Genomic DNA, 144179 nt, shown 5'->3' with positions numbered 1-144179 from the left:
CTCTGGTTTATGAAATTTCTATAGCAGTATTAAAATGAAGCTCATATTACAAAGACAATAAAAAGACACATGAGCCCTTTGGACTTCAAAAGTACTCTTTCCCAGGGAATATCGTCTTCTCCAAAATAGCTATTCAGTAAATCATTTCTAATTGTGTCTCTGGAAATGTTTCTATCATCCTTATGAATAGGCTAGCATATTCCAAGTCTCATTCTAGGGAAGGAGGTGATATAAACAAGCTCGGATTCAATCAATAGCCAAGCAATCTAAGTGAATCTCAGACACACCTATTCTCCAAAACCTGTTTCCTTTCAGCTTTGCTTCTAGGAACTAGAACCTCATAGCAGTTGTTCAGGGTCATGGAACAAAACTGTCTTTCCTGATCTCCCTTTCTGTGACTCTCTGTGTATGTTTCTCTCTGTGTGTGTCACTGTCTCTGTCTCTGTCTCTCTCTGTCTCTGTCTCTGTCTCTCTCTCTCTCTCTCTCTCTGTCTTTTTCTCTTAATAATACCACAAGACATTTGGGACCAGGTAGAAGCTGAGGAGAACATTCAGTCTCTGGAATGAGATTTCTCTAGCAAGTGGCCCTTAAGGAAAAAGGTTTTTCGAGGATGCCAGTGGTATTTTGGAAGTGACATGTGAATGGCTAGGGTGATGTTGACTGTCTCCTTTCAGGAACTGGTGTGAAAAAGGATCTCATTAATGAGACCATGCAGGACATGGCCTGTCTAGACAGTGTGGGTGGATGAGTTGTACAAACACGATCGTTTCCAGCATGATGGAAAGTAGGCTTTCTCATCAACTGTGAAAGCAGAGCAGTGTTTCAGCCCTTCTTGTCTCTGTGTGATTGCAGAAAAGAAGGAAATACATTTTCTAGCTAACCTGTTCCATGGTTCATTGCAATAGCCACCATGTGAAGAGAGGAACCTGAGCTAGGCCCTGCCTTCCACTGGGCACAAAATGGAATGGGTTCTATCGATTTAGCAACCTTCACCTCAGCGCTCCCCTGTAAACTCTTCTTCAGTGTTCCTGGTAGACACTTATTGAGCAGGGACAGAAAAGTACTCGATTATACCTCCTTTCCTTATTGATTATTAGGATGTAAATAGAAATCCCCAGCTCAAATTTTTAGGATGCACACACATGCACATGCACAAAATCACAGAAAGACATATATACGAAGGGGAAGAGTTACAAAGAAATCCACAATAGGGTCGTCAGACTGATCACAAATTGATTGGGTCAGGTTTAATACGGTCCTTTATAATTTGCTGAGTTTTTTCCAAGCGTAATAGGGTTTTCTCCTTGATGTAGGGAACATGAGTTAGTCCTTGTAAATAAGACTTGTGATTTATCTTGGTCCAGTGACTTCCAAAGTTGAGGCATGAGGCCCTCCATATCTGTTCGCTGGCCAGTGAGCCAGCCTCCAGCAGGGTGCATCTGATCAGCCACAACCAAAGTCTGTCTCAGGCAGTCACAGCAGTTGGAAGGGCTGGTTCTAACAAAGGCAGCTGGCTAATTCAGCCCCTGTTGGAGCTGAGATCCAGGTGCTCCATCTCACAGCATTTCCTAGATGGAGATTCATTAACAGGGGCCTCAGCCGGGCGTGGTGGCTCACACCTATAATCCTAGCTACTCAGGAGGCTAAGATCTGAGGATCACTGTTCAAAGCCAGCCTGGGCACTAAAGTCCATGAGACTCTTATCTCCAATTAACCACCAGAAAATTGAAAGTGGTGCTGTGGCTCCAGTGATAGAGTGGCAGCCTTGAGCTGACGAGAGCTCAGGGACAGCCCCAGGCCCAGAGTTCAAGCCCCAAGACCAATAAAAACAAAAAACAAACAAACAAAAAAACCACACACACACACACACACACACACACACACACAAAACAAAATCAAAACCGGGGCCAGGAGTTTGGCCTAAGTGGTTGAGTGCTTGCCTAGCATGCACGAACACACAAGTTCGATTCCTCGGTACCACATACATAGAAAAAAGCCAGAAGTGGTGCTGAGGCTCAAGTGGTAGAGCTCTAACCTTGAGAAAGTCCAAGGACAGTGCTCAGGCCCTGAGCTCAAGCCCAGGACTGGCAAAAAAAAACAAAAAACAAAAAAACAGGGGCTTCAAGGTTCACTCATCACATGGGGCTAGGAATCTGTACATTAAGCCCTAAGAACACAAGCGTTCTACTGGTACTGTGAACTTTGTTTCCAGCACTGTGAAGATCAGACAGAATACTCTCCCTGTCTCTTCCTAACCTCTCCTAATTCATGGCCACAATTGGTTCCACGGATGACAGGTCTGTCTTCCCAGACAGGAGCTGGGTGGAGGCCAAGAGGTTATTAGCTAGCAAAACCCTCCGACCATTGCTCTTTTCTGTCCAAGCCACCCTGAAGGAAGGGACTGGGGAGGGCATTCTTTCTTCCTGAGGCTTGGGAGGTCTTTGACACATGCTCAGTAATGCCTTTAGCTCAACCCTGAAGTTCTCATTCAGCCAGCAATAGATGAAGGGGTTGTAGCAGGTACTGCTCATGGCAAACCAGTGGAAAGCAAAGTAGAGAGCATTATTGGTGTGGATGACCTTGCTGGAGAGAAGGAGAACATAGCAATTGAGGGGGAACCAGCAGAGGGCAAAGAGGATGACCACGAGCATCAGCATCTTGATGGTCTTCTTCTTCTTACGCCGCAGAGCAAGGTATTGCTCTGTGGTCACATCACCAATTGTATTACACAGCCACAGCTTCTTGGCCACACGGGTATAGGCCACAGAGATGATGAAGAGGGGGAGGATGTAAAGCAGAATAAAGGTGGCCAGGTCCAGGTACTTCCAAAAGAGGTCTGCTGGCTCAGGGAAGTCTGGCAGGCATAGTGAGCGTACAATGTCCTCACTGGGGACAGGAGAAAAGGAGAAACAGACAGACAGACAGACACAGAGAAGATATGAATATAGAAAGACTTCATCCTAAGAAGTTCCTCCCCTTCCTTCTTTGGGAGTGACAGTCTGATATAGCACTTTTAGAGCTGTAGGCTAATTATCTGCTCATGTTTCTGGTTCTCCACAAGGCTGAGAGGTTTCAGGTAAGAAAAGATCCCTGATCTCTAGGCATTTCACAGTGAGACCAAAGGAGTATATTCTTAGGAGAGGATCACAAAGGCATAATAGCTATATGTATCTGATCATATGAAATCATATTTATCAAAATGAACTCCAGGAAATGGAAACAAGAGGGATTTTGATTGCTGTTGTTATTTTCGTTTCCATTTGTCTTGTTTGTTTATCTATCTTCGGAAGAGAAAGGAGAAGAATAGAAATGGTGAGACAAAGAGGGAATAAATGAAATCTATGTACATAAGGTCCTATAGGATGAGATTAAGTGAAATGAACTCTAGAATTGAGCTTAGTCTTCACTTTAGTTTCCTTACCTACAAAATATGAGTAATGTTCTCATAAGAGAGAACAAGAAGCCGGGCAAGGTGGCGCACGCCTATAATCCTAGCTACTCAGGAGGCTGAGATCTAAGGATCAAGGTTCAAAGCCAGCCTGGGCACAAAAGGACCTGAGACTCTTATCTCCAATTAACCTCTAAAAAATGGGGAGTGGGGCTTGGCTCAAGGGTAGGGTGGGTAGTCTTGAGCTGAAGAGCTCAGGGACAATGCCCAGGCCAAGTTCAAGCCCCATGACCCACACAAAAAAAAGAAAGAAATGTACACTTTATCTGGACTATGTAACTGTAACCTCTCTGTACATCACCTTTACAAGAACAGTAAATAATTTTTTGAAAAAAAAAGAGGGATCCCTAAATCACTTTATGTCCTTTTAACCTCGGATACTCCTGGCCAACAATAGGGACCCAATAGATATTTATTGGGTACATGAATGAATGAAGCAATAGTGTCCTATTCTGAAAACTAGTTCATTCATGAAGAAATCTTAGAATTTGCCACTGTTCTAGTATCTCCTCCCAAAGGGAAACAGAAACATGATTAAGACAAATGATAGATTGTAAGAATCTGAGTGGTAAAGCCTGACCAGTAAATGGAACTTCAGTTATTCATATATAACAGTATTATTTTATATAGAATATGCTGCAGTCTCTTTGCCCTTCTTACTCATTATGGCTTATAATATGTGCTGGTATCATTACTGGCAAAAGGAGAAAACTCAGGGCCGGGAGTTTGGCTTAGTGGTTGAGCGCTTGTCTAGCATGCACAAAGACCCAGGTTCGATTCCTTGGCACTATATACACAGGAGGAAAAAGCCAGAAGTGGTGCTGTGGCTCAAATGTAGAGTTCAAGTCTTGAAAAAGCCCAAGAACAGTGCCCAGGCCCTGAGTTCAAGCCCCAGGACTGGCAAAAAAAAAAAAAGTAACAAAAGTCCTTAAGGTGTAAAGGAAGATGAGAAGTCTGAAGGTTGGGGGTCTGGGTATGTGATTCTTTCCAATATCCTGGAATTTGCGGAGAAGCCTTCAAAAACCCATTTGGGCCTTTTTTTCTTAAACTCTGCTTTTGTAACTGGAGTGAGGACATGTTTTGTTTTCTACTTCAATGCCCTAGAATTCTTTTGGAGTGTGTGTGTGTGTGTGTGTGTGTGTGTGTGTGTGTGTGTACACTAGGGCTTGAACTCATGGCCTCATATTTGGCTTTTTCATTCACAGCTTCACCTCCGGTTCCATCCTAGGGTCTTCTTTATGACTCAGAGCACTAGCCTCCAACCCCTGCTGAGCAGAAAGAAATAGCTAGCACCTAAGATAGGCCTGAGCCAATGACAGCTCTTCCCCCAGACTAACAGAGACTGACAGTTTCTGTTCTCCCCAGCAAGCCTAGAACCAATCACTGAGAGAGGAATATGGAGGCTTGGCTTGCTTGACCTAGTGGGGGTAAAGTCTGCCAGCCAGACTGCTCTAGAGCTCCAAATGGGTCAGATACCTCTTCTAAAAGTGCATTTTGGTTTGCCTCTCCCTCTCTCCATCCTGCCTCCCCATTTCCTCACTCATCACTTTTGGAGTGTTGATTCTCACACTGGGATGTGTATCTGCCTGCATCGCAACACCTGTTTCTAAGGAGCCTAACCCACAGTGGTAAAATGTTGGGCACGTAAACCTAAATCACTATTTCTTTAGTGACTATGATTAAGGAGGGTTCATACTGTAAAAAGAGTAAGCAAGAAAATGGGATCACCTAGCTAGCTATCAGTTCAGAAACCAGCCAACTCTTCTTTAACCTTGTCTTTTTTTTGCCAGTCAGTCCTTGGCTTGGGCTCAGACCTGAGCACTGTTTCAAGGCTAGAGCTCTCCCACTTAAGCCGCAGCACCACTTCTGGCTTTCTTCTGTTTATGTGGTACCCATGTACTCTACCACTACGCCAAACTCCTGGTCCCTAATTCATAATTTTTTAAACCTTGAGTATTTGAAAGAAATCCTCATTAGGTGAGCGCATATGTTAATGATACCAGAATGGAGGTAAGAAGAGGTAGAGAATCCCATTCATAGACATGCATGCATGCTTTATTTCTACATTGTGTGAGAACTTAAACAAATGGCAATCAAAAGGAAACAAAAATTTAGGTTTTTTTTAATGTGTTGTGTGAAATTATTTCTTTTTTTTTTCATTTTTTCCCTTTGATTTATCCCTTCCACTGTTTTTGTTTTTTGTTTTGATACCCTATATCTTGTATATGTTTATCTGATTTGGAGAAGAGAAGGGAAATAACAAAATGGTGAGACAAAAACTAAGGGTGAACCAGTGCAACAGCAATATTCACAAGATGCTAAATTGGATATGAACTTTACAGCTTTGGGAGGGACGGATGTGGGGGGAGGGATGGATGTGGGGGGAGGGAGAGTGGGAGAAAATGAGGGAGACGGTAACAATGTTTGACAAGAAATGTACTTACTTACGTAATTGTAATCCCTCTATTGATCACAATAAAAGACAATAAAACTTGTAAAAATGTAAAACAAGAAGAAAAAAGATGCATTGTATTCACGTGCTACTTTGTTGAATGGCAACTCTTTTTTTGAATGGCAACTCTTTTATACAATAGCTTACAGATAAGAATAAGATTAAATAAAAGGACAAAAATTAAAAAAAAAAGCAAAAAAACTTGTCCAATCTAAACAAGGCAGTGTTGTCTCCTCTAAGGTGAGTGTGAGTGTGTGCCCTCTAGAGGCAAACTCTGGTAACTACTGTATCGTCCTTGTAAGACACACTGGGAAGAGACTGAGGAAGCCAAAATCGTTGAGAAAAGAGGTGGGGGGCAAGGGGGTGGGAGTGGGGGAAGAGCAGGAGTAAAGGAGTAAATGTGTTCAGACCAGGAAGCAACAGGATGGGATATATAAAAGTAGAGAAAGGGAAGTAATTACTTCTAATCTTCAGAATTGTAAATCCAAAGCGACCAATTTCCCCTTGGCACGAAGGCAGTCATAGATTTGGGGACAAGGGGAGGAGAGGGATGGAGCAAAATCCCAAGAGCCCTAGACTGCATCTACTAAAACCTCTCACCTGTACTTGAAGGTAAACAGTTTCTGGCAGATGGCATGTGGGAGTGAGAAGAAGGTAGCCATGATCCAGATGACGATAATGTAGATGACTCCCTTGGTGATGGAGATCCGGGGTTTCAGTGGATGCATAATAACCTGGAAAACAAGCAAAGGGTATGTGACAGTGAAAAGGCTTGAGGCAAGTGAGACTTCTGATAATGAGGCTCATTTGCATAATAAATCATAGGACCTATTTATATGTCAAGCAACATGTCCTTTCATGGTTGAGCCCTGGAGCTGTGGCAGCTGGGGTTGATCACCTGCAGGGGTGAAGCAAGAACTCATCTGGAATCACATTCACTTCAAAGGCCTATGGCTCTACCCAGCTCCCAGAACAAAGATGGCTGGGAAAAGTTAGACCTCCGTCCCGACCTCCTCAATATCTCCCTTCCCCAAAATTTTTGATGCTCGCTACCACATGAAGGGGTCTGAAAAGGTTGGATGATGCCAGACATGGAAAACAACTTCTCATGACTTATGGCGGGAAAGCTGCCTTGTCACTTCTCAGAAGCTCTCAAGAATAGTTATTAAGGCTGTTGTTAACATGACTGTGACTGCCGGCACCATTCACCTGGAGTACAGGCAGTGTTGAAAGCTTTGGGCTGAACATGCATTGTAGAATTGCTACTGTAGGTCAATCCATTCTAAAATGTTTCAATGCCCTTAACTCTTGTGGATTTATTTACTTATTTATTTATTTTTGTCAGTCCTGGGCTTGAGCTCAGGGCCTGAGCACTGTCCTTGGACTTTTCTCAAGGCTAGAGCTCTACCACTTGAGCCTCAGCACCACTTCTGGCTTTTTTCTATGTATATGGTACCAAGGAATCGAACCCGGGTCTTCATGCGTGCTAGGCAAGCACTCTACCACTAGGCCAAACTCCGGGCCCCTCTTGTGGATTAAATTATTTAAGACTTGGAGACTTTGGGAGTTGAGGATCATTTCCTCTTGCTGAAGTACCCAGAGATGGTTAGTACAGCTGCTGCCACCTTGGGAAGGCATTTTAGGACACATGAGACATGCTGGCTGTTCCTCTGACTTTGCCATTTTTCACCCTTATACTTTTATTGGAGTCAGCCTAAGCCCTGCTCAGACCCTCTGTTGGCTTTGGGTTAATCATCCATGGTTGAGCATGTGCCATAGCCACGTGATCACTATGAGCAGTGATCACTAGAAGTAGATATGAGCAATACCTACGCTCCATTCCTCTGAGCCACTCTCAGTTCATGAGTCAACGCTGTTATCTGTGTTAACTGGCTTAAACATGGGCCAGGCAAAGGTAACTCACAGGTCTTATTAAATTAGGGAAAATTATGAAAAGAAAGGAAATATTTGAATATAAACATTTACATTTTCCATAACATACCCGCAATATATGTGAGCAGCTGATCTTTACAAAATTATAGCATTTCAGAGATAGAGTGATTTTCTAGTATGGCCAAACTCAATTCCTGATCTGATTCAAGAATCTCCTCAAAAAGCACCCCTATCTAGCTGTCACCCCGACTTTGCTTAGATATGACTGGTGACATGAAATTTATTACCTTTCAAGCAGCTCAGTATAGATATTTCTATTCAATATTCACTTCTCCCATTGAATCTACATTTTTTAAGCTCCCTATCCCTTGATTCTTGCACCTCTGAAGATAAATTCCATTTCTCTGTTTAACAATACTGATGTAGATGGATAGGTTCTTTTGAGACATCTTAGAACAGGGCAGTCTTGTGGTGACAGCTTAACTTTGGAGCCGCATAGACCTCAGACTTCATTTCAGCTTCATTATTCAGAGTTACAATATCTGGGGAAAGTTATATAGGCACTTCCCTGAGTCCTGGCTCCTTGACTCAGCATAGTCTCAACAGACAATATAGCTTATTAAATTAGCATATGTAAGGCAACTGACCTGGAGCCATTCCCTTTCCAGGGCTGAGATGCTGGGGTTTGGTGTAGGTTCCTGCCACTAAACATGCCCAAGATGCTCATTGTAGATTCTTCCAAGCACAGCTCTGTCACTACTTCTGCCACCTGGACACCATACAGTTTGTTTACTCCTCCTTGGTCTAGGCTAGTAGACATTGGTCTTCCACTCTAGAGCCTTATCTCTGACCTGCAATAATGTGCTGCTCTCATTTCATTTGCAATTTCCCACTTTGACCTTACTACCATCCATTTTTTGAAACTGAAAACATCATCATTGGGTCTTCATTGTAAAATCAAACTAAGAATAAATTGGGGTAACAGCTAAAATACAGGGTTCGATGTTTCTGATCTCTGTGCTTATAATGGCCAATATGAAGACAAACACACTCAGTGAATACTGGGCGTGTCTCCTGCAGACTCCAGGAAGAAGAGCGTTAGGGGTGGGGTCTCACCTGGTGGCGGTCCACAGCAATGGCTGTCAGGGTCAGTGCTGACACATGCAGGGAGCAGTACTGGGCAAAGCGACTGATGTGGCACATTCCCTTCCCAAACACCCATGTGCTGTTCACAAATCGAACCTGGAGACAAGCACCAGAGGTCAAGCAGGCCTTGATTGTCAATGCATGTAAAATCTCTGGCCACTTTACATTTGCTAACATGGCTGCTACCTTTTGAGCTTAGTATAAAGTCTGTAAAACAAGAGAAGAAAAGGTGTGAAACATTGACAGACTATTTAAATAAGTAGTGGGCAAGAAAATAAGGGACGGTGAATTGATCGTGGCACATTGTATGCATATATAGAATATCACAGTGAACGCTTGTACAACTATTAAATGCTAGTGGAAAAAGAAAGAAAGAAATGTTGTGCCAGGTGCCAATGGCTCACACCTATAATCCTAGAGAGGCTGAAATCTGAGGAGAGTAGTTTGAAGCTAGCCCAGGCAGGAAAGACTGTGAGACTCGTATTTCCAATTAACGACCAGAATAAGCCAGAAATGGTGCTGTGGCTCAAGTGATAGTGTGCTAGCTTTGAGCACTGTCCGGCCCAGAGTTCAAGCCCCAGGACTGGCAAAAAAAAAACGAAGGAAGGAAGAAAGGAAGGAAGGAAGGAAGGAAGGAAGGAAGGAAGGAAGGAAGGAAGGAAAGAAAAAGAAAAAGAAATGCTGGGCCAAGAGGATGGCCAAGTGGTAGAGTGCTTGCCTAGCATGCATGAAGACTCTGGTTCGATTCCTCGGTACCATATACACACACACACACACAAAAAAAAAGCCAGAAGTGGTGCTGTGGCTCAAGTGGTAGAGTGCCAGCCTTGAGGAATGCCCAAGGACAGTGCTCAGGCCCCGAGTTCAAGTCCCACGGCTGGCAAAAAAAAAAAGAAAAAGAAATGTTGTATTTTATGTGCAATCTTTTCTCAGCCTAACAGAATTCAGTCTAGGGAACAAATATCACAATATAGCTGTGTTGGGATTTTTTTTTTTGCATTTTGTGGTGCTGGACAAATACTATACTATTTAGCTGTATTCCAAACTCCCATGCTAGGAAATTTTGTCTAAACTGGTTTTGCAACTGATGGCCCAGAAGGTGGCTCAAGGGCCTAAATAGATACAGGTTGATGTGGGGAGAGGTATAATCCTAGAAGTAGACCTCATTCTCAACATGTTCATTCAGCACTATTTGCTCGATTGATGTTTGAGTAGCTCTTGAATAATACTGTTCACTCAGGAGAGACTGGGTATGGGTCCTGATCCAGTAGCTTCCAATCTAGGCAAAGGAAGGCTCGAACAATTTGAGTTAACGACAGAAAGTAGTCAGTGTGCTATGGAGATGAAGGGAAGCAGCGGGTAGAGGTGGAAAGGGCAGAGGAAACGTGGTGATGGCTATTTAGCCTAACAGAAAGAATATTCTCTGTATTTAGAGCAGAATTTTGGCCAAGACACTTAGGTCTCTCTGAGGCCCATATTTTCTTCCTCTGTAAATCAGATTAGGCCTTTTCACATAGCTAATAGGAAAATCAAGTAAGATGCATTACACATGTAGAGCAGGTATAAGTAATGCCACTTTCCTAGTAAGCATGTGTCATAATTTGCCATCATGATAATGTAGGCAACATTAGAAATGAGGAAGGACTTTCACATATGGAGATCAGAACAAAAGTCGTAGACACTAACAGGTTGGACACAGGTGACTCATGGCTGCAGTCCTAGCCACTCAGGAGGCTGAGATCTGAAGACTGTGATTTGAAGGCAGCCTGGGCAGGAAAGAGTCTTATCTCCACTTAACCACCAAAGAGCTGAAGTAGAGCTGTGGCTCAAGTGGTAGGACACCAGCCATGGGTGAAAAGGCTAAGGGTTGTTGTACAGGCCCCGAGTTCAAGCTCCAATACATTCTCTTCCCTCTCCCCCCAAAAGAAAGAAGACACAGACACTAGCCCAGAAGCCGGAGTGAGTTGATTTAGCTGGCATGCACGCAGGAAAGTTGGACAAGACTGGCACTCGCTGCTTTTCTGGGTAGATGAAAAGCTTCAAAAAGCCATTTGAGACTTTTGAGCAGCCCGGAAACATTATTGAAATAGCCATCTTCAGCTATGTCTGCTGCTCACTTCCCCATACTCAGCGAGTGACCAAATCCAGACCTCTAAGTAATTGTCAAATCTTTTCCCTCTTCGTCAGACCCAAGGCCATAGATCTGTTACAGCCTCATCACAGCTCTCCCTGTCACAGTATTGCCTCTCAACAAATTCAGCCTGCACATAGCCACCAGTACTTCTTAACCACAAATCAGACAGGTGTCACCATCCAGCTGAGAGTCATCACAGCTCTCTGGACAGTCAGGTGCATACGAATAGCTAAGCCCAAAAAATATGGCCCCAGTGCCCTTTTCTGGTCTACCTCCATGTCTTGACTCCATCCTCACTGCCATTCTTCCACTGTTTTGTAGCTACACAGAGTGAAATTTGTGGCTTCTTGTCTTGTTCTCCCTGTCTGCATTGTGCATTCATCTCAACTGTTGACCTGGTAGATTAGATTGCTGTTCATCTGGTTACATGGAAATGTCATGTCCTTTGTGAGGTCTTCTTTGACCCAATTGTGGGACTCTGACAGGTCCAGGACAGGTTGTCTTCTGTCACCTCCACTACATCCTGTGTGTGTCTCTCTACCATAAGAACCATAGCTATTGTTTGGTTTGTCTAGACTAGAACTGGGCTTCATTCACCATGACTAAGATGTATGAAGTAGAGGAAAGGATACTGGGGAAAGGAAGATACTGTTGGCAGCCAGCCAATGGCTGAATAGGCTGCAGGTTTATAAGACCCTCTCCTCCTCTTTTCCTCCCCCCCCCCCAAAAAAAAAGCAAACACCTTCATCTCCCGCATTATCATCACTTTGGAAACTAACACGAATTTGGATTTGGTCCATGGGTCATGTTCAAGGCTTTGCTTGTACCAGAGGAAATACTGGATTTTTAGGACAACAATGTCTTTTCTTGAAGGAGCTCTCCTGGGGCTGTCAGCTATCATTGGCCTTGAATCCACGGCTCCTTGATTTGGGTCTTGGGCCTTTCCGTGAGGCTCTGGGCAACAGACCCTAGGCTCCAGGGTCTCCCAGCACTAATCTCGGCATTTCCATTTCACAGCTAAGACACTAAGAAAGTTGAGCCAGAGCTTCTGCTTTGATTAGGAAAGGAGAAGGAGAGCTATTTAGAAACCTTGCTGTCCTTAGTCACTGCTCACAGGATCCTGGAGGATCACCCACTGGTTACATGTAAGCTGGAAAGGGATTAGGACAATTTCATGTTCGGAGCAGCAGAATCCGAACACAGTTCAAGAATGCCCCCACTGGGAGTGACTTCGTGAGCAGACACTGGACTTGAATTAGGGGATGTAACTCATTACGGCTCTTTAGGGAGGCCTTGGATAAGGGTTGAACTTAGTCTTCACTTTAGTTTCCTTACCTACAAAATATGAGTAATGTTCTCATAAGAGAGAACAAGAAGCCGGGCAAAGTGGCTCACACCTATAATCCTAGCTACTCAGGAGGCTGAGATCTAAGGATCAAGGTTCAAAGCCAGTCCAGCACAAAAGGACCTGAGATGCTTACCTCCAATTAACTTCTAGAAAATGGGGGATGGGACTTGGCTCAAGGGTAGGGTGATAGGCTTGAGCTGAAGAGCTCAGGGACAGCACCTAGACCCAGAGTTCAAGCCTCATGACCCGAGAAAGAGAGAAAGCAGGGGTGGGGGGGGGCAGGGCAGGAATAAGAGATTGGATGAGTGTTTGGAAGATACAAGATTTAGAACATCCACATGGATGGAAATTTTTGAAAGGGCTCCTCCTTTCGTTGTTGTCTCTCATTTCTGTGTGTGTGTGTGTGTGTGTGTGTGTGTATGTGTGTGTCTGTGTCTGTGTGTGCACACACATGCACTGAGTTGGGGAGAGACAGAGAGGCATGAGCAAATTCTGATGGTAGTAACTTAAATAAGTCATTTGTTAATCTGTACATTTAAAGCAAAACTCATGTTATGGAAACCTATTATGTAACTGTCATTATGACTGCTAAGTTCTAGGTTCCTAGTTTCTAAACCCAAACAAACTGCCCCCTGGGATACAGAAGGACAGAAATGGCACCACTAATGCTGAATGCCAAGGCCTGGAGAAAAGCTGTCCATGACTGGGGCAAGTCTACCTCTTGCTCCAGTGCAGGTTGCATACACACACAGCCACAGAAGGAAAATGCAATTCAAATAAGCAGCCCAGGGGAATGCAAAGCTTCATTGACAAGTATTGTTTGAGTAGGAAATGGAAGCAGCCTGTGAATGGGGAAGAGAGAGGAAAGCATTTAGTAGACTCATTCAAGGGGACAAGGGAGATGACTTGAGCTAATCATCTCAGACCCAGTAATCTCCGGGGCTTGATTTACTGCTTGATAATAATAATTTTTAAAGTCCAATGAAATGAGTTCAAACAGCACATGTTGGGTTATTTACAGCTAGCTGCAGACTCAGGTTTTTGATTCAAGGTCCCAAGCTGAAGAAAGTAATGGAGAAAAAGAAGAGAGGGAGGGGATAAGGGAGTCAATGTGAGAGAAAGCCACGATGGAATGAGAATGAGTGGGGGAGGTGAGAGAAATAAACCATAGGGAGACTGACCAGAAACAAATTTAAAAAAAAAAAATGAGATAAGAGGAGAGGAGACGATGGGGGAAAGAATGGGCAAGATTTGAGAGAGGCAGAAAGCCTGAGACTGACAGAAACACTGAAAAGCCGAGGAGGGAGTGCAAAAGTAAGAAACTAGAGATGAGTGCAAGAGAGAAAAAGAAGAGACAAAGGTGAAGACAGAAGTGGTGACAAAACTGAGGAGAAAGAGGAGTAGGAGTAGGGGTGGGGTGGGGAAAACCCAGAGAAAGAGAGAGACAAGAAAGAGAAGACAGACAGAGGAGGGCAGGGCAGGGCAGGGCAGGGCAGGGCAGACACCGGGAGGCGAGAGGCTGGCGCCAGCCCCGGGCCCCTTACCAGGGTGAAGGGGGTGTTGAGCAGGGTGATCATGAGGTCGGCGACAGCCAGGTTGACGATGAAGAGGCTGGTGGCCGAGTGCATGCGCTGGTTTTTGAAGATGACATGGCAGACCAGCACGTTGCCAAAGAGCGAGAAGACGATGATGAAGGAGTAGGCGACGACGAGCAGGGCTTTGACGGTGGGGTTCTGGGACTCGGCCCCGTAGCGCCTTCTGCCCACAAAGTTCTGCCAGTCCGAGAAGGTGTAGTTGTTCCAGGAGAAGAAGCGCGACGCGTTGGGCACAGCCAGGGCCATCTCTAGGCTCTGGGGGTCGCCCTGGCCCACGGGAGTTTCTGTGGCTTCCCCCGAGGGGAGGAGGAAGAGCAGCAAGAAGTGGGGGAGCATCTTGCAGGAGCCCCTTCTTCCCGGGGCGGCGCGGCGTCCGCCCGGGCTCCCCACGACGCACACGCGGCCCTGGGCGGCTCGCGATCGCCCGGGATTCTTCCCGCACTTTTATCTCTCAGCCCGCACCAGGCGCCTCTGCCTATTGGGCCGAGGAGTGACGCGCTCGCTCCCAGCCCGCTCCCTCCCCGGGCGGGACTCGAACGCACACACTCGCCCGGGTTCCGCTTACCTCTCGCCAATGCCAGCGAGCCGCTGAAAAGGAGGCGGTCCCTGGGGACGAGGATGGGGGCCGGAGTGGGGGCCGGGGGGGGGGGGGCGCGGCTGGATCTCACTGGATCTCCTGAACAGATGGATCCCTCCCATTTCTTCCTAGAGGGGATCCCCCCCGCGCTGTGGGGCCGTTTTCAGCTTTGAGAGTCCTGGTGGAAGAAGGGGATGAGTTTCGGGAAGCTCCCGGTTATTTCCATTTCAGACGGGCCGGAGAGCTTGCCAAAGGCTTCCTGGGTCTCTGACAACCCTCGGGAGAGCGGTGCACCGCGGGGGAGCTGATTGTGTCTGAAGGCGGTTGAGGACCGCACTGACAAGTCAAGGAAGTCGAGGAAACAACGGGCTGAGCTGTGTTGCACTTCCTGCATAACCACCGAGACCTGGCCGCCAGGGGCGTTTCCCAAACTGGCCTGTGAGAGCGTCTCCCCGGCACAGCCCCGCACCTAGGTCTGCAGGAAACCCCGCTTACCTGCTGTCATTCCCGCAACCACCGACCGCCCAGCTGCCTGGATCTGCTGCAGACCAAGGATCTGCTCTGGGTCTCACAGCAGTTCTATGACTCCCTAGTAGTGTGAGATCCCTGTGCAAGGTATTTCCTAATGACTCTGCTTCTTCCCTGCACACGCCATTTTATCACAGAGCTGTGGTTACAAGGTATACAACCATTTCTTGGCTTCTTGTAATTATGCCTTGAACTTCCCATTCTACTGCTAAGTCTAGTGTAGACTCGAGTATCGTCACCTCACCCTCCAAGCCATCTGCGCTCTTGGGTTGATCTGAATAAGTCACTCAAATGCAGATACCTTCTGAGAAGGTATCTGAGAAAGAGCTTCCAGATCCCCTGTAATTCTGGGGAGGAGGCCCCTCCCACCAAACTCCTTTCCTCTCACTAGTCCTGGGAAGAAACTTTCGTACTCCACTGAGCTCCTGGGACACAGTGTTCTTTATGACCAATTAACAAGTGTGGGTCTGTGTCACTAGAGTAAAATACAAGATGGTACTGATACGGGTTCGAGTCAGGGAAGTCTTAAGAGTAAGCAAACTTCAACTCAGTCCTGCAGGATTCATAAGAGGCAAGTCTCAGGAGAAAAAGAGGGAAGAAGATGGAGTTGTCCAAAGAGATAGTCATGAACCATCTCATTCTGAATATGACCCCAGACAGAGAGTATGTGAGGATTGTGATACATCCTGAACATGGAATCATAAGAAAATCCAGGATGTGGCTGTAGTGGTGGGTCAGGATTTGAACTCAGGGCCATGTGAACTTAAGGCAGGCACTCTACTACTTGAGTCTTACCTCCAGCCTGTAAGAGCTTGACCTACTGGTTAGAATATTACAAATGAAAGCCATTTTAAAAGGTTGACAGTGCCAGAAGCCAGTGGCTCATGCCTGTAATCCTAGCCACTCAGGAGGTTCACAGTTCAAAGGCAGCCCAGGCACAAAAGTCCTTGAGACTCTTATCTCCAATTAACCACCAGAAAACTGTAGCTTCAAGTAGTAGAGTGCTAGCCTTGAGCTGAAGAGCTCAAGGACAGCACCCAGGTCCAGAATTCAAGCCACACTAACAAAAAAAAGTTGAAATTAAAGGTAAGTTGTACAATGAAAACAAGCACTTACACTATGCCCGGATGTTTAATTGGTAAAATGTTTTTACAGAAAATACTTTTTTTTTTTTTTTGCCAGTCCTGGGCTTGAGCTCAGGGCCTAAGCACTGTCCTTAGACTTTCTCAAGGTTAGAGCTCTACCACTTGAGCCTCAGCACCACTTCCGGCTTTTTTCTATGTATGAGTACCAAGGAATCAAACCCCGGCCTTCATGCATGCTAGGCAAGCACTTTAACCACTAGGCCAAACTTCTGGTCCCCAGAAAATACTTTCTAGAAAGTTTTGGGGGGCCCTTCCCTCTCTGCCTCTCCTGAAATCACACCAAGTTTCTTTGAGATCAGGCACCCTTCTCTTTTCCCTTTTTAAACCAAGCTTAGCATGGTGCTATGCATACTAAAAACTTAATGTTAGAATATGGAGAACATAAACGGACTTTGTTAAGAAGCAAAACAAAATTTCAAAACGCTCATAGAAATAAAGTAGAGCTATCAATTTCACTGCTTCATAAATGAGATATTTCTCACAAGCACAAACATCTCTGTTCTACAGAAAACATAGATTCAATTTCTTCTTGGTCAAAAACCTCCTTAAATATACAATCTGTCAGCTTGGCTAGCTGGCTAATCAGACAGTAACCCAGACAGTAACAGTAAAAAGGAATGTTTCAGGTAAAGATAGGCTGTCCTTTTCCATCAACCACTGGGGGCTTTTTTTTGTTTTGGTTTTGTTTTGTTGTTGTTTTGTTTTTGTGGGTCATGGGGCTTGAACTCAGCCTAGGCCCTGTCCCTGAGCTCTTCAGCTTAAGGATATCACCCTACCCTAGAGCCAGGCCCCATTTTCATTTTTTAGAGGTTAGAGATAAGAGTCCCAGGTCCTTTTGTGCCTGGCTTTGAACCTTGATCCTCAGATTTCAGCCTCTTGAGGAGCTAGGATTACAGGTGTGTGCCACCATGCCTGGCTGGGTTTTTATTCTGAGTATAAAAAATGATTGAGGGCTCATGCCCGCAATCCTAGCTACTCAGGAGGCTGAAATCTGAGGATCACGGTTCAGTTAGCCCAGGAATAAAAATGCATGAGACTCTTCACTCCAATTAACCAGAAAACCAGAAGCTGTGCTGTGACTCAAGTGGTAGAGCACTAGCCTTGAGCTGAATTGCTCAGGGACAGTGCCCAGGCCCAGAGTTCAAGTCCCATGACTGACAAAAAGAAAAAAAAAAGATTTTCTCAATATAAATGGTATTTATGAAAAGTTGAAAGTATGAAAAATAAAATAAGAAAACAATTACTACCACCCTGCCATTATTACTTTAGTGTGCTTGCACTAGCAGTATTTTATGAATAATTTTTTAAATAATTGAAATTTATTCATGTCATGCTTACATTATTCTGAAAGTATTTCCCAAATTATCAAAATGTTCTCAATAAGTCCCTTTTAAATGGCTGCAAAAAATTTTGTAGCATACTTTTCCCTATATTAAGTAAAGCTTGATGGAGTAGTCTTTTATATAAATATTTTTTAGCTTTTTCTATGGACAGAAGACAAGCATCCATTATTCAGCTCCAACCCATTTTCTTCCTGCTGGCCTGGATTATTAGGTAGGATAGAGTAAAAAAAAAATAGAATTTCAAAAATATCTTAAGGCTTATGATAATTTTGTTAGATTGCTTTGTAGAAAGGAAATAACCATTTGTACTCCCACCAGCCACCTGAGAATACCTTTCACCATTTGCTAACAAGCACCTGACAATGAATGCACTGTAAAAGGTTTCTTCCACTGATTTTCATCTTTAAAACTCTTCCTCACCCACAAGCATTAATGGTTAAGATCAGACTTGGGTCTCCACCTTCCAGTCAACATAACTACATGATTCATACAAGTCTGTCTCTGAACATTGCTTCCCATGTGCTGGATAGAAACGCTTTTTAGTGTAGTGGGTTTTGCTGTGATCAGATGTAGCCATGCTTATAGCATGCTTGGCAAAATCCTGTCCTAGAAAATAAGCTCAGTAATATAGAATTGTTTTTAGAGGAAAAGCTCTGTAATTTCCTATCTACCAAAGTACATTGGCATTTGCTTAGTGCCAGATACCTACCTGGAACTCAACATTGAAGAGTGAAAAAGTATTATTTTGCCAGACACTGGTGGCTCACACCTATTATCCTAACTACTCAAGAGGCTGAGAGCTAAGGCAAGAGTCTGTGAGACTCATATCTCAAATTAACCACCAAAAACTGGAAGTGGAGCTGTGGCTCAAAGTGATAGAGTGCTAGCCTTGAGCAAAAAAGTTCTAGGGCAGTGCCTAGGCCCTGAGTTCAAGCTTTATGACAAAAAGAGAAAAAAAGCACTATTTCAACAGTACTATGGCTTGGAGCTAAAATGTCTCCCCAAAGCTCATATGCTGAAGGCTTGGTCCTCAATGTAGCAATGTTCAGAGGTGGGGCTATTGAGAGTGATCTGCTCTCAGCCACTTTAATCTCATCAGTGCACAAATCCATTGATGGGGTCATAGTTTAATGGGCTACAGGGAAGTGACAGAAACTAGAGGAGGTAAAGCTTAGTCTAAGGAAATAGGTCAGTCAGGTGCCTGAATTAAAAGGTAATTTTTTTTTCTTTTGTTGGTCATGGGGTTTGCACTCGGGCCTGGGCCCTGTTCCTGGGCTCTTCAGCTCAAGGCTACCATCCTACCCTTAAGCCAAGCCCCACTTCCCATTTTCTAGAGGTTGATTGGAGATAAGAGTCCTTTTTGCCTGGGCTGAGTTTGAACCTTGATCCTCAGATCTCAGCCTCCTGAGTAGCTAGGATTACAAGTGTGAGCCACTCTATCTGGCTAAAAGGTAATTTTTTTCTTTTTCTTTTATTAAAGAATTTATTAACAGTGATTTTTATATCATATTTCAAATGACGTGTTTAACAAACAAGTAAAAAGATAATTTTTATTCCCAGTCCCATTTTCATTTTTCTTTCATTCATGGCCATAACGTAAACTACTTTACTTGAACATGTGCTTCCTGCCATATTATTGGAATCTTAGAAACTGTGAGCCAAAAGAAATTTTTCCTCTTTATTTATTTTTTATTTTTTATGTTTTGCCCGTCCTGGACTGGAGCTCAGGGCCTGAGCACTAGCCTTGGACTTTCTCAAGGCTAGAGCTCTACCACTTGAGCCTCAGCACCATTTCCAGCTTTTTTCTATGTATGTGGTACCAAGGAATCGAACCCAGGTCTTCATGCATGCTAGGCAAGCATTCTACCACTAGGCCAAACTCCCGGCCCTGTATTCTCTTCCTCTTTTAAGTTGATTTCTCTTCAGTATTTTGTCAGAGATTGGAAGCTAACATAGTAAGTAAAAGTGATATGCCACTTAAACTTCAATTACTAACCAAATCTTAGGTTTATTAGCCATTTGCATTTTCAACCTGACTTATAAAAAATGTATATCCTGGCCGGAAATTTGGCCTAGTGGTAGAGTGCTTGCATAGAATGCACGAAGACCTGAGTTCGATTCCTCAGTACCACATACATAGAAAAAAGCCAGAAATGGTGCTGTGGCTCAAGTGGCAGAGTGCTATCCTTGAGGAAAAAGCCCAAGGACAGTGCTCAGGCCTTGAGTTCAAGCCCCAGGACTGGCAAAAAAAAAATGTATATCCTGTTACTTAATTAAGTGACTTGATAGTTTGGATTGTCTTTAAACATGACCAAACTTCAGACCTAAGAACTTTTCTTAAAGGAGCAAAGCAACTATAGCCACAAATATGAATGTATATTCTTTTACACCGTCTGGTACGTTTCATATTTAGAAAAATAGCTTAATGTGATTTGAAAAGAAAAAAAAGACTAGAAAATGTTCCTGTGGGGAAAAATATCTCTATTAAATAGGATTTTAATGAAGAGTTTCAGCCTGGCAAAGGCCATAGCTAGCAAGATAAATAGCCCACAGAATGGGAGAACACCTTCACCAACTATGCATCAGACAAGGACCTCATAGCTAAAATATACTTAAAGCTCAAAAAATTAAATCCCCCCCAAAACAACAACCCCAGTAAGTGGGCTCAAGACTTAAAGAGAGACTACTCCAAAGAAGAAACAAGAGTGGCAAATAGACAAGTGAAGAAATGTTCAACATCTCTGACCATAAAAGAAATGCAAGTCAAAACATTGAGGGAAATCATGCAGCCTGTGCTTTGTTGGGTCTGTATTACTTAATATATTTTTTCCCCAAGTCTCTCCATTTATAAGGCAATGTCATTCTTTCTTATGGAAGCATTGTGTATACATACCACATTTTCTTGATCTATTCGACCACTGAGGGGCATCTGTGTTGATTCTACATCTTGACTATGGTAAATAATGCTTCAATGAAAATAGCTGTACTAGTAGCTTTAGCGTGGCCTTATTTGTGGTCTACTGGATAAATGCCCAGGAGAAGAATTGTTGGGACATATGGAAGCTCTGTTAGTCCTTTTTTTAATTAAAGAATTTATTAACATTGATTTTTACATCATATTTCTTTAAGAAACCTCACACTACTTTCCAGAGTGGCTGAACTTGCTTACAATCCCACCGGTAGTGCAGTAGGGTTCCTTTTTCTCCACAACCCCGCAGCATCTGTCATTGTCTGAGTTCTAATTGGGGTAGGGTGGTATCTTAAGAGTTGTTTTTATTTGCATTTCCTTTGTGACCATGGATGATGAGCATTTTCTCATGTTTTTCTGCCATTTTAACCTCTTCTTTTGATGTCTCTCTTTAGTTCTTTAGTTCCCTTGCTTTGTTGGGTTTGGGCAGTGGGGGGGGGGGAATTAGTGTCTTGAGTTCTCTATAGATACTGGATATTAAGCATTTGTCTGATATGTTATTGGTAAATATTTTCCCAGTTGGTTGGCTGTCTTTCTACTTTAGTAGCTATGCTTTTATCATGCAGAATCTTTTTATTTTTAGGTAGTTTCATTTATCAAGTCTCTCTCCAATCTATTGTGACCCTGGGATTCTGTTCAGGACGTTTTTGCCTATGTATGTTATGTTAGTCTTTTGAGAAACCTCCATACTGCAATATATCTACAAGTAAATCCAATGAATAGTAAAAGACGAACAATTACACTTAACAAGGGCTTACAACAAGGGCTGAATAGTTAAGTGTACACCATCATGTAAAATGATGCTTATTGAAATTAACTCCAAAAAATTGAAGTTCTTTTTTTCTTTTACTCTTCTGTTGAGGTTCTCTCCTCCTCCTTCTTCTCCTGTTTTTCTTTTTCCTCCTGCTTTTTCTATTCTTTTGGTGTCAGTACTAAGGCTTCAACTCAAGGCTTGTCGTCTCACTTACACAGGTGGAAGGAAGGAGAGCAGATCAGATGGTAGAATAGGAAAAATTTTACTCTTGACTAGGCTGTGAAATATGAGCAAAAGAACCCTGTTTATTGGGGTTGATAGGGTTCATAGCAAAAAAATTGCTAAGAAACAGGAAGATTTCAGTAAGGATAGGTTATGTTTCTGAGCTCACATGGCAAACCTTAGCTCATAGAACCAAAATTGGCTTCTCTATCAAAGAAAATGCATAGTTAAGCCTAGGAACAAGATCAAGGTTTGAATTAAATCAACTTCTGTTTACAATTGCTATTAAGTATAATCAAATGGAAACTAGATATATTTTTGTTAAAAAACTCTGTATTGCATTAGGAGCTGGGCGCGGTGGCTCACACCTGTAATCCTAGCTACTCAGGAGGCTGAGATATGAGGATTGCAGTTCAAAACCAGTCCAGGCACTAAAGTCAGTAAGACTCCTATCTCCAATTACTCACTAGAAAAGGGGAAGTGGGTCTGTGGCTCAATGCATAACTTGGTAGCCTTGAGCTGAATAGCTCAAGGACAGTGCCCAGGCTCAGAGTTCAAGCCTCACGATCCACAAAAAAAAAAAAAAAAAAAGCAAAAAAAAATCCCCTACATTAGGGCATGACATTACACATAATTAACATAATCATATAATTTATTTGAAAATGTAAAGGGTCACAACTTCCCAAGATTAAGAATAACAACAAAATAGGAAGAGCTGTTCTATAGCTAAAAGGGTGACCATTTCAACAAATGGTGCTGGGAACACACATATTTAAATGGATCAGAATGAAACATGACCCCAATCAATTCATAGCTGAATAGCAGAGTAAAATGTGAAAGGGGAAGCATACACTTTTGGGAGATGACACAGAAGAATCTTCATGACCTCATGGTAGGGAGTGTTTTCCTCAAACACAGGGCACAAAAACCACATTCATCATTGATAAACGGAACAAAAATTAAATGGTGAAATGATAAAATTCAAAAGTTTCTGTTCGTTAAAAGAACATCTAGTGAATATGGCATTTACAAGACAAACTTAGGATTAGGATGAAAAAATTGACTTACAGGAAAATAAACTAATGCATTTCAAAAATATTATGCAAAATCAAAATATAAATAAATTAGAGAAAATTATAGACAAAGGGTTAGTATCTAGAATATAATCACTTTTCATACTGGGGGAAGACTAAAAATCTTAGCAAAATAGATGACATACATGAATAAGTAATCACCAAAAATGGATTAAAAAGGCCCTTAAATGTATTTTTGTTTATTCACAATAAAAAATGCCAAATATAATCCATTAAGAGGGGCCAGAAGTGTGGCTTAGTGGTAGAGTGCTCGCTTAGCATGCACAAAGTCCTGGGTTCGATTCCTTGGTACTGCGTACACAGAAAAAGCCAGAAGTGGCGTTGTACATGGCTAGCTAGCCTTGAGCATAAGAAGCTCAGGGACAGTGTTAAGGCCATGGGTGAGCGAGCCCCAGGACTGACAAATAAAGAACCGCAAAACAAAAAACAATCCACAAAGATACTGCTTATTATCTACTGGCAAATAACCAAAAGTGAACAACACATTCTGAGACTATGAAAAAGAAAACAGACACTCATATATCATTGGTGAGAATAAAAATATTGACATGGCCTTTAAAAAGGGAATTGGGAGCCAGGCCTGGAGGCTCATGCCTATAATCCTAGCTGAAAAGCTGAGATCTGAGGATCGCATCCCAAGCTAGCTTGGGCACAACAGAACAGACTCTTTTCTCGGATTAATTAATAGAAAATGGGAAGTAGGGCTGTGGCTCTAGGACAGGGTGGTAGTCTTGAGCTGAAGAGCTCAGGGATGCCTAGGCCCAGAGTTCAAGCCCCAAGTCCCACAAAAAAAGTGGTGGGGGGAATGAGGCTACCCTGTGGCTCATATCTGTAATCCTAACTACTCAGAAAGCTAAAATCTGAGGATCCCAGTTTGAAGATAGTGCAAGAAAGATAAACCTGGGTTATTTTTATCTCCAATTAACTAGCAGAAAAGCAAGAACTGAACGTTAAGTGTCAAGTGTTGAGTGTCAGCAATGAGTGAAATAATAGCTGAGCAAATACAAGAGACCCTGAGTTATGCCCAAGTCCCATATAATAGAAAATAAGACAAATAAACATAAATGTTTATTCTTTTACTCAAGAATCACACATAATAGGAATTTCTCTGAAGATATACTTCCAAAAATATAAATACTAATCACCATAGCAATATTTGTACTTATAAATAGAAGATGGTAGCATAAACTATGGTAGTTAAAATTAAGGGAGCCACAAGTGGTGGTACATATTTACAATACCAGCACTAGTGAAGGGAAACAGAGTCAGTAGAATCTTATGAGGCTGGTCTAGGCTATTCAGTGAAATACTGTATAAATAATGGAGTAACAAAAAAAAAAAAACCAAAACATGGTGTGTGTATGTGTAAACATGAAAGAATTTCTAACACATAATATTTAGGCAAAGAATTTAACTAGACAAAGAGTATGTTTAGACAAAAAGTATAAAATCTTGTGTATGAAAGGACAAATAAGAAATACTTTCTACTTATTTTGAAAAAAACTGCTGTGGAAAAGGTAAACAAAAATGAAACTGGTTACCTCATATGAGTGGGCAGACGAGTCTAAAGGATAGGGAGGGGAATACAATTTGAGAACCTATTTGAATACACTCTAGGAAATCTGAGTTTTCTAAATACTCACAAAGCAAAACTTAATTGTGTACTAGATTCTGGAATCAAAGAAAAATGTTATATAAGGAAATTACCAGGACGTGTTGGAAAAATTGGAACACTGAGTGTAGACTGCGTTGTTGTTAGTGGGACTATCTGTGTTCTGTGTAACTGTCTCCCACAGACTGAAGTAAAAGAGCACAGTATTGCAGTCTATTGTCAATCATTTTTTTTCTGTCAGTCTTTTGATAGAAAAATAAACAAGCATTTGCTCAAAGTCAAATATACTCCACCATTAATTCAAATACACAGAATGAAGTATACTGGCTTTTAAATAAAACATCAAGCCATTCCACATTAAAGCTCATTTTACTTGACTCATACTGAACAATATTTAAACCACACATTGGAAAGCAGTGCAGTTATCTCTCCAAACAAACAAGTGAGTTTAAGAGGTTAACAAAATTAGTTATGAAAAAGGATGTCAGGCTAAGTTCCAAGATGAGAATCAGCCTTGATAAAAGGACTAAAATAGTTGAGTATACAATATGGGATTCTAATTCATGCTAAAAGGAATTAGACAACAAACATGTAGCTAATTGTTAACTGGTTGTACCTGCAGATAGGATTACAGAAAAACATAGTTTGGTATGTATTTCAATGCATGAATTATAAAGTCTGCCTCGGTTTTACAATTTAAAAAGAGCTAAACTTAGATCTACTGATCTGTCACAAGGATATACAAGTATTTACGATAACAACTGTAAGCACCATCACAACAGCAAGTTATGTGAATGAGCTACACAGAGATCAAACTAAAATTCAAATACTTCCAAATCTAACAAATAAACATTCCAATTTATTAAAAAGATGAGCAAATGATAAAATGTGGATGCTTTTAGATCAAGAATATGGAAGCTCTAAGGATTGACAATGGCAAAATCTTTATTTTGTGAAACTTTTATAGCAATTTCACAAAATACTATGACTATCTGACATGTAACTATCACAACTTCACTCAAACAGCGGCAGCACCACCTTGTGGCACTAGAAGTCAATTGCAGCAGTCAGAACTGCTTTCCCAGGCACTAGTGGTAACTTTCCTGACTTGGAAATAGTAAAGTGACATGTAGTCACTTTGCAATTACCTGTTAAAATTACATTTTGTCATTAACGGTTAAATTAGAGGACTTTTCTTTACTGTGATTAACAACTTTAGAGATCAGAAAAATAATGTTTATGTATCTGAATTAAAAGTCAGTGGCTAGGCAATTGAATTTTCTAAACAGTTCTGTTTCCTAGAATTGCCTAAAAGTGCAGTGCATTCATAACTTTGCTGTCTTTTTTTTTTTGATGATAGGAAACAAGCACTGAAAAATTTATTTTCTGACAAGCATAGGACTCCCCACAAATGTTTTCTACAGGTGTTTCCACACTGCTTTCTCACAACCTCTGAAGGCAACTGGTTGCAGGTATTCTGGATTATCAAGAAGACCTGGGAACTATGGGTACCAGCACACCAGGTCTGAAAATTACCCCTGCTAAAACCCACAAAACAAAACCCCCAAACCACAGATTTTGTTGCCTTCATCTACAAATCAAGGATATGGGGCACATTTAACCATGTAAAGTGCTGTATTATATTCCAAAGGCATGATGTACACTTAACTATTTGAATGAACAGTGACTTAACTCACAAAATGACCTAAATAAGTTGAAAGGATTTTTCATCCTAGCTATCTGCTAAGGACCTTTTCCTCTAATTCCATTAGGTTCAGTAACCCTTTTCCCACCATCATACCCTGCAGAAATTTTATGACAAAACTCCTTTTCCCAACAGTCATTAGCTGACACTGCCCTGAAGCTCAGTCTGAGCAGTGTGCCAGAGCAGGGAGCATTCATTATCGCTCTGTTTCTACTCTACCTCTAAACCCACCGCACCTAGACTAAACCTTTGTGCCATTCAAACATTAGGAATACTTCGGATTTAAATAAAGATGGAAAGGAAACGTGGGAAAATTTCCCCTTTACTAGACAAGACAGTGCCTTTTTCTGAGTTAATGAATGCTATTTGCTAAAATAATCCTATGCTCAAGGTTAGGTATATTTTGAAATTCATTAGAATGTTACATTATAATTTTTTTGTCAGTTGTGGGACTTGAACTCTGGGCCTGGGTGCTATCCCTGAGCTCATCAGCTCAGCACCACTACAGCACCCTATAGCACCACTTCTGGTTTTCTTGTGGTTAATTGGAAATAAGTCTCACAGATTTTTGTTCCCAGGCTGGCTTTGAACCATGATCCTCAGATCTCAGCCTCCTGGGTAGCTAGGTTTACAGGCGTGAGCCACCGTACCTGGCTACATTCTAATTTTTGACTCAGGCCATTTCTTTTCTTTTAGGACAGGATATTACTATGTAGTCCAGACTGGCTTTGAACCCACAGTCCTCCTGCCTCAGCCTCCCAAATTCTGGGATTACATTCAGCTGACAAACCATTTCTAAAATACTCTAACACAATAGCCACTATCCTGCTCTTTCTTAAAACTTAACCAATCTGATTATTTTGGTCATGAATATTGTTGAAACAAGAGTTTGTATTTATCTGTGAAGATAGACTACTGTTTACTAGAGAGGTCTACATTTTCCTACAAGAATTTTAATTCCTCTTGAAATTAATATTCTCAAGAGTTTTTCTTTCACAGAGTATTAAAGAGAAAAATGGGATTAATAAAATTTGAAGACATCATTTTAATTTCCTCCTTAAAATAAGAAAATATAAACTAAACATGAGCTGTTTGATTTTCTAGGACTGCCCCACTCAGTAATACTGTATAGGAAGCAAAGTTTAAAGTATTACTTGCAGGAAAGCTTAGAAATGATAGTCTACAGTATAATATTTCTATATTTATCTAATATGATAAGGTTCAGGTCTAAAAGAGTTCTTCAATATTTTAAAAATGTAGGGCCTGGGGGCATAGACTAGTGGTAGAATGCTTACCTACCATGCACAAAGCCCTGGGTTGGATTCCTTGGTACCACATACACAGAAAGAGATGGAAAAAAGTATAATTTTCTTAACACCTTTCTTCCTACTCGTTGAGAGGGTGAATGAGAAAATGTCATTAATGATAAAGTAAATCAAGAAAATTACTACCATTCAATGGAGCATAATCTTTATGAGTCTTAGCTACAAATAAAATGGAAAAAATTCCCTCCCTTCCCTTTTCCTTTTCCTTTTGTGGGTCATGGGGCTTGAACTCTGGGCCAGGGCAATGTCCCTGAGTTCTTCAGCTCAAGGCTACTGCCCTATCACTGGAGCCTCAGGGCCACTTCTGGTTTTTGAATGGCTAACTAGAGATAAGAGTCTCAGGTCCTTTTGTGCCCAGGCTGGGGCTGGCTCTGAACCATGGTCCTCAGATCTCAGCCTCTTGAGTAGGTAGGATTACAGGCATGAGCCATTGCGCCTGGCCTCTTTCCTTTTTCTAACAAAAACTTTTCATTCAAATCCATGGTACTTCTAATCATTCAAAATTTGTGAGACTGAGGGTATAGGAAATATATAATGACAATCAAGGCAGTTTTCATATAGAAGGTTTACTTTCAGACAATCCAGAAAGTATTAAAAATTATGAAGAGATTAAACTTTGTAAATTCTTTTCCTTCAACTTTTATTAAGATAATGAAAATTCTTACAATAAAGCATAAATGGGGGCCAGGAGTTTGGCCTACTGGTAAAGTATTTGCCTAGCACGCACGAAGACCCAGGTTCAATTCCTCAGTACCACATACACAGAAAAAAGCCAGAAGTGGTGCTGAGGCTCAAGTGGTAGAGCTCTAGCCTTGAGAAAGTCCAAGGACAGTGCTCAGACCCTTAGCTCAAGCCCAGGACCGGCAAAAAAAACCAAAACCAAAAACAAACAATAAAGCATAAATGTATAATGTTGGATCTAGTTTAATCCTTACTCAAAAACAGCATTTAAGCAAAACTCTTACTCAAACACAGCATTTAAGCAAAACTCTTAGTAGAAAACACGTTAATATATCAGGAAAATAATGTTCTAAATTTTATACATCATTTTGAGCCATGTTAACAATTAACAACTACATTTAAAAAATGAGAAGGGCTGGGGTGTAGCTAAGAGGCAAAGTGCTTGCCTAGCAAGAGCAATGTCCTGGGTTTGACTCCCAGTATTAAAAAAGACAAAAAAATAAAAATAAAGCTAAAAATAAAGGAAAATCAATATTGGTCCTGTGCTTAAACTAGGAAATATGTAAGTAATGGAATCATTTTCAGCAAACAGTATATGAAAATATAAACTCTTGGGGCTGGGATTTGGCATAGTGGTAGAGTGCTTGCCTAGCATACATGAAGACCAGGGTTCGATTCCTTGGTACCACATACATAGAAAAAGCTGGAAGTCACCTGGCCATGGTGGCACATGCCTGTAATTCTAGCTACTCAGGAGGCTGAGATCTGAGTATCAAGGTTCAAAGCCAGCCTGGGAACAAAAGGATCTAAGATTCTTATTTCCAATTAACCTCTAGAAAACGGGAAATGGGTAGGGCAGTAGCCTTGAGCTGAAGAGCTCAGGGACAGTGTCCAGGCTGAGTTCAAGTCCCATGACCCACCAAAAAAAAAAAAAGAAAAGAAAAGCCGAAAGTGGTGCCCAGGACAGTGCTCAGGTCCTGAGTATAAGTCATGGAACTGGCAATAAAATAAAATAAACTCTTATACATTAGGCTGTCTATTCACACTTCTGCATATTCCTCAAGTTAACAGCAATATTTAAAACATCTCTAACTGCAAACACATCTTGCAATGTTTTAATTTTTTCCTGTGGTTTGAAAATGTCTGATTTTTATTAAATACATCATCTTCTGTTTCTTCTTAAAGAACCGATGTTCATGAAAGGATCATCATCATCATCATCATCATCCTGAAATAACATATAAATGTTAGGTCAGTGACTGCTCCTTACCTCATTCAAACAAGAACTTACGATGCTAAAGTATCAATGAGTCACAAGGGAGAGATTTAATTTTTACATTCCTTTATAAGTATGAACTTAATTTAAAATTATTAATTATTTTATTTATTTAGCCAGATATTTACTACATAGACTATTGTTCCTTGAACTCACTCTGTAGCCTTGAACAAGCAATCCTACCTCCCAAACATTGGGACTACAGGTATGTATCCCCATGCCCCCAAACAAAGATTTTTCAAGTTACATACCTATGTGTGTATGTATACACATAATACATACATCAATAATATATACACATTCATTTTCCTCAGTTATTAACCTTAATAAAGGTAAGTGAGGGGTAGGTAAGCCAGGAAAAAAGTATCCTCAAGTCATTTCTATTTGGCTTGTGACTAGTTTGCTTTCCCCTCATTTGCATTATATTACACACGTCCTGTCTTCTGGAAAGTCAGACAAAAGTAGTAAAGCCACATGGAGAAGCAGTAAGAACTCAGAAGCAGTTATAATGGCTTATCCACCACCTGCTAAATGTTACAAGTTGATGACTCTCAGACTGACTGAAAATACAACCTAGCAAAGTAATCCTTCTGCCTTTCTACTTCAGAAAGAAATAGATGGAGGGTCAGGAGTATGGTCTATTGGTAGAGTGGCCTATTGCTTGTCAAGTATGCAGGAAGCCCTGGGTTCCTTTCCTCGAAACCACATACTAAGAAAAAGCTGGAAGTGGTGCTATGCCTCAAGGACAGTGCCCAGGCCCTGAATTCAGGCCCTAGGACTAGTAAAAAAAACAAACAAACAAACAAAATAATAGATGGGGTGCTTTAAGAGTTCCCAAATGGATGTGCTATAGCTTATATGCATGGTAAGAAAAATAGGAATATTATATATTAATGAATTTTAGAATGAAAACAAACCTCAGACAAGCCCAAATTACACAGTTTTATGATAATTTCAAAATAAAGATGAAGAGAATTTGCTAATTGTTCCTTTCTATAAAACAAGATTTTTAGCTATTAAATTTTATAATATATAGATAGCAAAAGAGTTACTACAGTCAAGCTAATTAATATATGCATCAGCTCATAAAGTTACACCTTCTATGTATTTGTGGCAATTAAACTTAAGACATACTCATTGCAAGTGCAATGCGGGTTTTATTAATGACAAACTCATGCCTGTCCATTGTACACTGTAGAATGTATATCCATTGTACACTGGATGTCTGTATTTGCTCATATCACACATCTATTTCTTGTGATTTATGGTTATATGTATCACATTTTTTCCTTTTGCCCTGACAAGCTTTTTTCTCTTGAAATATCTGCAATAAACAACCAAAGGAGAAATGATTTATGTTGGGTTATGTTTTCAGAATCCATAGGTGCGAGATTTCAAAGTTTCTGGAGCTCAATGAAGCAAAACTTTAACATCTAAGTGCACACTTGCATGAGACAGGTTAGTATTCAATAGGTGCTATCCTTCCTGTCATTGTTGTCATATTTATGTACAGGCTCAAGATAAAAAGAGGTAAGTCCCATACCACATACCACATGTGGATAAACCTATGAACACTTTGCAAAGCGGAGTAAAGAGATAAATACTGCAAGATTCCACTTATTTCAAATACTGAGAACAGAAAAATGCATGGGGACAGAAAGTAGTGAGAAACAGTGACTAGGGAGAGAAGGTAAAAAGGACACAGAGTTTCGGTTTTATAAAACAAAAAGATCTGGAGATCTGTTTTAGAATAATGTGAATATATTTATAGTATTGTATACTTAAAACTGGTTAAGAACATTTTATGTTATATGCATTTATTACAAGTATATTTTCCTTTTTTTTGTCAGTTGTGGGGCTTGAACTCAGGGCTGGGGCATTATCCCTAAGCTCTTCAGCTCAAGGCTAGTTCACTACCACGTGGAGCCACAGCACCACTTCCAGTTTTCTGGTGGTTAACTGGAAAGAAGAGTTTTATGGACTTTGCTGCCTGGGCTGGTTTATAGGTGTGAGCCACCAGTGCCCAGCTTAGAGTATATTTTCTAAATAAAAATAAGCCGGTGAAGGAGGTGATAGGCCAAAAGGAAACCCCTTTAAGCAATTCAACAAAAACTTAGTCCTTGTTTTCACTGACAGTCCTAGAAAGGAAAACACCAGTAGCTTTTAGTTATATAACTCTAACTCAAATAAATTAATAATGGAAAAATAAAGTGTGATTCTACTTTTTTTATGCCTGTCCTGGGGCTTGAACTCAGGGCCTGAATACTGTCCTTGGACTTTCTCAAGACTAGACCTCTACCACTTGAGCCACTGCACCACTTCCAGCCTTTTCTATGTATGGGGTTCCAAGGAATCGAACCTAGGTCTTTGTGCATGCTAGGCAAGCACTCTACCACTAGGCCAAACTCCCAGCCCCGATTCTATTTCTTTCTATTCGTAGAGGACATTTTATGTTTGCTTGCTTCAGACAACCATCTTGAATTGGAGCTTTTCCCACACATCCTGGAGATAGAATTTTGGTCCATGTCCCAAACATTTCCATGATAGGAAAATCTCTATCATGATCCTTCTTATAAAAAAATAGTGTGGTGCACACAATGGGTGTGGGCCATAAACAATCTATTGAAGTTAACATTTATTTCTTCAAATATAAATGGCAGAAGCTTAAGAAAACTGCTCTGATTCTTTTAACAGAGAAATTTAAATAAAAGCTGAATGGAAATCATGTTTTAAATAAAGGCCCTAAGCCTTTTATATGAAATAATTATATTGATGGGCACCAACAAATGTTATTGACTTAATATTCAAAGACAAATTACCAATGGAGCTATTTTTAAAAATAACTTTTAGAGACAGGCACCAGTGGCTCACATCTGTAATCCTAGCTATTCAGCTGACTGAGATCTGAGGATTGGTTTTAAAGTCAGTCCAGGCAGGAAAGTCTGTGAGACTCTTATCTCCAGTTATCAACCAGAAAACTGGAAGTGGTGCTGTGGGTCAAAGGGGTAGAGTGCTAGTCTTAAGCAAAAAAGCTCAGGGACAATGCCCAGGCCCTGAGTTCAAGCCCTATGACCACCACCAACAAAGCAATTTTTAACATCTACTAGTGGTGTTTTTCCATTTTATAAAGTTAAATAGTTAAAATTTAGCATATTGTTTTATTACCTCATCCGATTCAAAAGTGACTCCTTTAGCTATTTGACTCTGGGACATGCGTTTGCTGGATGATGTGCTTGACCACCTTGAGGCAAAAAAAAAAAAAAAAGTTAAAACCCAAAACAATAATAACAGCATCAACAAAAAAAGGCAGTGAACTAGAACAGATATTTTTCTTAATTAAAAATACACTTTCAGGGGCTGGGAGTTTGGCCTATTGATAGTGCTTGCCTAGCATGCGTGAAGCCCCAGGTTCAATTCCTCAGTACCACATACATAGAAAAGCCAGAAGTGGTGCTGTGACTCAAGTGCTAAAGTTCTAACCGGAGAAAACCCATGGAGAGTGCTCAGGCCCTGAGTTCAAGCCCCAGGACTGGCAAAAAAAAAAAAATGTACTTTCAGGTTTTCAAGTCCATACTAGCCACTGAACAAAAGTAAACACAATAAATATAAGTTCATTCTACCTACATTGGAAGAAATAAAAACATTTTAAAAAAAAAACGGCTTTTGGAGTTCAGTTTGGATTGGGGTATGTTGTAACTATTTATAGGTATCACACTGAAACCCCTGTGTACAAGTAATATATATAGCAATAAAAAATTCTAAGAAAAAGTCTCTGGAAACAAAGTTTGGATTCCCGTTTTTGCATTTACTAGACAACTTATTCAGGTTCTCTGCTTCGATTTTCTCACCTATAAGAAAGGGAAGAGAATTTTAACTACTATACTTCTTACATTAAAATATATCTAAGCTGGGCGCAGTGGCTCATGCCTGTAATCCTAGCTACTCAGGAGGCTGAGACCAGAGGATCAAGGTTCAAAGCCGGCCCAGGCACAAAAGGACCTGAAACTCTTATCTCCAATTAACCACTAGAAAACAGGAAGTGGGGCTTGGCTCAAGGGTAGGGAAGTAGTCTTGAGCTGAAAAGGGACAAAGCCCAGGCTGAGTTCAAGCCCTATGACCCACAAAATAAATAAATAAAATATATCCATTACCATCCTACTTCTGAAAATTATGACAGCTTTTGACACATTTTTTGTTCAAATCTCATTCCTGAACAAGGTGAAAGGACCTTGTGAAGGCTCACCATTCTCCAGAAATTCTCCTACTACCACAGCCCACATTGCTTGTTTTTCCTCAAGAGGGGGTCATAAGACCTCAAAATTAAGTGTCTGATTGATAAAATTTCCCATATAATTATGTACTGACTCAATCACCATTTAGTGGATTTGAATGTATCAATGCTTTTTATCAATGCAGTTTAAAGTTGCCTGAATGCAATACTTTGTTAAATCTAATTTAATGCAAAAAGTACTTAACAAAATATTTTTATGAAAAAGCCATCCATTATTTTAAGCACAAATTTTAGTCAAACACTGTGCATCAGTACTAATACACCAAAGAAAATGGTAATACTGAATCAAGTCAAGCTTAAAAGCCACAGGCAAAAACAAAACAAGAAAAGGAAGTGTATAAAGTATTTCTGAAAGTAAAGTGTGTATCATTCTTTTTCTATTAGCTCAACATATACAACTGGATATATACAAAGTGACAACAAAGAAGTCAAATATGAACTAAACAGTCTTATTAATTAAATCAATGGGAAATAATAACAAAAGGAAATGAATTATAGGTTAAGTTCTCAGTGAAAATACTTGCAATAACACTCCATCAACTTTATCATCTCATCCTTTCATTTTAATGCTTTGGTTTTTGCAGGAAGTTTCTGGCTTACCTTTGATTTGCTGCTGGGGCAGGAAAACTGCCTTCTTCCTCATCAGTTTCATCCATTTCAATCATCTAAGGGGAGGAAAGCAAACAAAACAAAGCACAGGCTTTGGAAATAAAACATCTGAATAAAAAAATTAAATAACTAAATCTTTAAGTGGTCTTTTTCTGTGTGCATGTGTGCACATAACTTTCATACACAAGAGTCACCAAAAATACCCTAAGCAACAAAATATTTAAGTTAAACCTAGCCTGACCTCTCCATCCAATATCCTTCCTTAACAAAAGGCATTCTCCACTCCATTTCTTAGCTCCTATCTCCCCTGGACATCACAGAAGGCTTGGTCTTTAAAGAAATACAGATCAGTGAGTAATCACCTAGGCTCAAGTATAGTCATGTCCTCAGGCTTTCTTCTTGAAGATTTGACTTCAGAGTCTTTAAGCCATGTGTTGGACCCCTTTCTTGAGATAGGGTTTCACTGCTAAGGCCAAGCTGACCTTGAAACTCATTTTCCTGCCTCTTACACCTAAGTGCTGAAATTTAGATGTCTGAAGCACTATGTTCAGCTACCAGGTCCAATTTTAAGTGAGTTATGAGACTATGTGGGAAATATTAGGTTTTGTTTATCTTTGTTATACATCTTTTGTTATTGTAAAGAGCCAACCCAAATTTTGGACTTTCTTATTCCATCATGGAAAATAATATTGTTCTACATCTGTAGAAACTTTTACATATCTATAGACACTTGATACACATTATATGATGTGTCTTCATCTAACTTAAATACAAAATATAGAGACTACCACATGAATGCTGTGAACTTTTACAAATACACAGTATTCTTCAGAGAAAAGAATTATCAGATCAATAGGGTCAATGGTGTTGCCATGAAGAAACGCTGAGGAAGAACACTAACTTGGGAGGTTCATAGGTTCTGAAAATGAAGTGACAGGACAGTCAATTCATACTGTACTATTCAGAGTCTAAATAAAGAGCAGAGGCCTTTGCTAAATCTAGAGTCGAAGAGAACTTAAAACCTGTTAGTTTCTTCTGAGTATAAATTAAAAATTTACATGTAACAAGCCCATCTTCAATATTAGCATTCCATGCATGAGCCAATCTGATTCTTTGTGTATATATGTGTGCCAGTCCTGGGTCTTATGTGCTGTGCTGCCCTGGGGCTTATTTTTGCTCAAGGCTATCACTGTACCACTTGAACCACAGCTCCACTTCTGGATTTTTTGGCACTTATCTGGCATTGACTTTCCTGTCAAGCCTGAGTAGCTAGGATTACAGGCATAAGCCACCAGTGTCATTTTGTCACCCTTAAATGTATTTTTCATATACAAAACTTAACGGTATTTCTAACAATATGAATCACTATTTTTAAAGAGAAAAACAACTCTTACAAGTCTATAACTAAATGTTAAAGTTCTCTCCAGTTTTAATGGTTCACACACTTTCCCATTTACTTTTTTCTAACCTAGAGATATCACAATTCATAACACAGGAAACAAATTATTAGAACTTTTTCTCTTTTTTTTTTTACCTCTGAATAACTTTTAGTAGCAACATTTCGAGAGGGTTGTTGTCTTGTAGATTTGAAAGCTAGAATGAAAAGAAATATTCATTATGTACTTCAATTACTTAGAAAAAATCTAAACATTTGTTTAGCTTAACAATTTTGAAGTCCTATTTGCAAAAATCCACGATGACCAATTATAAAACCATTTACATTTTTTTTAATTTGGAGGGAAATTGAGTTAACATGTCCAAATAACTCAAAGCCTATTTGTCAATCTCATGCTGTCCCAGCTCATTCAAATGCAGAAACAAGCAGTATTCATAATAAATCACAATAAATATAATTCATGAAAAATAACTGAAAGATAAAATCTGCTCATCTAAACAACAAAATTAGAAGGTAAGTGTTCTAATCCCTTCTCTCTTTGTAGTTGACGAGACTTTTCTTTGGCTACATTATGAACTTTCTCAATTCCTTCTACCTTGGAAGCCACAGTCAATAGTTATATATACCAGAGAGGATTTCTATGAAACAGCATGTGCTAGTGGCTCAAGCCTATACCCAGGAGACTAGGTTCTGAGGACAAGGTTTGAAGCTTCCCTGGCACGAAAGTCCATGAGATTCTTATCTCTAACCACCAAAGTGCCGTAAGTGGAGCTTCCCTCAATGACAGTGCCCAGGCAATTAATTCACACACATACTACATAGAATGTCTTTTATTCCACATTCAAATTTTCCTTGAGTTCATACTTACAACATGGTTAGAAACTTGAGGCTTTTTATTTTTTCACTTCTTTTCTCTTTCCCCCCTTTTTTTTTTGCCAGTCCTGGGGCTTGAACTCAGGGCCTGAACACTGTCCTTGGGCTTTCTCAAGGCTAGAGCTCTACCACTTGAGCCATAGCACTACTACGGGCTTTTTCTATGTAGGTGGTACAGAGGAACCTGGGTCTTTGTCCATGCTAGGCAAACACTCTACCACAAGCCAAACTCCCGGCCCCTTACTTCTTTTCTTGGGATCACCCTTAAATTTCAAACACCTAATTTGAAGATTTATTTTTGCCTAACCTTGACAGATTGATAATATTATACATCTCCCCCAAAACAAACCTAATCTAACAGAGCAAGGAAAGAAAAAAGGATTTAAAGATAAACACCCTCAAATCAAAGTTTTCCTAGACAGAAGATCTCAGTACTGTTCCTGCCTAGCTTGAATTTATTATTTGCTTATCCCTCCAATTACAAATTCTTTTTTTTTTTTTTTTTTTTTGCCAGTACCGGGGCTTGAACTCAGGGCCTGAGCACTGTCCTTGGGCTTTCTCAAGGCTAGAGCACTACCACTTGAGCAACACCAACACTTCTGGCTTTTTCTATGTATATGGTACTGAGGAATTGAACCCAGGTCTTCATACATGCTAGGCAAGCACTCTACCACTCGGTCAAACTCCAGGCCCTCCAATTACAAATTCTTATGTCTGTCTGAGAGAAGAGAGTAAAGCACAAAGTAAAGAAACAAAGTTCTTATCTGCTCTCACAGTGACTTTTTAAAATTAATTTATTTTTTGTTTCACCAGTCCTGGGGTTTGAACTTAGGGCCTGAGCATTGTCCTTGGGCTTTCTCAAGGTCAGTGCTCTACCACTTGTGGCTTTTTCAGTGTATGTGGTACCAAGGAATCAAAGTCAGGGCTTCGTGCATGTACTCTACCACTAGGCCACAGAGAGCAAATTAACAGAAAAGCTAGTAATCATTAAACTTTCAAAGAGTAGCTCTGTTCAACAGTACATTTCTTGTCCACTGTACTCTCAAACTCAGTATCTGGAAAACAAGAAACCTTTCTTTTAATCTGTAGTGGTTAGCAAAAGATAAATGAATGCTTGTAAAATAAATAACTTGTCAAGAAATAAGCATTATCTTCTGATAGGAAAGCAATTAATTATACATGACTGGCTAAATGAGTACAGCTAAATTTCCTTATGTGTGAAACAGTGCTAATACCTCACATGAAAATTGCTGCAAGTATAGAGGAACTTGCTGCTTTGGAAAGTTCCTGCAAGAAGCAACCATTGAGGCTGGGAGTGTGGCCTAGTGGTAGAGTGCTTGCCAACCATGAACAAAGACCCAGGTTTTACTCTTCAGTACCACATACACAGAAAAAGCCGGCAGTGGTGCTGTGGCACAAGTGGTAGTGCCCTAGCTTTGAGAAATCCCAAGGACAGTGCTCAGGCCCTGAGTTCAAGCACCGGGACTGGAAAAAAAAAAAAAGAAGTAAGCATTCACATACATGGCATTACGAGTGAGCCTCATTAGCACCACAGGAAAGGGATGCACAACAGTAAATCACACACAAAGGAAATAGCCAAAAACATGACTTATTAGGTCAGCTACTGTTCTCTATCTTTTTTTTTTAGTTGTTAAGATAATGTATAGAGGGTTTACAGTTACATTCATCAGGTAGTAGGTATATCATTTCTCACACACTGATACCCCTCTCATGTCTTTGTCCCCATTTCCATCTCCCACTCCCTCCCTCTGCTAATTATCTTGAATGGAAAAATTGGGCCAACAACTTTTATTTATAAGTGCTACTGGCATAAAGTGTAATTTCTGCTTTTCCAAAAAATTTCAGTAAATAAATAAAACTATATTACATAGAATTTGCTACAATTTTTATTTGTTTTTTTTCTTGCATTTATTATAGAGATCTATAAGCAACAGTTTGTGATCTTTTTGCTAGAGCTGACAAAAATACTTCACACATTCAAAAAATAATATTTTTTCAATATTGGAAGCATCAAAATTAATAAAATTTAAACCAATGATTTATATATCTTGGGTTGGAGGTATAGTTCAGTAACCAAGAGCTTAACTAGTTTATATAAAGCATAGGTGTCATCCTTACTAAACACATACCCCATACTCACAGTCCCTCCAGAGATCTCCCTACAGAGATTATAAAACTGTGACTAATACTAATGGTAGTAATTACCTACTGAGTTGTACTATGCGCTGTGCTCAAAACTCTTAACTGTTCTGTGAAGTCTCACATAACACAACCAATTTTATAGTTACGAAATCTGAGGCTTATTGAATAACCAGTTTATCTTCCGTCAGGGATTAAGACATACAGACATAATACCAAGTACCTCACAGTCATTTTCTCTCAGTACACTTCAACATAACCAGGTAAAAGTGAAAAACAGGCAATCACTACCCTATCTTATATGTGAAGGCACTGAAATTCTACTAACCTGCTGGTTAATTGAGGAGCTTTGATCCTAAATCCAGGTCTTTAGAATCAAGCTCTGAATAGTAATATCATCATATAAACAACCTTTCATTCAGTCATCCTCTAAAACCTAATGAGCATGGTCTGTGCCAGGCACTGTTCTTTACAGTGTGAGGGCACTGAGACAGCAGGTAAGGAAATGGCCAGACTACACCAAGCCAAGTCCAACCCCAGAGCTGGGTTCTTTACAATACTGTTTCACAAAGCAGCACAGGGATACCATTGAGAAAATCTGAAGTTTTGTTTTCATTTGAGTTAATGACATAGCATTTTTCACAGATGAATAGGGTTATTTTTTAAAAAATTAAGCCAACTTGAAAAATTGTTAAATCACCTTAGAGACAAGCAAGGCTAATTAGACAAAAACTTCTGCTGAAAATAACACAAGCTGCTATCTCAAACATTTCCCTGAGGACATCTATTGTTCAGAGAAAATGTTAATGCTGATTTTAAGAATCTAGGATGAATGAATACAAAAAATGTGGTACATATATATACAATGGCGTTCTACATAGCCGCCAGACAAGATAAAATAATGGCACTCGCTGGGAAGTGGATATAACTAGAGCAAATCATGTTGAGTGAAATAAACCAGAACCAAAGGAATAAAAGGCACATGGTCTCCTTGATATGTGGATATTAGATTCAAACAGTACAAAAGCGATGACTCAATACTCAGGTACTCAAGGTCACTGACATGAAGTTGGAGCTATAAATATAACCACATGATGGGATATATACTCTATAGACATAATGATACAGAGCTCGATATGTATCTGTAACATACAAACTCTCAGCTTAATTTTAATTTTGTTCTTAAATTTATGTGCCAGTGATGGCATACAGACTCCATTCTTTTTTTTTTTTGTGCCAGTCCTGGGCTCAAGCTAAGGGCCTGAGCGCTGTCCTTGGACTTTCTCAAGGCTAGAGCTCTACCACTTGAGCCTCAGCACCATTTCCGGCTTTTTTCTATGTATGTGGTACAGAGGAATCATGCATGCTAGGCAAGCACTCTACCACTAGTCCAAACTCCCAGACCTAGACTCCATTCTTAAATACTTGTTTGTTAAACTTGACATTTGAAATATTATGTAAAAAAATCAGAGTTAATAAAATCTTATAATAATAATATAATAATAAAAATGAATCTAGGAGGAAAAGATTTAACACATGGGCTATGGATATTCCCCAAATAGGAAGTCCAATCTGTTTCCTCACAATCATAAAGCGGGATCACAAAAGCTAACAAGACTATCAGAGGTAAACAAGCACACAATATCTGAATAGCTCAGATAGTCCTCAAGTTACATATTTAGTTGAAAATAGTTAACTATTTGAGGTGCTCTAGAAGCCCGAGGAAACAAAAAGGAAACTTCTATAGAGAAAGATAGCTTCATCTAAAGTGTCAGAATATTCCTACTGGTATTTTCTAGGGTCAAGAGGACAGTCACCCAAAATGAGAACCAACAAAAATAGAAGGAGAAAGACAACACAAAGAGGCCAAACACATTCAAACCTAATGGCAATTAGACACAAAACAAGTATATTACTTACATGTTTTTTTTAAAAAATTGCTGGGTAAATCCACTAGCACAATGGTGTTCATTGCAGCACTATATGCCATAGCAAAGATACAGAACCAACCCAGATGTCCCTCAGTTGATCAGTGGATCAACAAGATGTGGTATTTATACACAATGGAATTCTATGCTGCTGTCAGAAAGAACAACATTGCCCCATTTGTAAGGAAATGGAAAGACTTAGAAAAAATCATATTAAGTGAAGTAAGTCAGACTCAAAGGAACATAGGCTCAATGGTCTCCTTCATTTGTCATAATCAGTAGAAACCTTGGGCTCTCATAGCAGAGAGTTGCAATAGAGCAAAACCTAGATACATAAGGCCATACAGTATGACACTAAATGAAAAGATCTCTAGGATATAGAAACAAAAACCATATAATGAGTGATTGTTGTCCTTAATGTACTATGTTATCTCTCATCTGTTTTGCTGTCCCTTGGTTATCTCATATTGTTACAGTATTTCACTTTGTTATCTGATATATTGGATATATGTATATTTGGTTATTTGAAATTGGATAGGGAAGGGGGGAAAACAAGCTGAGGGATGGGGGTAGGGGAGAGGGAAATGGGGACCAAGACATGAGAAAGGGTATCAATGTATGTGAAGTAATGCACCTTCTATCTGGCGAATATAATGTAACCCTTCTATTAATTACAATAAAAAATATGAAAAAAAATTTCTGGGTGCTGATGACTCAAGCCTATAATCCCAGCTTCTCAGGAAGACGCCTGGCCCCTAGGTAATATTTTAAAACTACTAGACACAATTTCTATACTACTGCTTCCAGAAAAAAATAAACATAAAAAATTCAAAGAGAGGGCTGGGAGTGTGGCCTCATGGTAGAGTGCTTGCCTAGCATTCACCAAGACCTGGGTTCAATTCCTCGGAACCACATACAAAGAAAAAAGCCAGAAGTGGTGCTGAGGCTCAAGTGGTAGAGCTCTGGCCTTGAGAAAGTCTAAGGACAGTGCTCAGGCTCTGAGCTCAAGCTCAGGGCTGGCAAAAAAATAAAAAATAAAAATAAAATAAAATAATATCAGGGCCAGGAGTTTAGCCTAGTGGTAGAGTTCTTGCCTAGCATGCACGGAGACCCTGGTTCAATTCCTTGGTACCACAAACATAGAAAAGCCAGGAATGGTGCTGTGGCTCAGGTGGCGGAGCGCTAGCCTTGAGGGAAAAGACCAAGGACAGTGCTCAGGCCCTGAATTCAAGCCCCAGGACTGGTTTAAGAAAAAAAAAAATCAAAGACAGTTTTAAGAATAGTTGAGTGAGGTAGAAGACTAATCAGATCTAATTATTCAAAATCTAGTATAGGAAGAAAAAAACATAGTACAAGAGAGGTTATTCCCTGGAAGGATAGGATGAAAAGTCTTATATTTATTTCAGTGAAGATAAAGATGAGAGTTAAATAATAGTGCAGAGGTAATATCTGGAACCTAAAGATTTTCTACAAACAATATAAGATACTAATTTACAGGTTTATGAAGTCCAATAAATTCTAAAGCATGATAAAAAAAATATACAGTGGGGCCAGCCAGGAGTGTAGCCTAATGGTAGAGTGCTTGCTTCACATGCACAAAACCCTGGGTCCGATTCGTCAGTACCACATATACAGAAAGTCTGAAGTGACGCTGTAGCTCAAGTGGTAGAGTGCTAGCCTTCAGCAAAAAGCAGTTCAGGGACAGTGCCAAGGCCCTCAGTTCCAGCCCCAGGACTGGGGGGTGGGGTGGGGAAGAGAATACAGTACTACTATTCAAAGGCTGGTGGCTCAGGCCTGTATTGTAGCTACTTAGGAGGCTGGCTGAGACCAGGAGAACTGCGTGCGTGCGTGCGTGTACATACCCGTGTCATAAGAGAATCAAACTGGGGCCTGGATGCTGTCCCTGTGCTCTCTGCTCAAGGCTTAGTGCTCTACTGCTTTGAGCCACGGCTCACTTCCGGTTTCTTGGCAGTTCATTGGACATAAGAGTCTCATGGACTTCTGCCTAGGCTGGCTTTCAACCACAGAGGAAGATCATAGTTTGAGGCCAGCTGGGGCAGAAAAGTCTGCAAGACTTTCAATTAACCAGCAAAATGCCAAACTGGAGGAATGGCTCAAGTGGTAGAGTACCAGCTCTGAGCAAGTGAGTCAAGTAAGTGTTCAAGGCCTTGAGTTCAATCCCCAGTACTACCTCACCCCATAAAAGAAGGTACACTTCTAATTTATGACAGTAAAACAGCAGAACACCAAAGATAACAAACTGAATTAAAAGGAGTTCACTCCACCACCAACAATGTAAAGAATTAAGTAATTATTTCTATCTACTGGTGTCTTCCTACAAAGGCGCCAGGGCTCATGCCTGTAATCCTAGCTACTCAGGAGGCTGAGATTTGAGGATCAAGGTTCAAAGCCAGCCCGGGCATAAAAGGACTTGATATTCTTTATCTCCAATCAACCTCTAGAATATGGGAAGTGGGGCTTGGCTCAAGGGTAGAGTGGTAGCCTTCAGATGAAGAGCTCAGGGATAGCACCCAGGCACAGTTCAAGCCCCATGAGCCACAAAAAAATAATAATTATTATTATGCTTCACACAAAATAATTAAGCCAGGACAAGTTAAGGCGCTACAGGCTAAGGTAACCTATGACCCTGTCAGTGGCATGCTCTACCTTTTAGTGGTTTAATATGAAAACATTCATATTTTATAGCATTTCTTCTCATTTTTATATTTCTTAAGTGCATACTAATGTACCCATTTTACCCCATTGCTTTTTTAGATCTAGTACAAAATGGCTTAATTACCATTATCATGTAAATGGAAGTAGCTTGACTAACATCACAGCTGTTCCATGTTGAACTAAGAGTCTGAACTCAGCCTGTATCCTTTAAATACATCATGCTGCCTTTTCTCCTCTCTGCTGTCTCTTTCCCTTCTCTGCTGTAGTATTCAAACTGTCAGAAATAGATCATCATTCTAGATGTCATTTTCTTACTGGCAGTAACGACTGATTTTTATGAAGACACAGTTAAAGATTTTTAGGGAGTCCTCTGACATACTGAATAATACTTGAGTAAAAATAGAGCAACAGAACTTCTGTAAGAAGGTCCTAAGGAGTCTCTTTAATGCTAGTTGTCATTTAACAAAGGTTGAAAACTTCTTTAAGGAAGGAACAAAACTTTCTGAGGCAGCATACTTCAACTTCTGGAGGAGATTGATGTATTATTAATATATTAAATATAAAGGCTATATAAAGGCTACTCTGTATAATGCAAGGAATCCTCTACTGAGAACCATTAGCTAGGTTTCTAACCTCATCTTGCTCCAGTCACGATTGTAGTAGGTCAATTATTGACTCAGTAGTCTACAGAAAGTGGGGATGAATCCCAGTTGTATTTTAATGATTAGTTGTGTAACTAATTACACAGTTGAGTGCTGGCTTAGTGACTTCTCTTTTGAAGCCCTAATTTCCTTTTCTATAAAATGGGGATAATGTAAGTACCTATGAATTCACTCTCTAAAGCTATAAGAGGCATACATTAACTGTTATATAAATGTTATTGGTACAATTAATTGTTTTTAATCAACCAGAAAAATTTGCTTAGCTCAGTTCTTTCATGTATAAAAGGAAGACGTTCTAAGGAAGGCTCTTAAATCTTCTATTTTATCCCATAATTGACTTCAAGCAATATGATTTTAGTTTTTCTCAATCATCCTGCTTGATTCCATAGCTTCACTTCTACGGATTCATAACCCTTCTGTCAATATTATAAACAATTATTATACAGTCTAAAAGTGAGAAAATACAGAACATTTTATAGCTTACTTTCATAGCTCTGATTTCTGACAAAGATCTTAAAAAGAACAATGAATCCAATTATCTTAATTTCAGTGGATACAACAGATATAAATGAGGGCTACTAATGTAGATTTCCTCCATTTTCCTATGGAGTTACTTCCATACTTACCGTCCACAATAGACATATTTCTAAGTGTTGACCCGGTGGCCTTTGAGCTCCTACTTTGAGTAGAAATACCTAGAGCAGTGCCTGTTATAAGAACAGTAAACAGTCAATATACAATCCTATCATCAGTTAAGGCTTTCCTATCATGTCAAAATGAAAGCTAAACAGCTAGGTCAAAACAAACTGATTCATAAAATGTCAAAGGCATATTTAAAAATAAACTCTAGGAAGTGGCTTTCTGGTTTACAACTGTTAAATAGCAGTGGTGTCATATTAAATGAAATGATGATAGATGATGCTAATGACTGTTTTAAGAATTCAAATTGTTTTGAAGTAGTTTTCCTTCTTAAGACAACTATATGACAACTACTCTATAAGCACATAAGAATTTTATCTTATGATAATTACAAAAACATTATAAATGGAATTGCCATTTGCTATATATAATATTCTTTCTTTCTTTCTGTTTTTCTTTTTCTTTTTTTGCCAGTCATGGGGCTTGAACTCAGGGCCTGAGCACTGACTGTCCTTGGACTTTTCTCAAGGCTAGAGCTCTACCACAGCACCACTGCCAGCTTTTTTCTATGTATGTGGTACTGAGGAATCGAACCTAGGTCTTTGTGTGTGCTAGGCAAGCACTCTACCACCAGGCCAAACTGCTAGCCCCAATTCTCTTAAATTTTTTGTCTCATTATTATTTTGGTACCTGAACGTAAACATGACAATCAATGTACCTAAAAGGCACTATACTAGAAATACAATGTAGCTTTTTAAAAATATGGACTAAGAGCTCTAATCTTGAGAAAGTCCAAGGACGGTGCTCAGGTCCTGAGCTCAAGCCCAGACTGGCAAAAAAAAAATGGACTAAACTGGGCAATAGCGCCTCACGCCTGTAATCCTAACTACTCAGGAGGCTGAGATTTGAAGATCATGGTTCAAAGTCAGCCCAAGCAGGAAAGCAGGAAAGTCTGAGACACCCACATTTTAATTAGCTACACCTTAGTTGGGACTCAAATGGTAGAAAGCTAGCCTTGAGCACAAAATGTCAAGAACAGTGCCCAAGGCCCTGAGTTCAAGCCCCACGACCTCACCAAAACAAATAAACGAATAAATAGATAAGTGTTGAGAATAATTAAATCCTATGTTGAATGTGGTCATTTGAAATTCATTCAAGTGAAAAATGTCTGAACTAAAGATTATTGTCATGTAATACAACATTTTAAAAGAACTGTTTTTAGAAAAAAAAAACTCATAACTAAATTCTGACCACAATATACAATCAATATTTCCTATAGAGCTTGTAAGTCTGATAAGTGCTGAAGATGGTGCTGACCTCTGCCTCTCTGAGTCCCTCCTCTTGATGCTGAATTCTGCCCTCTGCTTCCTCTTCGTCCTCTGCCTCTTCCTCTGTTGGATGCTGGTAAGATGCTATCATCAGAGTCATTTGCTGTTTGTTCTGCTAAATCTGTACTCATGAAGTCATCAGCACAAAAGGCAGAAACGAGATCTTCTGACTGAGATCTGAGAGCCCGGGCCCTATTCATCGCCTGGGTAGCAAGAGGAACATTGATGTTGACAGTGCAGCATCCTAGTGATCATTCAGTGATTCACAGGAACATTGAATGTTGTCTACATTATTATTCTTACTAATTAAGATGTGGGCAATTACCTGCCATAAGAGATAGTTGCTGGCATGCTTTTTAGAATAGGCTCTTGGGCTGGGAGCCTAGTGGTAGAGTACTCACCTAGCATGCATGAAGCCCTGGGTTCACTGCCTTGCTACCATAGACTCAGGAAAAGCCAGGGGTAGTGCTGTGGCTCAAGTGACAGAGAACCAGCATTGGGCAAAAAAAGTGGACAGTGCCCAGACCCTGAATTCAAGCCCCAGGACTAGCAAAAAAAGAATGTACTCATAATAAACATGAAAAAAATTCAGCAAAAAAAATAACTTTTATTTCTAGGGTGTGATATTTTAGGGTGCTGTTTTTTTAATTGAGAATTACATTTTTTTTCCTTGAAAATACATTTTTTTTCTTTTTTTTTTTGTGCGTCACTGGGCTTGAACTCACCCTGGGCACTGTTCCTGAGCTCTTCAGCTCAAAATGACCACCTTACCCCTGGGCCTGGGCATTGTCCCCAAGCTCTTCAGGTCAAGGCTACCACCCTACCCTTGAGCCACGCCCCACTTCCTGTTTTCTAAAGGTTAACTGGAGATAAGAATCTCAGGCCCTTTCATGCCTGGGCTGGCTTTGAGCCGTGATCCTCAGATCTTAGTCTCCTGAGTAGCTAGGGTTACAGGTGTGAGCCACTGGGCCCAGCTGAAAATACATTTTTTAAACAGAAAAACATAACAATAATCTCATAAACTTGCATTAAAATCTTAAGACCAAAAATATGTCACCATTTTTATTTAATTTTTAAAAATTACAAATTTGACACTCAGACAAACATTCTAATTCTAAAGCAGGCTTTTTTGGCTTAAAAATAGAAAATTTATTACAATCCGATCTCTTAACCAAAATATAACAAGAATAAAAAGAACATATTTCAGTTACAACTACAAAAATAGTTCTAATCCCCAAATACACAATCTATGAAGAACAGTTAATACAATAAATATCTAGCCTGAGAAGTGAAAAGCTCTCCTAGAGCTCTACCACTTGAGCCTCAGCACCACTTTTTCCTATGTATGTGGTACCGAGGAATAGAACCCGGGTCTTCGTGCATGCTAGGCAGGCACTCTACCACTAGGCCAAACTCCCAGCCCCTCCAAAATTAATTTTTATATACTAGAATACTGTGTCAACAATCTTTCTTGCTTGCAAAGTTCTGGGTCTAAAAGCACATAACTAGAGCATTTCCAAGATTTAGGATACCATAAATTAAAGACAGACAGGCTTCATGAGAAGATGAGAACAAGGAAAACATGACAATAAAGCTGGGAGGCAAAGTAAGTTAATTCAGTATTGACAGGAAGCTATATGATGTGAGGATACTTGTAATCTCAGCTACTCAAGAGGCAAAGGCATTTAGATCATAAGTTCAAGACTAATCTAGGCAAAAGTAGTAAGACATATCTCAAAACTGTAAGTAAAACCCAAAGACTGGAGAGAAGAGTACAAGTAGTAGGTTACCTGTCTACTACACATACAATCTTGAGTTCAATTATCAGAAATTTTTAATTATGTTCTAAGATCTAAGTGCCAGTGATTATATAGATTCCCTTCTTGAATACTTGTTTGTTAAACATATCATTTGAAAGATGATGTAAAAATCAATGTTAATACATTCTTTAATCAAAAATAAAAATAAAAAATATTTTTAAAAAAGACTTGTGCCATAATTCTATATAATTTAGAAAATGAACATATAAACTGATCCATGAGGAAACCAATATGTGCTTTGCCTCATACCATGTTATGAGAGCAGGGTTTTGGAGTATTCCATTTTTAATAATATGAAGGAGCGAATCCATAGTGAGCTCTCTTTAAAAAACAAAAGCCCTCTGCCTAACTGCTACTAAACCCTGTTGTAACACATAGCACAGGCATGATTCCAATCATTTTGTCCAGGATTGCTAAAATGGTAGTTTCACATTGTGTGGTTTAAAATACCTTAAAGTCAGTGTGAAGCAGTTCAGCATGCCATTCGGTTTGAAAACCAGTGGTGATAGGCAGATGATTTCCTTAGATTCACAAAAGTTTGTTTGTGCAGCACAGCAATGATTGTGTGTGTGTGTGTGTGTGTGTGTTTAAAATTACACTGTTGATGTGCAAAGATTGTTGAAAGTAATGTAATTGTTATGGTATAATCTTATATTAAACTACTTTATAGAAACTCACCCTGAAAACAGGATATAAAAGAAGACTTCTTAAGGACACTATTACCAAAAAAAAAAAAAAAAAAGCAAAAAGTATAAAGTGTTCAATTATAAGCAATTTAGAAGAAAACTAGGTGCTGTTCAAAAGAGTGACTGAGAAAACAGCAATATGATATCTTTTGGATCTAGTTCAATTAAAACAGTGAAATTTTTGATTCATTGAGTAACTGGTGTAAACAAAATGACTTTAATGAGCACATGCTGAGAGACTATGCTCAAAACAAAGACAAAATGTACAGAAGAAAAAAACTTCACACTTCTATGCATAAACTATTAGTCATAACTGACTTGCTGTTGCTGCTATTGTGTTTTCATGTAGTCCTGCAAAACAGATTGTTTTAGTAACAGCTATCGGATAGAAGGTACCTTCCCCTAGGAAAGACTAATGAGCACAATGGTGTTGATTTTCTATTGAATAATAAATGCAATAATTGCCTCATGGATGAGAAATTGTCTAAATACTTCTGAAGCTTTTACATCCTCCAGCTGTATCAATGACCAGTTATGTCAATATGGAATTTTGTGTATCTACCTACTACTTTCAGACATGAAGGAATAGGAGATACACTAGGCCTCCTTGGCACAGGTCGAAACTTTCTTAATAAGGACCAAGAATCACAACAAATCAGAGAAAGGCTGGATAAGTGGGACTGCATTAAACTGCAGAGCTTTTGTATGGCAAAGGACATAGCTAGTAAACTAATCAGGAAGCCTACAGAGTGGGAGAAGATCTTCACCAACCAAACAACGGACAAAGGCCTCATATCTAAAATATATCAACAACTCAAAAAATTGAATCACTCCAAAACTAACCTCCAAAGTAACAACCATCCCATTAAAAAATGGGCCAAAGACTTAAAGAGAGTCTTCTCTGAAGAAGAAACAAAAATGGCCTATAGACACATGAAGAAATGCTCAACATCTGTGGTCATAAAAGAAATGCAAATCAAAACAACTCTAAGATTCCACCTCACTCCAGCTAGAATGGCCAGGATCAGGAAAACGAATGACAACAGATGCTGGAGGGGATGTGGCCAGGAGGGATCACTACTACACTGTTGGTGGGAGTGCAAACTCATTCAACCACTATGGAAAGCAGTGTGGCAGTGCCTCAAAAGGCTAAACATAGAACTCCCCTATGACCCAGCAATTCCACTACTTGGCATTTACCCAACCATCCAGAAACAAGGACATACTAAACCCACTAGCACAACAATGTTCAATGCAGCACTATTCACCATAGCAAAGATATGGAACCAACCTAGATGTCCCTCAGTTGATGAGTGGATCAACAAGTTGTGGTATTTGTACACAATGGAATTCTATGCTGCTGTCAGAAAGAATGACATCGCCCCATTTGTTAAGAAATGGAAAGACTTAGAAAAAATTATATTAAGTGAAGTAAGCCAGACTCAAAGGAACTTAGGTTCAATGGTTTCCCTCATTCGTCATAATCAGTAGAAACCTTGGGCTCTACTAGCAGAGATTTGCAATAGAGCAAAATCTTGATACATAAGGCCATATAATGTGAAGCTAATTGAAAGGACCTCCAGGATATTGAAACAAAAGCCATATAATGAATGATTGTTGTCCTTAATGTACTATGTTGGCTCTCATCTCCTTTGCTGTCCCTTGGTTATCTCATATTGGTACAGTATCTCACTTTGTTATCTGATATATTGAATTTATTTGTATTTGGATATTTGAAATTTGATAGGGAAGGGGGGAAAACCAAGACGGGTGGGGGGTGTGGGGGCGGGAGGGAAATGGGTACCAAGACATGTGAAAGGGTATCAATGTATGTGAATTAATGTACCTTCTATCTGGCAAATATCATGTAACCCTTTTACTAATTACAATAAAAAAAATTTAAAAAAAATAAAAAAATAAACTGATCCATGAAAAGAACAGGAATTAGCAGACTAATTATCAAGGAAAATTTGGAAAAAATTGTTAAATGAAAAACAATCCCCAAAAGGATGACCAGGAGAAAGTTTCAAAAGCAAATTCTATCCAGTTTTCAAAAAACAGATAATGCACTGCAATTTCTGTAGTGCCAGAGCACAAACCAATAAGGCTTTCAAATTCTTCTTCCATAGCCAGCAGGCAAAGCACTGCACGTACAGAAAGAATATTACAAAACCTTTCTCTCTTTTTTGCCAGTTGTGAGGCTTGAACTCAGGGCCTGAGTACTATCCTTGGACTTTTCTCAAGGCTAGAGCTTTACTCTTGAGCCACACCACCACTTCCAGCTTTTTTCTATGTATGTGATGCCGAGGAATTGAACCGGGGTCTTCGTGCATGCTAGGCAAGCACTCAACCACTAGGCCAAACTCCCGGCCTCACAGAGCCTTCCTTAGGAATATGAAAGCATGAAGAATCCAGGAGCAGGAGCACATGGGACCTGATTCACACAAATAAGCATCATATACTCATAATACTCAATGTGCATACATTGTTATGTTATTACAGAACTAGGAAACTTGAAATTTGAGGGGATGGGTGGGGATGAGACAGACCAGGAAGGGGAGTGGGGGGGGATGGAACAAATGACACTGATCAAGGTGCACTGTGCTCATAAACTGATATGCTGAAATGAAATCCTTATTTAAATATAAAGATGAAATTAAACAATAAGATGATTCAGGGGCTGGGAGTTTGGCCTAGTGGTAGTGCGGCTTAAGTGGTAGAGCTCTGCCTTGAGAAAGCCCAAGAACAGTGCTCAGTCCCCAAGTTCAAGCCCCAGGACTGGCCAAAAAAAAAAAGAAACTCATATACATAAGCCATCTGAATTTCGACAATGGAGTCAAAAATATATGTTCAAAATGTTGTGGTTGAGATATAGGAAGAAGACTAAAACTAGATTTCTGTCTGTCATCTTGTACGCACATCAGTTCAAAGTGGATCAAAGAACTCATGTAGGACCTGAAACCTTGAGAGTAAGGGAAGTAAGTAGGGGAAGTGAGGGCAAGTAAGAAGTAGGGGAAACATTAGAACTTACTGACACAGGTAGTAACTTCCTGAGTAGAATTCGAGAGGCTCAGCAAATAGAATTGACAAATAAGACTGCATCAAGCTAAAAAGCTTCTACACATAAAAGGATATGATTTCTTTATTATTTTTTTATGTTTTAATATCCTATAGTAGTTGTACACAGGGGTTTCAAGTCAACAAATCAGTTTGTGAGTACAGCAATTCTTGATCTATGCCACCCCTTCCATCTAAAAGGTATGATTTCTAAGCTAAAAAGATAACCTAAAGGAGAGATCTCTCCCAAAAATATGTCTCATAAGGTCTCAGAATTAAAATATACAATGAGTCAAAAAAAAAAAACCAGGGGCTGGGAGTTTGGCCTAGTGGTTAAAGTGCTTGCCTAGCATGCATGAAGACCCGGGTTCGATTCCTCGGTACCACATATATAGAAAAAAGCCGGAAGTGGTGCTGAGGCTCAAGTGGTAGAGCTCTAGCCTAGAGAAAGTCCAAGAACAGTGCTCAGGCCCTGAGCTCAAGCCCAGGACTGGCAAAAAAAAAAAAAAAAAAAAAAAAAAAAAAAAAAAAAAAACCAAGAAACCCTAAGCTCTATGCCAGGTGCGGTGACTCATGCCTGTAATCTTAGCTACTCAGGAGGCTGAGATTTGAGGATCAAGGTTCAAAGCCAGCCCAGGCACAAAAGGACCTGAGACTCTTATCTCCAATTAACCCCTAGAAAACGGGAAATGGGGAGTTTAGCCCAGTGGTAGAGTGCTTGTCTAGTAAGCATGAAGACCTAGGTTTGATTCCTCAGTACCAGATACATAGAAAAAAAAAAAAAAAAAAAAAGCTGAACGTGGTGCTGTGGCTCAAATGGCAGAGCTCTAGCCATACAGGGGGAAAAAAGCCCCAGGACAGTGCTCAGGCTCTTAGTCCAAGCCCCAGGACTGGCAAAATTAAAAAAAGAAAAAGAAAAGAAAACAGGAAGTGAAGTGAGGCTTGGCTCAAGGGCAGGGCCATAGCCTTGAGCAACTGAAGAGCTCAGGGGCAAAGGGACAGCACCCAGATCCAGACCAAGCTCAAGTCCCACGACACACAAAAATAAATAAATAAATAAAAATAAGCCCCTAAAGAATCAGATACCCAATGAATAAACAGAGAACTTAATACATACCTCTCAGAAAAAGTATATATGGCTGATAAATATACTAAAACATGCTCACTATCTCTGCCATAAAGGAAATGCAAATCAAAACAAAATAACATTAAGGTTCTATCTCACTTCAGTAAGAATGGCTATCATCAAGAATATGCACAATAGGTCCGGGAGTTTGGCCTAGTGGAGAGTGCCTAGCATGCACAAAGACCAGGGTTCAATTCCTTGGTACCAAATATAGAAAATGCCAGAAGTGTGTTATGGCTCAATTGGTAAAGCTCTATATATACATGCACAAAATGGAACTTCATTCAGCCACTGGAAAGAATGGAATTATGTCAACTGTAGGAAAATGGATGCTTTGGGGAAAAAATAAACTTAGCAAAGTAAGCCAGGTCCAGGAAGACAAGTGTACATGTTTTCTCTCACATGTAGATCCAAGACCCAAAATACAACCTCCACCCAGGAGTACATGCATTTATATACAATCACATTCCTTAAAGTACAATATACACAGGCAGTTTAACAGTATGAGTATCTAGGAACTGAAACAGTTTGAAGGGAGTGGAGGTTAATGGCAAGATGAATAGGCAAAGGAAAAGAGGTTAAATACAGTAATAATATTCAATGTACAGTGTGAAAAAGGAAGCGGAAAACTTGGTATCATAAAGGAGGAGTAGGGAGGATAAGAATGAATTATGGCATAGGTTACTATGACTAGATACATAAATGTACATGTTAATTTGTAACCTCAATGTATAACTATTTGGAAATTAAAACGCAAAATAAAACAAAAAACAATAAAAATAAATAAACAAATGAATAAAAACTAACACCAAATGTGTTGAAAGTATAGCTAAAAACAGAACTTCAATTTACAAAAAACAATTCGGAGGGGCCAGAAGTATAGACTAATGGTAGAGTGCTTACTTAGCATGCATGAAGCCCTGGGTTCAATTCCTAGGTACCACATACTCAGAAAAAGCCACTGGTGCTGTGGCTCAAATGGAAGAGCGCTAGGCCTTGAGCAAAATGTGTCCAAGGGCAGTACTCAAGCCCTGAGCTCAAGCCCCAGGACTGGCAAAAATAAACAATATACTTGATAATAATCATAAAATACATTAAAAAGAATATGAAAAATAAAATACACTTCAATCATGAGAGCACCAAATATGAGAGGCAAAAACCTCAAATGTGTACTCATTTGTTGTTCTTAACATGCAATGAGCCTAAGACATCAATGAGGATTCTTCTAAAGCTGATTTTAATCTTTCAGGACAATGAAAACTATCTTCTTACCCACAGTAACACTGTTACCCAAAACAGTGTCTTCTTTTTTGCGCCAAATGTCAGCTGTATAGGTAAGATTTTCTTAAATAGTTAAGATGGTCTATTGGAAACCAAATTTTATTCTAGGACTGGGAGTTTGGCCTAGTGGTAGAGTGCTTGCCTAGCATGCACGAAGACCCAGGTTCCCAGGTTCCATTCCTCGGTACCACATACATAGAAAAAAGCTGGAAGTGATGCTGAGGCTCAAGGGGTAGAGTTCTAGCCTTGAGAAAGTTCAAGGACAGTGCTCAGGCCCTGAACTCAAGCCCAGGACTGACCAAAAATAAAAATAAATAAATAAATAAATAATTTTATTCTAATTACAAAAGGCTCTTTTTTATGTGTCCTCTTCCCACTCTCTCAAAACGTTATAGACAAGAGGCAGGGAAACAAAGAATAAAGACAATAAGAAAAACTACTTGTACATTAAAGATAATAGCATTAAATTTTAAAAAAGCTGTTATCCTTAACTGACTGTTGCCCACTCATATCTGCCATGCCCTCCAAAAATTACCTCTCGAACTTCATCATCCTCTTCATTAGTATTTTTTTGTCTGCTTTCTCTGAAACGACGTACCTAAACCGTAACAGAGTAAATTACAGACAAATTGGTTATTTCAAGGACAAAATAATTGCTACAGGTAAGTATTACTAAGCTAGCTGGTGCCTCATGTCTATAACACTAGCTACTCTAGACCTGGGATCTGAAGATCAGGTTTAGAAGCCAGCCTGGGCGGAAAAGTCTGTGAGACTCTTATTTCCAATTAATTACCAACAAAATGGAGGTATATACAGCTCAAGTGGTATACCAGCTTTGGCATTAGAGATTAGTTTGAGGCCAATTCAAGCTAAAAACAAACAAAAACCTCTTAAATCCTCTTTCCAAGAGCAACAACAGGACTTGAGGCATGGTTCCAGTGGTAGCCTAGAGTATAAGGCCCTGACCTTCACCATTTGAAAAAATTTTCTTGTAACATGAAACTTGAAAATTCAGTTACATTCATTAAAAAAGAAGAAATGTATTCTGAAGAACAAAACCTGGTGCTCAGCAATATTATATTGCCTGCTACCAAAATGTTCCAGGTCGTTGAAAAGCAGCCTGTCAACTGAAAATGATGACAACATCCTATAATCCAGTGGGTACTATACTTCAGGAAAATAAAACAAATCTTTCCTTTATGAGGCCTGATATTTCTATCACATTGTTCACTTCATTCTTGGCCAGAAGAGACCTGGGGGTTCTTCAACTGTTTCTAAGCAAATAGATCTGGAAAGATCCATTTCTTTCAATTGAACATTTTCTGGCTATGGCTCTGTAGTGCTTACAAATCCTTATAGTACTCCCCACCCCCCCCCCCGCCCCTCACTCTCTCTCTTTCTCTTTTGATGGCAATACTAGGACAAGTCTGGGCCTTGTGGTCTCATTTGAATTTTTTTCCTCAAGGCTGGTACTCTACCATTTGAGCCACACCTCCACTTGGTGGTTAATTTTAAGCCAGTATCTTAAATGTGCTTGTTTGGGCTGGCTTCCAACCATGATTCTCAAAATCTAAGCTCTTAAGTAGCTAAGATTATAGGTATGAGCCAAACAGCCCAGCTCAATGTTTTTCATGGTTCCAAGCTCACAAGTCTCTTACAGTTATAGAGAGGTAAGCCTGATTTATTTAACTATCTCCTCAGCACACATTTACTGTTTACAACTACTGTAGAAAAACATTATGTAAAAATGCACAAAAGGGGTTGGAGTTTGGCCCAGTGGTAGAGTACTCACCTAACATGAACAAAATCCTGGATTCGATTCCTAGGTACCAAATACCCAGAAAAAGCTGGAAATGGCACTGTGGCTCAAGTGGCAGGGCTCTAGCCATGAGCAAAAAATGTTCAAGGACAATGCCCAGGCCCTAAATTCAGGCCCAAGGATGGGGGGTATGGGTGGAAACACAAAAGTAATAAAAATTCTGTCCTCACAAAGTTCATGATCTAGTGAGTAGTACATGTGAAGTAAAGTAGCCAACAAAGTAAGTAACATTGCATTCTACAAGACATACAATACTGAGTTAATACTTTTAATTAGAGTATGCTAATTAAACAGAGGGTGTTCAGGGGTGTGGCAGTTATAATGCACTTCAATCAAATTTACTTTGTCTATTATATTACCATAACCATCTCTCTTCCCACTGTATTTCATTCACTATCTTCACATACGTGGGTCCCCATTTTAAGACTTTGCTAATTATTGTAACTTACCATTTTAGGTGTAGATTTTGCATATGAGTAAAAGTATGTATTTGGCTTTTTTTTTTTTTTTTTTTTGCCAGTCCTGGGCTTGAGCTCAGGGCCTGAACACTGTCCTTGGATTTTCTCAAAGCTAGAGCTCTACCACTTGAGCCTCAGCACCACTTCTGGCTTTTTTTTCTATGTATGTGGTACCAAGGAATTGAACCCGGGTCTTCATGCATGCTAGGCAAGCACTTTAACCACTAGGCCAAACTCCTGGCCCTGTATTTGGCTTTTTCACTGACTTATTCATCATGACCCTTAGAACCATTCATTTTATGAGATCTTGTAAAAGTCATTGATTCATTTTTCTAATAGTTGAATAAATAGTCCATTATGTACACATTTTCTTTATCCATTCACCATTTGAGGGCACATAGGCTGACTGCACAACTTGGCTATTGTGAATAATGCTATAATCATAGTTCGAGACATATTTTTCTTTTATGCTGACAACACTCTTTAGATGTAAATGCATAGAAATTGTATAGCAGGATCATAAGGTAATTCTATTTTGTTTTTTTTAATGAGTTTCCATATTTTTTTCAATAAAAATTTACCCTAATTTACATATATATACATATATATTTTTTTTCCTTTTCTTTTGCCAGTCCTGGGCTTGAGCACTCTACCACTAGGCCAAACTTCCAGCCTCCTAATTTATATTTTCATCACAGTTACTGTGGACCTGTTCACTATCCTTTTCCTTTGCTTCCAGGACTTAACACTCTTTGAGGGTTTTATTTCCCAGCTCATTGACTACTTATTCTCTGTACTTACTTCCTGTCATTCCTTCATTCTATTATTGAGCCCTTAGATATTAGTTTTTGAACCCCCTTTGATATCTACATATCTTCTTTGTAATCTCATCTCACTTTTTGCATTCAAAAGTGACTCAAGGCTGGGAGTTTAGCCTAGTGGTAGAGTGCTTGCCTAGCATGCACAAAGACCCAGGTTCGATTCCTCGAACCATATACATAAAGAAAAGCCAGAAATGGTGCTATGGCTCAAGTGGTAGAGCTCTATAGCCTTGAGAAAAGCCCAAGGACAGTGCTCAGGCCCTGAGCTCAAGCCCAGGACTGGTAAAAAAAGAAAAAAAAAAAAGACTCAAAAGTACCCCAAACCTTTTCTCTCAACTCCAGTTCACATCCCTTTCCACATACATGTTTAATAGATATCTCAAACTTTTCCAATCCTAAGTTGAATGGCCAATTCATACCAGAAGCTTGTTTACTATATATAAATCAACAACTGTTGGACATCATATTAACAGAGTTAGGAACAAGAATCACATAATCATCTAAATACAGGAAAAAATATTTGACAAAATCCAACCATCGTTTATTATAAAAGTTCTGGAGAGGGCTGGGAGTTTGGCCTAGTGGTTAAAGTGCTTGCCTAGCATGCACGAAGACCCAGGTTCGATTCCTTGGTACCACATATATAGAAAAAGCCGGAAGTGGTGCTGAGGCTCAAGTGGTAGAGTTCTAGCCTTGAGAAAGTCCAAGGACAGTGCTCAGGCTCTGAGCTCAAGCCCAGGACTGGCAAAAAAATAAAAAATAAAAAAAGCTCTGGAGAAGCTAGGAAAAGGAAGAACATACCTCAACATAATAAACTATCTACAACAAATCTATAGCCAACTATAATCATTTCCTCTAAGATCAGGATCAAGACAAAGAGGTCCACTCTCTTCACTGTTTCTCAATACAATACTGGCATTCCTAGCCAGAGCAATAAGGTAAGCAAAAGTCACAAAAAGGAATCTAAATATGGAAAGAAGAAATCAAACTATCTCATTTGTACATAATACTATATATTAAGGAATCCTAAAGTCTCTAACCCAAAGCTCTTAGAGCTGATCAATAATTTTGACAAAAAACTAAGATAAAAAACCCATAGGGCCAGGAGTTTGGCCTAGTGGTAGAGTGCTTGCCTAGCACGCACGAAGACCCAGGTTCGATTCCTCAGTATCACATACATAGAAAGGGGCGGAAGTGGTGCTGTGGCTCAAGTGGTAGAGGACTACACTTGAAAAAGCCCAGGGACAGTGCTCAGGCCCGGAGCTCAAGCCCAGGGCCTTTTTAGCCCTTAAAAATCAGGGCACTTTTAGCCAGTGGTGGCTCATGCCTGTAATCCTAGCTACTGAGGAGACTGAGATCTGAAGATCAAGGTCTAAAGCCAGCCCAGGCACAAGAGGACCTGAGACTCTTATCTCTAATTAACTTCTAAAAAATGGGAAGTGGAGCCTGGCTCAAGGGTAGGGCAGTAGTCTAGAGTTGAGGGGCTCAGGGACAGCATCCAGGCTCAGGGGCAGGATGGTAACCTTGAACTGAAGAGCTCAGGGACAGCACCCAGGCCGAGTTCAAGCCCCATGACCAACAAAAAACAAACAAACAACAACAAAAATACAGGAGCTTTTCTGTTTACCAACAATGTGCAAGCAGAAAAGGAAATCAAGAAAACATCTGTAATAGCCTCAAAAACAAACAAAAATCCCACCAAACTGGTAATAAATTTAAGGAAGTGAAAGACTTCTATAGCAAAAATTATAAAACTCTAAAAGAGGAAACTGAAGACAATGGAAGTGGAAAGAACACCCATGCTCATTGATTGGCAGAATTAATACCATGAAAATGCCCATACTGCCAAATGTGAGCTTCCAATTCAATGCTATATTCATTAAAATCTTAACATGCTTCTTCACAGATAGAGAAATACTTAAGTTCATATGGAACAACAAAAGTCTCTGACTAGCCATAGCAAATGTGGGTAAAAATAGCCTATAATCCTAGCTACTCAGGAAGCTGAGACCTGAGGATCATAATTCAAAGCCAGCCCAGGCACTAAAGTCCATGAGAATTCTATTTCCAATTAAACACTAGAAAACCAGAAGTGGTGCTGTGACTCCAAAGGTATGGCAGTAACCTGAGATGAAGAGCTCAGGGGCAGCGCCCTGGCCCAGAGTTCAAGTCCCACAACCAACCAAAAAAAGCAACAACAGAAACAAAATAACAACAACAAAAAAACAGCAATGTGGGTGGTATCACAATTCCAGACCTGGGACTTTAGCACAGATATATAATAACAAAAACAGCTTGATACTGGCACAAAAACAGGCCTAAAGACCCATGGAACAGTCTAGAAGATCCGGGAACAAACCCATATACTTACATCTAATATATGACATGTCTAATATATGTATCTAATATATGTATGTCTAATATATGTCTAATGTATGTATGTCTAATATATGACATGTCTAATATATGTATGTCTAATTTTTCCTAGCATCTTTGTTGAAGAGGCTGTCTTTTTTTCTAATATAAACATTTGACTTCAGACACATATGTAAAAGATTTAATTTGGTTCCCTTCTGTCACCTTGCCCTAATATCAACTAAAAACAGATAAAAAAAAATGTATCAGGCCTGAAATGTTGAAATGCTACAAGAAGGAGTAGGAAGAAACATCAGAACATACTGCCATAGGCAGGAACTTTCTGAGTAGAGTTTCAAAGACTCAGCAAACTAGATAGAGAATTGACAAATGGGATTATATAAAACTAATCAGTTTATATACATTTAAAGACACTGTTATTAAGCTAAAATGGTAGCCTACAAAATGGGACAAGATCTTTACCAGCTATCCACTGACAGAACATACAAGTTCAGGAATTCACTCCCCCGAAATCAATAACCTAAGAAAAGAAGCTAAATAGAGACTTCTCAGAATAAGCAAGAATGGCCAATAAACACATGAGTAAATACTCAATATATGTGGGCATAAAGGAAAAAACATTGAAATTCCCTGTCAACCTTGTAAGACTGGTCATAATCAAAAATATGAACAGAAAATGCTGGAAAGGATGTAGGACAAAAAGAGCCCTAACATATAGTTGATGGAAATGTAAACTAGTAAAACCACTCTTGCAGGCAGTTTGAAGATTCCTCAAAAAAAAAAATAAAGCACAGAACTACTCTCTGATCCAGCAATCCTACTCTTGGGCATCTACCCAAAATATTAAAGTCAACATGTAGTAAAAATACTTGGACATCCATGTCCATTGTTGCACTACTACTCGTGATAGCCAAGATAATGCAAACAGCCCAGGTGCCCTATAACAGATGAGTAGGTCAAGGAAGTGTTCATATATACAAATGGGATTTTATTCATTTATTAGAAAGAATTTGAAAGGAAATGGAGGGATCTACAAAATTTATATTAAGTGAATAGTGCTGTCATGCTCATAGACACAAACAATACATATTTTCTCTCATCTATGGTAATTATAAAACACAAACATAGATGATAACAAAGATAGGGCTCTATGTATATTCACACAAACAAAATGACTTAAGGGTGCTATACTTAGGGGATGAGTCCAATGCTGCAACTTTTTTTTGAAAACTAACAAACCGTTTGACCAAATAAATACCAGGAATCTGAAATATTTGAGGGGGAGAGGTGGGAAAGGGCTACATGAAGAGGACCACAAAAATGGAGGAAGGGTAAGCAATTACAGTCATTTATATTCAGGGCACACTTTGTAAAAATTGAACTATGTAACCCTCAGGTAGGGATGGGATGGGGAGACAATGAAGGAATGACATCAATTAAAGTTCATTGTATTTGTAACCTGATCTGAAACCCCTTTATACTATTTAACATATATATATATTTTTTTTTTGACCATTCTTGGGGCTTGAACTCAGAGCCTGGGCACTGTCCTTGGGCTTTCTTCAAGGTTGGTGCTCTACCACAGCACCACTTCCAGCTTTTCTATATATGTGGTAACAAGGAATCGAATCCAGGTCTATGTGCATACAAGGCAAGCACTCTACCACTAGGCTATACTCCTGGCCCATAAATACGTTTTTTGGTTTTTTTCAAATCTGTCTTGTCTATATGCCAACACTCAAAGTAACTTAATTGTTTAAGTGTCAAACCTCACAATACGAAACACTAAGATTAAACTACACCCCCCGAACATACTAATCTCTACCTCACTATTTACTTATGAGAACTCCCCAGCGTTGAGTTATACTCTCTTAGCTCTTGATACAGACTGTCAAGCTGATTTTCAATAAAGCTGCTCTAACATAATCATTCCATCAGAAGTATCTTTATTAATGACTAGTTTCTCAAATAACTGCTAATCTGAAAAATAAAACATATGTATAAATGCATTTGATTATCCTTGGGAAGGCATCATGTTGACATAAATACAAAAAAGTTTTTGTTGTTGCTTATATTTGTGAACCATCTATCCCTGTACTTTATTTACTATTCTACTAAAATATTCAATCTCTTTCTTAAAAAAAAGATTTTGAAGAGCAAGTTAATACTAATATTCAAAATATTAACTTTTTTCCTGCCAACATACAAATATTTTCTCCATGTCAATATCTTTTATTTTCCAAGGTTCATTTTAAGTCACTCTCAGAATCTACCAAAGATACTTTCTAAGGAAACAAAATTAAATTTGTTCAGTATCAATCTGATGTAAGACTGTTTTAGGTACTTTCTAAATACGTCATCAGTCAGTCATTTTCTTTATATAGACTTTACATCTATCTGTATGTATGTATGTATGTATGTACGTATGTATGTATATGAAGAAGCTGGATAATTAGAGCAACTACATATTGGTTCATCAGAAAAAAAAAAAAAAAACAGATCTACTCTTATTTATTTTTGGTTCTGGTCTTGACACTTAAATTCAAGACCTCAGTGCTGTCCCTGAGCTTTTTTACTCAAGACTATAACACTCTACAATTTGAGTCTTAAGGACTTCCTTGCCCAGGCTAGATTCAAATCATTACCACCAGACCTTAGCCTTGAGATTACAGGCACGAGATTCCTGTACCTGGCTCAGAACTATTCTTGAGATTTGTCTGAATGGAGCTAAAATATCCAAAACTTTTACTTACTTCTTCATCAATTTTATCTTCTAGTGCATCAATGTGGCGCTCTTTAAGAAATCGTTGGGTTTTTTCCAATTGGTATTTTACCAGTTCTTCAATGGCATCTTTTTCTTCCTTGTCCACAAATTCTTGTACTGCCTCTCCCATCCCTCTTTCTGTTAGTAATGAGAGCTGAACATTCTGCTTGAGAGATATAATGTGGTTAATAGGAGCAGAAATAATAACTTTCTATAAAATAATTGCAGATTAGCAAGGAAAGTTACAGAGTAATGTAATCAGAGAAAAAGAAGAGCTGGACAGCATATAAACCTAGAGATAAAAATTAAGGGTCAGGTAGGGGTACGGCTCACACCTGTAATCCTAGCTACTCAGGCGGCTAAGATCTAAGGATCAAGGTTCAAAGCGAGCGCAGGCACAAAAGGGTCTCAGACTCTTATCTCCAACTGACCTCTAGAAAACAGGAAGTGGGGCTTGGCTCAAGTGTAGGGTGGTAGCCTTGGGCTGAAGAGCTCAGGGACAGTGCCCAGGCCGAGTTCAAGCCCAATGCATCACAAAAAAATTAAAGTTCAGCCCGGCAAGGTGGCTCACGTTTGTAATCCTAACTACTCAGGAGGCTGAGATCTGAGGATCAAAGTTTAAAGCCAGTCCAGGTACTAAAGACTGTGAGACTCTTATCTCCAATTAATTACTAGAAAAGTGGAGCTGTGGCTCCAGTGTTAGGGCACTAGCCTTGAGCTGAAGAGCTCAGGGACAGTACCTGAGCCCAGAGTTCAAGTCCCATGTCCCACAAAATAAACAAACAAACAAACAAAGGGTTAGAAAAAGCAAAAGCAAACAAGGAAAAGATAAGTCCAAGAGCAGTGAAAGTATAGAAGCCTGAATGGTTATAATTGTAGTCTAGAAATGGCCAGTGATGATTAAGAGACTAAAGCTAAAACCATATTAGCAAAACAATTGCCTCTAAAAATGTCCATATATTAATCTCTGAAACTTGTGAATGTTATAGGGCAAAGAGTAATTAAAGTTGCCAGTGGAATCAAGGATGCTAATCAGTTCATTATAATCAAAATGATCCTGAACAGAAGGAGAAGAAGAAGTGAGGAAAGAGTCAGAGAGTGATGTAAGTTGTAGAAAAAAAATGAAATACACTGGTGGTTTTGAAGATACATAAAGGAGACCAAGAGCCAAGAAACAACTCTCTCAGAGCTACCCCAAAAAAGAATACAGTTGACCTGTGACCTTGATTTCTATAGTTACGATTCACCTGGTAGATTTCTGATATACTGAATTAAAACAAGCTAGGCACTGGAGGCTCACACTTGCAATTCTAGCTAAAACTCAGGAGGCTGAGATCTGAGGACTGAGGTTCAAATCCAGCTTAAACAAGGAGGTCTGTGAGATTCTTATTTCCAGTTAAACACCAAAAAACCAGAAGTGACAGTGTGGCTCATATTAGTAGAGCCTTGGGTGAAAGAGCTGAGTTCTCAGACACTGAGTTCAAGCCTTATAGCCCATTCTTTAAAAAGGGCAGTGAATTTCTGCAGTTTTAAATAAATGTAATTAGTTAGTTTTTGTTTGTTAGTTGTTTTTTTATCAGTTGTGGGGCTTCAATTCTGGGCCAGGGCTCTCAGCTCAAGGGTACCACCCTTGAGCTTACCAGGTTACATCAATATTTTATATTAAGCATCTTTTCTTGAAATACAGTAATCACAGATGAATACAATCAATGTCACCCTACTTTATAGAATCACTGTGAAGATTCATTTTACTTATCAGTTTTACATTTCTTAAGATCTGTTACTGTCTGAGCTATTTGCTCAAAAGGTAAACTAAGACATTACCTTCTCTGCTGTTTGAAAATACTGTTTTACGAGATCTTCCACCCTAAGAGTTGTTCCTTCCAAAGGTTTTGTGATAAGTTTCCCAAAGTTGATCTCTTCTCCTAGGGAAAAAAATAATCCATCAAAAATATCAGCTTCTGATATTCAGCAAAGGAGCTAAAGCGGAATAAACAAAGCCTCTTCAATTATTGGTGCAGAAAAAACTGGACAGCCACATGCACAAAACTAAAAGTTGATCCCAGCCTGTCACCATGCATGAACATGAACTCAAAATGGATCAAAGACCTCAATATCAGACCTGAAACTGCTACGTAACAAAGTAGAAGAGACACTGGAACTCAGAGACACAGGCAGGAATTTCCTGAACAGAGTCACAGGATCATAACAGACTGGAGAGTCTCTACATATGGGACTACTTAAAAAAAAAGTTTCTGTACAGCTAAAGATATACAGCCAACCAATTAGGAAAAGATATTTACCAGCAATACATCAGACAAAGGCTTAATATCCAATATCTACAGGGAACTAAAGAAACTAATTCCCTCTAAACCTAACAAGCCAATCACTAAAATGGGCCATGGAGCTAAAGAAAGGTTTCTCAGAAGAAGAGATAAAAATGGTAAACAAAGGGCCAGGAGTTTGGCCTAGTGGTAGAGTGCTTGCCTAGCATGCAAGAAGACCTGGTTTTAATTCCTAGGTACCACATACATAGAAAAACTGGAAGTGGTGCTGTGGCTCAAGTGGTAGAGTGCTAGCCTTGAGGAAAAAGCTCAAGGCTCAGCCCCAAGTTCAAGCCCCAGAGCTGGCAAAAAAAAAAAAAAAAAAAAAAGAAATAGGAGGAAATGCTCATCATTCATAGCCATAAAGGTAGTGCAAATAAAAACAACCTGAGATACCGCCTTACCCCAATCACAATGGCCAATATTCTGAATTCAAACAGCAGCAAATGGTGGCAGGGATGTGGAGAAAGAGGATCCCTACTACACTGCTGAAAGGAATGTAAACTACTACAACCATTTTGGAAAGCAGTCTGGAGGTTCCTCAAAAAAACTAAACATAGGAGCCAGTAGTTTGGTGCCGGGGCCTACCGGCAGCAAATTGGGGTTCCTGAAATAGGGGGCAGGGACTGGAAAAAATAGAAGAGAGACAAACACATCGGTCTGGGAGGTCTGCAGCCAGGTAAAAACTGCAGCCTCGTTTATTCTCAACTCCAGGCTTATATCCCTTCTTGAAACCAGGGAACTTCCAGGTGTTACATTCATATGGTAAATCTCAGGTCATTTAAACAGAATAAGGCCAGAAAACAATAAGTCAATAAAGCAATTGTCTGATGCAAATCAAGGTACAGTTTGATTCCACTCTGGCTCCCAACAGTTTGGCCTAGTAGTAGAGTGCTTGCCTAGCAAGCATGAAGACCTGGGCTGGATTCCTTGGTATCAAATACATAGAAAAAAGCTTGAAGTAGTACTGTGGCTCAAATGGCAGATCACTAGACTTGAGGAGAAAAAGCCCAAGGACAGTGCTCAGGCACTGAGTTCAAGCCCTAGGACTGACAAAAAAAAAAAACAATAAAACAAAACAAAACAAAAAACACTAAACTTAGACTTACTCTACAACCCAGCCATACAACTCCCAGGCATCTACCCTGAGCAACATGACCCAGTATACAATAAGGACACATAAACATCGTTCATCGTTGCACTGTAGCCAATAGCCAAGAGATGGAAACAACCCAGATATCCCACTACAGATGAATGGATTCAAAAAATGTGATACATATATACAGTGGAATTTTACATAGCCACCAGACAAGATAAAACAATGGCATTTGCTGGGAAATGGATGGAACTAGAGCAAATCATGTCCAGTGAGATAAGCCAAGACAGAGACAAACCCATCTGATATGCAGGTGTTAGATCTAAAACTGGACAAGACAAACTAAACAAGACTTCAGATGCCTCTATCCACTGAAACCAAAGGAAGAGGGAACAACTCATATGCTAGCAATAAATCACTAGAAAACCAGAAATGGCAGTGTGGCTCAAGGGGTAGGGTGGTAGCCTTGAGCTGAAGAGCTCAGGGACAGAGCTCAGAGTTTAAGCCCCATGACCAACCAAAGAAAGAAAAAAAAAGGTAACTGGGCTCATGCTTGTAATCCTAGCGACTCACGAGGCTGAGAGCTGAGTAACTGGTACCAAGCCAGCCCAGAGAGGCAAGTCTACATCACTCTTATCACCATAAACTAATATCTTAAATACCTAAAACAATCCTGAGGTAGACATTTGCTATTCCTATTATACAAATGAGAAAATTAAACAGACAAATTATTAATTTGCACAATGTCACACAATGTCACACATATAGTCAAGTGACAGAGATGGCAAAAATGACAAAAAAAAAAATGCTTTCAATATGACATACAAGAGTGACCTTGAGCCAGGCACAGTGACTCATGCCTGTAACCCTAGCTACTCAGGAGGCTGAGACCAGAGGATCACAGTTCAAAGCCAGCCCAGGCATGAAAGTTCCTGAGACTCTTATCTCTAACTACCAGAAAACCAGAAGTGGCTTAAGGGAAAGGGCAGCAGCCTTGACCAAAAAAAAAAAAGAGTGACATTGTTTCCACAGAGCAAAGAATCACAGGCCAAAATTCAGAAAGGATAGAAATGAAATGATTAAAGTACTGTTGTTTTCTTTCTTTCTTTTTTTGCCAGTCCTGGGGGTTGAACTCAGGGACTAGGCACTGTCCTTTAGTACTTTTGCTCAAGGCTAGCACTCTGCAATTTGAGTCACAGAACCATTCCCAACTGTTTGTGGTACTGATGAACTGAACCCAAGGCTTCCTGCATGCTAAGCAGGTACTCTACCACTTGGCCACACTCCTGGATCTATATTTTGTTTTCATATGAATGTTATACTACTGGTGGTTTTTTTGTTTTGTTTGTTGTTGTTGTTGTTTGGGGTTTTTTTGGTGGGTCATTTTTGTGTGTGTGTGTGGGTCATGGGGCCTGAGCTTGGTCTGAGCACTGTCCCTGACCTCTTCAGTTCAAGGCTACGGCCCTAACCTTGAGCCAAGCCCCACTTCCCATTTTCTAGGGGTTAATTAGAGATAAGAGTCTCAGATCCTTTTGTGTCTGGGTTGGCTTTGAATCTTGATCCTTAGATTTCAGCTTCCTGAGCAGCTAGGATTATAGGTGTGAGCCACCACACCCAGCTGCATGATGTTTGAAAGAGCTGACAGGACGCACAATTAGAGTAAATCATTATGAAGAAGCAATTAATTAAAAATGAATGCAAAAAAGAAAATACAATTTTATGATTTCTTTCCTCTAGAATTAGTATATACCATTATATTTAGCTTCATGTGGGATTACTTCAAGTTGAATTCTCAGGACACTTAAATTTCTATCACAATTAGATAGTAAAAATAGAAACCACCCATTAAAACTATTTGTAAATAGGATTATGTTTCCATGAAAATTCTTTTACCATCTGACGAAAAGAATTTCTATGGTTAACATATCAATATTGCTTATGGAAAAGCACTAGTTTAGTTGACATTTTATAAATGCTAAACAGGACATTCAGTTTTTATGAAATTTAACCAGAAATTACTTAGCCATCATAAACATTAAACAATATAATACTTCTTATTTCAGAAGTTTCAAGTGCTGTTAAATACTGTGTACTCAGTGTCAAAAAACTAATGCAGGGCTGGGAGTTTGGCCTAGTAATAGAGTGCTTGCCTAGCATGCACGAAGACCTGGGTTCGATTCTTCAATATCACATACATAGAATAAAGCCAGAAGTGGTGCTGTGGCTCAAGTAGTAGAGTTCTAGCTTTGAGAAAGTCTAAGGACAGTGCTCAGGCCCTGAGCTCAAGCGCCAGTACAGGCAAAAAAAAAACTAATGCAGCTGACGTAGTGGCAAACACCTGTAATCCTAGCTACTCAGGAGGCTAAGATCTGAGCATCAGATTCAAAGCCAGCCAAAGCTAGCCCAGCACAAAAAAAGACTACAAAAAAGCTCCAGGGTTGGGTGGTAGCCTGGAACTGAAGAGCTCAGGGACAGCACCCAGGCCCAGAGTTCAAGCCCCATGATCCACAAAAAAATAAAAAGCAAAATTGAGAGCATATTTTCTGAACACAAACAATGCATGGTAAGCCAGAGTGATGGCTCATGCCTATAATCCTAGCTACTCAGGAGGCTAAGATCTGAGGATCTCATCCAAAGCCAGCCCAGGCACTAGAGAACAGGCACTAAAGAATGTCAGACTCTTATCTCCACTTAGCTCCAAATAATCACTAGAAAAGGGGAAATGGTGCCACAGGCTCAGGTGGTAGCCTTGAGCTGAAGAGCTTAGGGACAATGCCCAGGCCCAGGGGTAGGGCAGCAGCCTTGAGCTGAAGGTCTCAGGGTCAGTGCTCTGGCCCAGAATTCAAGCCTATGACCCCTCCCTAACCCTCCCCCCCACTACAAAAAGCAGTAATAAGTGGTAATTATTTCAAGTAATATCTAAAGTCCATGTATGTTTTTGCTTTATCAACATTTGTGTTAAAATGACTATTTATAGAAGCCTTTTATATTTATTCAGTGACATCCACAAGCTTAAAAAATGAATGCTGTTGGCAGTGGCTCACACTAGTAATCCTAGCTACTCAGGAGGCTGAGATTTGATAACCAAGGTTCAAAGCCAGGCCAGACACAAAAGGACCTGAAACTCTTATTTCCAATTAACCTCTAGAAAACAGGAAGTAGGGCTAGGATCAAGGGTAGAGTGGTAGCCTTGAGCTGAAGAGCTCAAGGAGAGCACCCAAGCGGAGTTCAAGCCTTATGACCCAGCCAAAAAAAAAAAAAAAAAGAAAAAGAAAAGAATGCTATGGCCAGGAGTGTAGCCTAGTGGTAGAGTGCTTGTCTAGCACACACAAGGTCCTGGGGGTTCAATTCCCTAGTATCACATACACATTAAAAAGCTGGAAGTGGTACTGTGGCTCAAGTAGTAGAGTGCTAGCCTTGAGAAAGCCCAAGGACAGTGCACAGGCCCTGAGTTCAAGCCCCAGGACTGACAAAAAAAAAAAAAAGAATATTATGTAACTTGAGAAGATAAAATATTAATTCCAACTGGTTTTGTCCAATATTTTAACTAAAACATTTTCCATTTTCTTTTACCAAAAACTGATTGATATAAACTGTAACAGCATTCTAGTACTTTTATTATCTTTAAGTAGTTGTAAAAGAATACCATTCAGCAAAGCAACTTATGAATATAGTAGGTCCTGTTCAGTGTCACCCATTTCAACATTCAATCATCCCTCTCAAAACACTCCTTCCCCCACTTTTCTTAATTTTGTAGGATTTTTTTTTAAATTTATTTTTGCCATTTAACAAAGGGAAGGAGTAGGCCCAGGGTAGAGGGGTGTTGACAATGATGAAGGACTGGCACAGATCAAGAATATTCTTTAACTTGTAAAAATAACCAGCCTACCTGTTTTTTCCTTTTGTTCTCTATGCCTGAAAAAATGGATAATATCTTTTGGATTAGCTACCCGATCCACAAATTTCTGGCTAAATCGAAGAACATTGAAAGGTTCAAATCCTCCAGTATAGTCCACCTGGAAATACAGAGTAACTTATGAAATATAAAAATCCACAATCTATTTTTTAAATATTCCTATTCTCTGATACATTTAACTTTATAGTTAAATACATACAAATTTAAATTAATTTTCTTTCTTTTTTTTTGCCAATCCCTAGGCTTGAACTCAGGGCCTGAGCATTGGTCTTTGACATGTTTTGCTCAAGGCTAGCCCTCTGCCACTTGAGCCACAGTGCCACTTCCGGCTTTTTCTGTGTATGTTGTACCAAGGAATTGAACCCAGGACTTCATGCATGCTAGGGGAGCACTCTATTCACTATGCCATGCTCTCAGCAGAAGATTTTGTATTTTTAAGCTTCTTGGATGATGCCAGTGTCACTGGTTTAAGGATTCACATTCTGAGTATCAGGCTTTTTAGGGGACTCTGAATATACACATCAACAAGGTCTAAAACATAGAAGTCAACACTCTATAGGACTTTGTTCAAGCCACATGCCACAACATGGCTAACAGACAGGAGAAGGAAAATAAAATGCAGTGAAAATCACCGAATTTCACACTGAGAAGCATTTTTCTTTCTCTTTTTTTTTTTTTTTTTTTACCAGTCCTGGGGCTTGAACTCAGAGCCTGGGCACTGTCCTTGGACACATTTTGCTCGAGTCTACCACTTTGCCACTTGAGCCACAGAGCCACTTCTGGCTTTTCCTGTGTATGTGGTACCAAGGAACCAAACCGAGGGCTTTGTAGATATTAGGCAGGTATTCTACTACTAGGCTATGGTCCCAGACCCTGAAAAGCAGTTTTGTTTTGTTTTTTTTTGCCAGTCCTGGGCTTGAGCTCAGGGCCTGAGCACTGTCCTTGGACTTTCTCAAGGCTAGCGCTCTACCACTTGAGCCACAGCACCACTTCCGGCTTTTTTCTATGTATGTGGTACCGAGAAATCGAACCTGGGTCTTCATGCATGCTAGGCAAGCACTTTAACCACTAGGCCAAACTCCCGGCCCCTGAAAAGCACTTTTAATCACACATTTAATTAGAATGGCCTGAGGATTAGCATGGAAGTGAAGAGTTCAGGCTACACATTTAAATTTAAAAATAGAAAGCTTTGTTACTTAAATTTTAAAAAAGTGAGAAGTTAAATGACATCAGCAGTGTCAGGGAGAAAGAAAAGGTTGCAATCATAAAGTGGGCAAGCCACAGAGAAGTGGCATTTGAGCTGCCTTGAAGGAGTTAGAATGTATGAAAGAAATAAGAATGTATAATATATGTATAAAAGAATGTATAGTATAATGTATAAGAAATAAGAAACCAGGTATATTTCAAGGAACTACAAGAAGCCCAAGGTAAGAGAGAGCAATAACAAAAGATGATCTCAATGTATTAAATAGAACAAACTATTTTAAAAATGACAAAATTCAAATACATTTATTGTTTTGTATATTGTATAGCTCAAGTTTTTTGTTGTTGTTGTTTTTGTTGTTGTTTTGGTGGGTCATGAGTCTTAAACTCTGGGCCTGGGCACTGTCCCTGAGCTCTTCAGCGCAATTTCCCTACACCTGGGCCTGGGCGTTGACTGTTGAGTTCTTCAGCTCAAGGTTATGTCCTACTCCTAGAGCCACAGACCCACTTCCTGTTTTCTAGTGATTAACTGGAGATAGTCATTCAGGTTCTTTGGTGCCCCAGCTGGCTTTGAACCACAGTCCTCAAATCTCAGCCTCCTGAGTACCTAGGATTACAGGCATGAGCCACCACACCTGGCACATTACTATTTTTTAAAAACCTTCATGTAAACTGTACATTGCTATATAGTTTAGAACTTACTCGTAGTCGTATAAGAGGCTTTTCTGGCTGTTCAGAATTTCCTAGCCGTTCTCGTTCAGCACTTTCAAGCATTTCTTCAATCTTAGAATAAAAATAAAGATTAAAAACCACAGTATTAACTGCAATTTTAAATGGTCTACATAGTGCTACTAGTTATACTACAGAAAATTTCCACTACATTCATCTTTACTTCCCGAATGACTTATAAAATCTTTCAAATTATATTGTTTTGTAATTCTTCTATTAATGCCATTCCTTAAAGTAAAATTTCTTTTTTGGGGGGGTGGAGGGGTGGGGGGGCCAGGCTTGGGGGCATGAACTCAGGGCCTGAGTACTGTCCTTAGGCTTTCCTCAAAGCTAGCTCTTTACCACTTGAGCCACAGCACCACTTCCGGCTTTTTCTAGGGTCTTCATGCATGCTAGGCAAGCACTCTACCACTAGACCAAACTCCTAGCCCCTAAAGTACAATTTCTTAACAGTGTGGGAATGTGGCTTAGTGGTAGAGTACTTACTTGCCTAACATACATAAAGCCCTGGATTCAACTCTTCAGTACTGCATAAATAGAAAAGGCTGGAAGTGGCCCTGTGACTCAAGTAATAGTACTAGCCTTAAGCAAATGAAACCCAGAGATAGTGCCCAGTCCCTTAGTTCAAACCCCAGAAACCAGCAAAAAAAAAAAAATTCTTGAACGTTTTTCAATGTCTATAATGTATCATTTGACTACAATAGGGGCCCCAGACTTTCTACATTAGAAAGAACATGGGAAGGGAGACATGGGTTTGATGTTGAAACAAAGGGTGCAGAACATTTGGTTTGCGATACCTTAAGTGAAATGGGTGCCTAATGAAGATGATTACAGAGGGTAAATTCCAACATGTCCTCCCTTCAGCTAATAATGATTTCATCCATACAATGAACTAATTATCACATTAGGATAAAAAAAAAAACAAGAGAAACTTAAAGAAGACTATAATTAAAGTTTTCCCGTTCCTACATTCCTCTATTTCAGTGACATAAAATATTTTTCCCACAAACTCATTTATGCAAGAGTGGTCTTACTGGTCTTATGAAAACATAAACATAAAGACTTCTCTTCACTCTACTGAATCATTAAGTAAAAGTAAATAATTTCTCAACCAAAGTAGATCTCATTAATTTTAAAACAATTACCTTCTCCAAACAGAAACTTTGTATGGCTTGGGTTACTTTAGGATTATCTGGGTTAAAAATGTCTGGATGATTAGCAAGAATAATATCCTCCATAAAAAATTGCCGCACTGTGTGAAGAGGAATTTTTTGCATATTCATTTTCCTCCCTTTAATACGCAGCAAACCAACATGTCTGAAACGGAGACAGTAAGGCAGTGTAAATTTCCTTATGAAAATACACAGGGTACTTCTTGCTTTGTTTCTAAAACTGTAGTCCTGTCATTATCACAGGGGAAAAAAAAGTCAGACATTCTGTTTCCTCATCTAACAGAAGTCCAAAATTAGGATGGTCAGCATGACCCCACTTTTTCTGCAGCCTCTAGGGAATCTATTATCTCTTCCAATATCTGATGGCATTTCTTAGTTAGGGCCACATTACCCAGCTCTCAGCCTCCTCTTTCTCTTTGTGTCTGTCTGTTACAGTCCCTTGAGATCTTTCTTATAAGGGTTAATTGTTGTGTTTAGGACCCATCCAGATAATCTGACACAAACAGCCATGCAACTCCTATCAAAATGTTTACCTCAATCCTCTTTTGCCACATAGTATTCATAGGATTGAGGGATCTGGAAATAAATATTTCTTGGGAAGGCACATGTTTTTACTCCAACACAGGAGCCAATATTTGAGCTAGCGCTTTAATAGTGAATAGAAATTTGCCTAATTGCAGAAGGTCAAGGCAGGAAAGTCTAGGGCCCTCCCGGGAGCCCAGAAGTGCTTGTGTTAGATGATCATGATAAAGAAGTCAGGCTCTAACAGTAGAGAAAGAACAGTGCATAAGTGGCAATTCACCATATGTACAGTCTAAGTTTTGTCCTGCAGAAAATGAGGATGGTTCAGAATCAATCACTATTCCCAAATGCTAGCATTCCCTTCATTTCAAGAACATGTTCCTTGCTACAGAACCTGGTGCCAACACTTATGCTGCCAAAAGCTAATGAGCTCACATTTAGGAAGCAAATACCAGGTTGTCTCTGGGATCACCAGCCCCACTCTAAAAAGTTTAGTTCCTATATTGTACTGACTATTCAAAGGGGTTCTACCATGGTGTTTCATAGGTGCCTATGCAGCTTTTAATCAGACTTATTATTCATTTTACTCTCACTTTTTTGATCCCTAATACTCCCTATTTGAGAATTCCAGTAAGCTGGGTTTTTAAAAAATCTTTATTCACAAGTGTACTTCAGTATTACTTACTTCTAATATTCTCTTTTCCCTCCCCTTTTCTAAGCACCTAAGTTTTAAAATTACAAACATGTGTGTTTGTAGGCATATTTGATCCCTATATGATTATCTTTTAAGTCTAGTATTCACATGAGAGGAAACATAGGACTCACATCCAATGGAACCCAGCTTACTTTGCTTAACATGATCTCCAACTCTATCTGTGTAATAAAAAAGACAGCAAGACCAGACACACACACACATACCACAACAACAACAACAACCACCACCACCACCACCACCACCACCAAATCTGGGAAAGGAAGAAAACTAAACAAATAATCAAGCTTTATAAATAAACCCACTGTGTACTGCCTGTATCTTGAACGTAGGGGATTACCAGCAGGTTACTATTGTAAAGATTTCTTTAAAACTTACTTCTTCACAGCTTCTCCTGGAGAAAGAGAAGTAACCACTGAGCTGCCAGGTTGCGATACATAAAAGAGCTGTTGTTCATTTTTGGTTGGAGCTATTTTACACTCATGTTCATGGCCCCAGATAATAAGATCAATGAAGTCATCCAAAAACTGTTCTGGAATGAAGTTAGTACTTCCGTGTTTACTCCTATACCAAGATTTTAAAAGAAATAATATAAATTCCTAGACATAGAAAAATATCATATTAAGTAAGTCTACATAAATCTTTCCTTCTTCATCCATTGTTAATCCACCTTGGTCCAGAAACCGCCCAAGTGTTTGGTGCCAGTTCTTGACCTTCAGGAATTTACAGACATACAAAACACAATCAAGTAGAAGACCTAAATAATAAAGCAACACATTTTGCATTTTAGGGAAGATCATAAAGGTTTCTGCAGAGGAAGAACACCCCCATTTGGTCAAGTCAAAAAAAGATTTGTCAACAGTAAAAGCACATACTTACCTAAAGATATACCATGAAACAAAACACAAAATCAAAGTAAGCTGCACCTAGAAGTGTTGTGGTATAAAAATAATCATTTTCAAGTTTTGAATTATTACATTGCTTTTATTACTTTACTATCTTTGTATATATACAACATATATAATCTTTACATATATCATAGTCATATCTAGATGTATAATTTTGTTATGGGATCAATATATATGTATGGGCTGGTTCTGAACCATGGTTCTTAGGTCTTAGCCTCTTGAGTAGCTAGAATTATTGGTGTGAGCCACGAGTGTCCAGCTTCATTGTTATTCTTATGCCGCTTCAGCTAACATCAAACAATCTTACAGATATTAACACTAAAAATGGTTTCTGAATGAAGTAACACAAAGTAAATCTTAGTTTCGTCTAATCCTGCACTGACAATCTTAAATAAATAAAGCCAGGGCTGTGAGTCTGGCCTAGTGGTAGAGTGCTTGCCTAGCATGCACAAAGATCCGGATTAGATTCCTCAGTACCATCTACATAGAAAAAAGCTGGAAGTGGTGCTGAGGCTCAACTGGTAGAGCTCTAGCCTTGAGAAAGTCCAAGGACAGTGCTCAGACCCTGAGTTCAGACCCCAGGACTGGCAAAAAAAAAAGAAGAGGAGGAGGAGGAGGAGGAGGAGGAAGAGGAAGAAGAGGAAGGTCATTTTAAAATGACTGAACTTAAAAACTGATTTGGGAAGCTCAATACTTCAATCAAAACTATTCAGAGAATACAGTTTTACCTGTTCTGATGAATCACAAACAAGTTAAACCATGAGTTCTCATCTTCTTTTGGTCTCAGCATTGTCACTTTTTTATTGACAAACATTCTATAGAGCCTTTCATCTGGAATGGAACCTGAAATGCACATTGTAGTAGTTCTACATTATTTTCTGTTTGGTTTTAAAAACAAACATATTCTGTTTCCAAATTATATGTTTCTCAAAAGTATCATCAGGGCCTGGAGTGTGGCCTATTACCACATACACACACAAAAGCCAGAATTAGTGCTGTGGCTCAAGTGTTAGAGCACTGGCCCTGAGAAAACTCAAAAACAGTCCCCAGGCTCTAAGTTCAAGTCCCATGATCAGCTAAAAAAAAGTATTATATTTTATTGTTCGAAGATAGGACTGAATTCTAGAATAGTTTAAAATATCATTTGGCTGGAAGTTTGGCCTAGTGGTAAAGTGCTTGCCTAGCCTGCAGGAAGACCTGGGTTGAATTCCTTAGTACCACATAGAAAAAGCCAGAAATGGTGCTGTGGCTCAAGTAACAGAGTGCTAGCCTGGAGGGGAAAAAAAAAAAAAAAAAAAAAGCCCAAGGCAGTGCTCAGACCCTGAGTTCAAGCCCCAGGACTGGCAAATAAATAAATAAATTAAGTAAGTAAGTAAGTAAGTATAATACTATTCATAAATGCATACTCAAGTTCTTGTGAGAAGGTGTTGTATCCAAAGAACACTTTTTCTAATATGCAGTGATTCAAACTATTAAAAGTGTTTTGGGGGGTGAGTTGGGGATAAGAGATACTGGTATTTTGAACTTGTTTCATGGTGTTTGTTTTCTTGTTTTTCTGCCAGTCCTGGGGCTTGAACTCAGGGCCTGAATACTGAGCTTCTTTTGCTCAAGGCTACCACTCGAGCCACAGAGCCACTTCTCCCACTCTGCAGGCTTCCTGATTAGTTTACTAGCTATGTCCTTTGCCATACAAAAGCGCTGCAAATTATTCTATAATTAAACATTCAAAAAAAAAAGCTCCAAACAATAAATAGCAAAAAAAATTTTTTTTCACCAAAGCTGCAATTAAAAACAAGTAGTAACAGCTATTGGTCCTTATAAATACTTAAAAATAATTTTAACAAAACATCCACTTTTTGTCACTAATAAGGAATGATCAGATTTGGTCCACTTTTTTCACATGGCTATAAAGTTACCTTAAAAAGTTAATCTCATAATTGTTTAAACAATTATCTATAGACAAAACAGTAAAATAAAGCCATCTTACCTAAACCATATAGAGCAATTTTTGTGCTTCCTTTTTGAAGCAAAACTGGGTTAATGTCTATCTTCTCCACAGACATTGAACGTCCAAAGTGATTTACAAATCCAGCACAACTTAAAATATCCAAAGCACAGAGTGCATCTGCCTATACAAAGTGATAGTGTACATAGAAAAGTAAGTGACATGCATAACTATCACATTACTTATTAAAACAATACATGCTATAGGATACATATTTCTTTCTTCTGGTTTTGTTGTTGTTGTTTTGGTTATAGGACTTGAACACTGTCCCTGAGCCCTTCAGCTCGGGGCTACCACCCTACCCCTTGAGCCACAGCACCACTTCCAATTTTCTAGTGGTTAATTGGAGATGAGGCTCACTGACTTTTTAATGCCCAGCCTGGCTTTGAATCCTGATCCTCAGATCTCATCCTCCTGAGTAGCTAGGATTATAGGTGTGAGCCACCATACCCAGCTTAGGATACATATTTCTTATGCCCGAAATAAGAATATTTTAAGTTTGGAGTCCTTGGATATCAGAGCATTTGGATAGAACTTACAAACTAAACATCCTAACTGAAATTCAAACCGTAAAAATGATCCAAAATCCAAAACTGCTACTGTTTAAGTAGCAACTTTCAGGTTTTAGAGCACTGTGGATATCAAGTTTTTGAATTAGGAATGTTCAACCTGTTTTTACATACGTGTAGCCTAAAATAATGTCCTAATCCAGACCTACAACTGAAATTACATACCAAAGAAATGCCAAGTTAAGATCTCATCACAAATGCAGTAAAGTCCTTTGAAATAATAAGTTAGTTTCTATTAAACTGGGAAGGGAATTAGAGATAGCTAATGACTTAGAACATTAATGACTAGATGAGACAAAAAGTTAAAACTGAAGCCAGGTACTGGTGACTCACGCCTGTAATCCTAACTACTCAGGAGGCTGAGATTTGAGGATCAAAAAGGCACAAAAGACCGTGCGACTCTTATCTCCAATTAACCACCAAAAAATTGGAAGTGGTGCTGTGGCTCAAGTGGTAGCCCTTCACCTGAAGAGCTCAGGGAGCGCACCTTGGCCTAGAGTTCAAGCACCACAACCGACAAAAAAAAATAAAAAAGTTAAAACAGTTTAAGAATTAGTCTTACCTGCACATCAAACAGAATATAATTCTTTATATTTTTTGCCAGTCCTGGGGCTTGAACTCAGCGCCTGAGCACTGAGCCACAGTATTACTTCCAGCTTTTTCTATATATGTAGTATCAAGGAATTAAACCTGAGTCTTTGTGCATGTTAGGCAAGCAGTCTACCACTACGCAAACTCCTAGCCAGAATATGATTCTTAAATTTAGATTTTAAAATGTTCATGAAGCAATCTTTTATCTTTTTTTTTTTTTTTTTTGCTTGAACTCAGGTCCTGGGCACTGTCCTTGGGATTTCTCAAGACTACTACTCTACCACTTGAGCCACAGCACCATTTCTGGCTTTTTTCTATGTATGTGTTACCGAGGAATCAAACCTGGTTCTTCATGCATTCTAGGCAAGCACTCTACCACTAGGCTAAACTCCTGGCTTCCATTTCTTTTTATTGTACTTTATAGAAACTTTTTTGCTGTTTTTCTCAAATCTGGCCCTCTGTCACTTGAACACTTCCAGTTTTAATTTTTTTCTAGTTAATCAGAGAGATAAAGAAGTCTCATAGATTTGTCTGTCTGGGCAAGCTTCCAATCTCAATTTTCAGATTTCAGCCTCCTGAGTGAACAAACATTTCTGGTGAGATGTTAGAGAAAAGCATTAGTAAACCGAAGGGCACTAGGTAAATCCTACTCCTGGCTATTAAATGCTAAACTCAAGCTCCAGTGAAATAAAGAAAACTTTATACATAGTTTACATTTTTAGAAAATCTGAAAAGTGGCATAAACGCTTATGTTAATGACAACATAAAATCAAACTGACTGTAAACTCAAAAATAGAAGAATGTTTTCAACAAATAAATTGACCACTTGTAAAATTTCAACAAACTATAAGAAAGTAGGACCTACTCCTGTAGGATCATCATGATTGCCATGAATGCTAAATACAGGAATTGAAATGTTGAGATTGCCATCCTGGTAGTTCACCCATGGAAACCTTAAAAAAAAAAAAAGAGAAAAGCTTCTATAAACATGAATGTAATAAACAGTACATAACATCCAGATTATAGCTTTACATTTTTAGGGTATATTAAGTAATTTTTAATATGTGGATATATCTCAATAACCATCATAATCTATTAAATGTATTTCCATTATCCTAAAACTTTCATTACCCCACTTCCCAATCAGTCATCCATAATGCCTGGCTGGAGAGAACCAATAAGTTTCATTTTCTCATTATACATTGAGTGTGTCCTTTTAAGAGTTTAAAACAGATGTAATATAATTATATTTTGCATTAGGGTCTACTGTCTTTCCTTCTCCATGTTTTCCTATTTTTCCATATTGTTGTTAAGAATCAGTTATGCAGGGCCGGGAGTTTAGCCTACTGGTAGAGTGCTTCCCTAGCATGCATGAAGACCCGGGTTCGAGTCCTCTGTACCACATATACAGAAAAGCTGGAATTGATGTGGTGGTTCAAATGGTAGAGTTCTAACCTTGAGAAAACCCAAGGACAGTGCTCAGGCCATGAGTTCAAGCCCCAGGACAGGCAAAAAAAAAAAAAATCAGTTATGCATTGTTTGCATTACTGAATAACATGTCATTATATGAACATATCACAATCTTTTCATCTACCACCTGTAAAACTTTCAAGTATTTTCCAGAGCTTGGATACTATGAATAAAATAGGTAAATAAACCACACAAATCCGAGCAGATACATTTCAAGTCCCTTAGATAAATATGTAAGGGAAATGCTGAATTACATTGTAAATGTATGTTAAAAAGGTCAAAACATTTTCTGAAAAAAATCTGCCAACCCATTTGCCAATGTCTGTCTGTCCTTCTTTCCTTCATTTTTTTCTTTTCTTTTCTTCTGTGTGTGTGTGTGTGTGTCAGAGAGAGAGAGAAAGAAAGAGAAAAAAAGAAAGAAAGAGTCTGTGTTTGTATCCTGGGGCTTGAACTCAGGGCATGGATGCTGTCCTTGAATTTTGTTTTGCTCAGGGATAGCACTGTGCTCCATTTGAGCAAGAGCCCTATTTCTGGGGATGGTTAACTGAAGAAAATAGTTTAATAGACTTTTTTGCCCAAGCTGTCTTTGAACTGAGATTCTCAGATCTCAGCCTTCTGAGGAGCTAGGACTACAGGTATGAGCCATCACTTCCCAGCCTAAAAATACATTTTTACCATTCTACCACCTTAAAAGCCAAGGATGAGATGTTCAAGTTATTATACATGTTTTCTAACTGTTTGTACCTTTCAAAATGTTTAATGTTATCTATCTATTAGAACTGATAGTTCTGTAGTGACATCACATTTAGTTTCTGCTAATTACTGCTATGGAATAAAATAGATTTATTGTCCATTTGGTTATCTTTGTTTTCACTGGTTTAAATTTGGGGCTCCATGTTTTTCTTTTTTCTTTCTTTTTTTTTTTTTAGTGTAGCTTTGGAAAAAAATTATAGGCAACAATTCATTTCAATCAAATTTTTAAGATATCTTAAAAATTATTATAGCTGGGAACCAGTGGCTTATGTCTGTAATCCTAGCTATTCAGGAAGCTGAGATCTTAGGACAGCAGTTCAAAGCCAGCTGAGGCACTGAAGTCTGTGTGACTCTTATTTCCAATTAACAACCAGAAAACTGGAAGTGGCATTGTGGCTCAAGTGGTAGAGTGCTAACAATGAGCTGATTAGTTCAAGGACAGCAGCTAGGCCCAGAGTTCAAGCCCCAGGACTGACCCCCCCCTAAAAAAAATTATTATAAAGAAAATTTTTTAAAAATCAATACTGATGTTTAGGAATTACAAAACAGAATAATATAACTGACTATAGGGACAATAACAGTCTCCAAAATATTTTTTATTTTTGTGTAAGAATTTTCTGTAGAGAGGGAAGCCATTAACACATGTACTTTGGAATCCAAATGACCTAGATTAACAATCCCAGCTATCACCACTTCCTATCCAAACAATTTAACCTTCTACTTATTCTTGCTTCTAAACATCCAGCTCTATGGCAGCTAATGCTAGCAGTTTCTATTACACATTTTCAAAAATGTATCTCTACATGCTTAAGAATACATTTTCTTCCTTCTTACATAAATGGTGGTATCACATAGATTTCTATATCCTCCTTTTATCACTAAACATACTTTAGATATCATATACCATAGCAGTAATCTCTATAAAGAGCTCCTTTTTACATTGGTTTACCTATTTTCCTATACAGAGTAGTTAAGTAGAAGAGGAAGTTAAACAGAATTCAATACAAGACAAAGTTATTTATAATTCAAAAACAAAGTAAAAACTGTAGATGTAGTTCAGTAGAAAACTATTTGCTTAAACTATGCAAGGCTCTAAGTTCAATCCACAGGACTCCTCCATCCAAAAAGAAAGAAAGAAACAAAGAAAGAGAGAAAGAGAAAGATAGAGAGAGACAGAGAACAAAAGAGAAAAAAATTCAGTTGGGAAAGAATGGAATACAATGATTGAAAATCAATAGATAAAGTTTTTCAAAATTGTTGAACTAAAATTAAAATGTGAAGTAGAAGAAACAGAACTAAATCCACAGCTACATAAGACTGTAAATGGTACAGACAAAGAAAGTCTTAATAATTACTTTAGTCTTTTCTTATGACAGTCACTATTCTACTCAATATTCTTATTACCTCAATCTTTACAACTCTTTAAGACTGGCTTATGCCAGTTCATAAGATAGGATTGAGGTAGAATGGCTTAAGTGACTGACTCCATCCAACTAGTTACAAAACAGGTATTTTAACAAAGAACAGCCAGTCTGCCATTTTAATTACCATGTTTCACTGCCTTTCCAACAACTATACTCACAGTGAACTCCTCAAAAGCAATAAATTGCTCACTACTTACAGAGACACCCCATTACAAAAATTGCCATAAACTATTTCAGAAAGAGCAAAGTACCTAGGAATGGTGGTATACAACTATAATTTATGCCTCTTGGGAAGCGGAAAGAGGACCTTAAATTTGGGCAATGTAGTGAATCTGTATCTCAAAAAAAGAAAGTAAAAAAGGACTGGCTCCGTGGTTGAGGCTTGTGTCACGTATGTGAGGTCCTAACTTCCATCCCAATTTAGAGGGGGAACGGGGAAACATAAAAAAATAAAGAAAACGGCAAATATGTCTGCAGGTCTGTTGGAGTGGAGAAAGCTGTTTTAAAACAGAATATACTTTAAAAATAAGATAAATGAAAAGAAAACATAAGACAAATGTTTAATGTTACAGAAATCTTTTAGAATTCTAAATAAAATTGCCAATCAAGAGAAAAGTTAAAAATGGATATTTCTTGGGCCAGGAGTTTGGCCTAATGGTAGAGTGTTTGCCTAGCATGCACAAAGACCCGGATTTGATTCCTCAGTACCACATAAATAGAAAAAGCCAGAAGTGGTGCTGTGACTCAAGTGGCAGAGTGCTAGCTTTGAGAAAAAAGCCCAACAACAGTGGTCAGGCCCTGAGTTCAAGCCCCAGGGCTGGCAAAAAAAAAAAAGTACAAAATCTTAACAACTTTGCCTCCTAACGTAATTGTTTTTTTTTTTTTTTTTGGTTGATCTGGGCCTGGGTGCTGTCTCTGAGCTCTTTGGCTCAAGGCTAGTGCTTGAGCCACATATCACTTCCCTAACATAATTTTTTAATGTTTTTCCCAAAATATTAATTGTATGATTGGAACTTATTCTGACATTCCTCCCTCTAAGCATGGGCTAGACTTAGGTACTCACTTCTACATGGAAAGGGAAAAATAACTTTACCCTGAATAAACCAGGGAGTTACCCCCTCAATCAAACCATCAATGTTAAACTTCATCAATAAAATCTCCTATCCATGTCATACACCCACTAATATAATCAAATAAGCCTTTACTTCTGTGACACTTCCCCTATTTCCCCTCATATCCCACAACTGCAGTGTACAGAAAACCAAAGAACATAAAACAGTTGAAAAGTAACCTACACAAATACTTCACCAGGGGCCAGGAGTGTGGCCTAATGGTAGAGTGCTTGCCTACCATGCACGAAGACCGGGGTCCATTCCTTGGTATTACAAATATAGAAAAAGCTGCGAGTGGTACCGTGGCTAAAGTGGTAAGGCTCTAGCCTTGAAAAAGCACAAGGACAGTGCTCAGGCCCTGTGTTCAAAGCCCCAGGACTGGCAAAAAAAAAAAACAAAAAAACCTATTTGTAAGAAAACACATAATCTCTAGTATTAAATACAAAATAACACAATGGTACACAGAAAACGCAAAGAACTACATTTAATATGAAATCAGCCTATAGGGAAGGCTTAATGGTTGTTAAAGTGTGTATGTGGGGGGAGGGAAATAGGGACAAAAACATAAGAAGGGGTATCAATGTGTGAGAAGTAATGCACCTACTATTTGGTGAATGTAACTGTAATCCCTCTATACATTACCTCGATAATAAAAAATAAAATGAAAAAAAAAGGGTGTATGTGTATCACAAACAAATTACACTACCAATTGAGTACATAAATATACTTACTTACTAAAACCAAAGTTGACTGACTGATCACTGATGATCTCAAACTGCACGGGACGATCACCCATGCAGTATTTTCTTAGCAATTCAAGGCAGGTATGCAATGTTTTTCTTGAGGGCTTATTTTCATGAAAAAGATCACCACCTAACAGAATGAAATCCACCTAATAAACAGAAAATGGTGTTAAAATAAAGTTTCAAAGGCAAAAGAAAGAGAATCAAAGAGAAACTATTCCCAAGCATAATCTCATTACATGGGCTACTGGGGTAGGAGGATGATAAGGCTTCTAATGCCCTTGTATAGAGAAACCTAGTCTCAAATCTTTGCTTCCAGAACAATACCAAAAAAAAAAAAAAAAAAAAAAAAATTTAAGCCAGGCAACTTGTGGCTCAAGCCCCTAATCCTAACTACACAGGGGCCTAAAATTTAAAGACTGTCATTCAAAGACAGCCTAGGTAAGAAAAGTCCATGAAACTTTTATCTCCAATTAACCAGCAAAAAGCCTGAAGTGAGGCTATGGCTTACATAGCAGAGCGCTAGCCTTAAACAAAAATAGTTGAGGGAGGGGTTGGGAGTTTGGCCTACTGGTAGAGCACTTACCTGGCATGCATGAAGATCCAGGTTCAATTACTTGGTACCAGGTACACAGAAAAAGCCAGAAGTGGTGCTGTGGTTCAAATTGTAGAGCTCTAGCCTTGAGAAAGCCCCAAGACAATGCCCAAGCCCAGAGTTCAATCCCCAGGGCAAAAAAAAAAAAAAAAAAAAGCTCAGGAAGGGGGCTGGCAGTATGGCCTAGCAGTAGTGGAGTAGTAGAGTGCTTGCCTGGCATGCATGAAGCCCTAGGTTTGGTTCCTTAGTACCACATACACAGGGAAAAAAAAAAGCCTGAAGTGACACTGTGGCTCAAGTGTTAGAAAGCCAGCCTTGAGCAAAAAGTGTCCCAGGACAGGGCCCAGGTCCCAAGTTAAAGCCCCAGGACTGGCAAAATAAATAGATAGACAGACAGACAGATAGACAGACAAAGAGAGAGAGAGAGAGAGAGAGAGAGAGAGAGAGAGAGAGAGAGAGAGAGAGAGAGAGAGAGAGAGAGGAAATAAACTCATTACTGTATATAAAAATTCATTCCACATCATTTTCTTTCCTGCCAGTCCTGGGGACTCAACTCAGGGCCTGAGCACTGACCTTGGCCTTTCCTCAAGGCTTGCACTCTACCACTTGAGCCACAGCATCACTTCCAGCTTTTCTATGTGATACCAAGGAATCGAACCCGGGTCTTTGTGCATGCTAGGCAAGCACTCTACCACTAGGTCAAACTCCTGGTCATGAGGCTTGAAATCTGGGCCTGGGTGCTATCCCTGACTCTTCAGCTCACCCTACCCCTGAAGCCAGAGCACCACTTCTTTCATGGTCTTCAGTACCCTTGTCTGGCTTGGAATTGCGATCCTCATATCTCAGCCCCTTGAGTAGCTAGGATTACAGGTGTGAGCCACCGAGCCATGCAAGACAATTTTTTTTTTTTGTATGTGGTACTGACAACTTACAAGGCTCCTACCATTTGAGCCACACCCTCAGTTTTATTAATAAGATCTTGTTAATTTTGCCTGGGCTGACCTCAAACCACAAACTTCCTACCTCTGCTTGCTTCATGAGTTGCTGGAACAAAGGTGTTACCATGCCCAGCTTGCTTCTGAGATAGGGTCTCATTAAGTTTTATGCAGCCTAACCTTAAACAGTGATCCTCCTATATCTGCCTCCCAAAAGCCAGGATTATACGTGTATGGCACTACCTGTGGCCCTCAATAATTGTTTCACCTATTTATTTCTACTATGGTACCATCATTCACACTCAAGACCCAATATACTTAGACATAATCCCTTTCCCCTCATCCTCAAGCCCTTAGAATTAATCCAAGTATGCCAAGCCTATTTTTATGGTATTTCTTCCATTCACTCCTTCACTGACATCCTGAATGCCATACTTTAAAAAAAAAAAAAAAAAGCCCCAATTAAGCCTCCATAATTCATGCAGCTGACAGAATTTTACTCAATTTTGTATGAATTCCACATTCTAGCATTTGAAGCCTTCCTTAATGTAGCTCATACCCTCAGCACACAAGGCATATAGGTGAACCAAATCTACCTGACCATCACCTAGCAAACCTCACATGCAGTCTTACATGAGTGCCTCATGTCCATGCTCTCTCAGTCCCAAAGTCTATCCTTCCTTCAAAAGTCTTATGGCTCTTAGTACATGTAACCCTGCATCTGAGCATACTGGATATAGCTCTCCCACTATGGTCTGTGTGCATTCTTTTTTTTTGGGGGGGGGGGGGAGGGAGGGTTATAGGGCTTGAACTCTGGGCCTGCGCGTTGTCCCTGAGCTCCTCAGCTCAAGGCTACTGCCTTACCCTTGAGCCACAGCCCCCTTTCCCCTTTTCTAGTGATTAACTGGAGATAAGAGTCTCTTAGCTTTGTACATTGTAGTGCCTGGGCTGACTCTGAACCACAATTCTCAGACCTCAGCCTCCGGAGTAGCCAGGATTATAGGCGTGAGTCACCAAGCCCCCAGCCTGTATATTCTTTAAATGCAAAATTGTGAGAATGGGCCAGGAGTTTGGCCTAGTGGTATAGTGCTTACCTAGCATGCACGAAGACTCAGGTTCAATTCCTCAATACCACATACACAGAAAAAGTCGGAAGTGGTACTGTGGCTCAAGAGGTGGAACTTTAGCCTTGAGAAAGCCCAAGGAGAGTGCTCAGGCCCTGAGTTCAAGCCCCAGGACTGGCAAAAAAAAAAAAAAAAAAAAATGAGAGTAATCTCATTTCAAGCAGAAGTTGCCATGGCTATTGCTATTATCAAACTTATTAAGCACTTCATAAGGAATTATAAACCTTAAGACTGCTTGCCAAAAGCTGGGTGCGATGGCTCATACTTGTAATCCTAGCTGCTCAGGAGGCTGAGATCTGAGGATCCTGATTCAAAGCCTGCCTAGGCACTAAAGTCTGTGAGACTCTTATCACTAATTAACAACCTGAAAACAGGAAGTGGCCCTATAGCTCAAGGGGAGCCTGAGCTCAAGAACTCAGGCCCAGAGTTTAAGTCCCATAACTGACAAGAAAAAAAAAAAAAAAAAAAACACGCTTGCCAAAGTAGTTCTTATACAACACACAAAATTAACAGTCAATGTGAGCATGTGAAAGAACCCTTAACAGAAAATATAACTTAGGAGAAAAAAGCATGTGGACTAAGAAAATATAGCAAAAATAATAGAAAGGTAAACCAAACTTACTTCATTTTCCTGGGCAAGTCTTAATATTTCATCAAGTGTAACAAATGTATCATGTCCTCTCACTGCATCTTTCTCCATAAATCCAAGATGAATATCCGTAGCAACTAAGATTTTAAATGTATTTTCATCATCACTGTAAAAAAGTTCAATTTTTTAAAATTCAACACTAAAAGTATTAACAGCACAGTATATTCAAACAAACAGTATATTCAAGCAAATTTGGAATCCAGCATAAATCACAGCAGTTATATAGAGTAAAATCATTTTTCTAGCCTTAAACTTGATCTAAAAATTGGAAGTATTAAGCAGATCTTTAACATCAGATACTTTTCCTGTTCATGAACTTAATATGACAAATGTGCATTAATTTTTAAAAAGGTCTGTAACTGCTCAAAAATTTACAGCCTTATTAAAACAAATATACATATTCTTATGTAATCCAGACCTTAAATCCTGCTGTTTTAATACTCCATTCTACCACCAAAAAAGGCTATTTCTAAAACTTGGTTTATCTGATTTTGTATTTTTCCAGGAAAATTAAAACCTTGAAAAACCTTCCCCTAAGTTTAAAAGTAGATTTTACACTAGTAAACTATTCAGACCCTTGCCTAACCTCTGATTGTCTCTGTACAAAATTAGGACTACATTAATAAATTTGACTAAGAAAATAAATTAAAATGTTTCAATTCAAATGAAATTCAGTAAAAGTACTTTTAAGTGAAGCAGTAATGTAAGTTATTAACACGTTTAATATAACTTATGGTTAAAAAGAGTTTTTTTTTTTCTTTTGTTTTGTTTTTTGTTGGTCATGAGGCTTGATCTCTGGGCTTGGGTGCTTGTCTCTGAGCTATTCAGCTAAAAGTTACTGGCATACTCCTGGAGCCACAGCACTACTTCCCTGGAGATGAGAGTCTCAAATTCTTTAGTGTCCAAGATGGCTTTGAACCAGGATCCTCAGATCTCAGCCTTCTGAGTAGCCTGCCCCCAGCTTTATGGTTAAGAACTTTAAGTTCTTTTCTTTTCTTTTGGGGGCAGTCTTTGGCCTTGAACTCAGGGCCTGAGCACTGTCCTTGGGCTTTCACAAGGCTAGAACTCTACCACTTGAGCTACAGCACCGCTTCCAGCTTTTTTCTATGTATGTGGTACCAAGGAATTGAACGCGTCTTCATGCATGCCAGCAAGCACTCTACCACTAGGCCGAACTCCCAGCCCCAAGCCATTAATATTTTAATTACACAAGTGAAGAAACGGAGACAGAACCTAAGGTTACAGAGAGAAAAATCTCAAGTTTTTTTCACCTAATTTTTACAGCTCTTTTATTTATTCTCATTTCATTGGAATTCATTTCCAATTCATTCTACTAGCCCAATTTACTCTAAAAATCTGCTTAAACAAAACTGATTTGGCCAGCAAAATTTCATAATGAAACTCAAGGCTGTGAAGATAGTAGCAATTCATGCCTACTATGTATGAGGTCCTGGGTTCAATCTGTACTAACACACACGCAAAAAAAATAAATCACTACAGGATTCTAAAATATGGCTACTTATCCCCTTAGTAAACATATAGTATGGATTTTTAAACACTGCAAATGTTCTTTGTGATGACTAACACTTCTGCTCATAGTTGTTATTTTTGTTTTCTAAATAAGTTTTTCTTTTAGGTGTACAAGCTCTTGAACTTGGGACCTTAGAGTTGACAGACAGGGGCTTCGGTACATGGACTACAGGTCCCAGTATAATTTTCTCTTAAGGTGTTCATAGACTTCAGATACTCAAAAAAGATTTCAGAAGCTGGGCCACGGGTAGTCTAGTGGTAGAGTACTGGCCTCCCATGCACGAAGCCCTAGGTTCGATTCCTTCATACCACATACACAGAAAAAGTCGGAAGTGGCAGAGCACTAGCCTTCAGCAAAGTGTTCGAAAACAGTGTCCAAGGCTCAAGACAAAAAAAAAAAAGAAAGAAAGAAAAGATTCCAGAAGTGACAGGCTTACAGTGGATCTGCAGGACTCATTTTTACAGCTGGTAGAGATCTTCTAGGACAGGTATCGCTCCAAAGTATTCTTGGGTTCCGTGTTCAAATGGGTCAAAAAAGTTACTTGATTTCAAGTTCTAAAATAAAAAGAATCATAATACATGTTTCTAAAGGTGTCATTTATACTGTATTTAATCAGCATGAGTTAGGCTGCAGGGTACAGTCTGCTTCTCGACAAGAAGACTGGCAATTCAGAAAGTATCATTATCATCCTTATGTTTTAACAGGCTAAGACTAAGAAAACACTGTATTTCCCGTGTCACTCCAATTTCAGTATGATTAAACTAGCTCTTATTCTCACTGTCCTTGCCTACTGGGAAATTAGTGTCATGTTAAATGACAAATAAGTCTCCGGTTCAACACACAATCCTGAATTCTGAGAAACGTTTGTTTCCTGCGCAAGCCTAAGTTTGGGTTTTTTGTTTGTTTAAGGTAAGGTAGGTATTAGAAAGAGAAGGGCCCTGTGTTTAAATCTACATGTGGTCCGCAGATCCACTGTGAATGCCGCTGCAGCGGCCACGCTTGGGAGCGCATCTGCCACCACGAGAGCAACCCCAGGCTCGCGGTGCCAGCTGTGCCCGCGAGGCCCGTCCCGGGCTGACGAACGCGCGCCAACCTTCAGGCTGAGAGGCGGACGGCAGGCCGGGCCCGCCCCTCCGCACCGCCCCCCCCTCCCCGCCCCGACTCGGCCCAGTCTCCTCACAGCGTCCCGACCTCTCCGAACTTCCGTCCCGTGCAGGAGCAAACCCAGGAGGCGGAGGACACCTACACCCGGGCGCTCCAAAGCCCACCACAAACACCCAAGGCTGCCCTCAGCCCTGGCAACGCGCGAGTATAGCTCAGGAAACCGAGACTCACAACCGCGCCAGCCAGTCCCCACGCGGGTTTAGTGACTGCTTCTCGCGAGACCTCTTTGAGGATACGCGCGCGCCTCGGGGCGCCGTGGATTTTCATTGGCTGTCTAACCCGGACGCGAAGGGGGCGGGGCATGAAGGAAGCTGCCGTGGGGGCGTGGCGAGAGGCGCCGTGGATTCTCATTGGCTGTCTAATCCGGTCGTGGAGGAGGCGGGCACAGAGAGGGGGGGAAGGGGAAGGGAAGGAACGCGGAAGCGCGCTGCACTTCGGTGGCTGTCGTTCCTTTGAGGTGGAAAGCGAGACTTCCTCCTGCACCATGCACCCGGTAGACCTGAGTTAACAAGTCAGGACGTCCACTAGGAAAGCGTCCTGAGTCCGGCCCCGCGTCCTCGCGCGGCTGTTTGGAACGACACCGGCGCAGTGAGCCGCCGGCCGCGGTATCCGGCGGCCTCCGCTCTTCAGTGTGTATGTGCAGGACCGTAATAGCCTTTTCGTTTGAATGAAGGAGTGTTAATCCACGGCCAGTAGTTTGCAGGGGTCTGGGCCTCTGCGCACGCACCTCTAACGTGGATGTTTGGAGCACCTTCCCGGCTGCACGTTTTCGGGTGCACGTGCCCAGTGGCACTGCCCCGGCGTTCACCAGTGTTTGTAAAAACGTTCCCAGACATCCCCAAACATCCCCCTGCTGTCGTCGAGTATCTCAAAGCTGAGGCCATCAGTTTGGCCAGTCACACGGTTGTTTTTTAGTATGCAAGTACATTTTAATTAAAGCATGTTTTAAATAGTTGTATTTGGTATTTCAGATGTCCATCTGTGTGTCAGGGACACTGCACCTGATTGTTTTTTGCTCTAGGCTAGTGCTCTACCATTTGAGCCTCTGCTCCACTTCTGGATTCTTGGTTAATTGGAGATGTCCTATGGACTTTACGACTTGGGCTGGCTTTGAACTAGGATCTTCAGATCTCAGCCTTCTGAGTAGCTAGAATTCCTACTGTGAGCCACCACAAGTGCTCAGCATCAGGCATCAGTATGTATTTTAAAATCAGGTAGCCATTGATTCTACTTTAGATCATTTTCTCCTATATTTTGTGTTTTGTTTTTTTTTTATGTGTAACTCGTGGGGCTTGAACTCTGGGCGCTGTCCCTGGGCTCTTCAGCTCAAAGCTACCACCCTACCCTTGGGCCTGGGCGTTTTCCTTGAGCTCTTCACCTCAAGCTACGGCTCTACCCCTTGAGCTCTACCCCTAAGCCAAGCCCCACTTTCCATTTTCTAGAGGTTAATTGTAGATAAGAGTCTCAGGTCCTTTTGTTGGGCTAGATTTGAAACTTGATCCTCAGATATCGGCCTCCTGAGTAGCTAGGATTACAGGTGTGAGCCACCACACCCAGCATTCTATATTTACAATCACAAGCATGCCGTGAATGGCAAAAGTATGCCAGTTTGAAAGTTTAGAATTTTGCCTTTTATATATGTATTTAGGTCGTTCTGTTAGGTCGTTCTGTTTTAAAATGCATATTCAAAAACATGCAATTAGATCTCTGCAGCACTGCAAGTCATTCAGCTGCTATAGGAAATGACTTTCAATTACATCTATAGGATTTCTCAATTTTTTTTTCCAGTTACTGAGAAAAACAAATTCAGATAATTTCCTTGTTATACCTTATTTCATCCCTGAGTTACTGAAGTTTTTTGTGTGTTTTTTTTTTGAGGTTTACATAGCCAAGGCTGGTCTCAAACTCAAACTCCCAATCCTTGTGTGTGCTGTGATTACAGATATGCCATAATGTTTGCCATTAAATTTGGATACTAAATGACCAGGTTAGTATTAGACTCCACAGATTTTGAGCTCAGGCCTCCTACCAGACTACCTACATTCAGATGCCAGCCCTAAACGAAGGTCCTGGACCAGCCAGCCACACTTCTGATTGGTTGTAAGCCTCTTGGCTCAGGAATTTGCTACCATGTCTCACAGAACTCAGAAAAGGAGGAGGTTCTCTTACAAAGCACTGTATTTAGTTGTGTATTTCTATTTCATTTTAAAGGCTACAAATGAGGCCACGCAGTCAAAGATACAAGTGAAATATAGGCACAAAGTACACAGAGCTCTTTTTTTTCCTTATTTGAAACTCTATATAGCCTAGGATGGCCTTGAACTCACAGTCCTCCTGCTTCAGCTTCTGGTGTGCTGGGGTTACAGCTGTACACTACCACACGTAGTTTGTTCAGTACTCAAACTGAGGTTTCATGATGCAGGCATGATTGATTAAAACAAACAGACCATGTGACAGGACTTCAGTCCCGATCAAATCGCAGACATAACAAGGACATTCTCATCACTCAGGAAAATAAAAGATTGAATTGTCACTAAAGACCAAGGTCAAATTCCTCATTATTGCACAGCCAGTAGAACTGAACTCAGGGTCACAATTGAATAGTAGCCATACAATTTCTTATTAAGGACCAGTTTTTGCTCCACAACCATCGCTAAGACAATGAAGAGACAGCTCACCAAAACCAGAATGAAATTTTATTGTGTAAAGTTTATAGAAGTATGACTAGTATTCTTCTGTACAAAGCACACAACAGTTTTAAATACAAATGAGAGAAATGGGAATCCTATGACAATGTTTGATACAAGCTGAACCATTTACAGACACACTAAAAAAATGTAAAATATCTTTCTCCAAAGAGTCCACTGTGCATGTTAGAGCAGACATGGGACACAGTTCAGGCAAGGTCATAATGGCATCTTATTGCCCTCGATGCTGATTTTCACTGCATGTGCAGATCTGCTTTTTTTCCTTATATCTGTGAATTTTCTCATCTGTTTATCCAGTCGACTGATACCTTTCTTAGAAGAGGCCTGAAACTAGTAGGGAAAAAAAAAGGAAAATCATTGAAATACATTCATCTAGTGTTGACTTTCATAATTTTATATCAAAGCATTAGAAGAGCTTCTAGCTCTAATATAAGCAAAATATGCTTTACTGATCTCAGGAAAAGAGTGAATATATAAGCAATGTTTCAAACAGCTATTATACTTAATAATGACTCCTTTGTTGTTGTCTATGCCTTTTAATTTTTCCACTTATGGAAATCTACTTAAGAGGAAATATTAAAACTACAATCTTCCCATATCCATAATTTACATTCTAATTAACTGTAAGCTCTCCCCTTCAAAGATCAATGTGGAACTGACCACCTGATAGACACTTTCAAACAGTGCAGGCATAAAAAAGTCTTCCAAAGGAAAAGTCATCTGTGAAAAAGTTTTAAGCATAATGAATGATAGGTAACCCTACATGCAAGAGTAGTAGTTTCAGATTTGGGCTGCCTCACCAGCCTGTAATCTTTGGCAAAAAAATGTGCCCTGCACTCCTACCAGGACTTTTCCCACTTACCTTTTATGTCTAATGGTGTACTTATTTCCTATTTTGAAGACCACATATAATGCAAAGATGTGGTTTCCAAGAAACCTAACTACGAAATTAACATTTCTGGGGCCAGGAGTTTGGCCTAGTGGTAGCATGCTTGCCTAGCATGCAAGAAAACCTGAGTTTGATTCCTTGGTACCACATACACAGAAAAGCCGGAAGTGGTGGTGTGACTCAAGTGGTAGAGTGCTATAGTCTTGAGAAAGCCCAAGGACAGAGGTCAGGCCCTGAGTTCAAGCCTGAGGACTGGCAAAAAATAAATTAATTAAAAAACTAATAAATTAACATTTCCAAAAAGGTTTTATAAATAGTAGAAAGGTACTGATGTCAAAGGTTAACATGATATCTTCTTGCTGACTGTGGTGCTAACAATTCAGGTGGTTAGAATGGTGATCAAATGTGGTATATGTATACACACAATGGAATTTTACTCATCCATTCAAAAGAAAGGTATTTTACCATTCAAAAGGAAATGCAAAGACTTGGAAAAAATTGTATTAGGTGAAATAAACCAGACCCAGGGAAACGCCTATAAATCTATTATGTAAATATATTGGGTGGTATGCAAGTGCTTATAAATTAATAAAGCACAATAGACTATGGAGAGCTCAAATAGTATAAATTTTTAGCAAGATTAGGGCAAAGCCCAACAAAATCAGGTCCAGAAAATGGATACATAAAAGGGGAAGGGGATTAGGGAGGAGGGATAAAATAATGGAGGAGGGAATGGGAGGAGAATGCAGTCAAGAATTCATGGTAAGCTTTGGGAGCATGGCTAATGGTAGAGTGCTTATCTAGCATGCACAAAGCCATGGGTTCAATTCCTTAGTGCTGCATACACAGAAAAAGCTGGAAGTGTGCTGTGGCTCAAGGGGTAGAGCACTAGCCTTGAGAAAGCCTAAAGACAGTGTTTAGGCCCTGAGTTCAAGCCCCAGGACTGGCCAAAAAAAAAGTCCATGAGACTCTTGCCTCCAGTTAACCACCAAAAAGCTGGAAGTGGAGCTACAGCTCAAGTGGTAGAACAAAAGCTGGAACCAGCTGCCAGTGGGCTCACACCTGTAATCCTAGCTATTCAGGAGGCTGAGATCTGAGGATCACAGTTCAAAAACATTCCAAAAGTAGAAACTCTTATCTTCAATAAACTACTAAAAAAAGTTGGAAGTAGAGTTGTGACTCAATTGGTAGAGCACTAGCCGTAAGAAAAAGAAGCTTAGAAATAGCACCCAGGCTCTGAGTTCAAGTCCTAGGACCAGGGGAAAAAAAGATTTTGCACTGATAAACTGCTTTGTTAAATGGTAACTCTTTTTTTTTTTTTTGCCAGTCCTGGGCTTGAGCTCAGGGCCTGAGCCCTGTCCTTGGACTTTCTCAAGGCTAGCACTCTACCACTTGAGCCTCAGCACCATTTCTGGCTTTTTGTCTATGTATGTGGTACCAAGGAATCGAACCCGGGTCTTTGTGCATGCTAGGCAAGCACTTTACCCACTAGGCCAAACTCCCGGCCCAAATGGTAACTCTTTTGTGTAAATACATAAAGATAATTTTTAATTTTAATTTTGCTAGTCTTGGGGCTTGAACTCAGGCCCTGAGCACTGTCTTTGAGCTTTCTCAAGGCTAAGGCTCTACCACTTGAGCTACAGCACCACTTCTGGGTTTTGTGTATGTAGTACTAAGGAATCAAACCCAGGGCTTCATACACATTAGGTAAGCACTCTACCACTAGGCCCAACTCCCAGCCAATTTTTAAATTTTTTTTATTAAAGAATGTATTAACATTTAAATTTTAATGTATTAGAAATATATTAAATTTTAATGCATGCACATAAAAATCCCCAAACAATCCAAGCTGTTAATATTAAGTTGTGGTGAGATTATAGGGTATAATAATTTTGTGTTTACATTTTTGTAAATTTATACAAAAACACACATTGCTTCTTCCATTTTAATGTTACTGTTAAAATGTACTTCATGGAACATGCACAATAGATAAAAATGCATTTAATAGATTAGAAACCACAGAGAATGAATTATATATTTATATAGTGATCATTTAAAAGTGAAGAATCTACATGGCTTAACATGCAGGAATGAGCCAAACTGACCACCATGATCTATCCATAGAAGCTCTAGCAAAAAAAAAGTCTTATTTTGGTGGCTTTAATACCAGGACACTATGAACATGCAGACCATTTGGGACGTAACAAGAGAGCTCTATTGAAGGACCCCTCTCACCTCACACTCTAAGGGGCTCTTATACCTTCTCCACTTATATGGAGGTAGGACAGAGCCAGCAACAGCAGCAGATGGGCATGCAGACCTACTGCATGCTCTGAAAGCAGACAAGTCTCTTAAATTTATTGCAGTTTCTTGGCCAAATTACACTTTCCAATTTCTAAAAATAAAAGTGTTACAGAAGATAGAGAGGAGATATACCAAAGAGAGATAGCAGCTATGAGAAAAAGAGTGCAATTAAAAAAAAAAATCAATGCATATGCTACAAAATTAAGAAAAATGAAGAAGGGTTGGGTGGAGAGGAATGGGTAAGAATGCCCAATGATACTGAGTGAGATGCATTGTATTATTAGTTCAGCGTGGTGGCTCACATCTGTACTAGCTACTCTGGAGGGTGAGATCTGAGGATAGTGGTTCAAAGCCAGCTGGGGCACTGAAGACCATGAGACTGATCACCAATTAATCACTAGAAAATGGGAAGTGGGGCTGTGGCTGGAAGGACAGGGTGGTAGCCTTGAGATGAAGAGCTCAGAGACAAGTCCCAGGCCCAGATTTCAAGCCCCATGACCCACTTACAAAAAAACAAAACAAAAACAAAAAAAAACGATGTTTTTTTTTTTTTTTTTTTGTGGGTCATGTGGCTTGAACTCGGCCTGGGCACTGTCCCTGAACTCTTCAGCGCAAGGCTACCAACCTACCCCTGCACCTAGGCACTGTCCCTGAGCTCTTCAGCTCAAAGCTACCTCCCTATTCTGGAACCAAGCCCCATTTCCTTTTCTATGGATTAATTGAAGATAACAGTCTCAGATCCTTTTGTGCCTAGGCTGGCTTTGAACCTTGATCCTCTGATCTCAGCCTCTACCAGAGCCGCGAGCCGCCACACCCCACTGCACTGTATTCACTCATTTGTACAACTACTTAAAGATAATGATGGGAGGGAGTGGGGGGAGAAAAAGATGGACAAAAACATTAGAAGAGGGTCCCTGGTAAGTACAGAGACAACACCCTGTGTCAGCTTAAAGAAGTTACAGAAGATGAATCTTCGCCCATCAACTCCCCTTAAGATGAAGGGACCAGAGTCATTTTTGGAAAGTGAGACAGGATTAATTAGAGGTATGGGAAAGAGTAGTAACAGCTGTGCAAGAGTGGAGACTGCACTTGTGGGGAGTGGCAATGGCTACAGGTTCAAGTCTTCTATACCTGTCTAGAGAAAAAGGAAATCTGGTTACTATTCACCCAAGTCAGGCCTTAGGTTAAGCTTCTTTAACCAGTTTGCGCAGAAATTTGCAGGCAACCCAGCAGGAGGTGTGACATTCCATTGGAGTTCCTGAGAAATGAGGCTGCTGCCACATATTCTGTCCTGCCTGAATCTACCACCACTCCACAGCCGTTTCCTGAGAGGACTGGAAAAACTCTTGGTGATGGGACATTCTGTGCTAAAACTCAAAGTCCCCTAGGTGTTTGCAGCCATTATGGTGACTCTGGATGGGTAAAGGGAATTTTCCATCCAGTACTGAACAGCCTAGATGTGGGAGATACTAAATGGGTATGAGGACTATGGATCTCCCAGAGGACCCGTAATCCCCACCCGAAGGATACGCACCTGCAGTTGAAGATATTGCCTAAAACCTCGCCCCTCACTTATTTTAAGGTTTAGGGAGGATATGTTGGGAACATTCTCCCCCTCCCTGAATTCTTAGCGTAAGAATGTGCCTGCATAGTTCCTTGCCCTAAGGGCAACATTTTGTAATTAGGTCACTAAGCAACTCAAGCCTGCTTGTATTGATATGCAAACATCCTACCATCGGACCTCCTACCCTGAGCAGTGTCCCAACCCCCCTCTTGCCTTTCCTGAAGAGGCATATAAACCCCTGTGTGAAAAATAAAATTCGCAGCTTAATCAAAAAAAAAAAAAAACAAAACCAAAACAAAACATTAGAAGGGGTAACAAGGTTAGAGAAGTAATGTACCCACTACCTGACAAATGTAACTGTAACCCCTCTGTTACCCTGACAATAAAATACAAAAAAAAAAAAACTGCAAAAAAAAGATAATGAAAAAACTTTTTTTGTTTGTTTGTTTTTTTGCCAGTCCTGGGCTTGAGCTCAGGGCCTGAGCACTGTCCTTGGACTTTCTCAAGGCTTGAGCTCTACCACCTAAGCCTCAGCACCACTTCCGGCTTTTTTTTTTTTGCTATGTATGTGGGGTACTGAGGAATCGAACCCGGGTCTTCATGCATGCTAGGCAAGCACTCTACCACCAGGCCAAACTCCCAGCCCAATAAAAAACTTTTACATTATAAATAGATAATTTTTTAAAGGGAAGTAACAAAGAAATATGGATATGGTACAAACAAAAAAGTAGAGAGCTGGGTGTGGTGGCTCATGCCTATAATCCTAGCTACTTAGGAGGCTGAGATTTGAGGATCACAGTTAAAGCCATCCCTGGCACTAAAGTCCATGAGAGTCTTATCTCCAATTAACCACCAGAAAAAGGAAGTGGTGCTGTGGTTCAAGGGATAAAGCAGTAGAGCTCGGGACAATGCCCAGACCCAGAATTCAAGTCCCACAACTGGCCAAAAAAAAAAAAAAAAGAGAGAGAGAGAGAAAAGATCCTGGCATAGAACTATCCTACTGTGTCCTTTATTGTTAATAAATAAAATATGCTGGGCCGGGAGTTTGGCCTAGTGGTTAAAGTGCTTGCCTAGCATGCACGAAGACCCGGGTTCAATTCCTCGGTACCACATACATAGAAAAAAGCCGGAAGTGGTGCTGAGGCTCAAGTGGTAGAGTTCTAGCCTTGAGAAAGTCCAAGGACAGTGCTCAGGCCCTGAGTTCAAGCCCCAGGACTGGCAAAAAAAAAAATAAAATAAATAATAAATAAATAAATAAAATATGCTTTGCCTTGATAGTCACTTTATAGTAAGCAGTAAGGCAAGCTCACAGAGAGATCAAGGAGAAAAATAAAAGGCAGGCAACACAGATGAACTGTGCTGTGTATGTATTCTGCACACAATACCAAAGCATAACACAGCAGGTCAGTTCTTTTGACCACTTTAAGTTTTCTTTTTCACTTCTATGTACTGAATATGTACTCATGAAATGTATCACTAGTAAATATTCAGTTTAGGTCTTTACATGATAGTTTTAAAGGCATGTTGGAAGCCACTGACAACTAGAAACCAAGCCACCTCCCATCTACTAGGAAGCTACTAATCCGTTTATATGCCTACAGATCACCATGACTCTGGGACTTATCAGAAGTCTTTTTACAAAAATGGTACCAGTTATGAAGAACATATGCCTACAGGGGAACTTAATCTATTATTGCCAGGCCTTTCCTAGTTAAGTATATACATACACACACACACACATTTGTTTCCATTCTGTTAACACTTTAAGTCCATGCACAACCCATGCTTCCTTGGGGATACCTCTTGGATACATTATGGGAGAGTCACGACTATAAAGGCATCCTGTTGCCTTCAATGCTGAACTTGACAGCACGGTGCACTTTGCTGAGTCGCTTCTGTTCTGCAAATCGCCTCTTATGCTTTTCCAATCGGCTTAGGCCTTTTTTAAGAATACCCAACTAGAAAGAGTGATTCGATTGGAAAATTAAAAAGATTACTGAGTAATGTCTTAGTTAATGTCTACAAAATGACAGAGATGTGTCAGCTTTGATAATTTCACGACAAAACTTTATACAGTTGAGCAGAAAAGGGAGATCTGTAGAAGCAAATAAATAAATTGGGTACCATGGTACTTAAAAAATAAAGTTCACTTTTTAAAAAGGGATTAATAAGAACAAATGTCCTCATTTAGCAATGCATTTTAAGTCTGAAAAAGAGATCATAAGCAATGATCTTAGTAATCATTTTCTCTTTCTCTGATTGGTGATTCTGCCAGATAAGAGACTAGAAAACAGATCTCTCTGAATCTGATAAACCTTAATTATTTTAAGGGTCATTATACATTAAATTTTTTTTAAAAATCCAATGTCAGTCTGTATCTGAAATCTACTCTGCTCTCTCTCTGCGCTTACCCTGGATGACTCCATCTCCACATTCCACTTGGGCCTGACCACATAGTCCTTATTTGAGGGCATTGGGACTCTTGCCCGGGCACAGAATCCAGGGTCTCCAGGTCTAAGAGCCCTGAAAGAAAAAAGAAAAAGCATATGGTGTGTATGCAATGGCACAATGAATACTACATTTCACATTCCAATTCCTGGACCCAACACTGTTCAACTGCTATGTCTCCCAATTTCTGTTGCTAACTTACCCAACTCATCCTCTTTCTTGCCATCTTGTCTCTTACTTAGCCATGTAAGATATATTGCTATATGATACAAATTCCAAACTCTCCTCAAATCCCCAATTAAAGTCAGCTACTTCTATATGTACTTGAACCCTTTTGGTTCCCGGCTTCATATGCCCTCTTCCTTTGAAGGCTAGTGCCTTCAGCAAGACTGAATCCTAAATTCTCCATAGCCTAGTGGAGTCACTCAGGAGTTAATGTGAGGTGAAAAATCAGGCAGTCAAAATGACACCCCCTCAAAACTCTTAATGAGGGGCCCGGAGTTTGGCTTAGTGGTAGAGTGCTTGCACGAAGACCCAAGTTCGATTCCTCAGTACCATAAACATAGAAAAAAGCCAGAGTGGTACTGTGGCTCAAATGGTAGAGCTCTAGCCTTGAGAAAACCCAGGGACAGTGTTCAGACCCTGAGCCCAAGCCAAACTTTTAGTATATGGATTTGCATATGTAACACATACATATGTCTTTTTTGTAGAAAAATTTCCAGATTCACACAGTCTTAAGAAATAACAGTGAAACCCAACATGTTTTCCACTGATAATAACTTGCAAAAACTGGAGCATAACTAAGATATATATTCATGAATAATCTAATGATCTCATTACTTTTCCTTTTTATATTACACTTATTTGTGTATGTTATTATATTCTCCACAAATTTGAAAACCATGCTAGATACAAATATTACCAATCTTCTAAAGTAAAGCTCTGCTATAGACATCTGACATCCAAATAACTCAATTTTTAAACAAGTCCAGTAAAGGTAAGTACTATTTGAGCCACAGTGCCACTTCTGGCTTTTTCTGTTTATGTGGTACTGAGGAATCAAACCCAGGCAAGCACTCTACAATTAAGCCACATTCCCACCCCCAAACATAAACTATTTTAATGTGCTTTTATATTCTTGAAACTTATAGGACAATCTTGAACTCAGTAAGCAATAACAAATCTTTATTGTAGCTGGGCACCAGTGGCTCACGCTTCTCATCCTAGCTATTCAGGAGGCTAAGACCTGAGGATCATGGTTTGAAGCCAGCTCAGACAGAAAAAGTCCTTGAGTCTCTTATCTCCAATTAACTAAGCTGTGGCTCAAAGTGGTAGAGTGCTAGTCTTGAGCACAAAAGCTCAGGGATATCACTCAGGCTTCAAGTTCAAACCCCAGGACCAAGAAGGAAAAACGAAACAAAAGAATTTTTCATTGTATAAGCTATTTTTGTTAATATTTTAGAGCACCTAATACAATATATTATAAATACTCCATTAACAATCAGCCTTGCCAGTGTAAATACATCATTCAGTATTCTCTTAACACAAAGTAGCCAAGAGAAATACTTTATATACGCTTAAGAAAGTTTAGTATAAAATCCTTACTTCTCCTCTCCTGTCAGCACCTTTTCCAGGTCTCTCCGGGGTGTCTGACCACCAGTGCTGGGAAAAAAAGCAAACAGTGAGATACTGAGAATCTTAAAGCCTCCTAACTAAGCAAAGAATATGCCAAAAACTCAACCTTAGAACGTAATTAACTCCTAACAATTGAATCACATAAAATAACTCTTAACTGCTTTAGGTTAACTTGCATAACAGGTTTCATCCTGAGTAAACCAGAGTTGCCATATTTATAACTAATAACCTTGCTCTCCTGGATGAAACCTTATTTTTGGCATATTGATACAAACTGAACTAGTAATATTTTTTCTCCTTAGGTTTTGGAAATGGGACTGCAAGTGGTTATAACAATACATTCTCCAAAACTTTGAGAAATACTGTATTTACTCAATTTGAACCAGAATGATCTTGGTGTAGGGGGAAGACTTTTACACAAAGCACTACAACGTTTAACTAAAAGGATATTGTGAACTGTTTTTTAGCTCAGATATAACAGGATCTAATACTCTTATTTACTGAATACTGGCAACTGCATTCATACCTGTTCCCTCATACCTGCTCATCCTTCGTCTTTGAGGCATTTGCTCTAGATCTCTCTGCTCCCTTTCTTCTCTTGTCATTCCTTTGTAGTTTGAGGTAAGACCAAAAATAGGCCGAGACCACTCATCTACAAGAAAAAGACCATCACTATGTAAGTCTACAAAATAGTATTTTCTTACCATTTTTGTGAACAATTGTTTTGTTCAGGTAATTTAATGCACTTTAAGTGTTTAAAATATTCTTTTTCATAACAATTTGTTTCAGGACAATGTCAGGATAAACATAGCGTAAGAATATTAGAATTAGGTGTTCTGGAAAATGCTGTAAAAAGAACTGTCAACCTGAGTCTGGTGGCACAGGCCTACAATCCCAGGTGGAAACAAGGATGGCAAGTATTAGGCTAGCCTGGGCTACAAAATGAGTTCAAAGCCAGCCTGAACTACATGGAAGGATATTGTCCCCAAAACCAAACTGAATCAACCAAAAGACGTGTAAAACAAGTAATCATAAAAGAGAAATACAAAAAAGAATAATCATATGTTGAGTTGGTATGGCATAAAGTCAACCTACTTTAGACAATTTCCAAAAACAAAATATTAAACTTTACGAGGTAGATTAATACCAATGCTTAAAAGTATCAAAAGTTTAATAGGTAGTAATAGGTAGTTTAGTAGGTAGTAAATTATATATTATCAAGACTAAAGTAATTTCTCTCTGCTTTATAAAGGAAATTTAAAATTCTCTAAGTTTTGATCATTTAAAAAAGTTCAACAAAAAGTAACTATTAGGGCTGGAAATTTGGCCTACTGGTAAGAGTTATTTGCCTAGCATGCACGAAGTTCAGGGTTAGATTCCTCGGTACCACATACATAGAAAAAAAGCTGGAAATGGTGCTGTGGCTCAAGTGGTAGAGTTCTAGCCTTGAGAAAGCGTAAGGACAGTGCTCAGGCCCTGAGTTCAGTCTGGCAAAAAAAAAAAAAAAAAAAAAAAGTAACTACTCTATCCAAATACAGAAAGTTATTTAAATTTCTTTGCAATGTGTAGTATAAATAAGAGTTAAGGATAATGAAAACAAACATGAATTTCACTTTAAGGTGGAAAGATTTTCATAAAAAATGTGGTACTTCACTGCTTCTATCTCAGAATCTGGATTTCTCTGCCATCATTAAATAAGAACACGGAAGGGTTTTTAAGATCATCAAGCAGTGTCTAACATTCTTGAGTACTTACTACACACTAGGCACTGGACTTTTTACACATCCTCTTAGTTAATCTTTGTAACAACACAAAGAAAACATAATTATCTCGATTTTACAGAGGAGACCACCAAGCATTTAAACTGGTAGCTAAAGCTATGCATGTAGTTAAAGTCATGATGTAAACCAGGTGCAGTTAACTCCAGGGCCTATATTCTACCCTATCTCCATGCTCTTGGCCTACAAGTTGAAGAGACATGCTGACAAGCATTTTAAGGATAAACAACTGATAGCTACTAACCAGTTTTGAAAGTTTTTCTATTCCACTTTACTAAAACATTTTAGACAAATACTGAAAATATATATATATATAGAGAGAGAGAGAGAGACAGAGAATATATATAAAGAGAGACAGACAGACAGACAGTGTTCATATACACTTCTATATATACTTGTATATATAAAAATAACAAAAGAAAAAGTAAAATTTACATACTGATTAATTTCCCTGCCATGTCCTTGTTGGACCTTGATTCCTTGGGGTGTTTATAGAGGTACATCACTGCTCGTCCAATCCCACTATGTTTCAGGGTCTCCTGGCTCACACTAGGTAGCTGGGGAACATAAACACATACATACATATTAATCACTCAGAAGCTGAAAGCTTGCTAATTCAAAGGCCCTTTAAGACTTAGTTCATTCGGCCGGGAGTTTGGCGTAGTGGTAGAGTGCTTGCCTAGCATGCATGAATGACCCGGGGTTTGATTCCTCGGTACTACATATATAGAAAAAAAAGCCAGAAGTGGTGCTGTGGCTCACGTGGTAGAACACTGGCCTTGAGGAAAGCCCAAGCAATAATAATAATAATACTTTCAAAAAGAAGTTTAAAAAAAAAAAAGACTTACTTCATTCATATTAGAATAACAAAAGAGTCGATTTTCAGGATCTACTCCACAGAGAACACAGATTGTGTTTGCATCCAGGGTTGAATTTGGTATTACCACTGAAAGTAAAATGTAATTATGGGAATGTGTGAACTAAGCATACTTAAGAGCTCAACCATTTTTTAGTACAGGGGTTAGCCCAGGCCTCAAGCCAGGAGACCCAAGACTGAACACAAGCATAGCTACCTTCTAGCTATGTGACTTTGGACAAGTCTTTTTAACTTCCGTGTCTTAATTTCCTCATCTGTAAAATGGAGACAATACACCTACCTTACAGGTTGATTATGAGGAACAGACAAGCCAGTACATAAAGCACAAGCACAGAGCTTGGCACAGAGCACTGTACCCAATAATTCCTTCAGAAGTTAAGCAGCTCTCCCAAGGTTTCACAACTACAGGGAGCCCAGCTCCAAGATTTCAATAATTTAATTTTTTCCATTATCTTTTAGTTGTATAAAGGAGGTACCATATAACAAAACAGAACATAATCATGATTACTGTCACTCCCTTCAACATTCTCACGCCCTTTCCCTTACATTAATTTTGTGGTATATATGATGAATTCTTGACTGTATTCTCCCCGATTTTCCTCTTCCATCTACCCCTCTCGCTCTTTGGCACCACCATTTCTCTTGCATGTACCCAGAGCATGAAAATAGTATACTCTTTAAAAGACCAGAACAAAGCTCAACTCCAATGCATTTTTTTTTTGGGGTGGGGGCAGTTCTGGAGCTTGAACTCAGGGCCTGAGCACTGTCCTTAGGTTTTCTCAAGGCTAATGTTACCATTTGAGCCACAGCACCACTTCTGGCTTTTTTTCTATGTATGTGGTACAGAGGAATCAAACCCGGGTCTTGCATGCTTGCATGCTAGACAAGCACTCTACCACTAGGCCAAACTCCCAGCCCCACAATGAATTTTTTTTTAAAAGACTAACATTGATTTTTACACCATATTTCAAATGTCATGTTTAACATACAAGTATTCAAAAGAAGGGATTCTCTATATACAATCACTGGCACTTAAATTTTAGAACATAATTAAAATTAAGCTGAGGGTTTGTATGTCATAGATACATATCAATTTATATAATATTGTCTACAGATTATATATCCCATCATAGATTTTTATGTCTAGGTAGTTTTGTTTATATTTCCAACACCATGTCCATAACATTAGGTACCCAAATATTGAGTCATCGCTGAAGTATTGTTTGAATCTAATATCTATATATTAAGGAGACCATGCGCCTTTTGTTCCTTTGGTCTTGACTTATCTCATTCAACATGATCCGCTCTAATTTCATCCACTTCCCAGCGAATGCCATTATTTTATCTTGTCTGTTGACTACGTAGAATTCCATTGTAAATATACACCACACTTTTTGTATCCACTCATCTGCAGTAGGACATCTGAGTTGTTTCCATTGCTTGGCTATTGTGAATAGTGCAGAGATGAACATGGCTGAGCAGGTGTCCTTATCAAATCCTGGGATATGATGCTCAGGACAGATGCCCAGGAGTGGTATGGCAGGATGGTAGGGAAGGTCTATTTTCAGTTCTTTAAGAAACCTCCAAACTGCCTTCCAGAGTGGCTGAACTAGTTTACATTCCCACCAGCAATGCAGTAGGGTTCTTCTTTCTCCACAACCCCACCAGCATTACAATGGAATTTTACAGATCCTAAATTTGGTATTCCTAAGAACAATTATTGGTCTACTCTTCTCAGACACAGGACAAACATTCCAAGATCCCTTCTTTCAATTTTATAGTTACATCAAATTTCATGCTCATTTTTCTAGATATGTTCCCTTTTCCAAACTCCTTTTCTGACATGGTCTGCAAATGTATAGACATATGGTAAAATACAGAGATCCTGATTTTAAAAAATAAACATTAGGTACAAAACAGAATAAATGCCACTAACCTCTTGTAGAATCTTCAACAGCTCTTCCCGGATCTTTAGTGCTGGCAAACTCCTATCTGGTAGAGGTGAGAGCCATTCTTTGATGGCAGACATTACACCACTATCAATAAATGTTTCTTTAAGGTCCTGCCTGAAATAATGATAATAGTAAAAAGTTAAATATGAACTTTAGTTTCACTGTAATTCCCTGACTTTCCTTATACAATAATGTATCAAAAATTGCTCTGAAGAACTTATAAGTCTGACAACAGTAGATCACAGCTATAATCCTGAGGACTATAAAGCTAATGTCTGAGAACTGTGATTCAAAGCTAGCCCGGGCAAGAAAACCTGTGAGACTCTTATTTCCAATGAACTACCAAAAAGCCAGAAATAGAGCTGTGGCTCAAGTGGTAAAGAACTAAGTTTGAGGGAAAGCAAAACAAAGCAAAGCAAAAAGAAAATCCTGGCCCTAAGTTCAAGCCCTACCTGGCATCATTCTTTCTACTACTATTGGTACAGTCAGTATTTAATAGGCTCTATATGAAATTTAGCTTCTATTTTTTAGAAATTAGTATAGACTTGACAATTTCCAAAAACAAAATATTAACTCAATTTATATGAGGTAGATTAATTAGAGGGTAGGAACAGTAAAGTTCAATTACAGTATCAATCTATGGTAATACTGATTCTCAAATAGTTTTAGCTTTGAGAATATAATATCCTGATATCCTTTTGAGGAACTCTATTTTATGCACTAGAATTATAATAAAGGAAAACTATATAGCTACATACAAGTGGCTTACATCTGTCCTTCTAGTTAGAGGGGACTGAGATCAGAAAATCTCAGTTTGAACTATCCTGGGCAAAGAATTCTCAGAAACTCCATCTTCAATTAGTCCGCAAAATGCTAGACTAGAGGGTTTGGCTACAGTAGCAGAGTGTCATGTCAGCTATGATTAAGTAAGTCAAGCCAACACTGTGAAACCCTGAGTTCAAGACATGGTATTGTCACAAGACAAAATAAAATAAAAATAATATGTGTGTGTGTGTGTGTGTGTGTGTGTGTGTGTGTGTGTGTGTGTGTGTGTGTGTGTGTGTGTATATGGTGGTACTTTTGCCTATTAAAATGGAAGAAACTTTTTTTTTCCTAGTGCCATTACTGAAGCTTGAACTCAGGGAGGGGCACTGTACCTGAACTGTTGTGCCCAAGGCTACTATTTCACCACATGCCACACCTCCCCTTTTGGCTTTTTGGTTGTTAATTGGAGATATATGGACTCTTCTACCCAGGCTAGCTATGAATCATGATTCTCAGATTTCAGCCTCCTGATTAGCTAGGATTAGAGGGATAAGCCAGCCATCAGTTGTCTCCTACTTATTATACACACGTTCTAAGCCATGTTGGGTGCTCCCTAATACACTAATGACTCTCTCCACTTGTCAAAACTAGGCTGTAGCTTTATTCAGAGACAACAAAGTTGTTCATGACTATGGTCAAACTAATAAAGAACTTCATTAAAGGATTTAATATGAAAGGCATCATTACAAAATGATCAGTGATTGTGATGTATAGTGATCCATGTCTTAAGACAATAAATCCTTCACAGCAGAGGTGGGCAACCTGTTCTTCAACCAAGGGCAATGTGGAATTTTGTAAATGACTATGGGCCTTACATGAACTTTGGGCTGAATGTTCCTCACCCAGGTGCAGCACATCACATCAGGAAAATAGGTCAAAACGTCTATAAATAATAAAACTAAGCCAGCCGCTGGTGGCTCACACCTGTAATCCTAGCTACTCAGGAGACTGAGATCTAAAGATGGAAGTTCAAAGCCAACCTGGCCAGGAAAAGTGTGCACAACTTTTATCAGTAATTAGTCATCAGAAAACTGAAAGTGGTGTTGGTGTCGTGGTTCAAAGTAGCAGAGAACCATTCTTGTCCCTTGTTTCAGGGACAGCACCCAGGTTCCAAATTCAAGTACCATGACCAACAAACAAATGAAGAAAAACCAAACAAAAACTAGTTTTCAATATTTCCTTTCAACAATATCATATCTCTATATGTTCTGTTTGTATTAGGTTTAAGAACATTCAGCAGGTGGGGAGGGGACACTCATGCCTGTAATCCTAGCTACTCAGAAGGCTGAGATCTGAGGATCTGAGGATCACGGTTCAAAGCCAGCCTGGGCACTAGAGTCCATAAGACTCTTATCTCCAATTCATCACTAGAAAACCGGAAGTGGTGCTGTGACTCAAGGGGTAGGGCGGTAGCCTTGAGGTGAAGAGCTCAAGGACAGTGTCCAAGCCCAGAGTTCAAACCCCATAATGGACAAAAAAAAGAAAATTCTACAAAGAAACACAATTTAGGAAATGTTATTTTTTTCTTTGAAAGCTATCATTAATTCTTCTAAAATATCAGCATACAGGATATCATTCCAATTAAAGGAAACAGTTTTTTACAAAAATAAAACACTTACTTCTTAAGGTGCATAACCACAGTAGGCAATAAAGTTAGTTTCTTCAGTGCCGGTTTTTTTTGATTATTTAACTGTCTGTCTTCCTAATCACAAACAAAAAAGATTTAAAACATAAAGCCATTATTAACTATGAATCAGTTACTGTAATTCTGACTTTTAAAATAAAGCAGAAGCTTCTCAAAGAAATGATCACTTTTTCCTACAAGAAAGTAATTTGGGGTGCCAGGAGTTTGGCCTACTGGTAGAATGCTTGCCTGGCATGTATGAAGACCCAGGTTCAATTCCTTGGTACCACATACATAGGAAAAGCCAGAAGTGGTACTGTGGCTCAAGTGGTAGAGCTCTAGCCTGGAGAAAGCTCAGGCCCTGGGTTCAAGCCCCAGGACTGGCAAATAAAATAAATAAAAAATGAAGGTATAGGATCACAGTCTGAGTCCTACACAAAAGCAGGAAACTAAAAACAAAAAGCAAGCAGAGAAATCTGAATCCCCGACACTACCAAAAAAGATCATCTTATTTAATAGTCTTTCACTTTTTTCCTAAACATGACTAAATCTTTAACAAGTTAAAATTATCTCATGCTTAAAATATGGAACAAAAAGAAAATATCTTCAAGATAGTTTAAGGGTTAATTATTTGGTGAGGAAAATAAGAAGGAGCCTAAAAGTAGCCCAACTTACCTCAGCAGCTTCATTCATCTTGACAATCATGGCACTCACGACATCGTCTGCATCACTAATAAAGGTGCCACCATCACGATTACGTCTGCGCTTGCCACTCAAACTCTTTTTCCGCTGCAGCATCATTTCAAAATCCGATAGAAAGTCCATGCTAAGCAGCAACAAGAGAAGCAAATGAAATACAAGTTCTTTTAGTTATTTACCTTCATTACAATTAACACCAAATTGCCAAATTTTAATTCAATGAAATGCTATTTTTTTAAAAAGGGTAAGTCCTGTAGTACTTTGCATTTACTATTAAGCAAACAGCTGATCCTATTCCAACTTCTAATCCAATTCAACTACTAAATATTCATCATTCATTGCCCTAAAATTTCTTACTACATTCTTACCTACAACTATCAGCTTGAGAAGAAACACTTTGGGTTCTCACTCAATTTTAGTTGTACTGTCTTTCTGGACTAGGACAGTATTATTTGAGTGTTTTTATTTTTATATCATAAGAATGAAAATATAACCTATTTTTAGTAGTAAGAAGTATTACTACAATGAGTTTGACTGAGCTAAAGACAGAAACATATATGTTTCCTAGTAGCCTCAGACCTTTCATCAGAATCACCAACCTCAAAAGGGCTAGGGGCTAGGGACATGACTCAAGCAGTAAGACCTCAGCATGCACATTGGAGTTCAAACCTCAGTATTTCCCCCCCACCCCCCCCAAAAAAAATGAAGAGCTGGAAATAGTAGTACATGCCTGTCATCCCAGCACTCAGGAGACTGAGGCAGGAAGGTCATGAGTTCCAGGCCAGCCTGGGCTACAAAAAAAGACCGTGTCTAAGAAAAATAATCGACTCACTTCCTACTACTATTCATGTAAATTTGAAACTCAAATTTCTAAAAAACTACGTAAATCATTCAGTACTCATCTTAATTCTTGCACATCACTAGGAATTAGGGCATTATCTGTGTAACTGTAACAAGTAATCATTCTATGCATGTACGATGCTTCTCAGGGTATCAGACTCTTTTGCACACAGTTCCTAACTATAAAAAACTGAAATGCAATTAAGCAGTATATCATTGGCAAGCCTTTAAGGAGGAAGATGATGGTCTTCCACCTCCACATTTTTTTTTTCTTTTTGGGTGGGTCATGGGGCTTGAACTTGGCCTAGGTGCTGTCTCTGAGCTCTTCAGCTCAAGGCTACTGCCCTATCCTTGAGCAAAGCCCCACTTCCCATTTTCTAGAGGTTAATTGGAGATAAGAGTCTTAGGTTCTGGGCTGGGAGTTTGGCCTAGTGGTAGAGTGCTTGCCTAGCATAAACGAAAACAGGGGTTCAATTCCTTGGGACCACATACATAGACAAAAGCCAGATGTGGTACGGTGGGCTCAATTTGTAGAGTTCTAGCCTTGAGAAACCCAAGGACAGTGCTCAAGGCCCAGGATTGGTTTAAAAAAAAAAAAAAAAGTTTCATCAGGTTCTTTGTGTCTGGGCTGGCTTTGAACCTTGATCCTCAGATCTCAGCCGCCAGAGTAGCTAGTAGTACAGATGTGAGCTACTGTGCCCAGCTTTCAAGCAAAAATTTTAGGTTACTTTTCAGAAATTTAGATGGTACCATAAATTAGTAGACTGGTGTTATATAAATATAATGCCAAAAATTAAGACAATCTAAGCACAGGATAAGTAACAGGAAAATAACAGCAAATAATTCATTGACAATGAAACTGAGAAAGTAAAAGCAAAAAAAATAGAACAGGCTTTCTTCTAAATTTAGGAGCCCAAATGAAAAACAAGTCTCTACTTTCATTTTTAAAAATTCCTTGAAAGAAGAGAAAAAGAGGGAGAATAAAAGGGAAAGGAGGAGAGATAGGGGACAACTTACTGTTTTCCTCTTTTTATGTTATCATCAGAATCAGAGTCTTCTTCTTTTACCTGTGTTTCACCTTTTTCTTCCTCTAAATCTTCTTGGTTAAAACCCTAAAGGTATAGTCACAGTTATCATAATTCACCTCTGTATAATTCCTTTTTGGAATCTTAAAAGTAATATATTCACAAAGAATAAAGAAATGTATCAAAGAGCAAAAGGTCCCTTCTTAGCATTAGCAGGATCTTGTATTTCCTTCCAAACAGTTTACATTTATATAAGCACTTCTACATATACAAAATATTCATTTAATATTATCCAAAAGGCTCTTTCCAAAGTGAGATTTGCCAACTTTTCTTCCATGGATTATCCCAATTGTCTCTCCTTCCATTATCTGGGTGCAATGGCACAAGTCTGTCATCCCAAGCTGAGACTGGGAGAATGTGGTTCCACAGCCAGACCTGATAGAAAACTACATCTTCATAGATGGACATGGTAGCATATACCTGTGATCCCAATCATGATGGGAAGCCTAAAGTGGGTGGATTGCACATGTGCCTGAGTGGGAAGAGACTCAAAATTAGCAGGTGAAAGACAAACTGGAGGCATGCATGGTTCAAGGGGGGAGTACCAGCCTAGCAAGCCTAGCAAGCATGAAGCCTGGTTCAAACCCCAGTCCTGTCAAGAAAAAAACAACAAAAAATACACCTGCTGGGGCCAAGTATGGGGTCAGTGTGACCTTGGACCTACACAACTGAGTACACAAGGAAGTAAGCTATTATCATGATTTGGGGCTGTGTCAATCTCTTCTCATTTAACCCATTTGGGACTTGATCGCTTCTCATTAACCCATTTGAGATGAATGTAACCCCTGGCAGTTTCCTGGTTTTAGGAAAAGAATTTAAGGTTGGAACTTGAAATAAACGAGGCTACAGTCTTAAGCTTACAGCCCTAGGCTCCAGTCCTGGGCTGCTGACTTGGCCTGTAGTCCTCCTGACCCCATCTTTTTCTTGTCTTCTTTTCCAAGACCCTAATCCCCTAACTCAGGAACCCCGGTTCACTGCCGGCTGGCTCCAGCACCTGGCAAGCATTATAATAAAGACTCAACATGTCCAACTATGCTCTGTGTATAGCCCCCCTGACAGGGGGCTAGTTTCCTTTTTATAACTTCATTTTGTGTGTGTGTATCAATCCTGGAGCTTGAACTCAGGGCCTAGGTACTACCCACTTTTTGCTTAAGGCCAACACTCTACTATTTGGAGCTACAGCTCCATTCCCAGCTTTTGATAGTTAATCGGTAGTCTCATGGGCTTTTCCTGCTGGGGCTAGCTTTGAAGTACAATCCTCAGATCTCGGTCTCTATCTCTTTTTGATTGGTGGGTTGTGTGACTTGAACTCTGGGCCTGGGCACTGTCCCTGAGCTCTTCAGCTCAAGGGTGCCACCCTACCACTTGAGCCACAGTGCCACTTCTGATCTTAAGCCTCTTGACAAGCACGACACACACCAGTGCCCAGCTAAGCTTATTAATTTTTAATATACAGTGAAAAGTAGACTAACAAAGAAAGGAGTGTAGAACAGAATTCACAGAAAAAAAAACAACTAGCTTTTTTTTTTTTTTTTGAGATGGTGGTAGGTAGGAAGGGGAATGTTGTGCTGGTATTGGGGCATGCATGAACTCAGGGCCTGGGAATTGTTCCTGAGCTTTTATTTCCTCAAGGACAGCACTTTAACAACCACTCCATTTCTAGCTTTCTGGTGATTAACTGGAGATAAGTCTCACAAACTTTCTTGCCCAGCTGGCTCTGAACCTCTATCCTCAGATCTCAGCTTCCTGACTAGCAGGATTACAGCTGTGAAACCACCAGCACCTGGTTATAAATGCCTTGGTTTTTTTGAGTTTTGGGGGGGAAGAGGGTCAGTGCTGGGCTTGAACTCAGGACCTGGGCCCTGTCACTGAGCTTTCTCAAGGCTAGCACTCTACCACTTGAGCCACAGAACCACTTCTGGCCTTTTCTGTGTATGTGGTACCCAGGTATCAAACCCTAGGCTTTGTGCATGCTAGATAAGTACTACTTTACCACTAGGTCACACTCCTGACCTCTATAAATGCCTTTTCAAACATGAAAAGCAGTTCCATCTCATACTTAATAAGAGAATGCAGATAAGCCACACTGAGATGTCTTTTGTTTTTTGGTCACAAGGAAGCCTTCTGAAAGATTAACTTAATACGCTATTTTTCCCTTGAGCTAACACTAAAACAAGTTGATGTTTATTCTCCAAGCTAGATAATTTTATTATATAGTGCTTGTGTATGAGCTTCTTGAGTACACTGTCCAAAGCAGGTGTGCAAGTGTGAGTTGGAGGATGATTTCTCGCTTGGTGCTGGTTCAGGACCTTATACTTAGGCTCTGCTTTTCCAATCACATCTACCACTATCACTTGAGCCTAATCTAACCTCTACTTCCCTCTATGAATTCCCTCTTTTTCTTTTTTGCCAGTCCTAGGGCTTGAACTCAGGGCCTGGGCATTGTCTGGGTTTTCTCAAGGCTAGCACTCTACAGCACCACTGTCTTTTTCAGTGTATGTGGTACCGAGGAATTGAATCAGGGCTTCATGCATGCTAGGCAAGCACTCTACCACTAGGTCACACTCCCAGCTCCCTTCAATGAATTCTTCTGCATGGCTTCCTTTGTTATTTTCCTGTCATTTGAATTAAAGTCTAAATTCATCTACTTTATTTTAATTTATTGCACTTTATTAATCTATATAGCACAGATTTCTATTAATTCTCCTTGCAATTCGTGTAACTTCTATAAGGCATGGTTTTCATGAATCATTTCTGTAAATGCTGCCTCTGTTTTATTTATATTTTTCACTTTTCTCTGGCACATCAGTGTTCATATTAATCCTTTTCATGAACAATCATCTTTTATTTTGTTTTCCCTAAGAATATCTACTTCAGGGACTGGGAGTTTGGCCTAGAGATAGAGTGCTTGCCTAGTATGCATGAGGACCCAGGTTCAATTCCTAGGTACCACATACATAAGAAAAAAGCCAGAAATGGTGCTGAGGCTCAAGTGGTAAAATTCTAGTCTTGAGAAAGTCCAAGGACAGTTCCCTGAGCACAAGCCCAGGACTGGGGGGGTAGGGAGGAGAGAGAGATATCTACTTCGATCTCCTTATCTTCCAGCTTACCAATTTTCTTTACAAAAAGGTTTCTTCAGTACCCTTTTTGTGGTACTAAGGATTAAATCCCAGGGCCTCCAGAGTCTTACCATGTGAACCGTGTCCTTAAGCCCTCCATAACTTTTCTCAAGCTCATCTCTTCCTAAGTACCTAGGAGACCAGTGTACTTTATTATTACTACAGTTTCATAGTTCTGAAATGTCTACTTGGTTCTTTGCAAAGTCTATGTTGTCCCTTAAAACTTTTTTGGCGCTGATGAATTCATCTACTAAGGCTCTGTTTGAAATTCCTCTATCTAGGGCCCCATGTCTGTTTTATTTTGTTTTTTATTTTTTGCCAGTCCTGGGGCTTGAACTCAGGGCCTGAGCACTGTTCTTAGGATTTTTCAAGGCTAGCACTCTATCACTTGAGTCACAGCACCATTTCCAGCTTTTTCTATGTATATGGTACCGAGGAATCAAACCCAAGTCTTTATGCATGCTAGGCAATGTTTTTATTTTTGTTACTACTGATCACTACAGTTATCTGAAATATACATACACCTTGCTGTACATATTAAAAACTTAAATCATTATACTTAGATTTGAGTCTAAGATTATAGTCTGAAACATAATTCAAAACTGACCTAAACTCTAAGCAAAAAATATTTTACTTCCAAGTTCACCTTAAGTTTCTTATGGTGCTGCTCTTTGGAGTCCTAATCCAAGGTATGGAGTTTTCAGGGTTCCCTAATGTCAGCAGACATTGAACTTCAAATTTTATCTCCAAGCTTTGAGGCTATCAAAAATATAAGCAGTTTCTCAGCCTAATAAGCAAACAGTTTCACAGGAGGGGAAAAAAAAAAAAAAGCAAATCTAAATGCTGAGTTATCAGTTTTTCTGGCTAAGTTATTTTTTGCTTAGTCTTCAGATGACGGCATGTTCCCAAGTGTTTTGTTTTTTTTTTCTTTAAGTTTGAAGTCAGAGACTTATGCTACCTTGGCTCCCTTGCTCAGTTGGCATTTTACTGTTGGAGCTATGCTTCCAATTCTGCTTTTTGCTCATTACTCTGGAGATAGAATCTTATGGACTTGTCTGCCTGGGCTGGTCTCAAATTACAATCTTTCAGATGTAGGCTGCCTGAGTATCTAGGATTGAGCCATTAGCACTGGGCTTTCAAATGCTTTTCTAGCTATCCACAGCAGAAGTGCCAGTCTAGATTACCTAGACATAAGAAGTTGCACAACGGACCGGGAGTTTGGCCTAGTGGTTAAAGTGCTTGCCTAGCATGCATGAAGACCCGGGTTCAATTCCTCAGTACCACATACATAGAAAAAAGCCGGAAGTGGTGCTGAGGCTCAAGTGGTAGAGCTCTAGCCTTGAGAAAGTCCAAGGACAGTGCTCAGGCCCTGAGCTCAAGCCCAGGACTGGCAAAAAAAAAAAAAAAAAAAGAAGTTGCACAATTACTACATGCTCTGTCCCCACATTAGTGCCGTACCTTTTGTTATCTCTTAAATGTGTTCTTTTATCACATTAATTCTTCCTGTTATTTTCATTTTATGTCTTTGCATGCCTTTTTATTCTACTTTATAAATTTTTATTCTAGATTTTTCTCCAAAATACATTATAGTTGCTTATTCCTCCTTATTGGTATCACTAATCAGAGAATTGATGCCGTAATAACAAAACAGTCAAAAATAAAATATTCTGGGGCTGGGAGTTTGGCCTGAAGATAGAGTATTTGCCTAGCATGCCCAAAGACTTGGGTTCAATTCCTCGGTACCACTTATATAGAAAAAAGCTGGAAGTGGTGATGTGTGGCTCAAGTGGTACAGCTCTAGCCTTAAGAAAAGTCCAAGGACAGTGCTCAGGCCCTGAATTCAAGCCCCACAACAGGCAAAAAAAAAAAAAATATATATATATATAATATTCTCATTTTTAATTATACTTACTGTAAATTCTTCTTCTTCTTCATCACCAGACTCTCCAAATATGTCTGCAATAAGATTTCTAGAAAAAACACACATTCATTTGCTTTCTTCCCATGTGCATATTTTTTTATAAAAAAGACATAATTTATACTTGGTAGAATATGCAGCTCTGAAGTAGCCAATCCAGTAAGATTTTACAAATGTGCCTGTTCATGTAACGAGCACAATGTAGAACAATCCCACCCCCTTAGAAAGCTTCCTTATTGCTCCTCTAGTCAGTCCTCCAACATCAGTATTCTAGAAGCAACTACTACTGACTTCCAGCACCACAGGTTAATCTTCTTTCTAAACTGTACGGAATGGAATCACATAGCATGTCTTTGTTTCCTTCCCAAAATCCATTATATGTACCTTACCAAGAAAACTTAGAACAAATTTAATTGTTAAACCCTCTCTACTACGCAGTAGCAACTTTGGAAAAGTCATGTTATACTGTTACTTACTCTTCTTCATTGCCTGACTCACTATCACTCCCAAATAGATCCTTCTCTTCATTTTTCTTATCAGATAATCCTTTCCCTACTTCCTCTTCACTGTCAGATGCTACGGTCTTCTCTCTTTTGCTTGACTTGTCTGACACAGCATCACTGTCAGAATCATCAGCATCAGACACAACACGATTCTTCTTTGCTGCCGCTGTAAAAGAAAATCATCTTACTTCATCACAGCTATATAAGGCACAATCGGTGCCACTAATCGGAACAAAAGAAACCAAAGAACCACACCTAACATATAATTTAGGATTAAAGGAAAAATTCTTAAAAACAAGCTGTAGTTCAGTGGTAGACTGTGACTTGCCTAAAATGCATGATATCGTAGGCCTCATTTTCAACATCAGAAACAAACAAATGAAAACCTAAAAGGTTCAGTCACCTTACATGTTAACTTAATTTCCTTAGGAAAAATTGACCAAAAGGTGAAATATAAATATAAAATAAAGTGGAGTCGGTGTGGTGGTGCCTGTAATCTTAGCTACTCAAAAGGCTGCGATCTGAGGATCAAGGTGAAAAGCCAGCCTGGGTACAAAAGAACCTGAGACTCTTATCTCCAATTAACCTCTAGAAAAAGGGAAATGGGGCTTGGCTCAAGAGTAGGGTGGTAGCCTTGAGCTGAAGAGCTCAGGAACAAAGCCCAGGCCCAGAGGGAGGGTGGTAGCCTTGAGCTGAAGAGCTCAGGGACAGCATCCAGGCCAAGTTAAGCCCCAGGACCCACAAGAAACTAATCAATCAATCAATCAATTAATTAAAAATAAAGTGGAGACCAATAGCTACCCTTCCTTCTGGGGTACAGAAAAAAGTAGGTTAGCCTAAAGGGCAGACCTGCCATCCTTCCCATGCTGTCCAGTACTAGAACAGGACTGGACATTTCTTTGTAGGAATGTTCTCCGTGTTTCTTGGTTATTGCTGGTCAATTTAGAAATTTCTTACCTTCTTGACAAAATGGTGGCACATGCAGTACTCCTTTTCTGTTCTACTGTAACCAACAAATTATAAGGGAATATGTCTTTTCTAAAACAGGTAATTTTCATTAAAAGCCATTTGATAAATATTACCTGTTAAAATGGGATCAGATAGTAAAGACTTGAACTGTCCACAGAACTGTGCAGTATATCAATAGAACCTCCTAAAACCTTCCTGTACATGAAGGTACTTGACAACATTTAACATGTGAAGAAAATAACTGGGGAAGTTTAGTTTCTGTTTGGATGGGAGCTAGTGAGACTGCTATCTCAGAGAATCTTACAAACTTTGGAATCAGTCAAGGGTTTTTTTTTGTTTTGTTTTGTTTTTTGCCAGTCCTGGGCTTGAGCTGAGGACATAAATACTGTCCTTTGGCTTTCTCAAGGCTAAAGCTCTACCTTTTGAAGCACAGTATCACTTCTGGCTTTTCTATGTATGTGGTACCAAGGAACTAAACCCAGGTCTTCATGCATGCTAGGCAAGCACTCTACCACTAGGCCAAACTCCCAGCTCCAGGTTAAGAGTTTTGATGTTAACATACTTCTTTGAAACATTATCTTTACCCCCTCCCGCCCCCCAAAAGAGAATCTTTGATACTTCTACTGATTCCTAATCTAACCTACCCAAGCAAGGCAGTCAGGCAGGAATCAATATGTGCCACTAGAATAAGGTCAAAGAAAATCTAATTTAAGCTTAGCCAATGATAACCAGAGGGGGGAAAAAAATGCCTTAGCTATATTTTAGGATATCCATTAACACACTGTTGCAGTCGTAAGTATAGGCAATTAGGAAAGCTTCAGGCCAAAATACTTCCTTACATGCTTTCTCTTCATCCTCACTATCAGAAAGCACAGCAGCTTTTCGCTTTGCTACTTTCTCCTCTTCACCCTCTTTTTCTTCATCATCATCACTGTCCATTTTTTGCCTCTTGGGTTCTTCTTCCTCACTGTCGGAGCTATGAAATCTTTTTCTGTCTGTATGGCTATCTGAATGGAAGGAATTGTTTTGCATTTCTGTACCCTCTTCCTTATTCTCCCCTTCACTGTCCTCATCTGATCCTGGCTTCTGCTGGTGTCTTGAGGCATCCTCAGCTTCTGAATCACTAGCAGGACCCTTCTGAGGCTCCTCACTCTCAGAGTCACTGACCCGCGGCTTGGGGAGCTCTTCATTCTCCGAGTCACTGGCTTGATGCCTTGGGGGACCCTCACTTTCAGAGTCACTGATTCGGGGTTTGGGAAGTTCTTCATTCTCTGAATCACTGGCCTGTTGCCTTGGGGGATCCTCACTTTCTGAGTCACTAATACGGGGTTTTGGAAGCTCTTCATTCTCTGAGTCACTGGCCTGATGTCTCGGAGGGTCCTCACTTTCCGAGTCACTGATCCGTGGCTTGGGGAGTTCCTCATTTTCAGAGTCACTGGCCTGGTGTTTTGGGGGATCTTCACTTTCCGAGTCACTGATGCGAGGTTTTGGAAGCTCTTCACTTTCTGAATCACTCGTCTGGGGCTTGGGAGGCTCCTCGTTTTCTGAGTCACTGGCTTGAGGCTTGGGGGGGTCTTCACTCTCAGAGTCACTGACTTGGGGTTTGGGAGCATCCTCAGCTTCAGAGTCACTGGCAGGACTCTTCTGGAGTTCTTCTATCTCAGAATCACTGGCAGCATGCTTTTGAACATCTTCACTTTCAGAATCACTTGCATGCCCATTAAGGAGCTCCTCATTTTCAGAGTCACTCCCAGGTAACTTCTGGGGCTCCTCGCTCTCAGAATCACTCCCCTGCTGACGGACATCCTCAGTTTCAGAGTCACTTGCAGCAGGCTCTGCTCGCTCCTCAGATTCAGAGTCACTGTCCTTTGGCCTGTGCAGCTCCTCACTCTCCGAATCACTAGCATTAAGATTTGAAGTCTCGTCATTCTCAGAGTCTGTCACCGGATGTCTTTTGGCCAGGCCATCTTCTCCATCACTAGGCTCATTCTGTAAGAATGAGGAGAAAATCAGTAACATACAAAAACTGTGGTAATGAACTATTAAAAATCTTCTACAATTCTTTAAAACCTATGACTCTATAGACATATTTTATTACATAGTTTAATATGTATCTATGATATACAAACCTTTACCCTAATTTTGATTATGTTCTAAAAACTAAGTGCCAGTGATTGTATATAGAGATTCCCTTATTCAATACTTGTTTGTTAAACATGTCATTTGAAATATGATGTAAAAATCAGTTAATAAATTCTTAAAAAAAACTTCCTTTAAATGGATGTGTGTACTTAAATGTGAATTTTTTAATTCTCCAAAAGGGGAAAGATAATTAAAAAAAAAAAAAAAAAAAAAAAAAAACACCGAGTCACTAGCACCCGGTTCTATTCTTGGGTTTTACTTTTTATTTACTTATTATTATTATTTGTTTGTTTCTTTGTTTTTTGTCAGTCCTGGGCTTAAGCTCAAGGCCTGAGCCCTGTCCTTAGACTTTCTCAAGGCTAGAGCTCTACCACTTGAGCCTCAGCACCACTTCCAGCTTTTTTCTATGTATGTGGTACCAAGGAATCGAACCCGGGTCTTCGTGCATGCTAAGCAAGCACTCTACCACTAGGCCAAACTCCCGGCCTACTATATATCTATATGTATATCTATATCTATATATATATATATACTATATATCTATATATAATATATAGAGATATATACACATACACACACACACATTTTTTTTTAATTTTTTTTTTTTGTGGGGCCTGGAGCTTGAACTCAGCCTGGGCACCGTACCTGAGTTCTTCAGCTCGAGGCTATCTCCCTACCCTTGAGCCAAGCCCCACTTCCCATTTTCTTGGGTTATCTTAGGTTTTATAAAGTTGAAATCAAAAGAAAAAATATCATAAAACTAAACTTGATTTAAATAACATTCATTAAACAGGGTGCAGTGGCTCATGCCTGTAATTCTAGCTACACAGGAAGCTGAGATCTGAGGATCCTGGTTCAAAGCCAGCCTGGGCACTAAAGTCTGTGAAGACTCTTTTTTTTTTATTGTAATTAATAAAAGGGTTACATGATATTTGCCAGATAGAAGGTGCATTAATTCACATACATTGATACCCTTTCACATGTCTTGGTACCCATTACCCTCCCCCCCACACCCCCCACCCATCTTGATTTTCCCCCCTTCCCTATCAAATTTCAAATAACCAAATACAAATAAATTCAATATATCAGATAACAAAGTGAGATACTGTAACAATATGAGATACCCAAGGGACAGCAAAGGAGATGAGAGACAACATAGTACATTAAGGACAACAATCATTCGTTATATGGCTTTTGTTTCAATATCCTGGAGGTCCTTTCAATTAGCTTCATACTATATGGCCTTAGTCTGTGAAGACTCTTATCTCCAATTAACCACCAGAAATTTGAAAGTGATGCTGTAGCTCAAGGGGTAGGGCAGTAGACTTGAGCTGAAGAGTTTAGGGACAGCATCCAGGCCCAGAGTTCAAGTTGCACAACCAACAAAAATAAATAAAATAAATAACATTCACTGTCCAAGAAAAATCTAAACAAACAAAAAGGGAATAATCTACGCAATTGCCTCCTAAGTACCTACTAACCTTCCTTAGTTCCTCAGTACCATTTGTGGCTCTCTCCTGTAGGATCATTTCCTCCTCACAACAGCACTTCTCATGGTAAGAAAAAAAGCCTCTAGCCAGATGTGTTGGCATACACCTGTAAACCCAGCACTCACAAGGTTGAGGCAGGAGGAAGACCAAAAATTTGAGGCCAGCCTGAGCTACATAGTGAGATCCTGTTGCAAAAAGAGAGGGAGGAGGACCTGGAGCATACCCTAGTGGTAGAGTGCTTGCCTAGCACACATGATTCCCTGGTACCACATACACAGAAAAAAATCCCAAGTGGCTCTGTGGCTCAAATGGTAGAACACTAGCCTTGAGAATGCCCAAGAACAGTGCTCAGGCCCTGAAGGGGGGAACGGGAAGAAATGAAGGGGAAAGGGAGAGAGAAGGAAAGAGGAGTTAGTTTGAAGTAGTCATAGTCAAGTATTAAGTAATTCTAAAATAGAAAGGAAAACAAGACTAGTTTAAGTTGATATCCCATGTAACTTGAAATAACTACCTTAAAAACATGCTCAAAGACACAAAGAATTTTACCATTTAAAATTCAGATTTAAAAAGTGGAAGTAAGGCAATGGCTAAGACCTGTAATCATAGCTACTCAGGAGGCTAAGATCTGAAGCTCAAAGTTCAAGGCCAACCCAGGCAGGGAAGTCCATAAGACTCACATCTCCAACTAATCACCAAAAAGCCAGAAGTGGAATTATGGCGCAAATGGTAGAGTACTAGCAGAGAGAAAAGGGGGAAGGGGGCAGGGATAGAGACAGACACCGTGTGGGGGGGGGGGGGACAGACAGGAGGGAGACAGAAACAGAGACAGAGATGGGGGAGGGGAGGGAGAGACAGACAGGGAGAAAGACAGACAGGGAGGGAGAGGGAGAAGAAGAGACAGAGACAGACAGAGACAGAGAGACAGACAGACAGGGAGGGAGGGAGAGAGAGACAGAGACAGAGACAGTCAGAGAGGGAGAGAGAAGAGACAGAGAGTCAGAAACAGAGACAAGCCCAGGAACAGCATCTGACCTTCAGCCCCAGGACTAGCACCAAAAGAAAGTAAAAGTAAGCACGGCATGGTGCCATGGTGCTGTAATCCCACATCACTAGAGACTGAAGCAGGAGGATTGCAAGCAAAAGACCAACCCAAGTAAGAGGTAAAAACACCCCATTTCAATCAACAAGATAAGTGTGGTGGAGCATGATTTTAACGCCAGCCATACAGGACATATAGATGGGTGGATCATAATCTGAAGCTACCCCAATATTGCAAGGCCTTATCTGAAAAATTACTAATGCAAACTCAGCAATACTGCTAAATAAACATGTCGGAGTGTTCGATCTTCCAAGTCTACTGGGCCAAATACTCCTTGTTAGAACATGACAATACCTACATGATGTCACCAAAGATCTATCTTCAAGAAGCAAAGAATCTTTAAACAACATATATGACAGTGGATGATGGCATAACAGAAAAGTGAGGAATTACAGCAATGTCACAGCATAGCTAATTAACAATAAATAGCAGAAAATTGTTTTCAGAAAACTGATGTTCAACTTACCCTAAGCTCATTTAAGAAGACTAAGTATGCTGTGCTTACTCAACTATAAAATACGCAAACCTAAAGAGCTAATCTTAAATGTTCATAATGTATTACCATCATGACAGCACATTATTGTCAAGTAACTCCAATTCCTACATATAAAAATAAAAACATGTTCAGGAAACTTTCCAAAAGGAATAATCTTTACAAAATTCCCAAAAGCATTTTTCTCACTGGGCATTCAGCACCACTAACTTTCTTGTAGCATACCAGTAAAAGTAGAACTGTGAGAAAACACAGAATCTTGTAATTATTATACAGTACTCCAAATATTTTTTGTTTGCATCACTAAAATATCCCTAGAGCTCAGAACAGTTGGTAGAACAGACTATATTCACAGTATTTGTTGAATGAATAATAGCAGAGTTAAGTGGGAATAACATTTATTTAATGTCTGTAATATACAAGGTGGCCAGAATGTTTCAGTGGCTAGTCCTAAGAAGCCATGGTTTAATGAACTACCCAAGCATACCACTAGCTACATACTATTATGATATATGCACTAGTGTATTTTAAACTTTCCACAGGAATGGATCTATGTGAAACTGAGCTGCAAAGATATATAGACAAGTATTTGTTCACTTAAGTATGCTATGACAAAGTAAAGAATGGGGGACAAGGCTACAGAAACCAACAGGAAGCAAAAGAGAAAATGAAATTGCTTTTGAAATACTTTCTATGACATACTCATCACATAACTTATTATTAAGCAGTAGTACAGAGGTCACAATCCTATAAGTCACATAACTTTTTATTTTTGCCGTCCTGTGGCTTGAACTCAAGGCTTGAGCACTATCCTTGGGCTTTCTCAATGTTAGAGCTCTACCATTTGAGCCACAGCACCATTTCCAGCTTTTTCTATGTATGTGGTACCAGGGAACTGAACCTAGGTCTTCGTGCATGCTAGACAAGCACGCTATCATTAGGCCAAACTCCTGGTCAACACAACTCTTATATAATTATATTCATGTTTGACTCAGTTTATTTTAGCTGCAAATAAGAATTCTCTTTGCCTATATCCAGAAAAAAAGAATCATCTTCTCAGACGAATGTATGACTAAAGGCAAGAACCAAGGCAGCTCAGAGAGTTAAGTCTGTCAGAACCATGCTTAATTTCAGTGTCAAAAACCTCAACTTTATTTAAATTCCCCAAAGAAATGATTTCCAAGGACGCTATTTGTTACATGCAGAGCACAGTCAACACAGAAATACTCCCCAAAAAGGGACTTGCTAGAAACTGGCAGTCATCCCAAAACTTCTCTCCTACCTCTACCCCAAATCTCAGGACACAGGCAAAACAAGCAACCATTATGAGGACATTACATATGATAATGATTGTGTAACAATGAATTTCCACCAATACTAAGGAGCCTCTGAAAAAAATATGGATTTTTTTTTTTAATTATGTATGGCACACTGGAGGAATAGTCACTGCAGTAACAAAAGTCCTACAGGACCAGCTGAGAAGAAGATGAGGCTTGTGGTTTGTGGCCAGCCTAGGCAAAGGAATTTCACGAAACTCCATCCTAACCAGTGGCTAGTATGAGCAATATGGGGAGACACAAGTAGAAGGATCACAGTTCAGGCTGTCAAGGAAAAAAGGAGACCCTGCCTCAAAATCAATACAAAAAAGGTGGGAGGTGGATCTTAAGTGGTAGAATACTTTGTCTAACAAGTTCAAGAACTGAGTTCAAATTCTACTATCACAAAAAAGAAAAAAGTGCTAGTCAATAGACTCCAGCAGGACAACAAACTTAGACATAACATCACAGAAATCAGTCACCTGTGGCTCACACAACTAGTCAAAACTATGTCACACTCATGGACCACCCTTTCCAAGCGGTACTCAAACTGCTTCCCTAAAAAGCTGGCATACTCAGTGATAGCTATTCAAAAGACTGGCCAATTCTCCCCTTCTCAGCTCTGCTCCAGCAGAGTGAGTACTCCAAGTGCTCTCTCCAGTGGATAAACACGCTTGCAAAACCCAGGAACCAAAACGATGTAACATTATAAACAAGCACTAGGAGGAATGATGCTGTGGCCCAAAGTGGCTGAGCATAGCCTTGAGCTTTTTTAAAAAGTTCAAGGAGAGTGCCCAGGCCCTGAGTTCAAATCCCATGCCTGACAAAAGCAAAATAAAATCAAATAAAAACAAAGCACCAGAGCTGGAGGCATAGCTAAGCCTAGAAGGCACAAGGACCTCACCTGAGTTCAAATCCCATATCGCCCTCCAACAACCACTTAAAACATCAAATCAAGCCTATTACTACACTTTTACATACAAATTTTTAAAATAATCAGTGTTGGGGAAAACTAGGCATTCATATACAGAAAACTAAAAGTGGATCCTTGTTTGTCACCGTGCATAAATATCAACTCAAAGTGGATGAAAGACCTCGATGTCAGACCTGCAATTTTGAAATTACTAAAAGAGAAATTAGGAGAAACAAACTTTCTGAAATGAGTCCAAGAGGCACAGCAAATAAGAGAGACACTTGACAAATAGGATTACATCAAAATAAAAAAGGTATGTACAGCAAAAAACATAATTATTAAACTAGGAAAGGCAGATCTTTCACAAGCAATACATCCACTCAAGGCCTAATATTCAAAATATACAAGGAGCTCAAGAAAGTAACCACTTCCAAAGATAATAAACTAATTACTAAATGGACAAGGAAGCTAAGGAGAGAGACTTCTCGGAAGAAGAATCAAGAATGGCAAAGAAACAAGGAAATGCTTATCATCTCTGGCCAAAAAGGAAATGAAAATAAAACAACTCTAAGATTCCATCTCACTCTATTTAGATTAGCCAACATTTTAAATTTGAACAACAGTGTTGGTTGGAGGGGCCGGGAGTTTGGCCTAGTGGTAGAGTGCTTGCCTGGCATGCACGAAAATCCAGGTTCGATTTCTCTGTACCATATGTATAGAAAAAGCCAGAAGGAGAACTGTGGTTCAAGTGGTAGAGCACTAGCCTTGAAAAAGCCCAAGGACAGTGCTCAGGCCCTAAGTTCAAGCCCCAGGACTAGCAAAAAAAAAAAAAAATGTTGCCGGGAATGTCAGGGAAAAGGAACCCTATGGTAATGTTGGTGGGTATGTAAACTAGTGTTGGACAGCAGTCTGGAGGTTCCTCAAAAAACAAAACCTAGATCTCCCTAAGATCATTATCAGCCATACCACTCCTATACATCTACCCAGACCGCACAAGCCAGGACACCATAAAAACACTTGCACATCCATGTTTACTGCTACCTTATTCACATTAGCCAAGTTATGGGAATAGCCCAGATGCCTCACAACAGTTAGTGGGTCCAAAAAATACAGTAGCTATATACATGGAATTTTACACAGCCATTAGAAAGAATAATATTGGGCCAAGAATTTGGCCTAGTGGTATAGTGCTTGCCTAACATGCACAAAGACCCAGGTTTGAAAGAAAGAAAAAAAGAAAGAGAGAGGCGGGGGAGGTAGAGAGAGAGAGCGAGAGCAAAAAGAAAGAATATTACGTCACTTTCAGGAAAATTGACGCACCTAAATAAGGACTCTAGGCATTTACACAGTGAGGTCAAGAGAGGATACTCTAAGGGGAGAAATAGAAAGGCACAGTGCCTATGTGCATGTGATCATAAAGAGTAATATTCAGAGCTATGTTCATCTCTGCACTATTCACAATAGCCAGGCGATGGAAACAATCTAGATGCCCTACTGCAGATGAATGGATACAAAAAATGAGGTGTATATATATATATATATATATATATATATATATTAACACAATGGAATTCTACGTAGCCAACAGACAGGATAAAATAATGGCATTTGCAGGGAAGTGGATGAATCTAGAGTGAATCATGTTGAATGAGACAAGTCAAGACCAAAGAAACAAAAGGCACATGGTATCCTTAATACGTGCTATTAGATCCAAACAGTACAAGAGCAAGGACTCAATATTTGCATATCCAATACTATGGACATGGTATTGAAAATATAAACACAACTACATACACATAAAAATTTGTGACTCTAGAGACATAATGTTTCATTACATAGATTAATATGTACCTATGACATACAAACCCTTAGCTTAATTTTAATTATGTTCTAAAATCTCAGTGCCAGTGATTGTATATAGATTCCCTTCCTGAATACCTGTTTATTAAACATGTCATTTGACATATGATGTAAAAATCAATGTTAATAAATTCTTTAATAAAATTATAATAATATTCAGGCCAGAAGCTCAGGCCAAGATGGTAGTCTAGGGACAGAGTACTTGCCTAGCATGCAGGAAGACCTGGGTGCTGTTCCCTACTACCACATACAGAGAAAAGCCAGAAGTGGTGCTGTGGCTCAAATAGTAAAGCAGTAGTCTTGAGAAAGCCCAAGGGCAGTGTGCAAGCCCTGAGTTCAAACCCCAAGATTGGCCAAAAAAAATCAGGCTGGGAGTCTGGCCTAGGGGTAGAGTGCTTGCCTAGCATGCACAAACACCCAGGTTTGATGCCAAAAGTGGTGCTATGGCTCAAGTGGTAGAGCTCTAGCCTTGAGAAAGCCCAAGAACAGTGCTCAGGCCCTGAATTCAAGGCCCGGACTAGCAAAATAATAATAATAATACATTCATTGAGAGCCTGGCGGTGTAGTGGCTCATACCTGTAATCCTAGCTACTCAGGAGGCTGAAATCTGAGGATCAAGGTTCAAAGCCAGCCCAGGCAAAAAAGGAGCTGAGACTCTTATCTCTAATTAACCTCTAGAAGATGGGAAGTGGGGGGCCTAGTGGTAGAGTGCTTGCCTAGCATGCACGAAGACCCAGGTTCGATTCTTCGGCACCACATGCATGGGAAAAAGCCAGAAATGGTGCTGTGGCTCAAGTGGCAGAATGCTGGCCTTGAGGGAAAAAGCCCAAAGACAGTTCTCAGGCCCTGAGTTCAAGCCCTAGGACTGGCGCAAAAAAAAAAAGAAAAGAAAGAAAGAAAGAAAGAAAATGGGAAGTGGGGCTTGGCTCAAGGGCAGGGCAATTGCCTTGAGCTGAAGAGTTCAAGGATAGAGCCCAGAGTTCAAATCCCATGACCCACAAAAAAACAAAGAAACAAACAAACAACAAAAAAAAAAAATTCAGGGCCGGGAGTTTGGCCTAGTGGTAGAGTGCTTGCCTAGCATGCACGAAGACCTAGGTTTGTTTGATTGCTCGGTACCATACACATAGGACTGGCAAAAAAAAAAATAATAATTGACATGAACTCCAGGAAGTAATACCAAGAAGCTTTTTCTCTGTTGCTATTTTTGTTTTGTTTTGTTTGTCTTTTTGTTCATTCATTTCTGTCTTTGGGAGAATAAGGGGAAAGGGAAATGGAAGGGAAAAGGGTACACAAATGCAGCAATGGTACTCAGTAAGACACTATGCTGAAAAACAACTATACAACTTGTGTATGTGAGGAAGGGAGGGGAAAAACTGGGAGAAATAGAGGGAAGGAGTAACATTGTTCAAAGATTGTACTAATAGCTGGGCGCAGTGGCTCAGCCTGTAATCCTAGCTACTCAGGAGGCTGAGATCTGAGGATCAAGGTTCAAAGCCATCCTGGGCTTTGAACTACAAAAAGCTTGTGAGACTCTTATCTCCAATTAATCACCAGAAAACTGGAAGTGGGGCTGTGGCTCAAGGGGTAGGGTGGAAGCCTTGAACTGAAGAGCTCAAGGACGACACCCAAACCCAGAGTTCAAGTCCCACCATGGACCAAAAAAAAAAAAAAAAAAAAAGATTGTATTTATTACCTGATTTACCCTTCTATATATACTTTTATAAAAACAAAAATTAAAAAAAAAACCAAGGTAAAGGTAAAGCTCAAGGACATTTTTGTGTTGTGTACCATTAGGAGGGCTTGAACTCAGAGCACAGGCACTGTCCCTGAAGTTTTTAGTTAAGGCTAGTGCTCTATCACTTGGACCATAGCGCCCCTTCAGGATTTTGGGAAGTTAATTGGAAATAAGAGTGTCACAGACTTTCATACCTGGGCTGTTTTCACATGAGGTCATACTAAGATCCTCAGATCTTGGTCTCCTAGTAGCCAGAATTATAGGCATGAGCCATCAGTACTCAGCTAGGACATTACTTCTAAATCTTATTTCAGGACTAGCAGAGTGGCTCAAATGGCAGAGTATCTACCTGAATTCAAATCCCAGTAACTCAATGAATAAATAAAGAAATAAGGTGATATTTTTTAATATTATGGTCCCAACCTCATTAATACTATATGCGACTTAGTTTCCTGAAAGTATTATCTGCCACAGTGTACTACAGAAAAAAAAAAGATAAATTTTAATCATACCACCCAAAGATCACCATCATGTACATTTCAGTACAAAGAATATCTTTTCAGTCTTTTCAGTCTTTTTATGTGAAATTTTTTTTAATAATGAAATTAAAATCTGGAACTGCAAATTTTTGTAGATGGGAACTGAACCTAGGGTCTTAAGTATACTAAACACATCAAGGAAGCACTTTATCACAAAGCATCATCCATGATTCCTGAAGTTATACTTTAATAGCTTGTATTTGTCAAGTAACAAGATGTGTTCTTGTCATTAAATATTCCGACAATTTCAAAACTACACTGTCTTCTAATGTTTATGTTATAATCACTCATGTCTACTGATTAATAGTATTTACTATTTCCTTTCTAATGCTTACCACACTCATTTTGTCTTTGTCAGGTTCCTGAATCCAAGCTTTGATCTAGCTCCTCCTCAAGGGGGCATTCGGAAATATAAGGGACCAAGACATGTGAAAGGGTATCAATGTATGTGAATTAATGCACCTTCTATTTGGCAAATATCATGTAACCCTTTTATTAATTACAATTAAAAAAATTATAAAAAAAATATATAAGGGACCATATGTAGCTTGTCAGTGATAGGGGATGGCTCAAATGCATTTTTTTAATGAATGCATAGGGAACCAAAACGCCAAATATCCTATGTACAGTATGCACCAACATCCACAGTTGGCCTTGCAAGATCTCCTGATAAGAGGAAAGCAATATAAGGCTACTCCATGTGCAGGGCTGGCCTGTAGACAGGCCTTGGAAACCTTATTCATTCAATACAGAGATATTCAAGGAAAAGAAACCAAAGGATTGGGTGGAGATTATGGTAAAACATACTGGATACCTCTGTTTTTGAATGGAGGAATATGGAAAGGCTTATCCAATCAGTAAAGATAAAAATTAAGGCAAATCAGGGCTTGTGACACTATTAACATCAGAAGCTCTGCTAACCTACTCCCCTGTGAAACCAATGAGAAATCATTTTTAAAACCAATCATTTGGGCCGGGAGTTTGGCCTAGTGGTTAAAGTGCTTGCCTAGCATGCATGAAGACCCGGGTTCGATTCCTTGGTACCACATACATAGAAAAAAGCCGGAAGTGGTGCTGAGGCTCAAGTGGCAGAGCTCTAGCCTTGAGAAAGTCCAAGGACAGTGTTCAGGCCCTGAGCTCAAGCCCAGGACTAGCAAAAAAAAATAAAATAAAATAAAACCAATCATTTAAAACCTCCTGGAAATGAGCCTAAGTGTAAAGAGCAAAGAAACAACATTTGTGAAAATTCAGCAAAGGGAGCCAGGCACGGTGGCTCACGCCTATAATCCTAGCTACTCAAGAGAATGAGATCTGAGGACCAAGGTTCAAAGCCAGCCCAGGCACTAAAATTGGTGAGACTCTTACCTCCAATTAACCACTAGAAAATGGGAAGTGGGGCTGTGGCTCAAAAGGTAGGGCAGTAGCCTTGAGCTGAAGAGCGCAGGGACAGTGCCCAGGCCCAGAGTTCAAACCCCACAACTGACCAAAAAAAAAAAAATTTCAGCAACTGTCTAATCTCTGGTATCTGAACCAATATCACCCTCTTCTTCCAACTTCACTCTATTACCACAACCAAAAATATAAAGCCTCCCTTTCTCCTTTCTCCCAGTGAGAGGGCTTTCTTCCCAGGGAGAGGACTGGCTCAGATGCTACTACTAAAAACTAAGGTCCAGGGCAAGCACACTTCAGACACAGGACTCTCCATCTTCTGTCTAGAAGGTGGCCGCACCTTAAGTGAAGCCCAGTGACAAAACTGAGACTCTCATCACACATGCCCCAGCTCATAAGAACTTGCCAGGAGAGTGGCTGCTACCTTTTTCCTACCTCCCACTGAGAACACTTCTGCAGCCCGGGTACCATTCAAGGAGAAGCCTGCCCTTGCCCTGTCATCATCTCCAGAGCCCTAGCTCATAGATTTTTGCCTGGAAAAAATGAAGGCCATAAACCAAATAGCCTCAAATCTCTCCCCAAAGAAACTGACTTCATTTGCAACCAGATTTGGAGAAACTGTAGTAGAAAGCACTAGGGGAAGAGAATCAAGATACAATCTAAACTATAGACCAGCTAGTATGCAGGACCAAAATGAGGAAATGAAACAGCTAACAGGAGATATCTAGGGTTAAAATGTTATTGAAACATACAGAATTTGGGAATAAGTTTGAAGACAATTTTTGCCCAAGCACATTGTTGGAACCACAATCAAAGGGTCACAGAAGTTTAACAGCCAGGTATAGCCAGAATGGGGGGAAAAAATAGAGACTTTGATGTCTAAATATCAACAACTAGGGAATCGGTGAATAAACATTCAACCAACCACACAACGCAAACTGAAAAATATTTGAAATCAATGCTACATGTTGCTGATATGTACTATAAACTTAAGTTATCTGCCCTTACACAACATAATACTACAACTATTTTTATTGTATTAGCTATTATAAGGAATCTAGATGGGCCGTGGATGTGGCCTACTGGTAGAGTGCTTGTCTAGCATGCACAAAGCTATGGGGGTTTGATTGCTTGGTACCATGTACACAGAAAAAGCTGGAAGTGGTACTGTGGCTCAAATGGTATAGTGCTAGCCTTGAAAAGCCCAAGGACAGTGCCCAGGCCTTGGGGGGGGGGGGGGAACAACAAAAGAAACAAAACATTTTCAACTTTGGGGGGAGTGGGGAAGGACCTAATTTAAGACTTTGAGCATGCCAAATACGCACTCAATCCCATTGAACTGTACCTCCACATCCCTATGTCATTTTATACAAGGAATTTCAGAAGGACTGGTTTATTTTTCTGAATACATATTTTCAGTTTGAAACTGCCTGACATTTGAAATTCATCCCAATGAAACTTACTCCATTGATTTCATCAGTAACCAGAACCGTGTTTATTTAAAAAAAAAAAAAAAAAAGTAGGGCTGGGAATTTGGCCTAGTGGTAGAGTGCTTGCCTAGCATGCATGATGACCCGGGTTTGATTCCTCGGTACCACATACATAGAAAAAAGCCAGAAGTGGTGCTGAGGCTCAAGTGGTAGAGCTCTGCCCTTGAGAAAGTCCAAGGCAGTGCTTAGGACCTGAGCTTAAACCCAGGACTGGCCAAAAAAAAAAAAAAGTTTTCTGCGAATTTATATTCAGTTACTCCAAGGAATAAAAGGCTAAATAAACCCTGTATGGTAGAGTGTCTACTACTCCTAAATAAAAGGCTTCACAGAAATACAAAGGAATAGCCTTCCCCAAAGAAGTTGTTTAGCTGATACCTCTGAATGTCTTTCTACACTTCCAGTGTCTGATCCAGAAGGCTGCTCATTTACATCATCCTCACCGTCTGATCCTGAATCTCGCTCATCCTGTACTGGAGTAGCACCACCATCATCTGCTGAAAAACAAAGCACAAAAGCCACTTATGCTGTAGGATGGATGAGATATACAGCTATCAAAAATAGTAAGAGCTCAGTAGCTCATGCCTATAATCCTACCTACTCAGGAGACTTGAGATCAAGGTTCAAAGCCAGCCCAGGCACAAGAGAACCTGAGACTCTTAGTGCCAATTAACCTCTAGAAAAAGGGAAGTGGGGCTTGGCTTGAGAGTAGAGCAGTAGCGCCATGGCAGAGTTCAAGCTCCATGACCCACACACACACACAAAGTAAGACCTCAAGTTACTACCATTAAAAAAGCAAAATGAGTGATGGAACAGCAATATTCATTCAAAAATCAAGAGTCATCAGCAAAGACCTGAGGATTGTGGTTCAGACAGCCTGGGCAGAAAAATCAGTGAGACTCTTATTTCCAACTAATTACCAGAAAAATGGGAAGTGGACCTGTGGCTCTAAATGGTAGACCATTAGCCTTGGGCAAAAGGGCTCAGGGACGACCTCCAGGCCCTGAGTTCAAGCCACACAACCAACTATTTAAAAAAAAAAAAAAAAAAGAACTTCTAGGGTGTGGTGGCTCAGGCCTGTAATCCTAGCTACTCAGGAGGCAGAGATCTTGGTACAAAGCCAGCCAGGGCATAAAAATCTGTGAGACTCTATCTCCAATTAACCAGCGGGGAATCGGAAGTGCGCTGTGGCTCAAGGTGGTAGAGAACTAGCCTTGAGCTAAAGAGCTTAGGGACAGCACCCAGGTCCGGAGTTCAAGCCCACGACCAACACACACACACACACACACACACACACACACACACACACACACACAAAAGCACAATGTCTCTGTGGCTCAGAGCACATAAAGTGACACTTACTGGGGAAAAAAAAATTAGGAAGGGTTGTCTAAAAGCTGCTCAGTTTTTTTGTTGGTGGTGGCACTTGAACTCTGGCCCTGGGCGCACAGTACCAGTTCTGGTTTTGGGTGGTTAATTGGAGTCTCATCATGCCCGAGGTTGGCTTCGAACCAGGATCCTCAGGTCTCAGCCTCCTCAGTAGCTTGGATTAAAAGGCATGAGCCACCAATGCCTGGTTTATTATCGCCATTTTTGTTACTTCTTTAATGCAATCAATGCACTATATGTTCTTTTAAAACACAAAGAAATTGATAAAACTTGTGAATAACTTCTAAGTGAAACAGTGCACATTCACAAAGCATCTGCCGTGGTTATTACTCGCTGTCATGAACAAAGATACATACCGAACTCAGATTTCAATGGAGCTTTACGTTTAAAGCCACTTTTGGTAAAGAAGGGCGAGATGTTACACTAAGGAAACGCAATGATATCCTGTTTTCCTAACATGAGGAGGTCCATGATGACTACATGAAAAGGCACAAAACGTGGGTGAGGAGAAAAAGGGAAGATGCACTCTTCACTCTAGCTTACGTGCAACTCCAACAAGGGTCCTGCATTTGCTTCCTAGGAAGCCCGCGTTGCAGGGACGATTAGCCCACGCTCGGAGTCAAGTATCTAGGGCAGGATCGCCGGCTCCCGCCAAACACTTGCTTCGGATGCTCGGGACACTCGAGTCCGGAAAAACCCCTTACCCAGAAATACCTCCTCCAGCGCGGCGCGCGCGCCGGGTGCTTGAAATACTTCAAATACGGAAGCGGCTTCCCGAAGTGGGCAGAAGCCCGGCTGACCGCGAAGCCCGCGCCGGCCCCGGGACTCGCCTCAGGGGCGGGGCTCCAGCTTCCCGCGGCCAGGGGGAGGGGGGAGTGGAGGGGGCGGCCCCGCCCGCGCGGCCCCCACCGCGGCCCCCGCCCGCGGCCAGACCCCAGGGGAGCCAGGCCAGCCTCTCCCGGCCGCGCCGCCGCCGCGTCCCCGACGCACCTGACTGGTCGCCGCGGTAGTACTCCGAGTCCATGGCGGGCGGGCTCTCGGCGGGGAGTGTCCGCGCCCCGCGCCGCCCCCGTCACGTCCTTCCCGACCGTGTGACCCTTGACACGGCGACCCGGCGCTCCGACAACTCCCGCCGGGCCGGAGAGCTCAGACGGTGCCGAGAACCGGAAAACAGCCGCAACAAAGGCAACCGGCTCTACGAGAAAGCCGGAGTAGAGAAGGTCGTACCTGGGAAGCAGCGTAGGGAGTGGATAGGTGCTCAACCTCCCAGAAGCACCTCTATAGGACCAAAATGGCGTCTGCCCATGACCCTCAAAGATATGTGATGCGCAGGCGCCGTTACCGCCCACTAACCAATGAGAAGACGGAACAGAGATGACGCAAAAGAAAGGAGACTCCTGGGAAAACTTGAGCGGAAGGCTGGGTTCGGAGCAGTGATCTCTCCAGGAGAAGCCAGGTCTTTCCTCCACGGAAATTCAGCTACTGCTTGTTCCTGTGTCCTCTCCCGATAGGGGAGCATTTCATTTGGCTTTCTGAATAATTAAAAACCACTAAGGTTGCCTTGTCCATTTGTACAAATGACTAGCATTTCCATCATGCAGCGAGGCGCCTGATTCTGGCTCTTCCTCGCCTTAGAAAGCGGCGCGTTGCTCTCTGGGACTTGTAGTTCATCAAAGACTACAGATTCTGATGCGTTGCCCACTGGGGTGAGCAAAAAAATCAAAGATCAAAAGGGTCCCAAGCCAGTGGCTCACGCCTGTAATCCTGCCTACTCAGGAAGCTGAGATCTGAGGATTGCGGTTCGGAGCCAGCACAAGATGCAGGACTACCTCCCCTAGCTGGGAGCAGTGGCTCAGGAGGCTGTGAGCTAGCCCGGGCACAGAAGGACCTGAGCCATCTCCAATTAACCTCTAGAAAAAGAGAAGTGGGACTCGGCTCAAGGTAGGGCCAGCACCCAGGCCGAGTTCAAGCCCCATGACCCACAAAAAAAAAAATATATATCAATCTATGCGAATTAATGCACCTTCTATCTGGCAAATATCATGTAACCCTTTTACTAATTACAATTTAAAAAATTTAAAAAATAAATAAATAAAAAATAAAATAAAAAAAAGAAGAAAAGACCTGAGACTCTTACCTCCCAGTCTTTTACGCGCAAGCGTGCACATACACACACACACACACACACACACGAATTAGAAACTAAATGCACAAAATTAAAATATTTGTTTTTTCTGCGTGATAGAAGAGACTACAGAATCTAAGTTCTGAAATATATTTGGCCAACAGATAGGAAAGTGACTTGGCTATCTGAAATGCAATTGCAAGGGGTAATTACTGAATTTTTCTTTTCTTTTTGTGGGTCATGGGGCTTGAACTTGGCCTGGGTGCTGTCCCTTGGCTCTTCAGCTCAAGACTGCCACCCTACCCCTGGGCCTGGGCGCTGTCCCTGAGCTCTTCAGCTCCAGGTTACCCCCCTACCCTTGAGCCAATCCCACTTCCCGTTTCTTTTCTAGCAGTTAATTGAAGAGTTGAGTCTCTGGTCCTTTTGTGCCTGGGCTGGCTTTGAACCTTGATTCTCAGATCTCAATCTCCTGAGTAGCTAGGAATTCAGGTGTGAGCCACTGCACCCGGCTTAATTACCAAATTTTGAAAACTAAATGTCCTGGTGGTTTGAAGAATGTAAGAATCACTACAATGGAAGAAGCAAACACTACACAGCAATGTGCACCCCCGAAGGCTGCTAAGAAGCATCAAATCTAGTTTTTACATTCAGGAAGCCATCAATGTTGTGAAGCATGATACCCTTTCAAATATACATACAGTCTTAGTAAATACAGCTTTAAAAGAGTTTCCAAAATCCTTTTCAATAACTGGCTGTAACTTGGGTTCCTAGTAGAAAAGTCCAGGAGCAGCACAAATGTGCCCTTGGGGGTCTTGAATGCCTTGGATTTTGAGTTCTGCTATCTTCCTACTCCACATGCTTCATTCTGGACCCAGCACATATGGCCCTGAGTGGTGTTGGTGAGGGGCACCCAGAAGGAAGCCATCCAGCAAGGATAACTGAAACAGAGGAGAGGAAGAGAGAGGCAAGCTTTCAGCAGTCAGCAACTCTTTCTGCCTTTAACTGATAATACTGAAGCTGAGTTCACTAAGTGGGCATAATATTTATTTAGCTAGTGTCTTAAGACATTGTGTGCCTTCTAAACGTGTCAGGAAGTAAGAAACATACAACGCTAAGTATCAGCCTGGCACTGGCAAAGTTGCAGAATAGAGAGGAGAGAAAAACTTAGGTTCTAGGATTAGCTCCAGAAGTACAGTGCTTGGTGAACTTGAACAAGTTACCAGCCTTCTAGGGCCTCAGTTTCCCCTGTGGGAGGGTTGAATCAGGGTTGGAAGTGTCACTCAGTTGGTAGAGCAACAACCTATGAGCAAAAGCACCAGGTATCATCGAGTCTTGATCTCAGACCAAAAAGAAGTTTTTCAGAGCCCCTTAGCTTCTGTGTGTGTGTGTGTGTGTGTGTGTGTGTGTGTGTGTGTGTGTGTGTGTGTGTATGCACACGTACTAGTCTTGGAGCTTGAACTCTGGGCCTGGGCACTGTTCTTGAACTTTTGTGCTCAAGAACTAGTGTTCTATCACTTTGAGTCACAGCACCATTTACAGTTTGTTTTGCAGTTAGAGATAAAAGTCTCACAGACTTCCTGCCCCAGCTGGCTTTGAACCTTGATTCATACATCTCAACCTGCTAAGTAGCTAGGATAACAGGTGTGAGACACCAAATACTCCACTTAGCTTCCTTGTTTTGTACCAGAGAAGCAGGTCTCAGTCTAATACAAATTGTACCATGAGGGGACATTGTGAGAGAAGAAACAAACAGAACCAGTGCCTAAACCTGGAGGTCTGGTTATGCATGCTTTCTCAGCAGGACACAGGTGCAAAATTAATTCCATCAAACTTCAAATGAACAAATTGCAATCTTAAAATTTTTTTTCAGTCCTGGGCCTTGCACTTGGGGCCTGAGCATTGACCTTGGGTTTTCTCAAGGCTAGGTCTCTACCACTTGAGCCACTGCACCACTTCCAGCTTTTTTCTATGTATGTGGTATTGAGGAATCTAACCTGGGTCTTTGTGCATGCTAGGCAAGCACTCTACCACTAGGCCAAACTCCTGGCACAGCAACCTAAGAATTTTTTAATGATAATAAAAGGTAAAGGACTTTCCCATCATGACTCAAAAGCCAAAAGACATAAAACAAATGTGAAAAATATAGTGACAAATACAGAAGTCAGTGAGCAACCACTTGTCTATGCATAAAAACGTCAGTTTGATTACTAGTAGTGCAAATTATTTTCCTGTAATGTTTTTAAAACTTTAAAAAATTGAAAAATGGGGTCCTGGAGTTTGGCCTAGTACTTGCCTAGTATACACAAAGACCAGGTTCGATTCCTTGGTACCATATACATAGAAAAAAGAGAAAGTGGTGCTATGGATCAAGTGGTAGAGCTGTAGCCTTGAAAAAGCACAAGGACAGTGCTCAGGCCCTGAGTTCAGGCCCTAGGACTGGCAAAAAAAATTATAAAAGCACAAAGACCAGGCAGGGAGTTTAGCCTAATAGTAGTATGCTTGCCTAGCATGCACGAAGCAGGTTCGAGTCCTCAGTACCACATACATAGAAAAAAGCCAGAAGTGGTGCTGAGGCTCAAGTGATAGTGCACTAGCCTTGATAAAGTCCAAGGACAGGGCTCAGGCCCTGAATTCATGCCCCACAACTGGCAAAAACAAAAACAAAAAGAAACCACAAAGACCGATGAAAAGATCATACATCACTAGTAATTCAAAAGAAAATTAACTAGGAAAACTTAAAAAGATAAAAATTCTTCAAAAGTTTATTATCTTGGACTGGGAGTTTGGCCTAGTGGTAGAGTGCTTGCCTAGCATGCACGAAGACCTGGCTTCGATTCCTCAGTACCACATACATAGAAAAAAAAAAAAAAAACCAGAAGTGGTGCTGAGGCTCAAGTGGTAGAGCTCTAGCCTTGAGAAAGTCCAAGGACAGTGCTCAGGCCCTGAGCTCAAACCCAGGACTGGCAGAAAAAAAAAAGTTTATTATCTTGAACACCACCTAAACCTCAATAACAAGAAGACAAACAATCCAATTGAAAAATGGACAAGGTTTATTTAAGTAGACCTTAAATAGACCTTTCTCAAAGAACATAAATAAATAGCTAATAAACATAGGCAAAGACTCTCCAAATAACTACTAATTAGGAATATGAAAATCAAAACCACAAATGGGATACCATTTTATACTAAGCTATTGTCCATATGAGATTAGCCACAAGCAAGTTAATAGAAGCTACCCAGGGACTATGCCCAGAGTTCAAGCCCCACAACCAACAAAAAAGAAAACCATCCCAATTCTCTCTCTCCCCCCCCTCTCGTTTTCCTTGAAACAAAGTCCTACTATGTAGCCCAGGCTAGCATCACATTCACAAGTTTACTTCCTCAGCTTCCCAAGCACCAGCTGGAATTATAGGTGTGTACTATCGTACTTGACTCCAGTGCCTCATTTTTTTCTTGCCACTATTAGCAACAAGCCTAACTTTCCATCTTCCACCTTTCCCAAGATCTAGGTAACTGTCATTACCTAGATCTTTTACCTAAGCCAGTGGCTCATACCTATAAATCTAGCAACTCAGGAGGCTGAGATCTAAGGATCACAGTTCAAAGCCACTTCAGACAGGAAGGTCCAATTCACCACCATAAAACCAGAAATGGTGCTGTGGCTCTCCTTGAGTAAAATAGCTCAGGGATAGTGCCCAGGCCCAGAGTTTGAGCCCCAAGACCACTATATATGGATATGTATGTATGTATGTATGTACATACATATGTGTAACACACACACATACAGGGATATAGAATGTGCTCCGTGACCTGTGCTCTTTGTGTGTGTATGTACATAACTGTATCCAGGTTCAGCTGAGGGTTGTTATAGTGTAACACAATGCAATAAGCCCTAGGTGTGGACTCAAGCAGACCTTGAATCACATTTTATCTCTGCCACTTTTACTCAAGTGACCCTTGCATGATTTTTTTGCAAGTCTTGGAGCTTGAACTCAGGGCCTGAGGGCTGTCCTTGGACTTTCCCAAGGCTAGAGCTCTACCACTTAAGCCACAGTACCATTTCCGGCTTTTTTTTTATGTATGTGGTACCAAGGAATCAAACCTGGGTCTTCATGCATGCTAAGCAAGCACTCTACCACTAGGCCAAACTCCCAGTCCTATTTAGAAAAATTATTAACAGAACACTCATGTCCTTTGTTTCAATAAGTTTGCTCTGGACATTCCTATAACGATAAAATATAGACAAAGATCTGAACATAGATTTGTTTATTGAAATATTGTGTAGTTTAAATAGCAAAGGACTAGTGTTTGGAGCCTGTAATCTTAGCTACTTTGGAAGCAGAGGATGAGATATCAAGGTATGAGGGCAGTCCAGGTATAAAAGTTTGTGAGACCCCATCTCAACCAATGCCTGGTGCAGTGGTGAGTACCTATCACCTCAAGAACAAAGGAGAGCACAAATAGGAGAAATGTAGACCAGGCTGGACCAGAGAAAATGTGCTCTATCTAAAAATAAATCCCAAAACAGATGGCTTAAGTGATATAGCATGCACTTAGCAAGTATAAGACCCTGAGTTCAAACCTGAGTACTGTCAAAAACAAATTTAAAAATAACCCCTGGCAGCACAGCCTAGTGGTAGAGTGATTGCCTCGCATGTACAAAGCCCTAGGTTCAATTACTCAGTACCACATACAAAGAAAAATCTGGAAGTGGTGCTATGGCTCAAGTGGTAGAGCGTTAGCCTTGAGAAAGCCCAAGGATTGACAAAAAGAAAAAGAAAAAGACTGACATTGGAGGGATGTGCTTTGAACTAGCCCAAGAAAAAGTCCAGTCCAAGTCCAAGTCCAGTCTGTAATGTAGCCTAGTGATAGAGTGCTCACCTCAGATGCACAGAGTCCTGGGTTCAATACCTCGATACCACAAACACAGAAAAAGCCAGAAGTGGTGCTGTGGCTCAAGTGACAGAGCAAAAAGTGTCCAAGGAGAGTACCCAGGTCCTGAGTTCAAGACCCAGGGCTGGCAAAAAAAAAAAAGCATAAAAAGTCAATGTGAAGCCAGGTGCTGGTGGCTCATGGCTATAATCCTAGCTACTCAGGAGGCTGAGATCAGAGGATCGCAGTTCAAAGCCAGGCCAGGCATGAAATTCCTTATCTCCAATTAACCATCAGAAAAGTAGAAGTGGCACTGTGGCTCAAGTGGTTGAGTGCTAGCCTTGAGCTGAAGAGCTCAGGGATAGCACCCAGGCCCAACGTTCAAGTCCCACACTAACAAAACAAAATAGTCAATGTGAGCTAAAAGCAGGAGCTAAACTGCAAAATTGCTAGGACTGCAACAGAAGGAATTAAAGAAAGAACACAGATTCCTTTTCCCAGTGCTTTCATTTCCCACAATAGAAATAAATCTACCTGACCTCATTCCAAATGGTCAGTGAACTCAGAGGAATGCCTAGAACAGGCAAATGCCATGGCTGATTCTTGGGCGTGGCTCATGCCCTTGGTACACAGAAGGCTGACAGTGGAGGGCTATGCTTTGAACCATCCCAATCAAGAAAGTCCATGACCTTTTTTTCTCCAAATAGCCAGGAAAAAAAAAATCCTGGAAGTGGAACTGAGGCTGAAGTGGTAGAACAACAGCCTTGAACAAAAAGGCTAAGAGCCATTGCCCAGGCTCTGAATTCAAGCTCCAGCACCACTACATACACACACATACACACACACACACACGCCTACTACAGCAAATATTTTGATAGTGAGTACCCATAAAAGTTCAACAAGAAACAGAAACTCATGTCACCGGACCCTTTAATCAGACTTTGGACCTGATGTCTCCATGCTTGGGTGATAAAGTCAGAACTTTACAACAGCAAAATGATGGTTAGCAAGTGTCAAACATAAAGAACAGTATCTGAAGTTAATCTGAAGCTAAATTCTCCTAACTCTCTTTTGCCAGTATAAATAGTTCTATTGGGAGACAGCTCCAGGAACTGAAAGCTCTAAGAGGGTGTTTCCAGCGTGGTGTCTCACACCTGTAATTCTAGCTACTCAAGAGGCTAAGACCTGATAATTACCATTTCGCAGAAAATTCCATGAGACTCTTATCTCCAGAAACCTCACGTGGATCAGTGGCTCAAGTGGTAGAGCACGAGTTTGGGACAGCACCCAGGCCAAGAGTTCAAGCCCTAGGATTTGAAAAAATAAAGTGTGCTTCCTCCATTATCTCTCCCTTGCTCCATAATACTTGACCAACCAAACCTTTGCCCACGTTCTACTTAATTATTTTTCCTCAAGCGACTTCAAGAGCCACAACCTGGATGACAGTTAAGGATCTTTCTTGTGAGATCCTGTTTAACCTTTTCTCCAGTGAAAATGTCAGTGATTGCCATTTTGTGTGATGGAAAAAAAAAAAAAACAAAAACTGGGCCTGATTTAGTCATCAAGGCAAGTGTTGATATAGAAACTGCGGGGAGGGGATGGTTAGGAAGTGGAAACTAATCGAAGCAGTGATAGAGCTTGGAGCACAGCACTGCCTCCAAGGTAGTGCTGTGGGTCTGATTGAACATCTCAGAACATATGACTTTTTTTTTTTGGCCAGTCCTGGGCTTGAGCTCAGGGCCTGAGCACTGTCTTTGGACTTTCTCAAGGCTAGAGCTCTACCACTTGAGCCTCAGCACCATTTCCTGCTTTTTTCTATGTATATGGTACCGAGGAATCAAACTAGGGTCTTCAAGCATGCTAGGCAAGCACTCTACCACTAGGCCAAACTCCCAGCCCCACATGACTTTTTTTTTTCAGTCCTGGGGCTTGAACTCAGGGCCTGAGTGCTGTCCTTGGGCTTTCCTCAAGCCTAGCAGTCTACCACTTCAGCCACAATACCTTTTCTGTGTATGTGGTATCAAGGAATCGAACCCAGGGCTTCAGGCATGCTAGCTAGGCAAGCACTGTACCACTAGGCCACGCTCCTGGCCAACACATGACTTCTTACAGGTGACCCCTCACATCCTCTCCCGCTCCCAGTCACCTTGTCATGGGATGCTCGAGAACATCTCCAACCATCTCAACAGAAGGAACATTTAGGGCTGGGCATGTGGCTTAGGGGTAGAGTGCTTGCTGAAGGATTAACTCCCACCCTGTTTCCCAGGTGCATACAGGTACCAGGAAAGCCAGCAGGGCAATCCAACCCAAAAGCCTCCACCTCCCTTGACCGAATAGCATTTGTATTAACTTCGGCCCCCTTGCTGCTCAGAACCCATAAAACCCCAGGTCCTAGCCCAGCTCAGATGCACAACCTCCTATCCTATAGGAAGGTCTGTGTCCCTTGCTGTTCCTCAATAAACAATCCTTACCTGTTGGCAATCAAATCCAGCCTCTTCTTTCCCCGTTCTCTTCCATTTTCTTAAAACTTACCTAGCATTCATGGAGCCCTGGGTTTTCATTCCTCAGTACCACCTAAACAGAAAAGGCCACTTGAACAATGTAGCTCAAGTGATAAAGTGCTAGTTTTGAGCAAAGAAGCTTAAGGACAGTGCCTGAGCCCTGAGTTCAAGCCCCCAGACAGGCCCCAAAGAAAACATTAGAGGATTTAATAGAAGCAGCCTGGCTGGGCCCTACCAGCACGATCCCAGGAAACTCTCAGGCTGTTGTCTCCACACACTGAAGTCTTTACCTCTGTTTCCATCCAGGATTTATCCTATGTTTGCAGATAAGCCTAAGATCCAAGCTGCTGCCTAGTCTTTATCCCAATTCTATCTAAAGGATGACAGCTCAATCTGCATCTCTGCGCACAAGGCCAGTGTCATTCCCTAGTCCTGGGAGAGAAAGGAACCTGGTTAGTTTTACTTGGGCCAACTTAGTAGAGCGTGGGAATCTCTCTTCAGCCAAAGAATGGACTTGCACTGGGCATCCTCTCCCATGTACCCATTACCCACATGCCTGTACGATGGGCTACCCTTGCATGGACAGTCTTGCTCCGGCCTGTAAGTCCCTTCAGTCTGGCCTCTCCAGCACACTGCCTGATATCGCCACCAGGGAAACCTGTTTATCACTTCTAATATCTGTATTGCCCATATGGCTCAATTCACCCTGACTTAGTCAGCTCTCTGCTACTAGGGACTCTTGTGGGAATCTGGATGCTGGGTGGCCTTTGTTTCTGCAGTCCTAGCCATTCCAGACATCTCCAAGTGGCTACACCCTATGAAAATAGTTTTGTGTTTTGTTTTGTTTTAACCCTAACACTTCAGTGATGGATTGCTCAATCGATTCTTCCATGGACTCCTGTAGGTGTCTTACAATCCAGTTAACTTTCTGTCATTGTCTAGCTGGATTTTGAGTTATCTCTCCCAGGCTTAGGACTCTCACTGCACCAAGCCTGACTTTACTTCAGATGTCAAAGACAAAAAGTTATCATGGGTATGTCAGTAGAGTAGGCTGTAAACCAGGTTCCATTAAAGGGACACTCACAAAATCAAAGGCAATGCTTATTTCGCATTTTCCAGTTTCATCATAACAAATATCTCAAAGGATTCAGATGAGTTGCCAATGAAAACATGGATAGGTAAGGCATGGAAGAAGGGGTTCAAGGCTCGCATGTTGCTCTGAGCACCACCTTCTAGACATTTTCTCCTGTTCAGCTATCTAGAAGCCAAGTAATCTTGTTGCTTGTGTTTTATCTCCATAGTGGTCAGTAAGTGGAGCTGCAATTGCCAACCATCTTCTCAAAAGGTCCTTCTTGTGACTGGCCCCACCCTAAAGCCATCTCACTTGCTTCATTAACATAATCTCAGGTGTTAGCCAAAAGCTTATCATTTCTGCAGGACGAAAGATACTTGCCCCATTTAGGAGCAGGCAAAGACTCAAGACAATACATTCCATGTTATGCACAGCCTTCTGTTAGCACCAGTAGGTTTGGGAGTAGAATTCCTGCTGGAGCTTCCTAAGAGCCCCCAAGGATCCCTGGAAGACACTGAGCTACGCGGATGCTCAGCTAATTGTCATTGGGTTTTGGTTAGTGCTCCGAAGCAGATGTGTAGAGTACATACCCTAATGGCCACCAGGAAGCAAGCATTCACTGCTCTGTGGAAGGATAGACGGCCGAAAGGCAGTGCTGGCTGGGGCTGTAGGAGGCGTGTGGGAGTGGATATGCTTGGAGTCTGAGGACAAAGTCCTGTAATAAATTACGTGGGCTAGGAGCACTCAGCCATT

The 144179-nt window shown here is 40.1% G+C and overlaps 3 protein-coding genes across 9 annotated transcripts; all 3 read right to left on the bottom strand.

The window, feature by feature from the left end:
- Window positions 1-1876: 1876 nt before the first annotated feature.
- On the bottom strand, window positions 1877-14353 carry Gpr83 (G protein-coupled receptor 83). Of its 2 annotated transcripts, XM_090342474.1 has the most exons (4): window positions 13967-14353; window positions 8911-9036; window positions 6502-6635; window positions 1877-2887 (listed from the first exon to the last, which is right to left on the bottom strand). In XM_090342474.1, the coding sequence occupies exons 1-4, from the start codon at window positions 14351-14353 to the stop codon at window positions 2263-2265; spliced, it is 1272 nt and encodes a 423-aa protein (XP_090198600.1). In that variant the 3' UTR covers window positions 1877-2262. The 2 variants fall into 2 exon arrangements, with proteins under 2 accessions (XP_090198600.1, XP_090198601.1); XM_090342475.1 differs by lacking the exon at window positions 8911-9036.
- Window positions 14354-28198: 13845 nt separating this feature from the next.
- On the bottom strand, window positions 28199-89491 carry Mre11 (MRE11 double strand break repair nuclease). Of its 2 annotated transcripts, none has more exons than XM_090343035.1 (20): window positions 89436-89491; window positions 88537-88654; window positions 86543-86675; window positions 83255-83415; window positions 78630-78717; window positions 76587-76728; window positions 75328-75442; window positions 74070-74255; window positions 72431-72602; window positions 71259-71339; window positions 69327-69453; window positions 63842-63942; window positions 62007-62180; window positions 54315-54377; window positions 45799-46012; window positions 44469-44549; window positions 35682-35740; window positions 34139-34203; window positions 32413-32488; window positions 28199-29196 (listed from the first exon to the last, which is right to left on the bottom strand). In XM_090343035.1, the coding sequence occupies exons 2-20, from the start codon at window positions 88554-88556 to the stop codon at window positions 29134-29136; spliced, it is 2121 nt and encodes a 706-aa protein (XP_090199161.1). In that variant the 5' UTR covers window positions 88557-88654; window positions 89436-89491; the 3' UTR covers window positions 28199-29133. The 2 variants fall into 2 exon arrangements, with proteins under 2 accessions (XP_090199161.1, XP_090199159.1); XM_090343033.1 differs by lacking the exon at window positions 89436-89491 and adding an exon at window positions 89292-89424.
- Window positions 89492-91941: 2450 nt separating this feature from the next.
- Window positions 91942-134163, bottom strand: Iws1 (interacts with SUPT6H, CTD assembly factor 1). Of its 5 annotated transcripts, none has more exons than XM_090343028.1 (14): window positions 133847-134162; window positions 131846-131964; window positions 117841-118990; window positions 116006-116198; window positions 115524-115581; window positions 110425-110519; window positions 108544-108694; window positions 107864-107946; window positions 105404-105533; window positions 103030-103147; window positions 101353-101464; window positions 100783-100839; window positions 99141-99252; window positions 91942-92302 (listed from the first exon to the last, which is right to left on the bottom strand). In XM_090343028.1, exons 1-14 carry the CDS (start codon window positions 133878-133880, stop codon window positions 92171-92173), a joined length of 2544 nt encoding a protein of 847 aa, XP_090199154.1. In that variant the 5' UTR covers window positions 133881-134162; the 3' UTR covers window positions 91942-92170. The 5 variants fall into 5 exon arrangements, with proteins under 5 accessions (XP_090199154.1, XP_090199155.1, XP_090199156.1 ...); XM_090343029.1 differs by having other exon boundaries at window positions 131846-131961; window positions 133847-134161; XM_090343030.1 differs by having other exon boundaries at window positions 131911-131961; window positions 133847-134160.
- Between the last annotated feature and the right edge of the window lie 10016 nt (window positions 134164-144179).

Source organism: Megascapheus bottae, chromosome 12 (assembly GCF_031878675.1).
Source record: "Megascapheus bottae isolate mThoBot1 chromosome 12, mThoBot2.hap1, whole genome shotgun sequence".
Taxonomy (NCBI): Eukaryota; Metazoa; Chordata; class Mammalia; order Rodentia; family Geomyidae; genus Megascapheus; species Megascapheus bottae.
This window is presented reverse-complemented; position numbering and strand designations above follow the sequence as displayed.

Bases quoted from the DNA above. Each gene is read 5' to 3' on its own strand.
- Gpr83 (XM_090342474.1), bottom strand. From the start codon at position 14,353: ATGCTCCCCCACTTCTTGCTGCTCTTCCTCCTCCCCTCGGGGGAAGCC. The intron at 6,636-8,910 runs GTGAGACCCCAC...CTTGTTTTCCAG, and splicing joins TTGCTGTGGACCGCCACCAG to GTTATTATGCATCCACTGAA. The intron at 2,888-6,501 runs GTGAGAGGTTTT...TCCTGTCCCCAG, and splicing joins CTGTTTACCTTCAAGTACAG to TGAGGACATTGTACGCTCAC.
- Mre11 (XM_090343035.1), bottom strand. From the start codon at position 88,556: ATGAGTCCTGCAGATCCACT. The intron at 74,256-75,327 runs GTAAAACTGTAT...ATCTTGGTATAG, and splicing joins TTTGTGATTCATCAGAACAG to GAGTAAACACGGAAGTACTA. The intron at 69,454-71,258 runs GTAAGTTCTAAA...CTGTATTTCCAG, and splicing joins AGCCTCTTATACGACTACGA to GTGGACTATACTGGAGGATT.
- Iws1 (XM_090343028.1), bottom strand. From the start codon at position 133,880: ATGGACTCGGAGTACTACCGCGGCGACCAGTCAG. The intron at 108,695-110,424 runs GTAAGTTGTCCC...GTTGCTGCTTAG, and splicing joins AACATAAAAAGAGGAAAACA to CATGGACTTTCTATCGGATT. The intron at 92,303-99,140 runs GTAAGCGCAGAG...TTTCCCTACTAG, and splicing joins TGGAGATGGAGTCATCCAGG to TTTCAGGCCTCTTCTAAGAA.